The sequence below is a fragment of the Sphaeramia orbicularis genome, chromosome 22 (assembly GCF_902148855.1).
Source record: "Sphaeramia orbicularis chromosome 22, fSphaOr1.1, whole genome shotgun sequence".
NCBI lineage: Eukaryota > Metazoa > Chordata > Actinopteri > Kurtiformes > Apogonidae > Sphaeramia > Sphaeramia orbicularis.
Window position 1 is genome coordinate 26602870 of NC_043978.1, and position 124543 is coordinate 26727412.

Sequence of the window (124543 nt, forward strand, 5' to 3'; positions counted from 1 at the left end):
AAAACTTGCTTTTTAACAGGGGTATTTTACAGATCTAAGTCATGTGCTGTTGGGACTTTTCAGGAAGTATGAAAGAAATACCACTGTTTGTTACCTACATATAAAGCCAGCTATCTTATTCAGCAAAGTTTTTACTTGTCTGACAAAAACTGAATTAACAGAAGAATATATGGGAAAATTGTTGAAGATTTTTTTAAAAATGGACCCCCCCCCCAAAAAAAAAAAAAAAAAAAAAAAAAAAAAACAGCAGGAAAACAGATGTTCCTGTTCAGGTCTATGACAGCTTCTTCATTGAAAATGAATGAAATGATAGAAATTCAACTACATTATAAAACTCAAGTCAGTTAAATCAGTTACTTAACTTTCTTAAATGTACTTAATACATTTCCAAAAGGCAGCCATTGCAAAAATTAAGCCTCCTCTACTGTAAGTTTAAACTTAATAATAACATACTGTTCAGATTTTTATGGAGTTCTATTTAAACTAGGTTTAAAGTAACTGACATATATTTATCAGCTACTATATACAGAATCAAAAGTAATCAAAAAAATGATTACTCAATCAAGTACTAACTCCTGTGTGTATCATGTGACTGAAACAGACAGAAAAGAAAATAGAAAAAAATGTGATAATTTCTGTTGTTAACTTTTAACACTATTCACTCTGAATATTCACTAAGAAATAACTTAATACAACAGTTTACAGTTTTCTTGCCATCAAATTTATTGATGTACAGTTGCCAAAAAATTATTAGACCATCTAAAGTCATCAAAAACAATGGTTATGCAATCCAGTACTAATTCCTGTGTGTATCATGTGACTAAAACAGACAGAAAAGAAAACATGGAATGCCTAAAAGCACTGTTTTTGTCAGGACAATGCCATAGACCATGATGTAAGAACTGAAGTGATTTTGGTTATTATCAAGAAAACATGGAAAATTGATAGATATCAGCTCTGAAATTAAACTCTTTGGTGCTATTTTTGTTGTTATTATTGTATTTGTCCAAACAAATGTACCTTTAATTGTACCAGGCATTAAAATGAACAAGAAATTGAAGAAAACAAGGGTGGTCTAATAATTTTTTCTGCGACTGTAGAAGACACTCACATAGAACAGGGTTCATACAGGTGCTTGAAATCCTTGAAAAGGCTTGAATTTCACTGTTGTGTTTTCAAGGTCTGAAAAGAGCTTGAATTTTAGTTTAAGTGGTTGAAAGTGCTTGCAATTTTAATTCTATGGTGTGATTTATTATTTATTTTTAATATTAAATCTACCAGGTTAGATAAAAGCCAAAGCTACTTGCAGAGGTGATACATTTTGAGAAATAAAACTTTATGTCAAAAAAGAAAAGAACCGGGTGCACGCAGGTCGACTCCAGGTACATTTTTGTTTTAATCTCTGGTTTGGTGCAAGTGTGTGTGAAGAACACTGAACGGCTTCCATTTTTTTTAAGATACAACTTTGTGTTCTCCTTTAATTTCCAAACTTATTGCTATTATGAAACATAGTTTTAGATGTTTACAGCATAATACAATGTACATCATTGTGATAAAAAGTGGGGGAAAAATGAAAAATGAGTATATGTATTCCTGTAGATATGGATTTTACTCCAGTAAAGGCATTAAAATGAACAAGAAATGGAAGTAAACAAGAGGTGGTCTAATAATTTTTTCCTCTTAACCTCAAGAACAGATAGGGTGGAGTTAAATGTAACAGCTCCATTCAGTTTGACTTATACCGTTTCCTGTGATATCTTTGACTACATTATGTTTTTGGCCAGTATCAGCAATGAAGCATAATATTTACTATAGAATCTCCAAAATATTAATTACTGACAAAAATATAGGAAGCAGATGAAGAGTGAACCAAAAGAGGAAGGAGAAATGATGATATCTTATAGACAAATCGGTTATTAACCTAAATATAGCATCAGTTTAGTCTCTTTTTGGTTTAAAAGAGCTGCTATGAAGAGCTGTGAAAAGGTTAAGAGGGTGTGATCTTGTCTGTTTTGCTTGTGCACATATCTAAGGGAAGTCTTATCTGTAAAGGAAAGTCTGTGGTTCTTGACTTAATCGCTGCAAAGCAGATGTGCATGGCATTTAGTCATTTTTAACTCCTGCATACTTTGGTTTGCATAGTTTTAGGAATAATGATCATTCTGAAAAGCTGCAGGGCACACACACACACACACACGCAGGTATTTTAATGCATGCACGCTGACACACACTTGTGCTTGTATGCGTACACACCTCTGTTTTCTGTCTGAGTGAGGTTTTCCATTAGTGTTTTTGCAGAGATCACAGGTTGTTCAGTTTCCTGCCACACATCGAGTGTTTTTGCCACAGAAGCTTGCTCTCTCTCTCTCTCTCTCTCTCTCTCTCTGCATTGAAGATGATGCCTGGAAAATCATCACAACACACACACACATACACACAAACATGTTCTCACACTTACCACAAACGCAGATGCACTGACACAAACACAGATGCTGTTCAGTCAAATTTTCCATTAACGTATTAAAATGTATCATGTCTTGCCCCTGAAAAAAAACAAAACAAAACAAAAAACTCTTTTACTTCAAACCTGAGGTAATTAATCATTTGTCTCTTTTATCACCTTCTTTCTTCTTTGTCTGTTTTTGCTACTCAAAGGTTTTTTTTTCTCTTCCCAGCAGCAGTGCCAGTCTCTGAGGAATCCTGATGTTTGCTCCAGATGTTGAAGTAGACTAACTGGAGACAGAGAGGGCAGAGGGCTTCCCCATACCTCCTTCTCCTCACCCTCGCCCTCCCCTTAGGATGCTTATATATAGGACTGCAGGGGTGACGTATTTTTGTAGACCAACCTAGAACTTAGCATCACCAGGGTTCCCTCCACAAAACCCTTTAAGGAGTTTTCAGTTGGTTTCTGGATTATTAAAGAACATAAGCTCTGTCGCAAAAAAAAAGTTTAGATTTACATATTTTGTTCCAGAAAATAATCACATTTTTATGATTTCTTGAGCATAAATGTGATACTGCAAAGTAAAATGCAGAAAAAACAACAACAGTATGATCTGTGTTTGCAGAAAAACATACTGATGGTGGTTCCTAGAGCCAGAACAGAGTTGCATTTCAATATGCTGTCCTCTCTGAATGGAATGTCCTGCAAAATGACTTAAATCTATCTGAACCTGTTACTATACGTAGTACGTACTATATGAGCTTGGCCAATTAAACTGTTTTAAACTTGCACAAATGATTGTTTTGTAATTATCAATTGTATACTTTTGTATTATGGGTTGATTATGTCTTGTCTTGTCAGAAACTGCGTGTTCTGCTGCTTTTCTTGGCCAGTTCGCTCTTGAAAAACAGACTTGTAATCTAAATAAGGATTTTTTTTCCTTAGTTAAATAAAGGATATATACAGAGTCAGCCAAAATAATGTATACACACATCAGGAAAAGAAAAACTTGCATAAATATTTCAATACCAAACTTATTCAGACATCACGAGCTCAATGCAAGTGACCTTTGGCCTCTACAATTACAAGAGGTGCTCAAAGTGGTGGCCATTGGCTTCCAGACATTTATGTGTACGGTGAACTTCACAAATCCGTGAAATTGTCAGACGTGTAGGAGGTTCTGAACCAAACTCACGACTTCAACAACATTCTCAAATTTGAAGTACCACTTGAAAATGATCTTACGTTCCTCAATCGACAACCATGCTGCCGCCATGTTGTAGATGTCACTTGTTGATGCTACATTCATGAGGGTAATGCCATCTGTTGGGAAAACATTGTATAAGAGTACGCAGTGTTATCATAATTTGATCAAACTTTGAAAGAAGTATCTATATGTGTAGAAGTGCTTATACAAATTAAATATTTATGCAAGTTTTTCTTTTCCTGATGTGTGTATACATTATTTTGGCTGACTCTGAATATAAAGCTAACAGTCTCTAAATGAAGCCTTGTAGAAGCCATTAATGTAATAACAACCGATAATGTAATAACGGCCGATAACGTAATAAATTTGCAATTTTTAAAATATAATAGGCCAATAACGTAATATCTGGCCAGTAATGTAATAAAAGTCCTGAACCGATAAAGTAATAGCTTTTGGCCAATAACATTATATCTTATTACATTACTGGCTCAGTTATTACATTTGCAAATATTTTTTTTTTTTAAATCAGGCCAATATTGTAATAACCAGCCAATAAGTTATAACGTTATTGGCCAAAAGTTATTAAATTATGGGTTCAGGACTTTTATTACGTTATTGGCCAGATATTACATTATTGGCTTATTACATTTTAAAAATGGCAAATTTATAACGTTATCGGTTGTTATTACATTATTGGCTTTTACAAGCCTCATCACCATCACTCAGTTTTCAACCTGCGATTTAATTCCATTCACTTACCTCTTCTACAAAAGCATTTCTTTTTACTATGGCCTGAAATAGCTCCTGAATAGAACAGACTGAAAGAGCACAACGTCACAACGTAAAAACGCAGACTAGTGCTGTAGATAAGTTCTACTCTTTGGTAAAGACACTGATAAACTCACACACTAAACATCTTTTACACACTCATAGCCAGATTTTTGTGAAAGTACAGCCCAAAGTTAAGATTTATAAAAGTGAAAAGTCCACTTTATGTGCATCTGATTATAAAAAGCTGAATATTAGTGATCAATGACACCTGCTGTGTCCAATATTAACTGACACACAATATCTGAGGGTTAAAGCTGGTCAGAAATGATCATTTGAGTGAATGTAGTTGCATCTGAGTTCATGTAAAGAGATGTGGAATATCTTGACAAAAATACATAAAATAGCACTTATTAGGCCTTATTTAGCCACTTGTTAGTTAACACTTTTAAAAGACATGTAAAAGTTTCCAAAATCACAAATTTTGTGTTTGCTTCTATTTTATGTTAAAGCAAAATGTGAAAATATCTTTGGCTTGTGTTAATTATGTTAATTATAATGGCCTTTATGTCAGATATCTAACCAAAAATTCATGAATAAAAAAATCTTATGACCTCAAGATACAAAAAGTAGAAAAATATTCACTCATTTCAGGCCTTTAAGATTGATTTCTGTGTCATTCTGCTGTGGCTCAAAGGAATCAGGTCCAAGGTTTTTTAACCCATAAAAACCCAAACAACCACTGACGACCAAACCATCTACTGATTTAAACTGTTTAATACCTGTCGATCCATTATTCCTATCAATACATGCACATAATTGGTGTAAAATACAGTTTGTCATCTTTTCATGGTCATCAGATATGACCCATTTGGAAGTTCAGAAGCTCTGTAGTTACCATGGAAACACCGTCATCTTCTACAACATTGATTCACCAGTAAAACCCATGGAGTTGGATCAATAACAGTGGATGAAGACACTTGGTTTAAGTTCAGTTAATGATATTTTTGCTGAAAAAGTCACTTTTTCTTCAATTTTCTCCATTGCTAATATAATAACCCTTAACTTTACTCTGAGCTTTTATGAACATCTGCATGATCAGTGAATTAAATACAGGAAAATACACGATTTTCACTGGAAAAACACAAAATAAAGACGACAATATTACAATAAATGGTGATAAATCACATAAGAAAGGTTAAATGCAGAGAAAAATTCATTTGCAAATTCCCACAAAAGTAGCCCTGGGTCTGTATGGGCTAAAACGGTTCTACAGGTATACATGTATGAAGTTTATGTCGAAGTCTGTGCTATTCTTAAGGCTGATTTGTTGGCGTTGAGTATTTGTTAATGCTAGCCAACTCCATTGTGTACATCCATGATTCCAGCTTGTACACTGATCTATATGTAGAAGTCTCAGGTCAGTTCTCCCATACACTCAATACACAGTCGTTTAGTGCTGTTTTTCTGCTTTTAGCTAGCAACCATTAGCCTGGAAATGCAGTCAGCTAGCATCATAAAAGAACTGGCTTCCTGCACAACAAAGATTTCAATACAAAGTTCAAGTAAGGACATAAACATACATGAAATACACCAATAAAATAAACATATACTGACAGTCAATAGAAAATCTGAGGTAGAAATGTCTGCATATTTCTACTCGTAGGGGGGTTGTAATTATTCTTTGTTGATTTATTGATGACTTAGTGCTCGGGTAGTTGAGATAATGATGAGTTGTCATTTTGTCATTCATTGCACATGGGTTGGTCTCTTTGCAAAAGTGGACCAAATACACATTGAGCATCTGCACAATTTGAGGATTGGTTTTGAAGGCCTATATAAAGGCCCAAAAAAGGCCACCACTGTTAGTCCAGTGAACAGCATCATGCCACATCTATCACGTGAACGTCTCCAGGCACTGGGTATGGTGGAGGCCGCTTTGAGCTACAGTGATATAGCCAGGCGTATGTATGGGCTGTTCCCAACCCACAATCAGAAACCTGGTTGAACGCCACAACACCACAGGTTCTGTTGACGATAGACCGCATCCAGGCCATACCCGGTATTGACTGTTGTGATTTTGTGTTTGGCAGGTGCCATTTTCTTTTGTTAAGTTTTTTGTTTTGAAATTATTCTTGAAACTTTAGATTTTTGCTTGTTTTGTTTTGTATGCTCTCAAAGTTTTCATTGACTGTGAGTGTACAGTAGAATAGCCTACTGAGTCAATTTTAGCATGGAAACATACTATAAGAATTTTCTATAGGAAGAAAGAGGAAAACGTATAGAAAAGTATTGGTGTTTGTCTAAAATCAGATGTTCTTCAGACTTGTTTTTCATCCGACAAGAACACAGAAAGGTTTCTAGCATGCACAGATAAAAATCTCTCTCTCTCCGTTTCAAAACAACTGTTAAAGTTGTTGTTTTCACATATGATCTCATGGGCGGGGTCAGAGGTCATTGAGCCTCTGAAGATAACATCTCTTTTGCGTGAACTTCCAATCCATCACTTTGAATACAACGCCACCTTCCTCACCTCTCTTCCCAGACTGCATCTCTCCTCCTCTTAACCCCCGCCTCAGTTCCTCCTCCTGCGTTCACTCACTTCGTCTCCTCTTTCGACCCCTCGTTGACGCATCCTTCAAAGAACGCATAGATCAATGGCTGACAAAGATAGTGTTTAACAGAGTCGTACTCGTTTCTCTGCATGAGTGTGTCTGTGCAGCAGCAGGGGTCACACCATGAAATTAGGCTGCATGCCAGGGCTAATTGAACCCAGGGTCACTAACGTGCATCATTGACCATGCACGCTGGTCGGCATCTCCTCATGTACTGATAAGATTGTACCAGAGCGTAACAGTTAATTTAAAGACAAAAATAACAAACTAGGTAGTTATTAGATAAATAGGAAAAAGATCTTTTAACAAAACTCAAGACCCCTGCAGGTATACGAGTGGTTTCAAGTGTTCACGGGCTTCACATTTACGGGAAAAGACTGAAGTTCTCACAAAAACAATAGGATTCAGTGGAATTGGACAAAGCCTTGATTTTTTGACTGGAACTTTTAAAATTTGTCATTAAATAATCCCCTTATATTAGATATACACAAAGGTTCATGTAAAATAAAAAAGGATAGTGAGAACATGGGACTCAGGTATGGTGTACTGTTGATATTGTGGTTGTTTTACCTATTTATGAGACCACTAAACTCTGTAAACCAGTTTCATGTTCGTACCTCAAAAAGAGTCATCCTTATTTTCTTAACCCATAAAGACCACCGGTGACACAAACCATCTACAGCACAGGTGTCAAACATGTGGCCCGTGGGATGAATCTGTGAAATGCACAAACTACATTGAAGATGTTAATCATTGTAGTTCAGGTTCCACATTTAGACCAATATGATCTCAAGTGGGTCAGACCAGTAAAATACTATCATAATAACCTAGAAATAATGAAAACTACAAATTTTCTCTTTCTTTTTGTGTAAAATTACATGAAAATATTCAAATTTACAAACAATACTTCTACAAAAAATGTGAACAACTTGAACAAATATGAACAAACTGAAATGTCTTAAGAAAAGTGAGTGTAATTTTACCAACAGTCTGCCTGTTACTAAATGTTTTGTGTATTTGTAATTGCAATGCAAGTTGTAAGGCACATGTGTAAATGATAAACTGAGGTGTAATATTGTTAAAATTACACTTATTTTTCTTAAAACATTTCAGGTTGTTCGTGTTATTCAGGAAACTTTGTCGATGTAAACATTTTCATTATGTAATTTTACTTTTTTTACTTATTATGTTATTGGTCTGGCCCATTTGAGATCATATTGGCCTGAATGTGGCCCCTGAACTAAACTGTTTAATACCTGTTGATCCATTAATCTTATCAATCCATGTAAATAATTGGTGTAAAATACAGTTTGTCATCTTTTCATGGTCATCAGATATGACCCATTTGGACGTTCAGAGGCTACGTAGTTACCGTGGAAACACCATCATCTTCTACAAAATTGATTCACCAGTAAAACCCATGGAGTTGGTCTTGTTTTTACATTCAGTTGCTAAAAAAGTAACTTTTTCTTCATTTTTCTCTGTTTTAATATAAACAACTTTGTATTTACTCTGAGTTTTCATGAACATCTACGTGATCTGTGGATTAAATATAGGAAAGTTCATGATTTACACCAAAAAATGCAAAATACAGAGGACAATACAAAAAAAAAATTGGTGATAAATCAGTTAAGAAAGGTAGAAATAAAGAAAAAAAATCATTTGGGAAGTGTCACAAATGTAACACTGGGGCTTTATGGGTTAATATCCACATGAACACCAACATCCAACCAAAGTCTAGTTTCTGCTCACAAAAGCACACATACAATACTATAAATCTATGAAAAGGTCAAATTAGGGTATAATTAAGGTTTTTTGGAATTAGCTGCTAAGTCCACTTCACTGTAAATAGAACACATACCAGCTCACCAGTGTGTGCCACATTAGTCTGGTCACTTCCAAGCAATTAGGACTTGTTTCATTTCCCCTGCTGTGACCCAAAACATGATGAACATCACTAACAAACAGCTATTCTGGATTTCCCATGAGGTTTGGAAAGTAAGGCCAGAGGTACAGAGTCTATGCATGTTAACTTAGAATAATTTATTATAGATAAATGACTACCTTTAAAATTTTATCATTATTTTTGAGGTGAAGGTTGAGTTTTAATGTCGAACTGCTGCTGCTTTGATTGTGACCTAATCTTAGAGGCAACCGCTGTTTATCTGTCCAACTTTTTTCTTTAAACCAGACAGACAGACCTCATATGCCTCTTATCTGGAACAAAGGCTCAAGTGTTGCAACTGTGTTGATGCTGACTTCAGTAAATGTGTGTGTGGGTTGCAGGCTGTGGCAACGTCTACGCATAATGTGCCTGATACTCCTTTGCTGTGTTGCAGTCGTCTGTGGCCTGACCTTTGACCTGGTCATTTGGCCTTTCCATTTCTGATTGCTCCATGATCGTCCAGCTGTGAAATAGGCTCTGAGCGTCTGTGAGTGTCTGCTCTTCCTTCATCCTGAAGGAGTTTGTGCACTTTGAGGCTGCATCTTGATCATGATCACTACCACTTTTCCCCAGATCCCTTGCCCCCTCTGCAGAGGACCAGAGGAACTGCATCCCAGCTCAGCCTGACATCCAAGGAGCAGACGAGGAAAGCTGACCACAACTGTCAGACAAAAGCCAAATCAGTTGCATTTTAAACACTTCATTCTGAGATAATAACCAACTGGGTGGAGCAATTTCTAGTGTAAAGCTTTCTTTTGGCAATGATATGTTTACATGAACTTCATTTCCTGTCCCAGGGGAGTGGAAGACTGACAGGATTTTATTAATTGGGCTCTAAAATGTAGGCTACATCAGTTTTATGGGTGGTTAATGTGGCTAAGATTGGGCTTCACAATAAAGATGTATTCAATCTAAGGTTAGTGCTCATCAGAGATTAGTTATACTAGGTTTAAATGAGTAAATCCACACTTAAAATAAGTAGAACTGTGTAGAACGACAAACTAACCTCTGGATTAACTGATTCAAACTAAACAGAGCTGAATAAATATGGAGATGCTTGTATATTCAACTCTCCTGAAACACACAAGTGAGTCAAGCCTCAGGTCCATTTCCTGGTTTGGGATTGGTCCATGAGTAAGGTCTCATTTATGATGGGAGACTGTCACGGTTTTAAAAGCATAGCGAGTATAAAACATGGAAACTTTCACCTGGTCTGTGCTACTTAAATGATAAATTGTTTGCTTGTTAAAAAAAATCGGTAAGTTAACGTACTTGCGATGGCTCACGATTAAGCTAACTCACCATAAAGATAAACCTGAGAAGCTCTAAATCTTTCCCCGTTGGTGACTGAATTAATAAATACGATCACAAAACTGAAGATAAGAAAAGTTAGCCCAACTGAGATCTTGTGAGACCAAGATATCCAAACCAACAAAAAATACAGCACAAAATCCTCATGTCTGTTTTAAACTTAAGTTAAATGTTTTGATGCAAAACTACTAAATACATTTAACACTTAATTTTTTAAAGCTAGTTTTATATTTTGGGTGGATTTAAAGGTTCAGAATGTTGTCTGTCAACAATCATTTGTTGAAGTTAGCTTCTTCCATTTCTAAGCTAACAATAGCTAGTGTCACTGCTGTAGAGTAAACACAGTCATCGGAGAATTCTAGAGTGAGCATGAATATTTTCATGGAAAAAACAGCCTGTACACATTGAAATCAGTGTGTTGGCTGGTGTCATAACCAGGCAGACAAAAACTTAGAAATGAAGCTCATCAACGTCAGCACAACTATGAACAAGTGCATGAATGTAACTCTGAACTGACTGATTCTCATAAACGGTAATAACCTAAAGGGCTATTATATGTATTTGGTTAACTTTTTAATTTGTATTAAATTTCACAAAACAACACAAGACTAGTCAAACACAAAGTAACACTGAGCATCACAATTTGAAACTATTTCTTCATACGTGGACACAACCGTTTGTTCATAAACACAGTTAATGTGCACGAGTTCAGTCCCAGAGCTTCCACAGGTCTCATCCACTTCTGCAGAAAAACACTCACCCTTCCATCGACATAATACCCTAGTCTTATTGAAGTCAAAACTTCCAGGATCATTGTTTTCCATATGGAGACAGAGGTCAGTTAATCTCTGAACTATTTCACCATAACAGTTTTTCATCGATACATAGATAAGGTTAATACCTACAGTCGCAGAAAAAATTATTAGACCACCCTGTGTTTTCTTCAATTTCTTGTTCATTTTAATGCCTGGTACAACTAAAGGTACATTTGTTTGGACAAATATAACGATAACAACAAAAATAGTTCATAAGAGTTTAATTTCAGAGCTGATATCTATCCATTTTCCATGTTTTCTTGATAATAATCAAAATCACTTCAGTTCTTACATCAATATCTATGGCATTGTACTGACAAAAACAGTGCTTTTAGGCATTCCATGTTTTCTTTTCTGTCTGTTTTAGTCACATGATACACATAGGAGTTAGTACTTGTTTGCATAACCTTTGCTTTTGATGACTATTGATAGTCTGATCATTTTTTCCGCAACTGTATGTGCGTCAGAAAACGAAAGAGAACACAGATCTGCACGTTTAACACTTATTTTTTGCAGCAGGTTTCATTATTCACTAACAATGCTGCTTATCTACTTTGAGGCATATATTATTGATGTTATTCTCATTATTATACTAGTATCCTCTTATACCGTATTATTGCTTTTTATACTTAAGAGTAGATGAGTGGATGAAACTTCATTGATCAACGAGGAAATTCACAAGTCAAGGCAGCAACAGGATAAAGAGCAAGAAAATGTGCATGCACAAGTCAGAGCAAAAAAAACGAACAATACAAAATAATAATAACAGCAATACATAATAGAACCATATATAGCTGTATACATATTAACACAGGAAGTAGAACTGCATTCTTGCTGACATTAAAAGTGTTCGAGTAACTTCTTCACGTTGTATCTCAGTGTCAGGAACATCTCCAACCCGACATAATTTCACATAGTTTTAAACTTTGTGGATTCAGTGTAAACCCTTGTGTGATTGAAAATCCAGCCCCTCTGTTTCCCCCTCATCTCTCTTTTCTAGTTGAACTCGTTGGGTCCCTAGTACAGCACACAGGGCCCCTTTTCGTCTCCTCCCATCCCTCTCTCTTTCTCTCTCTCCCCCCTGCTAGGATCCCCACAGCTGCGCGGACCAGGTGCGTTCCGCCCCGACACACACACGCACACAGACACAAATGCGCACACACACACACACACTCACACACACACTCATACACACACACCCTTACACCCGCCAACGGACGCAGCAGGAAATGCCTAATACCAGTTTTAGAATGATGCCACTATGCCAGCTTGACAGGGAGGCTGCAGGATCTGTCACTAGAGAAGGCAACAGAGAAGCCGACAGAGAAAGTGAGACAGACTGCAGTATCTAGCAGCTGATTGGAGAGAAAAAAAAAAAAAAAAAGTACAAACTGAAAGAATGAAACAATTGCTTTATCGCTGAACTCTTATGTCCTACTTTTAAGTGCAGCCAGTTGGATAAACTACAACTTTGCAGCTCATAAACAGCATTCACTCCAGGCCTGTCTCGCTCTCTTTGGAGGTCCTTGTCCAGCTCTGGATATGAACACACACAATCTCTACTGACATCGCCAAAATATATCCTACACTGCACCTCTCTCCAGGGATCTTCATGTAAAAGGGACCTCTGTGTGTGAATGGCTGCACACGCATCTGTGACTTTATGTGTGGGTGGATGCACATGTGTGTGTGTTTTTTTTAAGTACCAGTTATTTTGGTCTGTGGCTCACCACAGCTCACACTCTCCCCTGTCTTCTACTCATCTCACATGGCCTCTTGAGAAGAAGGGGAAAGAGTGTGAGACGCAGAGAAGTGACTGAGACAAGACGACATTATGCACAAGTAAAGAAATGAAGAAGAAGCAAAAGAGGAAGATGATGGATTATGAGCCTCGAGTTCATGGACTATGATAAATCATCAGCCTGGGAACCAAATGCATCTACTTAAGTCTGGCCCTGCTCTCATTCTGATCTCCACTTGGACGATCAAAATGCTTATCTGATATGAGAGAGAGTCTGAGCACGTCACACATGTGGAAGCAACAAGAAAGTCTTAAGTTTCTGGGAAAAAAAAAATAAAAAATCAAGCAAGTCAGGTCTCTTCTCAAATAAATGCCACGTAAGACAAGTTAAGTCATTAGTGGCTTTTCCATTGGACATATGTGCAAAACTTTACCAATATCTACTAAATGTTGAAAAAACAGAAGTGCGTAATGTCGGTTTTTGCACTAAATCACAAATGTGATCATTTGTTTATTGATTATCGCGAGATGACACAAGAAGTCATTAAATAAACATGTCAGCGGACATAAATATCACATTGATTTACAGATATATTCATTACATCAACAATAAATTAGACTGTTTATTGTCTGTTGGAACACATATCATCGTTGTTGGGTGGAAACCTCATACGTCCATTTTTGGTCTTTTTTTTGTTTTTGTCATAAAACGATTCTATTGGTCAGTTGGCCTGAGGGTTTTAGAAATATTTAACCAATAAAAAGTGTTGGAAACGGCTTGTGACTACATCTCTTAACTCCATTCATTTCAAACCCATTAGAATATACAGAATTTTTCCGGTTTCCTGAAAAATAACCGTTTTGGACTTAAGAGGTTTCGGCCCGACAACGATGATATATTTCTTCTGTTATATTGCTAGTGGATTAGGTATTGAACAACTTTATGCATGTCAAAAAAGTTCGGTCTGGGGTATGCAACTTCAAATGTGACTGGATCACATTATTTAGCATCCATTTAAAACAGTAAAAAATATCACATTGATTTACAGATATATTCATTATTATTATACATTACCCCTCTATCTGTGTTGGGGGATCTTCGCACAACCATTTTTGAGTTATGGCTTTTTTTTGACCCTGCTAATAATATTAACAAAAGATATCGGTCAGATTTTCTCATCTCGTGTGGTAGGTTACCCAAGTGAGTCAAGATAAAATCCAATGGTAAGTCCATTCTTATTATATTGTTGATTTCCTTTATCACTGATGACCAGTAGGGTACAATCAAAATGTGAAAGTGCCCTGCCAGCCCCTCTATCTCATGCTAAATTAAAAAATGATTCAGTTTCCTGGTGTGTCCACACATACCGCACCATGTTTCTTTTAAAACTTTTCTTCTTCGCTTGTTGTAACGTCCGTCAACATCTGTTTTTTTAATTCATCTGACTCTAGTTGTGGAAAAAGATCTTTCCATTGTAGTTTTGCATGATTTATCAATTTCACTAGGCCCAAAAAACTACCTCTTGCCAGCACAAAATAACCGAAAAATAAAAGCTTTGGTGGAATTGTCGTTTTTCCATTAGGTAAATATTTATGCGGAAGTTATATCCGTGCTATTTGAGGGTCAATGGAAAAGCGACTAGTGTTCAGGTCAAACAAATGAGGAGTCAAGTTAAACAAACTACTGATGATTTATTCCACATGGAAAGTAGAGACATCAGTTACAAACCTGCCCTGACTAACAGTTACAGGTGGTGCTTTGACATTAAAATATAGACAAATAGATGTAAAACAGAACTCACACAAATACTACCTCAAATTGAACCCTAACCTGACAGTGGTGGAATGTACTATAATCAACTATGTCAACTATATTCACTATAAGACTGCACTATTTTGACATATTTATTCTGTAATTGTTACAGTAGTAATAACAGTATACCAATGCTATTGTTACCGTTACTACTTTACTATATGCATGCACATTTTTTTCTTGCACTTTATTCTATTCCTGCCTTGGCAATTAGTATTAATAATAATATTTGTAAGAATGATAATATTAGTATATTACTAATAGACCTTCTGTATTCTTTTTTTTTTTTAACCTTTATTGAAGCGACACCAAGTGACAAAGAGATTTAAGTACAGTATTTTACAATATTTACATTACATCATCATAATGTAGGGGGAGGGGGGGTTAAGATATATGGCATGTAATATTCAAAATAAAAATTGATGTCCTATATTCTTAATTTCTTCTCTTATTTTCCTTGAGGCTGCTTTACAGTTATAAATACTGCATTAAAAAGGAGCTGATCATGTTTCAAAAATTATGTCTTTTAATTTTTTTTTTTTTTTTTTTTGAGGTAGATGATTTTTTAAATCATCTGTCACAAGTCAAAGTCAAGTCAATTTTCCATTACTCTTAAGTTCCAGAAGTCTGACATAACTGATGACATGTGAATCATGTCCCACTCCTCTGGTTTGATGGGATGGTTTCCAGAAAAATGCTACTGAATAAGTTATAAAAACATCCAAGACAGCCTTTAAAATCTACCACCACGTTAAATAAATGTCTGCAGAGGGGAAACAAGTCTTGCATGTAAAGCCTTCGTAGCTGATGATATGAAAATGTATTTGCTGGATTTCGGACTATATTCACTTCATATTCAATTTTCCAACTGGTCCAAACGTCCCACGCTTCAGCACTCTGATTGGTTATAGTCTGTCTAATTACATCCAGAAGCATTTTCATCTGCTCCTGATGATTCATTTTCATTTGAGAATGTCCATGGCATTTCAGACGAATAAACTGATACACATTACCTGGATTTACATGGACCCTAAACAAAATGGAAATAATCCTATCAGAATAAAAATGCATCATGAAACTGCCTTAAACAGAAGAGATCAATCCAGTATCTAAGGGGGTTTGAGAGGAGTGGCATAAACCTTTGATAATTTATTCAAGAGGAAAATATTGATGAAAATACTCAATTAGACTGTTTATTGTCTGTTGGGACACATATCATCCTTGCTGGGTGGAAACCTCATAGGTCCATTTTTGGTCTTTTTTTGTTTTTGTCATAAAACGATTCTACAGGGTGAGTCAGAAAAAACGCTCTTTTCATTTAAAGAAATTGTACCACTGAAATGGAAATGCTTATTTTTCTTTTGATTATACAGTCATATTAATGTGGTTATTGAGCATGTCTGGCGATTGAATCATTGATTTATGGCATAGCATAACAGAGGGAATGTCCATTGTTTATTGTGCACCGAAATATCTGCCAACACAGTTTATGCCACCGTGAATGAAATTGAAATTGTCAACCATTACAGCATGTTTACTCACCATCAAAATGTTTTGTCTCAACGAAGTCGTCCGGCACGACCTTCAACCTGGCTACCATTCAGATTGATGCAAATCTGTGCTCGTTGTCGCATCTCTAACACAGCTCTTCTCGCCATTCGTGTTCGTCGTAGGGCTTGGATTTCAGCCGTGATGCGATTTCGGAGTTCCTGAAGAGTTTGTGGAACAGTCTGATACACATGGTTTTTAAGATACCCCCACAAGAAAAAATCAAGGGGGGTCAAGTCCGGGGATCTAGGTGGTCACTCTCTCTCCTGACCCAAACAGACAACTCGATGAGGAAATAATACCTGCAATCGCTGTGGTCTTGCCATGATGAAAACTCCCTGGGCACTGTCATGTAGGCCTATGTCCTGAGTGCGAAAGCAAAGCCCCGACTCCTGTAATTGTTGTCAATTTCAAGTTTGTTCACTGTGGCATACATTGTGTTGGCAGGTATTTCAGTGCCCAATAAACAATGGACCTTCTCTCTCTTATGCAATGCAATAAATCTATGACTACATCACCAGACATGCTCAATAACCACATCAATATGACTGTATGGTCAAAAGAAAAATCAGTGTTTCCGTTTTAGCAGTACAATTTCTTTAAATGGAAAGAGCGTTTTTTCTGACTCACCCTGTATTGGTCAGTTGGCCTGATGGTTTTAGAAATGTTTAACCAGTGAAAAGTGTTGGAAACAGCTTGTGACTACATCTCTTAACTCCATTCATTTCAAACCCATTAGAATATACAGAATTCTTCCAGTTTCCTGAAAAATAACCGTTTTGGACTGAAGAGGTTTTGGCCCGACAACGACGATATGTTTCTTCTGTTATATTTCCAGTGAATTAGGTACTGAACAACTTTATCCATGTCAAAAAAGTTCGGTCTGGGGTATACAACTTCAAACGTGACTGGATCACATTGTTTAGTATCCATGTGGAATCTGTGAGTAGAATGATTTCAGTTGAGCTGAACAAATATTGACCATGTAACTGCAGCTAACGGTAGCACCACATCCTGGATTAGTACTATTGACATCAGTTGTATTCTGCTGCAAATTCAACCATGACTTTAACCCATAATGACCCAGTGCTACTTTTGTGGCGATTCCCAAATGAATTTTTCTCTGTATTGAACTTTTCTTAAGTAATTTATCACTCTTTATTGTAATATTATACTCTGAATTTTGTTTTTTGTTTTTTTTCAGTAAAAATCAGATTTTTTTCCTATATATATTTCACTAATCACGTAAATGTTCATTAAAGCTCAGATTAAACTTGAGGGTTATATAACAAGAAACAAAACTGAAGAAAAAGTAACTTTTTCTGTAAAATCTATCATTAATATTTGTCCATGTAACTGCAGCTAATGGTAGCATCACATCCTGGATTAGTATTTTTTGACATCAGCTGTATTTTACTGTAAATTTAACCATGACTAACCCATAATGACCCAGTGCTACTTTTTTGTGAATTTTTCTCTGTATTTAACCTTTCTTGAGTGATTTATCACCACTTATTGTAATATTACCCTCTGTATTTTGTTTTTTTTCTAGTAAAAATCTATTTTTTCCCCTATATTTATTTCACTGATCATGTGTTCATTAAAGCTCAGATTAAAATTGAGGATTATTATATCAGAAGAAATAAAACTAAAGAAAAAGTGACTTTTACTGTAAAATATATCATTAACTGAACATAAAACAAGCATCTCCATCCACTGTCATTTATCAAACTCCATGGGTTTTACTAGTGAATCTGTGTTGTAGAAGATGTGCGTCCACATTCACTACAGAGCCTATGAACATCCAAATGGGTCATAGCTGATGACCATGAAAAGATGACAAACTGTATTTTACACCAATTATTTATATGATTTGATAGAATTAGTGGATCAACAGGCATTAAACATATTATATGACTACATAGTTTTGGTCACCAGTGGATGTTTGGGTCTTTATGGGTTAACCAGGCATTATATTAACAATACGTATTTTATTAAAAGCCGTTGTGTTTATTGTCCTTCAATTACAGCAATCCAGTGTTGAAGGGCACCCCTGTAATGTAATAGTCTATGGCGAACACGTGCTGCTCCCCATCATTATGGAGTGTGAAGCAGATGCACAGTATCCTATCTCAGAACCCAGAAGCTACAGCAGCAGCGACATATGAAACACAGAGGAGGTGAGTCCGGTGCCCCTCTGGTTGAGCCGCATATGATCACCTCCATGGAAAACATGAGTGTAAATAAGTTCATTTTAAGGTGCTAATGTTTACCATGTGGTCTACCAATAGACTATATATAGATCCAGTGGACATAGGAACCCTTCAAGTCACCCATTGGTTTCTAAACTGCTGTTGAAATAAGTAGTTATGACTTGGTCATCACCATGTTGGATGTTTTAGGCCAGAGGTGACCATATTTGGACAAAAGAGGTGGAACTACAGAGAAAAGCTAATACTAAGCTCACCAACTTGGTAAAAGCACAGGTCAAATCATTTTACAGTTTGGTTTCTGGAACCTATGAACCACAACTAGAGCCAAGTTGTCTATATGGAAAAAAAATCTGTTTTAATACATAAACTGAAACTCTGAAAATCTGACATGGCAGGTACATGAGATGTCAGTCAAAGGCTTCTATTCGTCCTTTGATCTAATCAAAGTTTACAGATGAAATACCAAATTATTTAGGTTCCAAACAAATGTGATGAGACCAGAATAAGTCCTGGGAAAATCAAAAAAAAAAAGTGGTGCCAGGCCCAACAAACCCCGCCCCTCGAATGTATTGTAGCTTATTTTGGAATCGAGCCACGTCAGCATGTGGTGACATAAGCATATTAATTGCCTCTCTATATATGCCAAGTTTGAAGTAAATTGAAACAAAATTGATGTTTTTATAGACATTTGAAATTTCGCCCATTATAAGTAAATGGGAGAAAAAAAGATTTTAAAAATTTATAAAAAAATTTAACTTTGACCTACTGTTCCCAAAATGAAATGATATCCATTCTGGGTTAGTGGCAATCTATAAACCTAATTTCGTATGAATCAAACCAATAGCTTTGTTGCTACAGACATTTGAAATGTCGCCCATTAAGATTTGAAAAATTCATAAAATATTTAAACTTTGACCTATTTTCCCAAAATGTAATCCGATCTATTCTGGGTCACTGGCAATATAGAAACCAAATTTGGTATGAATTTAACCAATAGTTCTGCTGACAAACAAACAAACCAAACCAAAAACAATACCCCTTGCCTCCCCTGTGGGGGGGGGCGGGGTAAAAACAGTCTATGTAAGTCCATGGAGGCCAGGAGTCGATCAGAGCCAATCCTAGTGGCCGTCTGCGGTATTACATCTTTAATATACCTCTGCATTGGCTTCATTTTTGAGCACAAGTCCTCACTCATGGGTTTATGTCATTATGTAATTTCCTTTTCAGCCTCTTAAGTAACTTAGCAGAAGCACATTAAAATAGTTGTTTGTTTTATTGCGAAACTACTTTTTTTCCTAGAGAGTGAGTCGTTTCTTGCATGCCGAGCTGGGACTAATAGTATATAAATAGTATGAAAATACATATACTGCACATGCATGTCAGAGGTCAGCCAGTCAGTTACAACTGAAATGCGGCTGGTGGAAAGCCCTTAACATTCAATTGTGACGGAAACTGAAAAAGACTGCCATACACATACACACAGTCACACACACTGCTGACACCTCAGCGTGGCCACATTCTCACCTCAAACCTTTCCATTCACTGACTGTCAGGCCAGTGTTTCCACCAGCGGATGTTTTTTGAGGCCAGTGAATCTTTGAAAAGACATTCAAGCCCTGAGCCAAGCTATTTTAGAAGGTGTCTTCTGAAGGATATTGACATTTCAAGAGTTTTCTGAAGGTGCTTTTTGTTCTAAGCAGATAGTTTTTGATCTGTTTATGCTCGATATCCTGAATGGTTTTGAGCTAGTAAAAAAAAAAAAAAAAAAAATTCAAAATAATTTCCTTTTTTGGAAACAGCGCAGGTTCCTTTTCCTTACGTTGAATGAGGCATTGAATGTACATAAAAGGTAACACACAAATATGACTACAGACCTACACACACTCCAACAGGAAGAGTGTGGGTGTTTGGGAGCAGCTGCATGGAGAAGCATCAGACCCAGCTTCCTCCTGGTGCCGCCAGTACCATCCCACCTCCCTTCATCATCTCTCCCCCATGTTGTTTTTTAAATCTATTTATTTCTCTTTGCTTTTTCTGTTTCCCCTTTTTAATCTCCTTCTTCCTATTCTCACCCTCTTTCCCTTTTTATCTACCCTATTCCTTTCCTCTCATGACTATTTTTGAACAAATCTGAGGCGTTCAGACGGGTGATGAATTTATCCTTGGATCTTACATTTAGGAATCGCTAAATAATAGACTGTAGTCGCTTTTCCAATGGACATCTGCGCAAAACTTTACCGATATTTACTAAATGTCGAAAAAACAGAAGTGCGTAATGTCAGTTTTTCCATTAAATCTCAAATGCGATGATTTGTTTGTTTATTATCGCGAGATGACACAAGAAGTCGTTCCATAAACATGGTAACGAACGTAAATATGGTGTTGATTTACAGATATATTCATTATTATTATATATTACCCCTCTATCTCGTACTAAATTAAAAAATGAACGGGTTTCCTGGTTTGTCCACACATACCGCGACATGTTTCTTCTTTTTCTTCGCTTGTTGTAACGTACGTCAACATCTGCTTTTTTTAATTCATGTGACTCTAATTGTGAAAAAAGGTCTTTCCATTGCAGTTTTGCATGATATACCATTTGCGCTATGCGAAATTGTCATTTTTCCATTAGGTACATTTTTATGTGCAAGTGATATTTGCACAATTTGAGGGTCAATGGAAAAGCAACTTATAACATACATAAAAAAAAAGAAAAACAGAGCCCTCGATGATGGTTTCAGTAATTTCAAGTATTTGCTGTAGGCTGATTTCTATGACAAATTAATCTCTACTTGAAAGCAAACTGTGCGTTTTTTTCTGCTTAGCTTCTCAGAACCAAAAATTTATGAATGTCATCATTTCTGTTGTACTTTTAACACTATTCACTCTGAATATTCACTAAGAAGTAACTTAATACAATAGTTTACAGTTTCCTTGCCATCAAATTTAATGATGTACAGTCGTGGAAAAAATTATTAGACCATCAAAAACAATGTTTATGCAATCGAGTACTAACTCCTGTGTGTATCATGTGACTAAAACAGACAGAAAAGAAAACATGGAATGCCTAAAAGCACTGTTTTTGGCAGCGCAATGCCAAAGAACTTAAGGGATTTTGGTTATTATCAAGAAAACATGGAAAATGGATAGATATCAGCTCTGAAATTAAACTGTTATGAGCTATTTTTGCTGCCATCATTATATTTGTCCAAACAAATATACCTTTAGTCGTACTAGGCATTAAAATGAACAAGAAATTGAAGAAAACCAGGGTGGTCTAATGATTTTTTCCACGACTGTATATTTAATACATTCTATTATGTTATTTCATTCAAGGGAAACAGCTGCAAATACCAATAATGTTAACTTAGCAAAGGGGATATGACCCTATCGATACACTTCTACAGTGTATAAAGATTACAAATTAATTTTAATGTCATTGGAAGTCAAGACAATATGTAACATAGGGATACCCGTTTTTAGATACTTCACAGTAAATTCTACATAATGTGTATTTAAGCACATTTGCTTAATTTGTTAACACAAGAAACTGCAATTCATTTAAAGGGGTCATATTTTGCTAAACCCACTTTTATTAGTCTTTGGTTCATTTATTTGTGTATTTGGACCCTAATAGTTCATAAAGTTTGAATTTGAACCCTCCAGGTGCAGCAAAGCTATCTTTATATTCATTTGGGCAAAAATCAAGTAGATTTCTACAACCTGTTTAAATTCCTGCTTAATTTGTTATGTCTATAGCTAGTTTTACGTCACAACATTTGAACATATAAGGTCAAGACTTCCGATGAACATTTCTCCAAGTACGACATAATTGTTTGTCAGCAGCAGCGGTTGTAGTAAAAACTGAAAATATGTCCAAACTTCGAGTTGACTACCTAAAATGTTCAGTTGTTGGTTGAATGGAACAGAGCAGCACAGCCAACAACCTGGAGGGGGTGGGGCCTGAAGTGGCTCATTTACATTTAAAGGGCCAGCGCTCAAAATGACCTTTCTGGTGTCATTACTCAGAAATAGGGTTGAAGATGGACTTGTGGAGTTGAATTAATGAAGAATTCAAACCCAAGCGGAGCATTTACAGTTTATGTAGACCACAGAGAAATGTTTGAAAATGCATAATTCCATTTAAAAAAGCCAAATATCACTCCGGTAAGAACCACAAGTTATATTAATTGCCAACTTTTTCTGTAACAAATTTCACCTTTAATATCTTTTGGCTTCACTCAGGAGTAATTAGTGAGTAATAATTAAAACATCCATGTGCATTTTAGCCATCAAAGTGAGTATTAGTTCAACTCAAAGTCACCGCCACAGGGCTGTTATTTACACATGAGTAAAAGCGTACTGTCGGAAATACAAAATGCCACTGTTATCTACCAACTGAACACACCCAGATCCAGTCTGCACCGTTTGCATAAATTTGCTCTTTGGCAACCATACAGAAAAAAAATACTTTGTACGTGTTGCAATGCATGCATGTCCTGTTTCTGTCCTCTTTCCTTTTCTTTTAAATGGTGACACATCAGCACCTGAAAGCCCAAATGTTGCACAACACTTTCCTGCCTTCTACTTTAATTGGTGGTTTGTTGTTAGCGTCGGTAGCAAAAACTTGATACTACTCCTGCACCTGTGCGAGGTGAGGTTCAGATGACTCGAGGGCCAGATGGACAGATCTGATAAAACCAGCAAATCAGCAGATGAGAAAGACGTTTTGGAAAATGCAACTGTGACATATGCTGATGGTTGAAGCCAGATGTCTCATTTGCAAAATGCCAATCGTTTACTGTTGCACAATCAGCTTTGTCGTGGCTTGATTATAAAAATAAGGTCAAAAACAGGATACACTGCATATATCAGAGAATGTGTTGAATGCATGATTTATCTTCAGCAGTGTCTGAAACAAAGCCAGTGAAATCTGCCTCTCACACACAGTTTGCACAGGTGCAAGCATCATCTGTTTTTTAGCCTTAACTTTTCTTTCTGTTCTTATTCCCTGATGTTTTCACTCGGTCCATTTCCAGCCTTTATTCCTCAGTCTTCATTCTCCCTTTAACCTCCCCTTTTACCCCTTTCCTGTCAGATACACACCCCCAGTAGTGGTTGAAGACACTCAGCAGTTATTTCTGTGTTTCCTGTGTGTCATGTGGTGGTAGCTCAAGCTAGCTAGCATGGCTGACAACACACACACGCTCCCAGGTGCAGAGTGTCACAGTGTGGGCTGTCAGCCAGAAAGCCAGTGGGCCAGTTAGGAAGCCAACTAGGGCCCTGAAGCACGTGCTGCCCTTCACCGCCCTCAACCCATTGCTATTCCCAGTGGAAAGGAGGAACACGTTTGTGACATTTTCGCCATGGGAAAGAATGCACATCTGTGTATGAACATGTGTGAGCTTGTCTTTTTTTTTGTTTTTATTTTTAATGAGGGCATTGCTACACCAAACCAACCTGTTTGATAATACAGCTGGTTCTAATGTTTATCCAACAGATTGAACAAATCAATAACACAGGGATTTATTTGGCTTTATGCCGATCGACTGTAAACAGCATAATGCTCTGCAAATACAGACTGATACGCCCAAATATCATGTGTGATGTTGCTATGTACGTTACATAAATGGTCAAGTTCGGTATCTTTATAAGTTCCGAGTTAGACTTTTGCACTTTCAGCTCCAGCATCTTGATGTCCACAAGTTTTATGAATGGGATTTTTTTTTTGACACCTGAAGTAACACACGATTAAAGGTTCAATGTGTTAAATATTTACTTCCATTAAGACTATTTTGGAGTCTGTTTTGAGAAAGCTGGTCATTTGTTGACCTTACTGACTGCAATTTAACTATTTATCAATAGCATAGAAATAGCTAACAAGTACACAGACTTCACGCAATCATGTCAATTTCAGAGGGTTTCGTCTTTTGTTCCATGACTTAGAACCCCAATTGTGAATTTTGAAGTTTTTATGCATCTTAAAAAATGTATTCATATTAGCTAAGCCATACTAAGAGAAATAGCACAATTACAAGTTGGTAAAAGATGTTCTATTTCCACTGTGTCTGACTGAATCACCTTACTTGGCCACTACAGTTATAATATTAGACCATCAAAAGTCATCAAAAACAATGGTTATGCAGTCAAGTACTAACTCCTGTGTGTATCATGTGACTAAAACAGAAAAGAAAACATGGAATGCCTAAAAGCACCGTTGTTGTCAGTACAATGCCATAGATATTGATGTAAGAACTGAAGTGATTTTGGTTATTATCAAGAAAACATGGAAAACGGATAGATATCAGCTCTGAAATTAAACTGTTATGAGCTATTTTTGTTGTTATCATTATATTTGTCCAAACAAATGTACCTTTAGTTGTACCAGGCATTAAAATGAACATGAAACTGAAGAAAACAAGGGCGGTCTAATAATTTTTTTCTGCGACTGTAGTACTCTTGCTGTCTTCAGCCTGGCTGCTGTTACAAGCAAGAGAACATTACAGAAGGATGAAAAATCATAAAACAATTTATGAAACAAGATGTTATATTAAAGTTTTTCCTGCTAGCTTGGCTTGATATTCAACATTTTAACATGATGATGCACATATGTTCTGACATAGAGACGATTCTGGATTGACCAATCCACATTTAGTAAACAAACTTTATTATTAGAATTGCTTCAGCCCATTTGTGCATCAGGCGAAAGTGGGACTAAAAATAATGACAGTACCTGTGGTTCTTGGTCTCACACAGAGGAAATGGCCAAAAATAAGATGAATTGAAGCAAACAGTTGAAAAAGGACATTAATGATGGTGGTGTTAAGTCATATGATTATGGCGTTTATATCCTAATGTTAGTGTTTTGCATTTGACACTTGCATTTATTCATATATTTTGTTTTTGCTGCAAAGTTAAATGACTTCTATGATCTTAAGTCCAGTAAAAAAACATATTGGCTGTTGATGATGCTAACTTTCAGGCTCATGGACAACAATGCATCATCTACATGTTAATTGTTGTTAATTGTGAACATGGATTCCACTTTTTAGATTATGTAATTTGAGATATAGCCTTCTGAGACCCAGCTTTTTTACATTAAATAATTGCCTTGAATGGAAACAGCATAATGCAACATTTTTTTCAGATACATTTTATTATTTTTTACATTGTCAGCATTTTTGTGTTTTATTTTTTTAAGTAAAGCTGTGAAAGTCTCGTCTCCTTCAGAGGATAAAAATGCATTGCTGGGTCTCAGGAGAGCACAATGGAATTCTTTGCATATCTAATAGTGATCATATATAGTTTGTATTATTTGCACATATGCCTCATACATATGTGTGTGGGAAGGGTTCTGGGGCAGGGCTGCGCTGACGGAGAAGACCTCAAGTGAAACCAGCGTGCAGGGGCACCAGGGTTCGCGCTCACCCCCAGCTCGCCCCCAGGCCGCAGATGCACTGACCCAGACAAGGCTGCACTTCTCTGGGCAGCACAGAGACACTGCTGTGCTCCGGTTCCTGGAGCCCTGATGCTCTGATTGAGACCCTGCGCCCATGCAGGAACCAGAGGGAGGGGAAGGGCTCAGGGGAGGGGATGAAAACACATCTGGCATCTGCAAAACCTTGCTCACAACTCTCATATCACAAGGAGACAAATGTACGAGTCATATAGAAACGTACACTGAAATGCGAGCTTTGTTTTCCGTCTGCTGCTACATAGAAAAAACACTCACACACACACACACACACACATATATACCCGAATGTGTGTATACTACATCAACAAATGAGATGTAATTATTTGAGCAGCAGGACAAGAAGACATAACAATTGTCCAGCTGGTAGGACAGTAACACAGCAACACCAGAATACACCACCATCAACGACCGTTCTATTTATAGGGTTCACCGAACAATGCATTGTTGATGTCTTTAAAAAAAACAAATGATTGTGCTATCAGCGTAGCATCTAAGGAGGAAATGGGATAAAACAATGCTACTTTCAATGATGTATACATAGTTGGTGCTGTATATACATAGGTAAGATCTATTGAAGCTGTCAAGAGGAAGACGAATGAAAAGCTGTGAAAGGAGGACACAATAGAGAGTGTATCAGAGTGCAAGAAATTTGTGTGGGTGCATGTCTCTGCAAGGTGTCTTTTGGTGTGTGTGTGTGTGTGTGTGTGTGTGTTACTTTGCGTGGGCGCTGCCTTTTGCATTAGGCGGCAGTACAGGACGGAGTTAGAGATAGTGGTTGGGACGTGTGTTTATGTGTGTGTGCACATGTGTGGGTAACAGCGCTAAGTACATTTGATAAACAACCAGCACCTCTCTCTTTATTTTCAGCCCACTCTTTCTCAGTACCACTTTTTTTTTTTTAAACCAATTTATTGTGCTCTTTCTTCCAATTGATGATAATGATTTCTCTCCAATTTAACAAGACCGAAAAGAGTGGAAACACAAAAAAAAAAAGATCGGGAAAGTATAATAGGATATGAACTGCATGCAAATAATGGTGTTCATGTGCCTGGGAGCTGGCTCTTCTTTTCATGGAGTATAGGCCAGTGAGAGGCATAGCACTGAGCTGGAGCGGTATGCTCTTTGTGGCCAGCTGTGGAGCCATTAAAGGCCCATCTGCAGACAATAGGCTCTGTCTGAAGGGCACACACAGCCTGGTTCCTGTCCTGTTCTCACTGTGTTTGTGTATGGATGCGTATATAAGACTACCATGCCCTATTTTAATCTTTTACAAAAGGAATATATGGAACACATGCACTTACAGCGCTTCAGGAAGTATTCAGGTCCTTTACTTAAGTGAATGTAAGACTACTAATCTGCTTTAGGCTATTTACAAAGATATACAAGTACATAAATCAAATACAGTTTCACAGTTACAGCTGAATATCATTACGACAATTCCAACACATCATTAGTCGCTTTTCCATTGGACATGTGCGCAAAACTTTACCTAGTGGCTGGATATCAGCTCTGAAATTAAACTATTATGAGCTATTTTTGTTGTTATCATTATATTCGTCCAAACAAATGTACCTTTAGTTGTACCAGGCATTAAAATGAATAAGAAATTGAAGAAAACAAGGGTGGTCTAATAATTTTTTCCGTTGACTGTATATATTGTTTGTATATTGGTTTCATATGCGTTTCCCAAAAATGATAAAACCAATGCACAGTACAACGTATACACTTCCCTTAAGGAGTTTTGGCTAAGAACGTGTTTTTGTAGTTTCACTTTTGCTCGTTTTTAACTCCACTCTCTTATCCAAGATGGCGCTACCACACAAACTCCAAACTCAAGGCTTCAAAACAGCATCTACAACCCGGCAGATGACGACACAATGGCCACATCCACTTACAACCAGCCGCAATAGTCGCTTTTCCATTGGACATCTGCGCAAAACTTTATCAATATTTACTAAATGTTGAAAAAACAGAAGTGCGTAATGTCGGTTTTTCCATTAAATCACAAATGCGATGATTTGTTTTTTTATCGAGAGATGACACGAGAAGTCCTTCCATAAATATGGCGATGAACGTAAATATGGTGTTGATTTACAGATATATTCAGTATTATTATATATTACCCCTTTATCTCATACTAAATTAAAAAGTTATCGGGTTTCCTGGTGTGTCCACACATACTGTGACATGTTTCTTCTTCTTCTTCGCTTGTTGTAACATACGTCAACATACGTTTTTTAAATTCACCTGACTCTAGTTGCGAAAAAAGGTCTTTTCATTGCAGTTTTGCATGACATACCATTTGCGCTACGCCTGAAAAACCACCTCTTGGCAGCGCAAAAACTTTTAATCAAAAAATGAGACTTTTGGCAAAATCGTTGTTTTTCCATTAGGTAAAGTTTTGTGCGCAAGTTATATTTGTGCAATTTGACAATTTGAGGGTTAATGAAAAAGCAACTATTGATATAGGAACATGTTTTACCACTGCCAGGTTCTCCTGAATACAATTAAAGTAGATGTTTGAGTTCTGATGTGACATCTGGTCCCACGCTAGTAAATGCTTGTACATGGAAGGTAGGGCTATGTATTGGCAAGAATCTGGCGATACGATACAAATCACAATACTAGGATCACAATACGATAAATCACAACATATCATGATATTATTAAAAAGGCAATTTTTCTTTTGTTTCTTCTTTTTAAACGATTATTTCCTTGAAGAATTGAATTACACCAGAAATACGCACAAATACTAAACACATTTTTATTTGATCACAACAGGATCTAATGCTATATCACAAAATGTTCCTGTGTTAAAACTTAAATTCTGTTTTACAGACATTACAGTTTAAGATCTTGTTCAAATGTTCATATTCTATTAATTCAGAACTAACATCATAACATTATTTTGGTGCAATCCCAACAAAAGAACTAACATTATTTAATAAAAGAGTGTTAAATAATAAAGTATAAACAAAAAAGAAAAACAAAAAACAAAAATGAACCTCCACAATATCGGCATTCGAATAAATACCTAAAAATATCGATACAGTGCTTTTTAATATCGATACAGTATTATAAAACGAAATATTGCGATATATTGCAGAACCGATATTTTCTTACAGACCTAATGGAAGGAGGAAAAAAGACCTGGAATCTACTACATTTGGATTGGATATCTATTTTAGTCATTAAAGCAAACACTGTTCTTCAGAAAATACCCCCAAAAAATAACAACGACAATCTCCGGTTTGTGTGAAGTGTGTGTTGGAGTCTGTGCTACACAGGAAACTAGTCGTTTGTTGATGTTAGCTAACTCCATTTCTAAGCTAACACTAGCTGGTGTCGTTGCCACTGTAGACGAACCTCTTCATAGGAATAAGTCTACAGATTGTTATCATGGATGTAGGCAACACAGACAGTCATTAGCATAGAAGTGGAGGTAGCTAACATCTCAAAACCAGCTCTCACAAAACAGACTCCTACACAAAGTTTATGTAGCATGAGAAAATGTTGTGTATTGAACCTATACAGTATAAAAAGTAAAAGTGGTACAATGATTTTGGATTTAGCTCATTGGAGGTACTTTACATGACACTGTTGGTAGTTTAATCCACATTAATGCATCATTTTATATAAGATTATATGTTTATGGCGTTGATGTCCCATGAGAAACACATATATTCAAAATGTTAACTTTTCATGAGCTCAAAACGACAGGCCTGCTTCATCTTTGAGATAATGTCTTTTCCAGATAATCCAAGAGGGGGTTTAAAGTTTATTTAGCTTAAGTAGGAGGAGACTTTTACTGAAGCCATAAAGTAGCAGTTAATCCATCAGTTTATCCATTCAAAGTCTACACATTTGGAGATACATAGTTTTCGTCAACAGTAATTTAACTCAAGTAAAAGTACTGTATAAAGGTGGATCAAGGAGGATAAAATGGAAATACTCGAATACTGTACTGTAGCTCCTTTCAACTTTCATGTCAGCGTTAAAGATCATTTTATGTGTCTTATTTTCCACAGCAAATATTACTCTCTTCCCTCATATCAGCAGTTTGTAACAACACCTTTTCTATAATGTGGCAGAAATAAAACATAATCGTGCTGTGGTTCACCGAGGCATCTCGCTTGCTGAAGTCAGGCATCGTCGCAGATGGTGGAAAAATTGATTTCATAATGAGCTTAAAGCTTTAACGGCATCCTCTCATCAAAAGCGAGAAGGTAAAAATCACTTTATTAAAAGGTTATCTCGTCACTCGCAAGACAAAAACATGCAAAAAAATACAGACAGACGCTGGAAAACAGCTAGCAGGCCCGACCACATGCCACTCAGAGCGGTTCGATCAAGCAAGCCACAGCCTCGCATACCCCACACACACACACACACACACACACACACACACACACACACGGCTGCTGCATGCAGACACATGCAAAAATATCTGTCCCAATACTAAAATAGGCCCTGAGAGGTTGCACCTGCACCTGTGCCCTGGTCCACACCTACACACAGGTGTCAGGATGTGACACATACACACAGACAGAGAAAGAAAGATAGGAGAGAGGGAGGGGGAAAAACGAGAGCGGGTGAATCACACTCCTGTGGTCGACCAGAAAGCTTTTTCTAGATATTATCTCTGTATTCTGGAGTGTAACCATGTGTGTGATTTTCATGTTTAAATACAGTCGGGCTGATTTGTTTAATTATACAGCGTATGAACACTTCCACACAATACTCATAGTGTAATTGTATAAGCTGCGTTGTCTTTGATATGTAATTACACAATGTGGAATAGGACTTTTATTTATAATTATAGGTTGGAGGGGAGTGAATGAGGGTTTAAGTAAAGTGTGTGTCGTATTGTATACATGAGTGCTCCCGGTGCATCATTCTGAGATCTAGAATGAGTGTGTTGGTGTGTGACAGTGAGTCATTCACATTTGTATGGTATGTCCCTCGAAAAGGCCAAAAGAGGACACACTCACAGTCCTGACGCTTATATGAAAATATCAGCATCGACAAACACACACAAATGTATGAACCGTACATGAATAAAGTTTGACAAATTGGATTTTTATTATATTACAAGAAAATAAAGTCAGTGTTGCGTTATTATTTGTACAGTAGGATACAGTTATTGACGTAAAACTGTTATTGCTTTGACGATAACTCATGCTGGTGTAACTGGTTTCTTGCTACTATCCTTATCACCACATTAAAGCAAGTGCAGCAAACACAAAGTATGAGGCCGAGTAGGTTTTTATATTTGGTAAACATCGCCATCAGATGGTAGCATTGTGTTACTGCAATCTGATATAGCACTAAATCCTTCAATTTGATTAACTTTTTCTTTATTTAACCCTTTCATGCAGGAATTATGAGAACCTTAGCCAATATTTTTTTCTTGAGTAATGTTATTACTTTATACTTTTATTTCTTCTTTTGTTCTGAACAAAAGAAAAAAAAAGTATAATTACATTAAGAGAAGACAAAATGAACGTCATTAGCCTGATTTTATTCCTCTGCAGGCATAAAAAAAACAATGCAATTGAATTTTTTTAAATGAACTTTTTTGCATAGGGTTACAAAAATGTCCACTCAGCTAGACACCATGCATTTGATTTTTGAAGCAACAAAACATGTATTTAAAACCCATCATCAGAAAGTGATATACTGTTTGAAAACTATGAAATAAAAACATTTTTAACGCCACCAATCTGATGTTTTCTCACATTTTAACATACTCTAATACTAGTTATTCCAAACTTAGTGGAGATAATATGCAAAAAAAAAAAAAAACTTTAAGAAAACTGTTAATTACACTCTAATAACAATTAGCAACTGATTTACACTAAAACATGTTACTGCAGATTAGGTTTATCAAGAACAGCGAAGTTACAGTAATGGTACGAGTTGCAGTGTTTGGGATGATGCATAAGCGTCCGCTGTGTTGGCTGATATGGAACTAAAACACCAAACCCATGAATATACAAGAGAACAGCTGGAGAGTAGCTGTCCACTGTAGTGACCAGTATGCATGAAAGGGTTAAATTGAATATGTCTTGTCATATTTTTTTTTTCAGATATTTTGAAGTATTAAAATATAATTCTGCAATTAAAGCATGAGTATAAAATCAACCAATCATTTATGAACCAAAAATGAATTGCATTTTTATTTATTGTTTTTTTAATTTAGGATAACTGAACTAAAGGATCAAACAATAACACATAAAAGAAAATAATTAAATGTAATAAAGATACACCAATAAAGATGGAATAACTGAAAACACAATTTCACCATAATATTTTCACTACTTTGTTTATGTTATTTGAAGTTAGAATAGACTTTGTGTAATATTAATAAAACTGGCTCAATTTGCTTTGCATAGGAACAGTTGGTAGAAATGTCCTTCATTTTACTTATTTTACTTTACTCATTTTAAGTCCATTTCAGAAGTTAAATTATTACTTCTAGTTTTACCAGATTCCTTTTTTTTTTTTTTTTTTTTTAAACCCCAGTATCTGTAATTTCACGACCTCCGCTATTGTTCTGTATTATGCCATGAAACTTTAACCCATAAAGACCCAGTGCTACTTTTGTGGCAGTTCCCAAATGATTTTTTCTCCATTTTTAACTTTTCTTAAGTAATTTATCACCATGTATTCTATTATTATGCAGAGTATCTGTGTCCTTAAGTGAAAATCAGGTATTTTCCTATATTTAATTTACAGATCATGATTGACGTCCTTAAAAACTCCAATTGAAGTTGAATATTATTATATTAAAAACAGAAAAAATGGAGAAAAAAGTGCCTTTTTAGTAAAATACGTCATTAATTGAACATAAAAACAAGTGTCTCCATCTACTTATTGATCCAACTCCATGGGTTTTACTGGTGAATCAATGTTGTAGAAGATCATGTGTTTCCATGGTAACTACAAAGCCTCTGAATGTCCAAATATGTCATATCTGATAACCATGAAAAGCTGACAAACTTAATTTTACACCAATTAGTTAAATGTATTGATAGGATTAATGGATCAGCAGTTATTTAACTTTTTATATCAGTAAATGATTTTGGTTGCCAGTGGATGTTTGGGTCTTTATGGGTTAATGATTTTCATGCTTAAGGCAATAGTGACAGGTGATAGCAGTAAGGAAAGGTATGTAAGATTTCAGCAAAGATTTGAGGGAAAATGCTGAAAACAAGCCACTTTTTTTTTTCCAACTAAATCTTTTTTCCTTAGGAGCCTGTAAAGGATGTAAACTCCAGTCTCCAGTAGAAAAGTCCTTGAGTTTCAGTTTTTCTGAATGTACATAATTATCGCTTTAGTGCAATAATTCTGTCCTCTTTACAATGCGTGACCAATAATGCCTCATGTACAATAATTAGTATTAGTAGTTATGAGTAGAGGCGATTTCATTTTAATCAGGATTGTCTTGAAATGCATCTCTTCTCAAGCGACAACTTTCCAGCCAATCATGACTGTTGTGATGATGAACATGACGAACTTTTCCTTAACTAACCAGAAATATAAGACATTTAATATGAAATGCTGTAAATATCAGACCAGTGCCTTATCTACCCGGTGCAAATCTCTTAATTATGACTTCTGTAGAATAGTTTTCCTCAAAATACCATCATTCTATCTTAATTTTATGATAGTTGAGATTGCATTTGCCATCAACCCAAACCCCCTCCTTTCTACTGAATGTCCTCTTCACAGCAAAAACACAGCTGAGCAGTAAAAACACTATGACATGGATATGTGAAATGTTGACATTAAATGTACATTATATACTGTACATAGGTTGGAGAAACATCACCTGTCTGGACAGTTAGTTTGTACCAGTCCGTATATCAGCCTGAAATTACATTTACTGGCAATTAGTGATACATTCTTGACAAAATGAATATGTTCAAATACTAAGATCTATTACATTAGTAGATAAACATTAGTAAACAGTAGATTAATCTGAGTTATATTAGTAATATATCAGAACCCATCTGAGTATTTTACCCATACATCCTTAACCTCATTCTGGTTGAAAACAAGCAGTAATCTGAACACAAATTCCAAAGGTTTTACAAATGGGTGCTTCTATGAAACTGGTCCTAAAAACAGGACATGGGGTCTAAAAATTCAAACCAGATGCAGACTAATGTTATGAAGCAAGTTTAGAAGCACTTTGGGTCTATTTTAAAAATAAATATTTACTTGGATAAAAGAGCAACAATTGTTCATATATAACACATTTTTAGATATTTTTTTATGTTATTTTTTATACAAAAATCCGCATGTAACATGGTTAAAAAAAAAAAAAAAAGGACATGAAAATTACACGCTACTATTTTTTGGAATATCTTTTTACTCTCTCACAAGTAAATTTTGGGAATCGGATTAATTATGCAAGGCACAGCGTTTCAAAATCAATCACGATTTAGATATGCTTAATGGGCAGGTTCTGCATGTAACACGAGTGGACACGATGGATTTACATACAAAACCTGGAATGAGACAGAGATTCATGAAAAACCCACATGTCTGGATTAGAAAAACCACTAGGATCAACACATTTAACACAGTGTCTTTATTTACAGAGGTATATAAGACCATTTCAAGCCATGTTTTCCAGATCAAATGCACTGACACCTAAGTAGTTTTTCATGTCCCAGTTTTGGTCCTATTTTTGGCCCCAACATTTTACAAAGAAATTAATTAATTTTGGGATGGCTCAAAGCAGGAGTATAATTTTTTTGTTGCATTTATCTGAGGTCATCATTAGGTACATCCTGGGGGGAAATATGTCAAAATTTCTCTTTTTATTATTGGGTCTAAAAAGCTGGGAAAGTGCCAGGCACCAAAATGAACCCAGTTTTAGTGAAGGAACCAAATGTAAAAGTAGAAAATCAGAAACTGTATTGCTTTTTAGCAGCTGAAATTCTGCAGCAAGTCAAACACTGTTAAGTCATTGCAGATCAGTGATCAGCAATGACAGTTTTAGAATCAATGGACAAAAATTCCAACTCCAGCCCCCCCATGACCCTCACTAGGACAAAGCAGTTTCGAAAATGATTAGACAAAAATTCAATTATTACCTTTAAACATATTGTGATTCAGGTGGTTTGACCTGAAACAAGAATCCAACCCACGTCTATGGACTGTAGGTCTGTATAAAACCTTTCCCATGATGCAGACAGACGTTTTCCAGGCATGTAGGAGCTTTAAATTTGTGATTCACAGCTGTAATTACCCATCACTGTTCAGATGAGTTTAGTCCATAGCATGACATGGAAGCGTAGAAAAGTAGCTTCACTTTTCAATAGCAGTGTGAAACGATGTCATGTCACATTCTTTTGATTTGGACTAAGAGGAGCTGCAGAAGGAAGGTGTGTGTTTCCAAATTCTGGTGTTTTTTTTTTTACCCTGATTTTGGCTCCTCCAGCTGATCACATATACAGTGGCGGAAAAATGTATTTGGACACTCCATGTATTTGTGATATATTGCATTAAGAATCACTCAAACTGTCAAATATTGTTCCATTCTCCAAACCCACGTGCTCCCTTCTGCACATGCTCTGTCCCATCGAGGTAAAAACTAGATGTTTCCATAACATATGGAAACTGTCAAGAATTTAGTTTATTTTTTTGCATTTGTGTGTTTTTTCTGATACAGAAATACAAAAAATGATTTTTCCACCAAACGTTTCAAAACAATATTTGAGATTATGTATAAAATTTTAAGAGTTTTCCCCTACTGTACATGTATATGACCACATGGGAAACAGAACTCCTCAATTCCATCCTTTCTGTGTTTGGTCTGAAACCACAGATCTCCACTTTTACTGTCCTTCATTCTTTGAGGAGCTAAAGAAGTTTTTTTTTTGTTTTTGTTAACTGACTCATTCGCAAAATATGATCCAACAGCTCTTAGTTATGCTATTGCTAGTTTTTCAATTTATTGCCTTTACTTTTTCAGTGCTTGTTTTCACTCAAAAGGGGGTGCAGTCGTTCCAACTAGAGCAGGGGTGTCAAACTCATTTTAGTTCAGGGGCCAGATTCAGCTAAATTTGATATGCAGTGGGCCAACCTACTGAAATAATAACATGATAATATATAAATAATGTAAACTCCGAACTTTCCTCTATGGTTTAGAGCAAAAAAAGTAATTTACATTATGAAAAGGGTTATATTTTACAAACTATCCTTTCAAAAGATGTGAATAACATGAACAAACTGAAAAATAAGTGTAATTTTAACAATATTCTGCCTCAGTTTATTATTTACACATGTACATAATAACTTACAGATCACAGTGGATCTACAAACACACAAAATATTTAATGAGAGGCATAATATTGTTAAAATTGATCTTACTTCTCTTAAGACATTTCAGGTTGTTCATTATTTGTTCAGGTTATTCACATTTTTTGCAAAATTATACTTTGTTTTAGTGTAAATATATTAAAATATTTACATTTACAAAGAGAAACAATTGGAGCTGTCATTATTTATATGTTATATGATAGTATTTGACTGGTCCTGCCCACTTGAGATTGAACTGGTCTGAACGTGGAACCTGAACTACAAGGATTTTTAATATCTTAGTGTAATTTTTGCATTTCACAAATTCATCCCAGGGGCCGGACTGGACTGTCTGGGGGGCCGGATTTGGCCCCTGGGCCACATGTTTGACACCTGTGAACTAGTGGGTCATGATACTCGATTGTTCTGATCCATGAACAATAGTTTAAAATAGAGGTCAGATAATATTAGAATAATGCTTTCAAATATCTCACTAGGACATCCTACTTGTCATTTTACGCTACACCTCTTACAGTTCATCCTTTGTGGTTCCTATTGGGCAGGAGACACCAGTGCCTTTGAGGCCACAGTAGCCTTTGGGTACCTTCTTCAGATACTGCTGGTGGTAGTCTTCAGCGTAGTAAAACTGCTGCCCCTCCACAATCTCTGTAGTGATCTGCCCGTAGGCTTTTTTATTCAGCTCCTAAAACCAAAACACAAACTGTCAATGTAATGTGATAACAGCATTGGCAGAAAATGAATGTCACGTAGTTAGAAGTAGGGGTGTGTATTGGCAAGAATCTGGCAATACGATACAAATCACAATACTAGGATCAACATATCGGGATATATCACAATATTTTGTTTTGTTTTCCTTTTTATAAAAGATTATTTCCCCGAAAATTTAATTACACCAGAAATATGCACAAATACTAAACACATTTTTATTTGATCAGAACAGGATCTAATGTTATAACACAAAACTTTCCTCTGTAAAAACACAACGTGCAGAATTTGGATAAACAAAGTTATAACATGTGGCTTTACCAGTACAAAAAACTTACACAAAAAATAAATATCTAAATAAAATTATGTTGTACAGACATTACAATTTTACAGTCCCTGCTCAAATGTTCATATTAGTCGTGAAAACAATGAACAGTGGACAGTCCCTGAATTGTCCAACATCATAACATTATTTTTGAGCAACCCAACAAAGGAACACAACCATCTGCCTCTTTCAGACACTAAAAAGTGTCTTTAGGATGTATGAAATAACCATTATTTAACAAAACAGTGTTATCAATTAAAAAAAAAACAAAACAAAACATTTCCAGTACTTGGTACGTAGCCAAGATGGCAGCACACATAGTTGCAGCAGCTATTCTATTCTATTCTATTCTATTCTATTCTATTCTATTCTATTCTATTCTATTCTATTATTTATGACCTGCAATATCACAAAACTGCTTTGTTATATTCAAAAACAGAGCAAAATACCCATGTGAATATGTAAATAAAAGAATAAAATACCCATGTGAGTATATAAATAACAGAAAACTATCCATGTGAGTATATAAATAAGAGTAAAATATCCATGTGAGTATATAAATACGAGAAAAATACCCATTTAATATATAAATAAGAGAAAAATACCCATGTGAGTATATAAATAAATGAGTAAAATATCCACGTGAGTATATAACTAAGAGGAAAAATATCCATGTGAGCATATAAATAAGAGTAAAATATCCATGTGAATATATAAATAAGAGCTTGATAAAGAAAAAGTAAACCAAAAACAATATCTGCATTTGAATTAATACCTAAAAATATCGTTACAGTACTTTTTAATATTAATACAGTATTGTGAAATGAACCATTGCGATATATTGCCGAACTGATATTTTCTTCCACCCCTAGTTAGAAGGCGTGTAAAGAAAGTATGAGGATGGTTTGAGTTGGAGCAATGTTGGGGTTCAATTACAGGGTACAGAAGTATGAACCTTTAAGTCAGAAGTGGCATTAAAGTAAACTCACTGTCAATCCTGCAGTCTATTTCCATCACCTCAGCCTTGATACTTTCCCAGATTGCGAAAACTTCCTCCAAATAAGCATGCCAGTTAAATGCTTGTTTTTACTCTGTAGTGTATTGGATGTGAATGTTCAATACTCTTTTACTAATACAGTAAAGAGTTTTTTGCTCCTCAACTAGAAAGCAGGGTGATTGAGTGACAGAAGAAAGGAACATCTTTTTCTTTTTGTAGTGCACCTCGCCTCTGTGGCTCTCTCTGTGGGACAAAGCATCAAAGAGTATCCGCTCTCTTTGAGACACTTTCACACATAAACTTTTCTAAACACCTTGAGAGAAAGCTTCAAACACGCCGAGGAAAAAAAAGCATACGGCTCACTCAGACTCACGTACACACAGCGCAGGGTACACACCTCTGACACGTATATCAAAGGTGTACCTGCTGTGCTGAGTGGTTTTCTCTATCTAATAATATAAGCGCTCAGTGCTCTCTAGATCAATGCTCCTGAGAACTGACAAAACAACAAGTTCGAGGTGCAGTGGGACTGTCTGTGGGCAACAAGTAGCTTGCTTGTAGCTTGCCTTGCACCTCACAGCGGTGTGCAGCATGGAAGAGCTTTGTGGGGGCGTCAAATTGGCAGAGTTCAACATGCGCCATAAACACAAGCTGCGTGCATCCTGTCTCTCTACATGAGACGTCACGGGATCTGTCGGAGGTTTTAAGGAAGGTGGACTTCATTACGGTTAATAAAGCGTGTCTTTCAATAATCTAACACGTGTCAGGAAAAAGACAGGAAGGTTTTAGCGACTGTGAGATTAAAGATTCAGGCAATTTGCGTATATTATGGGCTGCCCTCACTGCAGCCAAGAAAATGCTGGCATTGAGATATCAGCCGCCTCAGAGACTGTAGAGCAGAAAAAAGCGCAATTTCATATCGGCTAAAATTTGCTTAGAGGTCTTGTTTATGTCTTTGTGCATAACAAATTAATATAAGTGAACCCCCAAAGGAACTTTGTGTTGGTAAATGCAAGTTATGCAAATTTACAGGATTTCAGTTCTGTTGCAACATGTTGATGGTCATATGAACTATGTTTTCAGCTCAAAAATGTCCAATTTCATCACAATTAATGCTATATTTTCATGTCACAAATGGCCAAGTTATATTTTAACTGAATTTACCTGAAAAACAAATATTCTATTCTTTTAGATTCCCCAGTTTTTCTTAGAATATTATATACTACATGTCGCATGTTTTATTTTTACAGGTTGCAATATGGAGTATGGTGCTGATCCATCCTGCTTATGTTACGCCAATACATACATTAAAATGTCACACGTCACTGTTTAAATCAACAGTTTTCTAATAATAAGCATTTTTATAAAGAAATAACAATTCTATATTGTTATTTACTCTTTAGTATTATGATAAACAATACAATAAATAATTCTGATCCTAGTTTTTGCACAGGGATCATTAGTGTAAACGGTGACATGGCTGCCGAGCATCAGTATGATGGGATCTGTAACAACCATGTCACATCCGTCCACTGCCACATTTTGTGTTTTTGTGTCAGCTGTTATTGTTTTATATCCACAATACTAACATTTATGAATAAGAGGAGAATTAGCAATAGTAAGTATATAAGTTTATTACTAATAAAGTACTGGTACTGACCAGAGCATCATGGGTAATGTCACGTCCATCCACCAGTAAAAGTTTTCACATACACGTGCTATTCCAAATCCAATATTTCTGAAAATATAGCTTCCGCTGTCAAATAATATCAGTATCAGTCTGTGCACAAATGGATTAGCTTTATTTCAACACAGTTCAATGCATTTCTTACAACTTTTTTTTTTTGACAAAAATGGCCACTCATTTGACCCCCTAAGTAAATTTTAGCCGATATGTATACGAAGTATTACAAGAATATGGAGAGGTGAATATGGATTGTATAAAAAAGGATTGGGAAAAAGAACTGGGAATGGGAATAGCTGAGGATGTCTGGGACAAGGGCTCACAGTATGTAAATACCTGCTCCCTTAATGCTAGACACCGTCTGATCCAGTTTAAAATTCTACATAGGCTTCACTCTTGTTCTTCCATATCTGAACTATTGTGCAGCGATATGGGGTAACAATTATAAATCAAATATTAATTCTATATTCTTACTTCAAAAAAAGGCAATTTGACTTGTCAATCAAGCACAGTACTTAGCTCCAACAAATCCCCTATTTATAAAATTAAATGCTGTAAAACTACATGATCTTGTTGACCTTAATACTCTCATTATAATGTATAAAGCCCATGACCATATGCTCCCCTACAGCCTACAGGAGATGTTTGAGCCCAGGCAAAGTAATTATAATTTAAGGGGAACTGCAATCTACAAGAAAATTAAGAGAAGAACAAACATAAAAAGCCAGTGTATCTCTGTTAGAGTGGTACATCTGTGGAATTATCTGGAGCAAAACTTAAAAATGTCTTCTTCAATTTGTGCATTTAAAAGGATGTATAAATCCACTATAATAACAAAATATAGAACATTATAGAAGTATGCATAAAATAAGATATTGTAGTTAACTGGTTATCATGGTAAGAAGATACTACCATATTTATTGATCATTATAATAATGATAATAATAATAAACTTTATTTGTATAGCACCTTTCAAACAGAAATTGTAGCCCAAAGTGCTTCACATTGATTGAAAAAATACAATATTAAAATACATTAAGATTTGATTATACATCAAGAAATAAAATGAAATTATATTTGGAGTAAATATTTAAAGTGCATATAAATATTATAGTTTATATTAACAAGGGTTTTTCTTAACCGGGGAACAGGGGTGCTGTGCCCTCATGCTTTCGGCTAGCGCCCCATTACCAAAATTCTGATTTTTTTTTTTTTTTTTACCCCGAAGCTCACAGTTACGCCGTACACTTATAGTTATATGTAACGCAGTACTTACACAACATGCAATCTTTCCAAAAACAATCTTTTCCTGGTGAAACTACCACAGTAACAACACATGACAATGTGTCTGGTCATCAAAAATGGTACAATTATTCCAAAACTATCATAAACATAGTAGGTAGACCATCTGACGGTTCAAAACGACACGAATTGGTGTCTTTTCAGACCACGGCGCCCTCTTAAAAATTTTTCCTAGAAAAATCCCTGATTAAAAATGGCTGATTGCACAAATCTGATTGTGTGTGAGGTGACTAACAAAGTTTATATGAATGGTTTGTATGGATGTTTTGTGTTATTGTAAAAATATACAGAGGAAAATGTGTGTTAACAAAGCAAAGGAAGTGGGTCTAATTTGATTATTAGTTTGTAAAAAGGGGGTGGGAGTCAATAAGTTATACTTCTTCCCACTCCTTTTTGAGTGCAGAAAAATTTCATTTATTTATTTTTTGACAATGTTGTATGATTCTTTATCTGATGACTCTATGTGCTCGAAATAAACTACTACTACTACTACTACTACTTTAAAGTGAAGCTGGATAGAATCTATCCAGAAATATCCCCTACTTGTGACAAATGTAATCAAAGGGATACAGACTTGCTACATAGCTAAGTACTATGCCCAAGATTAGAGGAATACTGGGATGCAATATTTTCATCCTTTTCAAATGTCTTTAAGGTTCAGCTAAGACCAGATCCCCTACTGGCTGTACTGGGTGCTACAGAAAGCTCCAGAAATATGCAGAAGGTACAGCGCCACCTCCTGTCCTATGGCCTTCTCTGTGCAAAGAAGCTCATTCTCCTGTTGTGGAAGTCAAAAGAGACACCAACCTTTAAAGCCTGGATAACAACAATGATGGACACCCTTCACTTAGAAAGGATTAGCTACACACTTAACGACAAGCTGGGAGAATTTGAAAATATCTGGAAACCAGTGATGTCATATATGGACGGGCCAAATAGTTAAGATCCACTACATAAGCAGTAGCCCATAGCGTAGCACTACACCAACCTGTCTTAATGACTCTGGGGATGGGGAAGGGGGTTGGGTGGATGATATGTTAAATTGTATGTTTTTTTTTTTTTTTGTTGTTTCTTGGTTTTTTTTTTTCCTCTTTTTCTTCTTTTCTCACTCTATCAGTGCTGCTTATTTCTGAATGTGCATTTGTTGTGTTGTGTTGATATTAAAAATGAAACATGGTGTGCCAATCGGGGGATTTCAAAACTGTATTGTGATGAAACTTCGAAATAAAAAAAAAATATTTGAAATGAGATAGCAACCACCTTATACTTTATCACAGCAACAAAGGATCAATTATTTTCTAGATATAGTTATGATGCAGAGGTCAGTGGCCCGGATGCATGCAGGCAGTTGAAAAACCCTTAATATGTGGGATGGTGTTTACATTATGGTTAAAGAAAAAATGCAACATAATTATCTATGACTATCCTGATCACTATTCTATTTATATCTGTACATTATATTCTCTTTCATCTGTTTACGTGTATTTGTTTTTATTAGTTGGTTTTCATATTTTGAGATCCAGGTTGGGTTGATATGGGGGTCGACATTGATTCTGGGGCGGGGTTATACTTTGTGTGTCACAAAATCTTATATCATAAAATGTGAATTTCTTTCTTTTTTTTTGTATTTCTGGAGATGCACAATGAAAATAAAAAAAATTGATCCAAAAAAAAAAAAAAAAAAAAAAAGATTCAGGCAATTTATGTGTTCAAGTTTCGAGGTGACTTCATCGATACCCCTTGGTAGATCGGTTCTGCAGTAGTGTTGCCACGATTAGTCAACGTAATCAACCATGAAAATTAGTCAGCGGCAGTTTCTTTAGTTGTCATGTCGTTTAACTATTGACCACCTATTTACTTTTGGCCGCGGCACCTTGGGGAATCCATGCCTGCAGCGCCTGTAGCCATATAGCCACACCTCAGAAAGAGAGGGAGAGAGACCCCCTCTTATAAGTTTCACCCTGCCTCCGTCCGTCCGTGCCTACATCACTCAAACATCCTGCCCCCTCAAATGAAAGTTTGCTATATGAGCCCTCCCTTTATGAATATGTACACAAGCAAGGAATGAATGAACATCTGAATACGAAGTTGGAGACTGATACTTAAACACGAGTTGTAATTAAAAATAAACTTGTCCTCCAGAGAGGGGTGGTGGTGGCAGGTTTAGGGGAAAAAAAAGAAAAAAAAAAAAAGGAAAGTTTGCTAAGATTCAGGAGGTAGGGAAGAGGTAAATGAGAGTTAAGTTTAGGTTTCACTGTCACTTCTGCAGTCCATGCCACACATACGAAGTAGAAATTTGGACATATGTCATATCTGGGAGGCTGCGCCATTTTGAACTTACAAGCTATCGGTTGTTATGGGCAACAGCATAGTACAGACCTGCAGGAAAGATTTGCGCAGCATGGACCACACCACCCTGAACCCCCCACCCCCCCCAGTTACACACCGCCACATACTCACTGGAAATTATAAGGGCCTACTGTATTAATAATTTGTTTTATTTGATATAGCTAGTCATCTCTTTGAATAACATTTAACAAATTTTTTGGGGGGGAATGTGGAAAACATCCCACTTTGTAATTTTTTTTGATAATATTTAAGTTATTTATGTTGTTTACATTTACAACAGTACAGGTGACATTTTATGTTTTGGCCCTTGAGTTGTATTCAAAATAAAATGAACACAACAAAATAACAAACACTTGATTTAAAAAAAAAAAAAATTAGTCATTTAGATTAGTTGACTAATTGAAACAATATTTGGAAAAATTAATCATTAGAAAAGTAATCATTAGTGGCAGCACTATTCTGAAGTCTGGAGAGGGCATCTCAAACGCAAAAACCATTAAAACCACAGGACACATACAGGGGACAGATTAAAAACAGCACAGACAAAAGACACGTACAGGTACTCTCAGCAGCTCACTGATCATGGTTAAAACAGATTAGAAATAAACAGATAAAAACCAGACTCAAATAAATAAAAATCAGCAGATATTACATCAATAAAATCCATGATATAATGATATAATATAATTTCATTTCATCTTTACTTTATTCATTCATTACAATCTAAATGATTGGAAAGGAGCAGGATGAAGAAAACTTATACCTGCCCCTTTCTTGAAACATCTGCTTACATCAGATACGTTGCTATTACACCTATTACAGTAAACAGTTTACATGATCGTCAGTGAAAATAAAACAATCCAAAATCCATAAGTAAAATTATTTCATTACATGCTTTTATGAAGCTTCTCTGTTCTTTCCTTATACAACTTCTTAAACTGAAAAATATTTATTTATAATACAAGGGACAATTGATAAATAAATAATAAATAAGTTAAGACCAAGTTAAAATAATCCAGAACCCAAGAATTAAAACAAAGTCAAGTGCATCACGGCTTATTTAAAAGAGAAATAGCATCAGGAATAAAACTGTTCCTGTAGTGCATGGTCCTAGATTTGGGGACTTGGAATCTCCGTCCAGATGCGTGGATCTATTGGCACAAGTACAGACAATATGTATGAATTTATCGCTGGTATCTTTCAGCGTCAGCAAACAAAGTAAAGAAAGAGCAACAATAAAACATAAACTATGATTGACTGCATAATACACACACTGTAAAGCCTTATTAGTTTACAACAGAATATAAAATTTATTGCACAGTGGCATCAAATTATTAAAAATCCTTATTCAGAATAAACAATTAATTTCACACAAGCACAGAAGAGCTGTGTGAGAGACTGTACGACAGAGATAACTGTAAAATGAAATGCAAGGAAGGTTTGAGGTGAATAAAACAGTCTATGATATTTATGAGCCTTTTAAAGTGCTGAGTGTTTCTTCATGGAAATGGTATTTGCTTCCTGTAAAACCTACTGACTTTACTATGGAAGTCATTCATATCAATATACAAATAAATAGACTCATTAAAAGATTCAGCGACCTCCTGTCCTGTACAGAAGCAGCTTCATTTATTGCGTTTCAACAGGTATTTGTTCAGACTTTTCTTAAAATTGAAGGTGACATCTGCATGAAAATTTTTACAGTTAATGGTAAACAGCTATACCTAAAAACAATTAATATTAAATCCTATTGTACACAATGTTTTCTATTTAATACAACTGTACTAGTACATATTGATGTATAAATATGAAATATAAAAGAAAAAGTAAGTCTCATTGAAGGTGACTTCTACATTTTTAAGTGGAGGTCAACTGTTAGCAGATTTAGGATTTATCAGAAAATATCATCACTCCCCCAGTAAAACAAATCTACACTGTAAAAACCACATTAGAAACCAGTTAACTGTTGAACTGAATACTAAGGATACGGTAAATAATGACTAAACAGCAATAAAATCTAAGTAATTTTGGTCTATTTTCCTTCATTGTCGCTTGTTCCAGTTGAGAAGCCTGATACTAGTCAACAGCTGTTTGGAAAAACATACTACAGGTCAAACTGACCCGTCTATCTCTAATTTTGTGCATTTATTCAAGTCGTGATCATTGCTGGAGGTTTTGTTTGGGTTGGCAAGTAACTGCTAAATGTATTCATTTTGTTGAATTTTTTAAGTAGTTAAAAATCTGTATATTGTTTTATTGATGAGATGAAATAAAAAAAAATGAGTGAGATAGCTTGAAGCCATCTCTTAAATGCATTTATCTGAACTTTAAATATATCATAACCATATACATTGTGTATGTCAGTGACACTTGCATATAACCCAAGGTGAAATGTTCAAACATACATCAAAAACACCTGGTTTAAATATTCAGGGTAATATGATAAAGGTGCTGCAAAAAATGGCAGTAAAATTGTATGTGTAAATTTGTTCCTCCCATAATTTAATACATGACTCATTATTATAGTTTGGGTCACAATGATGTATTATTTTAAAAGTGAAATAATGGACCAAACATGTGAAACGCAAAGAAAAAAAAAAAAGAAAAAATAACAACCATGTTTATTTTTGCAGATAAATGATTTCAGCAGGGTGATTAAAAACAACTATCTCTCCCATATTACAAATTAAGTCAAGAAATTTACAAGGTTTCTACAAGTTAAGTTTCTTAGAAAGAACACAATTTAATGCATATTTCACGGCCATACTGGCAAAAATTTGTGACACCTAGAATTTAGCGAAAATGTACTTATTTACTCCAACGCCTTAATTTTCACCGTTCCAACTCCTTTCTCACCAGGGCCTACAAAGATTGATTGATTGATTGATTTAGAGTGGGACAGTGCATATTAATGAACATCTACAACAATTGCAGCTGTAAATATGCCAGACTGTTGCAACAGTGCTAATTTCCATCTGTAGTCCCTAGGAAGGTAACAACAAAAACAACTGACAAAAAGGAAAAAAAACATCATAAAAACACACAACACAGTGAGGGCGACCTACTGATGGTCACAGGCTTGGTTTTCCTTCATCCAGTGTTTAAGTTGTGATTTGAAGGAGGCATATGATTGGGAGTCTCTTATGTTGAGTGGTAAACTGTTCCAATATTCAGTTCCAGTGACTGAAAGTGTAGTTTGCGATAATTGTTCCTAATTTCAGTATAAATTGTTGTGTTGGAACTGAGTCGACTAATGTTACTGTCTTTGCATCTTGGACATTTAAACACAATACAGCAAAAAAGTTTAAGGCAACATAACTTAAGACCTATGATATCACTTTTAACACCTTTTAAAGACGTTTTTAAGGTATTAAATGCCGATTCGTAAATTCAAGACTTTTAAGACCTCACAGAATCACTGGATTCAAGTCTGAAATTAGACTAAAAATAAGTCATATGGGCCAGGAATAGAGTTATTATAGTTAGAATTTTTATTTAATTTCTATTTCTATTTAACCCTTAGCACTAAGACACTATTAGGTTTCAATCTGTGGTCTCTTTTATCACTGTGTGTTGTATCCCTTGCTTTATGCATATTTATGGTACGTGACTAACCTGTTTCTATCTTATAATTTAATCATGCTTTTAGATGTAAAGCACTTTGGGCTTTTTTATGTTGTTGTAAAGTGCTACATAAACTTTGATTTGATTTGATATTTAGTCTTCAGTTTAGTCGTAGTTTCAGGCCTGCATGTAAAGCTTTAGTTTTATTTTGATGATCTTTTGAGGAAGGCTTGATTTATGGAGGCTGAAAAATGATTTTATGCATGATATAGAATATGATTTACCAAAAATAGGAAGGTTAAATAAGTACAAACTAGTTTTATTCATGTAGATCATGAGTTTCAGTCTATAAATCAAAATGGAACTTGGTGTATGTTATTTTTATTTTGTTTGGTTGCGTTATTCTTTGCAGTTTTTTCACTTGTCTTTAGTTTTAGGTTTACTTTTAGTCTTGGTTTGTGTTAGTAAGCGGAGCGGGGTAGTGTAGGTTTCCGTCCACATGGAGGCAGTGTGGTACCAGCGGTGTGTGTTTGTGTGTGTGTGAGCCTGGAGGTGATGCAGTGGAGTCAGTAAATCAAAGCTGTGCGCCCCACAGAGAGGCTGAGGCAGCAGCTGACCTCTAAGTCCTCAGCGGCTGCCGCTACAATGTGAGGGCTCTAATCTCCCTGCAGGAAGGACCCAACATCCACAAACCAAAGGAAAAGTGCAACACAGAGCACCAGCCGCACAACAACTGAACATATTTACCTCTCAAATGCAATGAGTGCAGGCCGACACACAATAATCACTTCTATATCCAGAAGCATTGTGAGTAAAGCAACAGACACGAGCGTCGAGCTTTATACATCATGGCCTAATTAATCAGTCATCACCACCAAAGCACAGTGATGGTGAAGCCTCCGGGGCAGGGGATGCTTCATGTGAGTAGAACACAATGTCCAAGAAAAGGTCTGCTATTCTGAGCAAACATACACCCCCATCCTGACACCCCCCCACCCTCCCATGCACACATATACACACACACACACACACCACTCCCTCGATCTCCATCCAGCCCTCTACAGCAGTCACAACATGGCGGCCATTTTAGATCTATAAATCAGAATGCATGGCGTCACGCCACTGTGTATAACCTTATGTGGCTTTGCGCTCTCTCCCTCTCTCTCTCACTGCAGCAGCGGCAGTAGAGGAATGGAGGGAAGAAGAATATGTGGAGGGCAAAAAAAAAAAAAAAATGGAGGAGAGAAAATTCTAGGGAAGAAGAGCAGACTAGGTGTCCTGATGGTTGGATTTGGAGGCGGGTGTGGATGAGGTTGACTGTGTGGAGGGAGGGAAAGTGTGCACGTGTACATCTGTAAATATGAACCAGCAGGTTAGGTTAGTGTGTATATGTTAGCACTGCACTATATCGGACTAAACTGACACTGGAATGTGTTCTTATTACTGTGAAATACACTGTGAAATTAAGAAATACAAGACAGAATATCTGACCTGAACGACTCTGTTTAGAAATGACTGGGGTGATTTTGTATAAAGTGGGTCTGTTCTTGGTTGAATTTTGTATTTTTTGGAACCATAAGTGGACCACAGTAAAAAAAAAAAAAAAATCATGGCAGTTTCCCTTAAGGTTATAAGTATAAATACACATATTAGACTGCACTTAAAATGGGACATCTTCTAGTTTCAGTGTTTAACGTGTAGATAAAACACAATAAACCACACTAGTTCATATAACTGGGACGCTTCAGTGGGAGTTTTTAATGTTTAAGTATTGAACAAGAAGAAAATTATTATATGCAAATCATAACCAAGAAATATACACCATGTGAATACACGACTGGCCCATAAATGACTGTATTCACTGTCATATACCTCAAATATCTCTATTATCTATTAACTCTCTCTATATTAGTAGGTAAAAACATCTATGTGCGGCACATTGGAAAGACTCATATGAGACTACATGCATTTACAGGCTGATCATGTTATGAAATTAGTTAAATGAGATGAAATAGACCATAAGCAGTGTCTCTGATATAATGAATTACTAAGACAACTACATTTAGAATCTAACAATACAGAAAGTCTCAGTGAATTGTAAAACTAAATCACCGCAATAATCAAAACCATGAAGGGTAGTGTTAAAATATATCCACACAATTTTGCAACATATTTTAACATTTAGTTTCCATTTCTTCATTTCCTACCCTCTCTCCAGCACAGCAACAACAAACAAACAAAATCACAATTTTCTCTTATTCAGTTAAAAAAATCTGAATTGTTATGCACTTTATTCTTCCATTTGGTGACTGAACAAGAACAGGTCTGGAAAGGCTGACGTAGACTGATAACAGATAGTAATATGTCATTTCAGTAATAAATATTTTGTATTACTGATTGACTTTTCAGCAAAATGATTGTACAAACTACCATAATTCACATACACCTGATAACATTGGTTAAAAATTTAAGTTTAAGCTTTAACACCTACACAGTAAAAGCCTTTTTTCAACAATTGCCTATTCTTTTTTTATGCAGATGCTCTCTCATAAAGAATTAGAATAATTAATCTTTCCAAATAGAGATAAGGTTAATGCTTTGTAATTTGTTTTGAGAAAATGCACAATATAAAACAGCCTTATTTTCTAAAACTCACCAAAGTTGTCTTTTACATTGAGTTACATATCCAAAGTTGTGTTTATTAGGGTTACATTTGAAGCATGTAAGTCTCTTAAGTCTAATACCTGTGTGTTTTCTACATTTTCTATTTTCTATGACCTTTACCTGTGGGTTACATGAAGATGAAGACTCATATTAGGTCAATATGAGCTGGAATGTCTTATTGAAGGTTCAATAAGGAAGTTTTGCTTATGAGTGCTTACAGGAAGTTAGAGCTGGGATGTCAAACTCATTCTAGTTCAGGGGACACATACACCCAATTTGACCTCAAGTGGGCCAGACCAGTAAAAGAATGGTAAAACAACTTAATAACAGTATCTGTTTTTGTCTTGTCTAGCTTGTCCCACTGTCTTGTCTCGTCCTGTCTTTGTACACTTTCGTCTATATAACCCCTCCCTCTATGTATATGTATATAAGCAAGGAATGGATGAGCATGTGAATATAAAGTTGGAGATTGTTACTTAAACACAAGCTATAACTAGAAGCACTCGGAGAGCGCAGACCTCCGCCAAGGCTGATCAGTGGCCCCCCCCCACACCAAGGAGGTTATGTTTTTGCCAGGGTTTGTTTGTTTGTTTGTTTGTCTGTCTGTTTGTCTGTCTGTTAGTGTGCAACATAACTCAAAAAGTTATGGACAGACTTTGATGAAATTTTCAGGGTTTGTTGGAAATGGGCCCCCCCGTGGGCCCCCCCACCCCCGATCACCACCAAAATTTAATCATTTCTTCCTTATCCCATTTCCAACAAACCCTGAAAATTTCATCAAAATCTGTAAGTAACTTTTTGAGTTATGTTGCACACTAACGGACAGACAAACAAACAGACAAACAAACAAACAAACCCTGGCAAAAACATAACCTCCTTGGCGGAGGTAATTAAAAATAAAGTTGTCTTCCAAAAAGGGGAAGTACTGGCAGGTTAAAAAAAAAAAATAGTATAATAACTTAGAAATAATGACAACTCTATTTTTTCCCTTTTGTTTTAGTATAAGAAAGTATTACATTTACAAACTACCCCCAAACAAAAAAATGGGAATAACCTGAACTTCAGTGAACAACCTGAAATTTCTTAAAGAAAAAATAATTGCAATTTTAACCATATTATGCTTCAGCTTATTATTTCCTCATGTGTATTACAACTGACAGATCACAGTGGATCTAGAAATAAACAAAACACTTAGTAACATGCATCTGGAACTAAAAAATGTAGAATTAACTTGCGATCAATACGACTTAATTGTCAATATCTTTTGTGTAATGTTTGTAAATTCATCCTTTGAGGCTGGATTGAACCTTTTGGAGGGCTGGTTTTGGCCCGCGGGCCGTATGTTTGACCCCTGTGATGTAGAGGGTCTTTTCTGCATGTTAGCTGTGACATGCAGTCGGCTAACGTCAAAGAATAACCAGCTTCCTGCACAAAACAGACAGGATAGTGTTACATCATGAACCTTTCAGAAAATGTAAATGTATTGTTTAGCTACGACTCTTCAGTTTCCCTTTTCCTTGTGTATATTGGACAGTAGAACATGTGTAACTCAGGTTTGGACTCTTGTACTCATATGCATGGTCCCTACAGGGTAAAACATTCAGTTCTAGGGTTAAGGCCTTGTTTCCTTTAGATTAGACGAGAGGGCGACGTAAGACATGTACTGGATATGGTTACTGTTATGTTTAATGTGCAGGGAATCAATACAAATGAATGCAGGGTCCCCGTAAGTGACTCTAGAATGTTTTGTGTGTGTGTCCAGGTCTGCGCTCACTCAGCCCAGTCAGCCCTTCCCTTCTTCACGCCTGTCGGAAAGACTCCCCTGTCAAAGACATGGCTGAACGGGTGCATCTCTCCCTCACTCTCCCATGTGAGCGTAGACCATCGCTTCGTGCTACCAAGTCTTCTCCCTGCTCTCCAGCCAAGCGAGAGAGAGAGAGAGAGAGAGAGAGAGGAGAGAGAGAGAGAGAGAGAGAGAGAGAGAGAGAGAGAGAGCCCCCTTCTCGCCATCACCATCGCCAGCGAGACGGCCCCGGGACACAAATAGGACGTGACACCCCGAGAGAGGGCGAATGTGGAGGAGGAGGAGGAGGAGGAAAATGTACTCTCTCCTCTCCTTCCTAACCCTCGCTATCTGTCGGTTTTTACCCTCAGAAGGCCCGAGGCGGGGAGTGGTGGGGAAGGAGACGCGCTTTGACATAGAATTTGTGACACCCAGTGACTCATGGTGAAGACATTTGTAAAGGAATATGACCTCAATTTGGTGATTTATGTAATAATCCCTCAGTCCGCTCCTGTTACTGGTCCACGGTTTACTGCTGTTGACCGTTTTTTTCTCACTCCACACCTTCTGGCTTTAGTTATTTTTTGTCCTCCGACTTAATGTCAAAATTAAAATCGGTTTTCATGACTGATTTAAGGTCCGGGATGATGCACAGATGAGTGACGGTGTGTTGGATGAGGTTTATAATGTGTGTGTGTGTGTGTGTGTGTGTGTGTGTGTGTGTGTGTGTGTGTGTGTAGGTGTGTGTGTCCACTGGTGGAAGACGCACTGAGACCTTTGACTCCATATTTCACATTTTCTGTCTTTGTCTGGGACTTAATGTACAAGAAAATGACCAGCTTTAGAGCTTATATCATCAGATTCTTGTTATTTCTCATGAGAAAAAAGGTGAATTCATTATCACTAGTTATAGTTAAGAGTAACCAAGTAAAGTCCCTTAACTTAAGTAAATGATCACTAAACACACTGTTAGTTAATGCTTATCCCTGCATTATTGACAAATGTTAATTAATCAGTCATAACTAGACACATTAGCTAAATATTAATTAATTGTTTTTAAAGGCTTATTACTGCATTATTTTTTTCTTAATTACTGCTATGTAACTATCGTTTCTATTAAGTTTTTCAGTTTGGTTTTTAACACAGGCATAGACATAAATATTGATATACCTTAAAACTGCAATATGTTGTGTGACATCGTTTCCATTCATAGATACAGTATAAATAAAGTAAATAATAACCTGCGACAGGCAGTGGTTTATTATATGTTGTGCTTAATCTACTGACAAGTGTAAAGGTTCTAAAAAATGATGACAAAAACAAAACAATAATTGCCTTTTATGATAATACAAGGAATTGTAAGCTCTATATAATGACATCACATCCCATTTTTGTCAGTACACAGCTCAATAATTTACAGTGATATGTACAAAACTGGCTTTATTTGTATTTTGAGAAATGGAGAGCTTCTTATTTAACTATCATACTTCTTAGAAAATCAACAAGATGTATTGAAGGTACTCTGAAGACCATTTTAGTCATTTTATATGAGATTTTTTTTTTTTTTTATGTTAGCAGAACCAATAGGGTCTTTTAGTCTGCATTGGTATTTATTGATTATTTATTGTAGATTATTTAAATGCATTTATTCGTAGTTGCTTTCAATGATCTTGTATTTGTGCACTGATTTATTTATGTTTGTCACATTGCACTTTGGATGTGAGCTGATGTCTGTGGTAAGCTGTAAATGAATTGCCCGTATGGGATTAATAAAGTTTTCTGAATCTGAATCTTTAAAAGACTTTTATTAATATAGTGAAAATTTAAAAACATTAGATTATGCTTGTGTATGTTGAACTAGAGCTGAGTTACCAGCTTTTTCACTTCAGTTCATGTTGTATTGTTCATGTTGCATGTTGAAATAAAGTTGGGTTACCCAGCTCTATTTCAACATGCGTAAGTATAATATATTTTCTTAAAATTGCATGATGATATCCTCCTGAGACCCAGCAATGCATTTTTGTCCTCTGTAGGGGACAAGCACAGCTTTATTTAAATCCTGTACACAGCAAAAGACATTTGATAAAAAAAAATATCTGAAAAACTGTTGCAACATTGGGGTTTTTTCCAATCAAGATAATTATTTAACATAAAAAAGCCAAGATATTTACTTTCCTGGGTTTCAGGAGGATATAGCCACCCTAATAAAAGGCATTTTAACTTTATATCTGAAAAGTGTCCTGGACTGTTTTCAGCTTTAATGTCAGGTTCAGGTTGCTTTTTAAAATGAGGTGTTACAAGGAAAGCCTTCATTTATATCGGCTGAAAACGGCAGCATGAAAGAAAGCATGACTTCAAAGATGATTCACAGAATCATTGTTTATTTAAAGTCCCGTATTGTGCTTCAAAATTCTACCACCGTGACCCATTTACATTGCTTGGCACGGCAGAGGTTTGTAATTACCAAAACTGAATCTAGAGCCAATAATTTAAACTGAAACGAAGCTGATGTTTTGTGCAGATCAATTAAATTCGAGTTTGTGTTGCATTGTTTATTGCCGTTTAGTCGACAAAATCATTTTTTCTCTGCTTGTTTTACTCTGTGTTAACTGAAACACCACTAACTGAAACCTCAGCTGACTGCAAGTGCATGTACAAATTAAAAATATAACTACACTTCACAGTCAGGAAAGTTAATTTTGATAACAGAGTATGCCCGGAAACAAATGAAAAAAGCGTTTGACATGATACTTATCGACTAGTCTGCAGCAGCACGCATGCCCTCGATGACCTCGGGGAGATAGACAAGAGTCGAAACGATGAAGGGAGGACAGAAGAGGAAGAAAAAAAAGAGACACGGGAGATGGAAGGAGGGAAGGAAAGGAGGAGAGGAACATGGGAGATTATTGGGAGGATGACAGGATGAAAACAGACTGTGGTGAAGCAAGAGAGAGAAATATAAACGCAGAAGATACAGAAGGGTGGAGATGAAGCCTGGTGCTTTAGTGAGACTGAAAAACGCTAAAAGATGCATGCACGCCTCTATGTCTATAAGAGCAGGGGGATGAGTATTCCTCAGTGTGTATGTGCACAGGAGGAAGAGTTTTTCCCCCTTTGCCCTGCTCCGTTCACATCTCTTCCTCTCTCTCGCTGTGGGTCAGGCATCCATTTTAGCTAGGCTCTAATCTTCAGTGAGCGCTCCTACATTTTGTGAGTGAGGAAGCCAACACTCCTACATTTTGAGAGGGAGAGGAGAGAGGATGCTCACTCTTCAGTCTCGGAGCGAGGCGGTGTGTGCTCCTACTTTTTTTTTTTTTTTTTTTTTTTTTTTGCCACGGCAAACAACAAGTCGCTTAACATCTGAAGACGGAAAATGTGGGAGATCAGCCCCTGCGTTTTTGTGAAAAGAGGGGCGCCGCTTTCTTTCCTTTACCTTCAGGCAAATAAAAAGTTACTTTTGAACAATGTAGCGTCAATGATGTTCTATTAATTGTGTGTTTTGTTTTGCCCGTGCTGTGTTGGTGCTACACCACGACGACGACGACGATGTCTTGTTGCTATCGATCAGCAGAAATATTTCCTGTAGCGCGCTGGGAAAAAGAAAAAAAAAAAAAAATGGAGCTGCGGAATAGTTTTCGAAGGGTAAATTTAACTTTTGAGGACTTCCAAAAAGCAGAGCTAGTGTGACTAGAAAATTATGAAACCTGCTGATGCTGTTCCCTGTTTTAACCCCCCTCAGGCTTCTCCTCAAGACTTTTAGCCCCAAACGACGATTCCCCCATTTTTTCTAGCCATCATCTGAACCCGTTCCCCCCGTTTCGCCTTTCAAGCTCATTAAGTTAGGATGCCTTATCAGAGGGCACACTCACCCCTCCAAGGCCCTATGTGCACATACACACACAATATTCATGTTGGCTTGATAAAACCTTTTGTTCATACATGCACACACACTCATATAGAACCCCCGTTCTTCCATTTTTCTCTCCCATCTCCAATCCACCCCCACCCCACATTCTCTCTCCTCCTAATCAACTCTTCCCATCCCTCCTCTCCTCTCCTCTCTCCCACCATCCCCCTCTCTCATCCAGCTCTGGGGAGACACATTTTAGACGGGAGGGAGGGATAGAGAGAAAGAGAGAAGGGGAAAAAAGAGGGAGAGAGATGGGGGAGACAGAGGGAGAGAAAGAAACACACTCCTCCTCTCTGCTCTGCTGCCACAGCGGCTTGGCTACAGAAGCCTTTGATGTTCTGCAAATTTCAAATTTCATTATAGAGAACCCCCTTCTTCTCTCCATCCTCCTCCTCCTCCTCCCTCCTCCCTCCCCCGTCCTCCCCCTCTCCCTCTCTCAGCTCTTGCGCTTAAACAAGCTTTTCTGCCTTACTCTCGTCCCCCACCTCCCCTCCCCTCCCCCCCACCCAACGCTGAAGTTAAGAAACTGAAAGCCCTGCAGAAGAGACTCTTCGTATGGGTTAATTATTCATCGGCCTGTGCGTGTATGTGCCAAATGTATGTCTGTGTGAGTGTGCGTCTGTACATACATATGAGTGTGTGTGAGTCATGGGCTGGCAGTGGGGTGGAATCTGGATTTTGTGATGCCTGTCTTATCTCTGGTCGTCTTAGATCGCCTCCACCCACTCGCTCTTGTCACTCTACCGAACATGAACTCACTTCTCCCAGTAGAGCATTGGCCTTTTAGGATGAAGTGCACATTCACCAACACACACGCACACAACAACGCGGACACACACTCACACGGACACACACACACACACACTCTCACACACACACACACACACACACACACACACACACAAGGCTTTCCTCAGTAGAGAGATGCCATTTTCCAGCCAGGCGTTCTTGAAACTCAGCATCAATGCGGCAAGGCAACCATTTCAGGGCAGGAAGCTGCCATTTTGGTTCAGAGCGTGTCAGCTGCTTTGAGAAGATATGTGTCCCAGTGGCCCTCAGATGAAACTGGGGTGCCACTGAAGTGGTTGACAGATTGGTGGTGTCAGCAGCGTTGGTGGGAAGAGAGAAAGGAAGAAGGAATAGAGATGGAGGAAAGAGCCTGAGTGCTGGTTTTCTTCTGTATGTTAGTAAATGTGTGTTTTTCAGTGTCTGCTATGAAATGGGTCAAATCTAACACGAACGTGCCAAGCAGACATCCACTAAATAACCGACTTTTCTGTGTTTTAACATTCAAGTATGTGTAATTCTTTTCATTATGCATGTTCGAAAATATTTGCTGGAAATGTGAAAAGGCTGAACGATGTGGCACTGAAGTTTGGAGATACACTGCAAAACTGTTTTTCATCAGTTAAATGTTCATAAATAGTGGCTCAGTGATGCACTGGAGTCATAATTTGCATAATCCCTCCCCCTAGCACTATAATGATATAAAAACTGACTGCAATAAACTATATTCATACAGCCATGATGTTCATCTGATGCCAAGCTCCGAGTGGAAGCTCCAACACTAAGCTTAACTTACAGCTAATATTATCATTCAACTTCTTCCCAGTTAACATTACTATCTGGCAGTATAAATTAATTCTGGAACATTGACACACATCTTCAAGTACTGCAGTTTGAACCAAGTAATATTCTGGTGACTGATAATGTTAAGGATGTGCACTTCTATGTAATGTTTATACAGTAAGAGCCTGAGATTTGAGAAAATTATTTACGGCTTTTTTATTCTAACATGTAACTTTAATGAGCCAGTGATTGCATATCTTTTGGCTGTAATGATTTATCAAATTCGTGATTCTATTTGGATACCTATCTATTGTCCTCTCAGTTGATGGTCCAACAGGATGAGGTGGCATGCGTTTATAAGACCTGAACACAGCAGTACGACATCATCCTTTTGATAAAAACATCTGAGTTTCTCACCATATTCATATTTTAGATATAAATCAGAAATGACAAATAAAATGTCTATGTGGTTTTGGTCAGATGTCATACATGCTATTCACCTATTTTTGAGAGGCAAGATACACAATACTTAGCAGAAAACAAATGTCTTCATGAGTGTCTAAATCTATAGAAAAGATTTGGTTAAAATTGTAATACTAAACATTCAGCTTTTTGTAATATTTTAGTTTTTTTCATATGAATTCCAGAGTCAGTTATTTGTAACAATTATATTGGCGTTCTTTAACCTGCCTGATTCTTTTTTCAAAAATCTAAGCAACAATTTGACAGAGCATCCATTTTTTCATGCATTTGTGGTATTTGTGCATGGCTTCGGGATTCTCACCAGACACACTCATAGATCAACAGCAAACTTACTTTTTTCATGATTTTGAAATGCTATTTTACCTGTTATATATGCCAGTTTTTAATATTTCAAATGTTCTGTGTGGTTAATATATTTGTCAGTGGTGTGGCAAATTCAGAACACAAATTCTTTACTGGTCTACATGGACCTTAACCAAGTGAAACCACTACAGTGTCTTGTTTTCAGTCATAAAATGCTTAGGGAATAGTGAATGCATGTCTTAGTCTGGGTAGCATACATGTTGTATTGTAGTTTGTGAAACATTCAAAGGAAACTGAAATTTGTTTGGTTAAAAAAAAAAAGCCAGAGATGCAGTTGCAGAGATGTACAAACCAAAGTCATATATATTATTAACAGTGCCATATCTTAAAAGTGAAAAAACAAGCATTTCTCTGCTGATTTTGGTGCTTTTTTATGTTAGAAGCTGCTTTGAGCCTTTTGATTATGTCATGGGTAGTAGTAGTAGTTTTAGATTTTTTTCTTGCAGGACTTCAGAGTCTCACTGCATGATGGCCTGAAAGTTTACTTTAGTACATAATATTTTCATTTTTGTAGTAATGAATATTTAAAAATGATAGTTATTGCTGATTTTCGAAGGCAAAACACAGCACAAAACAAGTATGAAAGAAAAAGTTAACTTTTTATTAAACATGGATGAAGTCTCAAATATACTCGGATTAAAAAAATTAAACTTGGATATTCTAATCTCCAGATCATCATAAATAAATAAAGATGATGTAATATGTTTAAAAGCTGTAGAATGACTTGGAAATGAAAATGTTTGGTGTTTTTCATTCATTTGCACACTGATATTGTGTTTTTTCAGTTTCTATCAAGCTTTAACGTACCTTTCCATGCCACTACAATATTTTACACACCTCATAAGTGTAAAAGTACTTGCACGACAGTTAAACTCTTCACCTTTGTATCAGTGCAGGTTGTGTTTTAACCGTTAACTCCGAGTGTGTACATCGGGGTGTGTTTGTGCATACGGGGGTCATGGTCAGTTAATGGCCTGTCAGTCTTGACCCTCTGATCTGATTGCTTCCCTGTTCTTCTTTTCCTGATTTGCTCCCCCAATTTACCACCCTCCTGGTCCCAGCTGCCACTCCTCTCTCACCTCTGACCCCAGCTCAAGGCCAAGGTTGAGAGGTTGTTACCGTGGCAACGTAACAGCCCTCTAGTCTTTAACTGCTGACCCTGAGTCCTAAGTAAGCATGACAATCATAATTTTCTCCCCTTTGTCCCTCGCCACCTTGTCCATGAATACCATTCCAAAGTAAACTGATGGAGGGATCAACGGATAGATGGACAGACAGATGGACAGGACAAAAACCGACGCGTGTGCCCCCGAACGACGAAAGCTTTCAAAGACATTTTGATGACCTATCGACCCTGTTTCTGTCTTTTAGTTTGAGGCCCATTGAAAGAAAAGCGCGCCACTAAGTAGATGGAGATAAGGATCAACCTAACAGAGGTGGCTTTGCTTAACTAAACAGCATCCAAACTCTGAGGGGTCAACACTCCAGAGACTGGCCTTTAATTGTTATTTAAATAATTGGGACCCCTCCATGAAACAACTCAATAGACAAAAAGCTTTCTGACTTCATGATGATTATATTTGGTCATGATATTTCTTACTTTGCTGCTAAAAGTCATGCATTTTTACTGCTTAAAAGTTAGTTTATTCTTGTATTACAAATAATACATGTTTATGTAGTTTGTAGCAAGGTTGTTATCGTTAACGAAAACTAACGAAATGACAAAAACTAGAATTGAAAAAACATTTTTGTTAACTAAAAATAAATAAAAAATATAATTAAAAGAAAAAAACAATGACTAACTGAAACTGTGTTGTGTGCTTATAAAACTAACTAAAACAGATAAAAATTATGGTTAAAATTCCCTTCGTTTTCGTCTTTGTCAATGTCGGATTGATACGAAATCGATTTATTTCACTCTAGCAGTTTTAGCTAGCGTCATCATACGACACTTCACAGTCCGTCACTTCTCGTCACTTGTGTTTAGAATCGTCCTCTCGTCCCCACTCTACCTGGGAACATGGAGACTAAAGCAGCAGAGTCCTGTATGGGATTTATTTGAACACAATGATGAAGAAGATAACAGGTATGAAGAAACTAAAACTAATACTAGAGCTAAACTAAAACTAATCATTTAGAAAAAACACAAAAACTAGTAAAAACTAGCAAATCTGCACTAAAAATGAATTAAAACTAACTGAATTAGAGAAAAAAAAGTCAAAACTAAATAAAACTACAGTATAATGAAAAATCCAAAACTATTATAACCTTGGTTTGTAGTTTATGTTTAATTGTGTGAACGGCTGTACAAAGTATAAGAAGAGTCTTACCTACAGTAGGTCATGTAGAAACAGACGAGCATCAAAACAGAAGCAAAGCAATGTACTACTATGGACAGTGAGAGCAGCAAAACATATTTTAGCTCTGTACAGGAAAAACCTTGTAGTCCTTTAGGAAAATGGTACTAAGACTGTTATGTCATGTCTTACAAGACACCCTGAGTGTGGTGGTTTGGATTGGGTGTGATGGGTTCTAAAACCCAGTATTAAATAGGCCCTGGGCCCAAATAATTAAGGACTGGAGTACTGACAAGTTCAGACGTTATCGGTTTTCTTAAAGGAGTGATATTTAACTTTTTTCAAATGGAATTATGCATTTTAAATCATTTCCCTGTGGTCTACATAAAGTGTAAATGCTATGCTTGGGTCTGAATTCTTCATTAATTCAACTCCACAGGTCCATCTTCAACCCTATTTCTGAGTAGTGAGACCAGAAAGGTTGTTTTGAGCACTGGCCCTTTAAATGCAAATAAGCCACTTCACGCCCCACCCCCTCCAGGTTGTTGGCTGTGCTGCTCTGTCCCATTCAACCAACAACTGAACATTTAGGTAACTGACTTTAAGTTTGGACATATTTTCAGTATGGACTACAACCGCTGCTGCTGATATACAATTATATCGTACTCGAAGAAATGTTTGTTGGAAGTCTTGACCTTATATGTGCAAATGTTGTGACGCAACTACTTATAGACATAACAAATTAAGCAGGAATTAAAACAGGTTGCAGAAATCCACCTGATTTTTGCCAAAATGAATATAAAGATAACTTTGCAGCACCTGGAGAGTTCAAATTCAAACTTTTTGAACCATTAGGATCCCCAAATACACAAATAAATGAACCAAAGACTAATAAAAGTGGGTTTAGCAAAATATGACCCCTTTAATGGTAAGAAAGAAAAAAAAGATTTCCTGTTAGAGCAACACAAAAGTTGCCTTGGAAATATTTCTCAATGACTCAGTTTCTGACAAGAGACATTCATCTGTGATACATTTCTGTGATTTTCACACGACAGTGCAAGAAATCTTTTGCATATTGAAACATGGATCTCTTCATCTGTCACTTTATCTAGTGTAAGGCCATAAAGCGCAGACTGACAAATGTACAGTTTGATGCTTAGCTTGTATGTCATATGTATGTTATGTTCCATAACGATAGCCTCAAGTGACTGTTTCCTTTAGGGTCTACTTTAACCCATAAAGACCCAAACAACCACTGGTGACCAAAATCACCAACCAATATCAAATGTTTAATAACTTCTGATCCACTAATCCTATCAATCCATGTAAATAATTGGTGTAAAATGCAGTTTGTTGTCTTTTCACGGTCATCAGACACAACCCATTTGGACGTTCAGAGGCTCCATAGTGAACATGGAAACACCGTCATCTTCTACAACACTGATTCACCAGTAAAACCCATGGAGTTGGATCAATAACAGTGGATGGAGACACTGGGTTTATGTTCAGTTAATGATAAATTTTGTTGAAAAAGTCACATTTTCTTAATTTTTCTGTTTCTGATATTATGACAATTAACTTTAATCTGAGCTTTAATGAACATCTACATGATCAGTGAATTAAATATAGGAAAATACCTGATTTTTTTTTTTTTTAAGAAATGCTAAATACAGATATTATAGTAAATAAATATAATTACTTTATATTCATGCACTTTGTCCAAGTCAGTGTTGGTTGATCTACGGGGGCACCTGTCTTTTTATTACTCTTATTCATGTAATTTTTTCATTGTTTTTTACTTTGTACTGTCTTTTATGTATTTTTATGCTGAGCTCTTGCAATTTGTTTTCCAATGCAGTTTCTCTGCAAATGGCAAATAAATTGATTCTGAAATAGTGATAAATCATTTAAGAAAGGTTAAATAGAGAGAAAAATTCATTTGGGAACTGCCAGAAAAGTAGCACTAGGTCTTTATGGGTTAATCTGGATTAGTTGTAGTGTCATTTTACCTGATGTTCAGAAACTCATATCTAGTCTACTTGCTTCAGGGAAACTACCTCATTAAAGACAAAGTTCTCAGTTCAGTTTAAACACTTAAAAGTGACGAAACACTATTTTGTTTTGCAGTAAATAATCATTCATGATATTTGTTTCACATTACTATCAGATCAAAATCAGAGTATGTAATAATGGTTAGTTCACAACAATGGTGTTTCATTTTCTTACTGAATAATATTAATTATGTATGAATCAACTATACTACAAGAGAAAATCTGACAGAAAACTGATAAAAAGAACTGATGTAATACCTTTAAAATACTGGATCGATAAGTAGCATCTGTAATAGTAGAAGCATCGTTGAAATCTTAATACCATCCCCAACCACAGCTCTTTAGAAAAACAGTAATTTTACCTCAGTGAACACAGAAATTGCATAGCTAAAGCTTGTTCATTTTTTTTTAATCATGCGTGTTTGGTATCTATTGCTAGTTTTAAATATGTGTAAATTTGATGCACGCATTGTGATGTAGACATCATAATTAAACTGAATTGTGAGGCCAGTAAATATTCACATCTTTATCTCAAAAGCTTTCTTTTCATGATGTTTACCTGGTTCAGAGGGAGACACAGATACTGGTGTTGAAAGATGCAGCTGTTTATACAATAGACTCTTGTGGTCTGATATTTGAAAGTGCTCTCTAAATAAAAGGGAGCTCAGATTTACTTGAGTGCTTGTATCAGCTGATGAAAAAGTAGCCTTGAGCTGCAGAAAATGGAGTAGGAGTTGTGAGAAAATCATTGTGCATTTGTGTCGACAGGTGAATCTTATTGAATCATGAGGCCAGTTGCTTTTGCACCTTATTTAAAGACTTTGCAGAATTTAGTTGATTATGTACTTAATTACTTCAGTATCAGTTGCAGCACTTTTTTTTTTTTTTTTTTAGAAAAGTTCAGCTATTAGCAGACCCTTTGTCAGAGCAATTTTGGTTCCTACCCGTCATTGTTTATGGTGGGAAAAACTCAAGAAAGTGATATAATAGCTCAAGTTCTACATTGAAAAGGCTGTCTGACAGTAACACCAGTGTACGCTTAAAGGGGCTATATGTAGTATTTCTACTTTGAAATATTAAACATTATCAATTAGTGTGTTAAGAATAAACAGCTCCGAAGTTCTGCCACAGATAACAATATATTGAACTGTAGAGCTATGAACTGATTTGATTTAGACCAGGGGTGTCTAATCCTGGTCCTTGAGGGCCGGTATGCTGCATGTTTTAGATGTATCCTTCATTCAACACACCTGATTCACATGATAAGCCTATCATCACGCTCTGCAGAAGCCTGATAACGACAGTCAGGTGTGCTGGAAGAGGGAAACATCTAAAACATGCAGGAGAACTGGGATTGGACACCCCTGATTTAGACTGACGGTCTGGCTGATTTATGTGACCACTAGAGGGAGTATTGAGTATCCCATGGTGAGAAAAAGTAATGCTGCGAGGCCTTTGACCAAAGTGACCAGATGGAATGAGAACCACTAAGAAACAACTTTTAGAATCAGAGAAAGAGACAAAGTGTTAAAAGCTAGAAGGACTGTTAGTGTTTTCACCACTGAACAGTGTTTCTTCTAAATGAGTGAGCTTGATTATGAGGTTTATGAAGGTATAAAGTCACAAAACAATACGATACAATATGATACGATACGATACAATATGATACGATACGATACAATACACTTCATTGTCCCCTTAGGGAAATTTGTCTTGGACTCCAGGAGCTACACAGGTGAAGCTGCTAATTAATAACACAGAAGCATTAGACTAAAACAAAGATGCAATCACATACCCCACACATATTGCACAAGACTCAAATAAATAGTTAAAAGAAACATGCTAGCAATAAATAACAATGGCAAATAATAAAATACAGCAAGATAAGGTAAAAGATAAGAGATAACACCATGACACAATTGCAGAATCCGGCGACTTCTTCATGAAACATTGTTCAAAACCCTGATTGAGGTGGGCACGAATGAGTTTTTAAAGCGGTTCAGTTTACATTTGGGGACTCTGTATCGCCTACTAGAGGGTAGGAGTTCATACTCTGAGTAAAGGATGTGGGAAGGGTTGGATAAAACTCGTTGCATTTGCCTGAGAACAGACTGTTTATACATGGACTGGAGGGAAGAGTTTTCAGTCCTCCCTACAACCTTCATGGTGGTCTGCACCAGACGAGCAAGTCTAGATTTTAACTGGACAGAGAGATTACCATATCAGGCTGACATCCCATATCGAACAATGCTCTCTAAAACAGTCTGATAAAACAACAACAGGATCTTCTGATCAATGTAAAACACCCTGAGTCGGCATACAAAATACAGCCTTTGCTGTAAATGAAATATATGATGTTAGTATCTTTACGAAGTTGGTAATTCGTTAATCCATGGTTCAGACTAAACTGTGACAGTTATGACTTTGGAAAATTTAAAGCAAATCTTTAGTGCAGAACAAGGTTATAATAGTTTTGGATTTTTCATTATAGTTGAGTTTTATTTAGTTTTGACTTTTATTTCTCTCTAATTCAGTTAGTTTTAATTAGTTTTTAGAGCAGATTTGCTAGTTTTTATTAGTTTTTGTTATTTTCTAAATGTTAGTTTTAGTTTAGTTTTTTCATATCTTTTATCTTCTTTGCTGTTATATTCAAATAAATCCCAGACAGGACTCTGCTGCTTTCTCCCAACTTTAGTCTCCATGTTTCCAGGTAGAGTGGGGATGAGAAGACAACTGCAAACGACAAGTGACGAGAAGTGACGGACCGTTAAATATCATATGGTGCCAGCAGCAAAATTGTTCGAGGGGAATAAATTGCTTTTGTATCAATCCGACATTGACAAAGACGAAAACAAAGGGAATTTTATCCATAATTTTTATACGTTTTAGTTAGTTTTGTGAGCACACAATACAGTTTCAGTTAGTTATCGTTTTTTTCTTTTAAATTACAGTTTTTATTTATTTCAGTTAACGAAAATGTTTTTAAAATTCTAGTTTTTGTCATTTTGTTAGTTTTCATTAACGATAACCTTGGTGCACAAAAAGGAAGTGATTTATTGTTTTACTGTAGCTATTTTCTGTCTAATAAACACAGCTAAGCTAACAGAGCTACAATGTAAACTATCAGCTGATGTGGCATGCGAAGATTATAAGACTGTCAAAATAACTGGCTATGAGTTTTAGTTTGTAAAAGAAAACTTAATGGTACCATAATACAGGTGTGTGTAAGCAATGAGTTTATACTTTATTGGGTGAGTGATACAGTCTGTAGATACATAGCGTTGATTCGTTGGTGGTTTTGTTACTCCTGCGTGTGTTGTGGTACATGACTTCCCCCAACAGTTAAGAGTTTGGAATATTAATAACACAGAGAATCCCTTTAATATGATATAAATTGTTGTTGTGGGCTTTGGTTAGGTAGCTAATATACTTTTGCTGCTTTCCTTGTCCACAGAAGTCGACTGCTACTCTTAAATAAGGGCATGCAAACTGATCTGCTGCACATCAGCTGATAAGAGTATTGATATGTACCTCATACAAACAACCCAGTGAAAGCATTGGTTTGGTTATAAATAATTCTACCTTTGAGTGAAGCATCATAATGAAACCTTTTGTTGTGTGTGTATTGTACCTGTTGGTAGGCCAGTTTGCTCTTCAATGCAACCTCCTGTTGAGAGGGGCTGGAGGGGTAAATGGCTGAACGATACTGAGTACCAACGTCACCTTGTTGCCTCATACCTGTGTAAACACAAATATATTTACAAGAAAGAAAAAAATTAGACACCCAGCGAGTAAGCATTAAGTACCACAATCAAAACAGACAATGTTATTTGCATGTAAAAGGTTTTCACAATTATGTCATCATCCTACATCCGGAATTCATGAGGCTACATTAATTCGAAGATCACAGCAGATTCTGGTTCTGTGTTAGGGAGGCCTGTGGTGTATGGGCACATGTAGGTGGGTGCATTTTCTTCTTCTTTGTCATCTGTGCAGCACTGTCAAAATTTTCATCAGCTTTACATCAGTGTGTTTGGAGAAGGCCCAGGCCTAGTGTACCTTGATTAAGAGGCCAAACAGCTGCTGTCACTTCTATGCCTTTCAGATGCTACAATCCTGAGCAGCTCTGGCATCCATGGACCTCTGCATGGCATGCTTCTTTTCCGCTTTGATCCCTTACTCTCCCACCAATCTGTCTCCGTTTCATGTATTTATCACACAACATCAGTATTTCCTTCATCTCTGCTTTTGAATTATTGTCTTTTTCAGTGTTTGGCCTTCTGTCACAGGTTGGGCTGAGTGTGATACATGTTCTAGGAGCAGTGGTTCCCTACATTTTTTGGCTCGTGACCCCATTTTAATATCACAAATTTCTGGCGTCCCCAGACATTAAAACCAGAGACATTTTTTTTTTTTGCTAAAATTAGTTTTTGATCATGTAATAGTTACCTCCGCCAAGGAACGGCAGAGGTTATGTTTTCATTGGAGTTTGTCTGTTGGTTAGCAAGATAACTCAAAAAGTTATGGACGGATTTGCATGTAATTTTCAGGAAACGATACTAGTGCAAGGAACAAATGATTAAATTTTGGTGGGGATTGGAGGGGGGGGCTGATCTGCCTTGGCGGAGGTCTGCGCTCTCTGAGTGCTTTTCTAATTTACTATACTATGTTGCAAATAAATGTTAATTTTAGACTACATTTAGGCTATATAATAATGTATGTAATGCAACTTTTTGGTGTTTGCTTCTCAGTTTCTCTTGGAGATGTCTTAGCGGGGCCAGGCGGGTGAAGAAATCTTTCCATTCTCTGTTTGGTCCAGTTTTCTGGCTGCGACTGAAGCGTAGTAACGCATGTGGTCACATGATCAGGTCAATCAAGATACGCCCTCTACGACATTATGTCCTGCATTTTACTTGAACTTGATTTTTATGAGGAAAAGTGTGTGGTATTTTAATTATAATGAAATATATATTGAATCATGACCAAATATTTTTCATTAGTATTTTTTTTTTTTTTAATCAATTACAAGAAATTTCAGGTGACCCCAAGGTTGAAAAACACCGCCTTGGAGTGATCACACAAAAACCTGAGGCTATATTATGAAGCAGGATTTGTATTTAGCATGAAAACTTTCAGTGTTCAGTGTACATCTCCATGGAAATGGTGTACATGCTCAAGATCAAGGTTACATTCAAGACCGCACAAGTCTGCTGACCAGTCAGTTCTTCTGGGGAATACCCTCACCATTCCTTGAAGATGAATCACTACAGCCTTCACCTTGTTCGCTTTTTAACATTTTACAGTAAGCCTATTTCTTCTCAGTTCTCTCTTTTTTTTATATTTGTTCTGTTTAAGAGAGCTGAGGTTACAGTTGAAAGAGTAACACTAAATCTGTCTTACAAGCATCAACCTACTTCTAAGTTTCACATTAATTTAATGAAATGCACAATTGTACCAAAAGTCAGATCTCAATATTGACTGATTAATTCTCCTTGAAAATGGAGTCACCATTCATAGAAGGTGCTACAAAGCTACAAAGATGGCGATGTACAAGGATGCAATGGTTCGAGGATCTCCACAACAGTGTGATTTTCACCATTTCAAAAGTCTTTGGCCTTAATGTCTATTCTATTCTATTCTCTTCTGTGTGGATAGGAGGGTTTCCTATGCAGACCCAAGGTTTCAGAGACTGTCTTAAGTCTTTGGTGTTCTCTGACAAGAATCTATATGAGACATAGGTTCTCAAGGGAGGGAAGTGCTTCTCTTTGTTCTATAGGCCTTTGTATAGCGATAGAATCTGAAAACAGACACTGATTAAAACACTGAAGCCTTGGACTTGTTGACGTGGTAAGATTTGCAAATAAGACTCCTTACAGCTTTGAATTATACTTTCATATTTGTTTTTTACTTGCTCCTATACTATGTTTCAGAGTACATTTAAGCAACGCAATTGAATGGACTACACAACTGATGTACACGTGTTTTGAAGTTTCAGTATCTAATATTTAGTGGCATCTAGGAGAGAGACTGCAGATTACAGCCAACTGAACACTCCTTGTTCACCCTCCCCTACAGTGTGCACTAAAAACATAAAAAAGCATTGTTGGAGCAAGTGCTTTTTGGTCCATTCTGGGCTTTGGGCTACACTTCAACATAGCAGGTGACAGTAATGTACCATAACGCTGGATGCCACCTGCTGTAAAATGGAAAAATGGAGCTATTTATGTTCCTAATACTCCTTCCCATGTATATGAAAGAGATATTCTTCTATTTCACTCTTTACTTATTTTTCTTTTCTATTGTGTGTGCGGTTTATTTTGTTAAATATGAAAAATAGACATACTAGAGGAAGAACTTTGTTATACCACGCATCTCTATCAATAACACGAATAACGCTGGCACAAACGCAGCAGCGCAAAAAGCTATATTTACAGCCTCTATAGATATAAGCAGCTCATTCTAAGGTAACAAAAACACAATGCTTTAATTTTCTGCTGATTATATACTAATGAAAACATAATTATGGCTATTATACTTCATTTCTACAATTAGATCCCTGTAAATCTTACACACTGACCTAAATCTGACACACTGATCTTATACACTTTAATGACGGGGCAATGATATTGATAAGCCTCTTAACTTACGCATTCATTTGGCAGTTTTTCCCAGCATTTTTTCATGCTGTATTATATATTTAATTTCCCCATGTTTGCTCAGGATTATAGTTTGTTTTTCTTGTGAGAAATATATGGCTCTAGACAGATATAAAGATAGTTGGGATTGGTGATTTTGTGCCATCATCACGTGTTTAATAGATGTGGAAAAAAAGGACATGCAGAAAACATGTTTAGCATGAAGCTGCTGGTGGTTATTCAATTTAGTTAAAACAGAAATAAAAAGATATCATGAGTATGCTGAATTTAGTTCATAGTCTAGCCCAGGATACTGCAGAATGTGCACAATTTATATATGTCATAATGTCATATTTATAGGATAAGAAGGAAAAATCCAGCAAAGACGAGCCTGACAATAATATTCCAGTGACAAAATGGGGATATTACAACAACAACAACAACAACAAAAAACATGCTGCACACTAATACCCCTCGGCATGAATGGACAGACAGATGGACAGACGACAAAACGATTACAAAACCCCTTCAGCCTGAAGTTGGCCAAGGGGCAACAATGATAACGCTCAATTTATGCTGTAACTATAGGTATAGATATAACAGACGTGCCCAAACTAATGGATAGAGTTCAGATTCACTTTCATAGTATATCTCAATATTCTTTTTTTCGAAGCAGAACTATGCATAAATATGGAACATGTCATACATTGCAACCAATTATTGTGCAAACTGTTAAAATTCACTAAAAACAGAACAAGTGGTACCAGACACAACAAACCCCGCCCCTTGCATGTACTGTAGCTTATTTTGGCATCGATCCAGCTGATGTCATCATGTCTATGCATGTGGTGATGTCATCATATCAATTGCCTCTATATATGTGCCAAGTTTGAAGTAAACTGAAACAAAATTGATGTCTTTATAGATATTTCAAATTTCAGCCATTATAAGTAAATGGGAGAAATTCTTTTTTTTTTTTTTTTCCATAAAAATTGTAACTTTGATCTACTTCTCCCAAAATGTAATGATATCTATTTTGGATCACTGGCGATCTATAAACCCAATTTGGTACGGATTCAACCAACAGTTTTGCTGCGACAGACATGTGAATTTTCACCTCTTTATAAGTAAATGGAAAAAAAAAAAAAGATTTTAAAAATTCATAAAATATTAGAACTTTGACCAACTTCTCCCAAAATGTAATCAAATCTATTCTGGGTCACTGGTAATCTATAAACCCAATTTGGTATGAATTCAACCAATAGTTTTGCTGCTACAGACATGTGAATTTTCACCTCATTATAAGTAAATGGGAAAAAAAATAAAATAAAATAAAATTCATAAAAAATTGGAACTTTGACCTACTTTCCTCAAAATGTAATCAGATCTATTCTGAGTCAGTTGCAATCTATAAACCCAATTTGCTAGGAATTCAACCAATAGTTTTGCCACTAGAGTGTTAACTAACAAACAAACCGAGCCAAAAACAATACCCTTTGCCTCCTCTTTGGGGGGCGGAGTAATAAATAGTTATGCCAACAATTTTAACATGGTTTCATTTTCAAAACCAAACACTAAATTGCATTAATTACTGTGTAGTATAACTGTTAGTAAGCAGAGTGGCCACAGTTAATACACTCTTTTCTTCCAGTGCCAAACAATAATATATAATTTACGGCCTATTTCAGCATTACTGTTGTTTCAGCTATACCACAGTATGGTGGTACATAAAAAATTTATATTGTACAAATTAAAACCAGTATACTACTTCATTGTAGTAAACCACCCAGCACTACGTGGATATGTTCAAAATAGTGATGCAAATACCAAGGTGTTTCCAATGTTTCATCTTAACATTTTGAATATTAATAAAACCAGGAAGAGACTGAAACCACATTGGTGTTCCTGGATTAAAATACTATTAGAGCCACATTCATGACACTGTATACTCACACGGTTCTCATTTTCCTGATATGATTTTGAATGTGATGCACTAATTTCCAGTAAATGTACACAAAAGCTGGAGGTGATGAGATCTTTTCAACATGATGATGTGTATATCTCATTCTTTTTGATTAAATGTGGCCTTGCATCATGGTGTCACTACCTATCTGTGACATAGTCTGTTTGGATATAATGGCTGTAAGTATTCATCTAGTCTTCATTCAAATCAGTGCAGACAAGCAGACGTCGCTCGCTGGCTATAACTAATGTTGCTGCCTCAGACGATTTTCTTCATGGAGGATTTTTTTTTTCTTGATAATATGAAATGCTTGTGGGGCTGAATATGACAAAGACTGAGTAAAACACATGCATATCATCAGGCATTATGCAGGTGACACAAACTGTCCTCAGGAAAGTTAGGTAAGTATTAGTAAGTCTGTAACGTCTCTGCGGGTGTATTAAAGTAGCTTAGAATCCACTTGTCCTTTTTTACCAAACACTAAAAATAGACACATAGTACGACTGTTTGGATGGTTGGTAGCCAGGTTCTTCATAAAAACAGTTCATTCCTTCCACAGGTAGGACATTTTAACTTGTGCTTTTTCACCTGTTACTAATGCAGTGTTTCTCAAACTGTGGGACGGGACCCCCAGGCTTGCCAGGGGGATCATGGGATCTCTCCTAGGTGTTTTTTTTTTTCCTTCAGGTTAGAACATGTAGCAGTTGGAACTAATATTTTAGCGTTGGGGCACCCTGGACTCATTTTAGGGACGCACAACAAACAAATCTACTGCCATGGGGATCTGTCACTAGACTAGACAAAGAGTTCAGGTTTAGAGAACGGAGAAGGATTGGACTGGAAAAGAAAAATGAGTATTTTTTTTATTATTTTACCTTTATTTAACCAGGACATCCCATTGAGATTAGGAATCTCTTTTGTAAGGGAGACCTGGCCAAGGTAGCAGCCATACCAAGTCCAAACCACATAAAACACATACATGACACACAATGAACAATAAAACACAATAACAACTATTCAACCATAATGGCTTCAAAAACAGTGACATTCCTCCTTCACTGCATTCTCCATAATACTTTTAAAATCATTAACAGAAATGAATGTATGTAGTTTTACAGTTTTTTGAAGATTATTCCACGACCATAGTGCATGGTAGGAAAATACTGTTTGTGCAATGTTTGTCTGCAATGTTTCTGTTTTTGCACAGTTTGTACAGTTTGCACTTTAATGTCCTGGGATGTGCAATATAAGCAGGCTCATTGCAGCCGCTGATATTGTTTAAATGCTTATTTTTGTTACCAAAATTTGCTTGTTGTTGTAAAAAACAAAGTAACTCTATTGTCATAGTTGTAAGATAATTGAGCATTTCCTATTTTTATTTGGAAAAATATTGTCTCAGGGAGCAGTCTTGTTGAGTTTATTTTGTATTATTCAAGCAAAAATCTAAGTAATTTTTAATTTGCACAACAAATTATCCAAGGAAAAGCAAAAAGTATTGTTACAATATTAATGTTTCTTTCACTAGAAGTTATAATTGCACTACTGTGACAATGTTGTTGGGGTTGGGGGGGGGGCTGGAGATTTTTTGTCCTCCAAAGGGGGGCCCGACAGAAAAACAGAACCAAAAACAATGTGATTCAATTGACAAATTTGTATATTTCTGCAATTTGTCCCTAAACTGACAGAGTACATTTTGGGCTTAGCCTCAGTGGGCAGAAGATGTTTAGGGTGGATCACAGATATGTCAAAGTCATAAGTGGGGGAGTCTACATCCTGACTCCAGTAAGGCTTTAGATTTAGACAGCACATACACTTTGGTTGGCTCACTCCTAAATTTTTCAGTGCGACTCTTCTGCTCCTCTAAAGTGGCAACATTCTGCAACAATAGCAATAATAAAGCCTTCATGAGTCAGTTAGGAATCTGTTGCCAGTAGCCAGTTGTCAATGAATGACCAACACAACAAAGAGTCCACCGCAGACTTCACATACACACAAATGCAAGCATAAATTCTTATAAACTGAAACTTAAAATGTTACTACAGAGATTTAGGCAACAAAAACACAAAAACAATTCAGTTTGGTTTACATATTACAAATTTCATCATGAGTCATTTCTTATCATATCTTTGCTAGCTTAACAGCTTAACAGAAAAATACCAAGGCCTGGTATTTTTTGATAAGCTTAACCAAGAAGTGCCAGCGACTAAGCCTGAACATAATTTCTTAGAGATAACTGAAGTGTCACAAGCTGTTAAAGAGACTAGAATGTTAGAGAAATGAGTCACAAATTATATATGTTCATTATAACCTGGTTAGAACAATGAACATAATGGTGGCCCAAGACTTTTGCACAGTTCTGTACACACATTTATAAACAAATAGTAGTTTCATAATATTATATTGTATTTGAAGACCTGGCCTTAACTCCTCAAAAATCTTGTCAACCTCTTTTGGTGCTTCACCAGGTCTTACTCAAAATTTCCTGCTTTTATATTCTATCATTTTATAACTATTCCAATTATAAGATTTAATAGTCTCCTATGTTTACCTTCATATCTATACTTTCACTTTATATTCATGCATTTTATCCAAGTGAGTGTTGGTTGATCTACAGGGGCACCTGTCTTTTTATTCCTCTTATTCATGTAATTTTTCATTGTTTTTTTTACTTTGTACTCTTTTATGTATTTTTATGCTGAGCTCCTGCAACTCGTTTTCCAATGCAGTTTTTCCACAAATGGCAAATAAACTGATTCTGATATAATTTTTTTTATTACACCATTTAATGTTTCATACACTCTCAGTTTTCCCCTCATCTCTGCGTCCATCTCCATCCATTATCTTCATGTCTACAGTGTTGAATGGTGGCCATCTTGCCCCCAGCACCGTTCAGAGACTAAGCTAATGGCAGCCCTTCTATCAAAGGCCACCAAGCTCCTCTACCATTGGCTGCTCACCAGAGCCTTTACACTGATTGGCTGGCAGACAGAGGTCGCATATCATTGCTGCTCCGTCTGACCTTCCCTTCTGACCCCGAGGATCTGACCGTCCCAAACGCACATGAATGAATAGAAAATATATTTGCGTTACATCGCGCTAACTTTATTTTTCAGTAAAATATTTTCTTCCACTTCAAAGATAGGTACATGTTTGATATCTCCTTGAAGATAGACAAGACAAAAAAAGGGTTTTTAATCACTCGGAAATGGTTGAAGTGAAAATATCAGAGAAAAGTCAAGAGACAAACACTCCTGAGTAGTAATAGCTGCCTCCAAGACAAAGACAATTAAGATTCATCACATCTTCAGAGATCCCTCCACCATCTTTAGAGGAGTAACTCCCTAATCAAAATATCAACACCATCCAAAACACCAGTCTATCTTTTGATTATTCTAACTCCAAATCCATCCCCATAAGCACCCGGTCCTCAAAGAACTCCAATGGCAACAAATATCACCCCCCAAAAAAAACTCTGGTTCTCCCCTCCCAACTCCACCATCTCTCTCTAGCTCTCTCCATTTTTAACAGCCCCCTTCGTTATTTTCTCCATCCATCAAAGGCTGCAGTAATTATTAATGAGAGCCTCCCTGTTCCCTCTGCATTATGCATGAGAGCCTTGCCTCTGAAAGCGGAGGGTAATGGGGGGTGGACAGAAGGGGAGGGGCTACGGGTCACACGCGCACACATGCATATACACACACCGCCTCTCGGGGTCACTGGCCTACACCCACAAAGCCAAAAATATTAATTAATTGCCCCGCCGCTCACCCCCTCCCCAAAAAAAAAAAAACCCCATACAATTTAAAAGTAACCCATCCAAAATGAGACAAATGGAAACGAGACCCAGACACAGTGGGAGGGTGATGGGGTATCTCAGGTCTCTCTGGGAGTACCTCGTCTCTTCAGCTGACATTCATGGGCAAACCTGTGTACACAAATGTACATGCATACACTTTTTGGGTTGCTGTGTTTAAACCCGCTGAGGTTTCTTGCTCTTGTAAAATCTCTTCTAGTGTTTACCCTTGTACACTCAGCCTGTCCCTGCTGGCTGCTCGGGATAAAAGCCTGCTATTTCTCCCACTTCAAATTTCACCTTTTCCTCTCTTCTCCCACACTTTATTTTCAGGCTTTTTCCTTAGTTCCCATTAGTGATTCTTTAAAAAAAGAAATACATCCCTTGTTGTTTCCATCATATGTGTATGTTATGTTTGTGTATATAAATGTCTTGAAAGTGGAATGGAAGTGGGGGGCATAAGTATAAACCTCCGGGGCTCAAAAACGAATCCTAGACTCAAATGTAAAAACTTGCACATTTCTTGAATGGTCACTTGAGGCTAAATCCAAAAGCAAGTCAGTCCCCATTAACCCTCATCTCTAAACGTCAAATTTCTAGGCAGAAATAAACACAATGGTAGAAAAACAATATGGTCTCTATAGATAACATATCCTCATTCATTCTTTTTTTTTTTTTTTTATAACTCACAAGTTTAAGTTGTATTGAGGGTTAAAGGTGCAATATCCAAGAATCCTACATGTTCGTCTACTTATATTAACTTTGTGTTGCACTGAGAGCTGGTCATTGGTAAACGTTAGCCACGTCTATTTCTAAACTAATGATAACTAGTTTCACACACTTTTGCCACTGTAGAGGAGCAGAAGAGAGTCAATAATTCAAGATGGATTTCCACAGCAAAACTGACTAAAGTCCGCTACATAGAAATCAAAACACTGGCTGTTATAGGTGTTTTACTGTTTCATGACGTAATTGTTGTTTATACTAATATTAGTAGATTGTGGTACAGTGTTTATCAACCGTGGGGTCGCCCGGAATTCAAATGGGGTCGCCTGAAATTTCTAGTAACTGATAAAAATAAAAAACGTACCAATAAAAAATATATGGTGAGTTGACAGAGACAATCCCAATCCATAAAAGACATGACAAACTGTGAAGCTGAAACTGAAGCACTGTGGTACTGTTTATCTGTCAAATGTTCATTGTGGTCAGTTTCAGATGCTGCAGCTCTTTTATAATTCATAGTTTGAGTTATTGTTTGTTCAGTATTAATTGTCAGCCTTGGAAATCCAAGTTGGACTGACTGTACATATCCTGACCAAGGAATATAAAATTCTCACTTTGTGCAGTAATCTATACCTGGCTTTTCTGCCTCCGTCCAGAATAATATACATTCTATAGACTAAATGTCTAAAATTAACATTTATTTGCAACATAGTATAGCAAATTATTACATGATCAAAAATAAATTAATTCTAGCAAAAAAATGTCTGGGGTCGCCAGAAATTTGGGATGTTAAAATGGGGTCACGAGACAAAAAAGGTTGGGAACCACTGCTGTAGTACCTGTCCTCTTAGCATAACTTGGCTTCATTAGCTCCATCAGTCTGTCTGAACTTCCGCACTTATATGCTACAAACACAAAATCCTGCATCAACGATCATCATGGTTTTGTGTAAATGAACAATAGAATGTATGTTTCCAGACTCAAGCCTCGGAATGTAAATATACTCCTGACAAAAATTTTAAGACCAGTTAAAAAATTGCAAGAATATACATTTTGCACTGTTGGGTCTTAAGAATGCTCTAAGTTGAGTTTCAAAATGCAAAAAGAAGAAATGGGAGTGACACCAAAAATAAATTTGAGTAAGCAATTTAATGAAAATATCAATTAAACTGAAATAGGCTGTTCATCAGTGGATCGAAGGTTTAAGACCACAGCCTTTAAAAGCCAATATCTGTGCAAAAATGTGGATTCAATGTCATTTTCTGTCGGGTATTCACACTGTCATGACCTCCTGATGGCAAAGGCAAAAACACTTCCTCTCTATGAACGTGGTCGGATAGTTGAGGTGCATAAGTGAGCCCTTTCAAAATCCACCATCACTGCTGAGGTTGGACTCCAATTTTTACCTCCGCCAAGGAAGGTGGAGATTACGTTTTCATCGGGGTTTGTTTGCTTGTCTGTTTGTCTGTTAGCAAGATAACTCAAAAAGTTATGGACAGATTTTGATGAAATTTTCAGTAAATGTTGATACTGGCACATAGAACAAATGGGCGGAGGTCTGTGCTCTCCAAGTGCTTTTCTAGTTTTTTTTTTTGTCTCACTGCCATTTCCTCTTTTTGCATTTTCAAACTCTACTTAGAACCTTCTTAAGATCCAACAATGCAAAATGTAAGTTCATGCAATTTTTCCAACTGGTCTTAAAAATTTGGATTAAGAGTGTACATAGTACTTCCTGGTAGCCTCCTTGCTATTTGCACGCATGTAACCTCAGTAACCTGTCCATCTAATGCAATTCATGCACTACTGCTTTCATACTATGGTTCCCATACTGTTAACATGACATTTTGGACACTGCCTTAGTGGTTAGTCCAGCTAGCACTAATTGGTATACCTATGTCCAGTATGCTAATTTGACATTAGTGGGATTGAACATGTTGCTGTTACTTTGTTGACATTTTTCGAGTAGCTGATGTTATTGCCATTTCACATAAAAGTGCTGCTCTGTGTTTTTGGTGCATTAGTGTCCTGGTGCATCTATAGTCTGTCCGTCCATGGGAGTGGATCTCTCCTTCACTGTGGTTCTCTCCAAGGTTTCTCTTTTCCCACTGGGTTTTCAGAGTTTTTCCTTTCCGTGAAGGAGGGTCTAAGGACGGGGGATGCCCGGGACATTAATCCATTTCCTTCATCTACTGTTTATTTAACTGTTCTTTGTTTTCATGTCCAACTAATTCTGTAAAGCCCTGTGAGGAAACCTAGTTATGATATAGGGCTCTACAAATAAAACTGAATTTAAGTGAATAGTGTTCGCATGATCGTGATGAGTTTCATTCATCGTTTCTGAAATCGAGTACTTCTGTTAGTACACTCACAGGCAGTGCATTGTATACATAGTGTACTGTGTTTATACTGGTAAAGTTAATGTTGTCCCAAATAAAACTGTCTGTTGTTCACTGACCAGAACCAGCAATGGAAATGCAACATTCTTCATCATTTCTTTTTGACGGATAATGAGGGAAACATTGCTGACTGTCAGAATATCTGCCATTAAAATTAATTTTCTGTTTGTTATCTGCTGAATTATCCACCAACTTCTACTCGCTTACTTCTGTTTGTATAAAATGTTTTTAGATGAGTGTTATTTTGTGCAGAAGAGTGTTCACTGCTGCCACAATCACAGCTTTTTCAACATAGAACTACACATTTGAGAAACAGTGTTGCTCTTCCTGAGTTCAATCTTCCTGTACAAATATGCTCACCTCTGGCTCCAAAAAGCCAAGATATCAGAGCAAACATGAAGCTTTAACGTGCCCGTCGACAAACGAACAGGTGGCGTCATAGTGGTTACATCCACTTCTGTTGTACAGCCTATAGATGGACATATGGGAAGCAGAGCCTGACTGGTGATTTCCCATTGCAGGCCAAAAATAGGGGATAAAACAGTAAGAAGCTAATTAGATTAAAAGGGATGCTGGCTTCTATGAAAAAGTATTAGGGAAGTACGAGGAGAAACAGGTAAACATGCATGCTGTGCTTTCAACCTGTCCGTTGTTTCCTGCTTTGCTACAGAAGCGTTGGCCTGACCTCAGCTTATCCACCGTTTCTGTTGTTCTACACGATCCTTCATCCATTAACAACTGTACGGGCTGAAATTAACCTGACCTCTCCACCTCCTCTTCATGTTCCGTCACTCCTTTCTCCTCTTTTAGCCTCCTCTGAGAAGAATCCAATAGACGTAAAACAAGAAAAGATTTCAAATGAGGTAAAAAAAAAAAAAAAAAAAAAGAATCATTTAATTACGGAGACGAAAGACTAACAAACACTTCAACAGTCAAGCCATTGTCAGTGTCTGCAATTAAGAAATGTTTCTGCATAATTGGAGACTTTTTGCATCCTTCTGTGCGTGGAGGGGAAACATTTGAAGTGAATTCAGAATTATTTTACTTGGCAGTGTGCACCAATTAGACTGCAGCAGAGTGAGCATTAATGAACGATCTAATGTTTCCCTCTTCTTCTTCTTCTTCTAAATTTCTACACCCTACCTACTATACACTTCCGCATCCTTAGGTCTAGAAACAAGGTGATATTCTTCATAACTGACACAGATGGACTCAGAGCAGCAATTAGAATTTGTACTATGTTGTAAAAAAAAAAAAAAAAAAGAAAAGAATAAGCTGCGATATAAAAAGTGTGATGCGTTATAGCTGCGGTCCTTCTGTGTGTGCATGTGTGTGTGTTTGTGCGTGATAGTACTCTTGAGTTATGCTGTGCCCCGCGGTCCCGTTACGACTGTGTGCGTGCCAGCAGAGCCCTCTCCTCCTCTCTCTTCTCTCCCTGCTGCTATTTTTGCCCTGTTCTTATGTAAGCCGCTCCTAACGCGCTGGAGACAGAGGCAGAGTACAGAGTTGGGATGGTGAGAGCATCCCCAGCGGACGCACACATACACTCCTGCACGTGCAAACACATGCGCACACACACACCTACTGTATATACATGCTAAAGCGAAGCCGATGTGTGACATATGCAAACATAAAGAGCAAAAAAAAACAGAAAAGTAAAGCTCTGCTCGCTGTCAGACGGTGACACTACACAGCCCATGGAATCAGCAATACCGTGGAAGCGTGTTGCATTTTATCGGCGCATATATGTGTGTGCGTAGATTACTGCTATCGTGTATTGTCAAAAGCAGTTTTAACTCACCCTTTTACCCTTATTTTTTTCTACTGGAGCCTCTCTAATATGATCACTTCTGGGCATGTTGTTAGAGCACTGTGACTCTAGCCCTTGCGCTGTTTATTTTTAGCTCCATCTAAATCTAAGAAGTGGAGCTTGTTCTACGGTTGTGCTCAAATCAAGTCCAGTTTGGAGCATGCAATCACATATCCAATCTGTGATATAATATTATGCAATGTAGCATGTCAAATAATTAACTAAAATACTGTCAGGTCAGGGAGAAGTATCTGCAAATGATGCACAACAGCATTCTGGTCATAACCTCCTATTACTCTCACATTTGAGCAACGATCAGTGCTGCAAATTTAATAATGAATATTTCCTTCAGTTTTAGTGCCGTCGCTTCCCTGCAGGCAGGACATTTTTATTTTATGACATTATTGATTGTTGAAGAGCGGAACATTTGGTTTAAAGTTTATTTAATACAGTTTATTTAGTTTGTCCAACTTTGTTTCATAACGGAGAACAGTGTCATAATATTTAGGCTCTGCATGCATGTGTGTTTTATATCAGATCCTAAAGCAGTGGTTCCCAACCTTTTGTAGTTCGTGACCCAATTTTAACATCACAAATTTCTGGCAACACTTAGACATTCAAAACGGAGACTTTTTTTTTTTCTTTGCTAAAATTAATATGTTTTTGATCGTGTAACAGTTTGCTATACTATGGTGCAAATAAATGGTAATTTTAGACGACATTTAGTCTACATAATGTATATTATTATGGACGGAGGCAGAAAAGCTAGGTTGCGATTACTGCATATTTTCCTTGGTCAGGATATGTACAGTCAGTCCAGCTTGGATTTACAAGGCTGACGATTAATACTGAACAAACAAGAACTCAAACTATGAATTGTGAAAGAGCTGCAGCATCTGAAACTGACCACAATGAACGTTTGACAGTTAAACAGTACCAAAGTGCTTCAGTTTCAGCTTCAGAGTTTGTCATGTCTTTTATGGATTGGGACTGTCTGTCAACTCACCATAGATTTTTTAATCAGTAAGTTTTTATTTTTTATCAATTACTAGAAATGTCAGGAGACCCCATTTAAATTCCAGGTGACCCCACATGGGGTCCGGATCCCAAGGTTGAAAAACACTGTCCTAAAAAATCCAAAAATGAGTTTATGTCAGAGGAATTTGTGCTACATGTTAACCTAGTTTTAACTCAAAGATTAGTACTCCCAGAAAAAGATATATTTTGAGGTTTGGGGGTATTTTAGAATGTGTTACCCTTCAACCAACAACAAAGCACATCTAGTGGATAAAAGTCAAAGTCTAATTTTGATATAATAGGATTATTAAGGTCTGTCACCTCCTTATTTATTTATTAATTTATTTATATTTAATCAGGATATTTCCCCCGTCTTTTACCTCTTAGTTTACTTTTTATGTGGTTGTGCAAAAAGCGGTAAAATCCTGCCTTTTAGAGCCAGCCTTATTAAAAAAACAGACATAAGTTAAGAAACTTCAGATGTCGACATAATCAAAAGCGCACACAAAACCCCCATGCTGTGTGCACACGTGCCACACAATCTCCATAAATTAGGTGCCGTTGGCGTGTGTGAGGGCGTAATAACTGACACCTGGTAATGAGCACCCCATTCTCAGCCAATCACAGTGGACCACAGAGGTTAGGCTAGAAGTGTGGGGGTTGCAAAGGTCATAGGTCAGGTGTCAGGGTCACCTCCTGGGGGGTTTAATGTTAGATGGAAGGAGCACCCCTAAATTGAGGGATGTGGTGACACAGGGGCGACGTGGGAGTACCCCAACAGGGAATTGGCGTGTGTCGCAGACAGCTGGGGTGACGTTGTTATTAAAAGGAATATTCATGCACATTTCAATCATCTGAAAGCAACTGCCACCAGCATGACTTAGCAGATGGAAGCCTACTAAGATTTGGTTTTATCCACCGTGATATGCAACATCGCTGCTACAATTTCCATTTTTATTAGTATTAACGTCTTTACCAAAAATTAATGTGATAAGACTTTTTGATATTAGTTGAGAGTAAACACATAGAACAGGATAAATGGAATGCATAAAGAATTTGCCTTTGGAGATTAAACAAATAAAAATGGCTGCCATCTCTGATTTTAGAATCTTATTTACCTTAAGAACATGGCCACAAGAATAAAAAAAAAAGAAAAAAAGAAAAAGATGTTTAAGTGTCTATACATACCGCAGATGAAAATGATCAGCATTTTTTAACCAAAAAAATGTTTCCATAGCAACATTTCTCAATATGTGCATATCCATTGAATAGCATTTTAATTTTTCAAGGTGTGTTTTAACTGTCCATGACTTCTTATGATTATGTTTAGAAGTTGGTTAGGTTTAAGGGAAAATACCAGTCTATTTCCTTAACCCTACGGGAAACAATTTCTTTGAGTAATACTTAAACCAAATCACATTCTGCTCCAAACCCTCAACAAAGCTCTACCATTGTCATTAGTTGTGCGTTCAATAGAGGAAAGTTTGTTTGTTTATTTATTTATTCCAAATTTGCATTAAAACCAAACAACAAAAGGATTATATAAAAGAAAGTCCAACATTTGAAAAGGAAAGTGAAAAAATCTGCAACGATGTGATAAAAATTGCTTCTATTGTCTTTCAGTAACATAACTATTAAACTATGGGTGAGCAATAAAATGATTGTGATATATCTTTACATCATGATTTTAAAAACAATCCTTTTTTTTTTATTTTTTTTTTACATTTTTACATATGCAAAACCATTTTATTAAGTGTCCTACTTTTGAATTTCCAAAAAGGTTGACACTGAAAAGTCATTTAAAACCAGAAATAACCATCTGATTTCTTCAACTTTCACCAACAGTAAAAGTAATAGTGATTTGACATTTATTGTCGTAATTATCAAGATGATATTTGATCGTTTCGCCCTATATCAAAGGATGATCTTTTCCATTATCCAAAGCACTAATTTCACCCAAATCATCAAACCTATGGGGGTCAGTTTCAAGCTTTATTCTGTAGTATGTCTTTTATAATCACCCTTCACCCTGAGTAAAACCAAAAAGTACCAGATCCATCAAAGACAAATTATGTTGACATGACATGTATCTGCAGTTTCCAACAATGGCAATTTTTTTTTCCAGGCAATTGGCTTGATTTAAGGTATGTTTTTTTTTAACCGTACGACTCTTCCAACATGAACCTACAGGAGACAGCATGCATGTACGTGCGGGCGTTATCAAATGAAGACAGGCGCATCAGCCATCTTAGCATCTTAGTGTGTTTGTGTTTTTGTGTTTATCGGCGTACGCCTGTGATGCCTGTTCACTGACGCAGCATCAGCAGCCCACACCATAAATACTGCATGGCCTCAAAAAAAAAAAAAAAAAAAAAAAAAAAAAAAAGGGAGAGGACGGAGGGAACGAGGGAAAAGGAAGGAAAGGGGAGAGGAAAAGAGATGAGGAGGAAACAAAGAGGGGGGAAAGCCTCAGTTGTTAAGATGAAGGGCGGTGGAGGAGGAGGGGAAGAGAGGAAGAGATGGAGAGAGAGAGAGCGGGGGAGGGAGGGAGGATGAGGAGCAGGGAGGAGAGAGTGACTAAGAGATAAAAGAGGAGTGAGTGGATGCGAGTGTGTTTGTGTGATGAGCGGATGGCCTCGGGGAGCGGTCGACTCACTGCGCTGCGGATGTGCTGACGGGCTCCAGGCCGTTTGCTCACTCACTCACTCACTCACTCACTCACTCACTCACTCACTCACCCCTCCACTGCACTCGCTGCAAAGAGGACAGGGGTGGGGGTGCAGGTGAGACGAGTGAAGTAAGGGGTGGTGATGGTGGTGGTTGGAGGGGAGGGAAGGGGGGCAAAGATGAAACAAGAGAACGTGCAAAAACAGAGATGGCAAAAAACTGTAGGGTGGGATACGATCCATGAGAAAGGACAAAACAGAAGAAAAGAATAGAAGACCAGAAGTTTTAGGTGAAGTGAGGGATGAAAACACAAACGTCTGCAGTGGAAAGGAACAGCCACGTATGACGCTCATGTCCTGTACACTGGCAGAGAACTGAGGGATTCACTCCAAGGATCCAAGGGGTCAATTAGGACCTCGGGACCGCCCGGATCAAGGACGACTCAAATCCACAGACCTGACATGTCACTGGCAGCTGTGTGTATCCTTTAGGCCGACTCACAGGAAGTAGTGTGTTGGAGTAAGCAGCCATTGGCCCAATTTCAGCACTATTTCTGCATTCTCCTCCTCTTTCCACTACTTGCATGTTGCCATTTTCATACCCTCCATCTGCTATAAACTACACACTCGAACCAGGCCTGCCTCATTCTTTGAGATGTTTTCTTTTGCAGGTATAAAGTTATTTTAATGCCAGGTCTCATCTCCCATATGCAAATTTTCCATCAAACCGACTTTATCTCTGACACTCTTTGCAAAAGCAGTATTGCTGCATTCTGGGCTTAGCTCTGCAGACTGTGATTGGTTTAAGGATACACTAACGAGACAGGGAGGTTTTCCCCTTATTTCGGAATGACAATGCGCTCAGACCTTCCTCCAGTGTTGGCACGGTGTTAAAGTGTGGAAATGGTTATGCAAGATTATGCATCACTGTGTTGGGGAGTAATTATTAATGTAACAGTAGGTGCGATGTGAACAAAAAAAAAAAAATCTTGATTATTCTTTTAAATTTCCCAATAACAATAACCTGACGATATCCTTTAAAATGTGAGTTTCTTTCTTTCTTTCGTTTTTTTTTGTTTGTTTTTTACTAAAAATGCTGTAAAAGTCTACTTGCTTACCAGGACATCTATGGACAGACACAGCATTTCAGAACAACAGCTCTTGTTTGTTTTTTTAAAGTGCTTCATGCATCTTCTGCAAAACATGCGGGGGGGAGGCTATATACATGGGGTAGGGGTAGTAGTTATATATGGGTCAAGTTACGCAGTTATGTAGGGAGTGCCCGACTACATTTTATACTGTAATTCAAAAAGTATTTAAGAAAGAGACATGAGTAATACATCATTTCAAAGGTATTAACTAGTACTTGAAGCTCATAAAAAGAAAAGATATAGTGCCATCTTTTGCCATAAAAATTTGAAAAACTGCATGGTTATGTAGGGAATATATGTAGGTGTGCGGTCCATAACTAATATAACTAACGCTGGGGTGAAACTAAAGTGAAACCTAACATGCTTTCAACGTCCAACTCCTGGCTTCTATTCCTCTACTATACAGCTGAACTTAAATGAAATTTTCACAACATCTAACCTGTATCCACTGGACCCCCTTCACATCAATTTGTCACGTTAACCCCCCCTTTACAGTGCCCCAGCTTGCATATAATGTTATTTTGACCGACATCAATCTGGTCAAAACTGAACCATTTCCAGACTAGTGATGTGGACCCACATCTCACTATGAATTCATCTGCTCAGACAGAGACTCCTGTATGTTTTCTCCATGTGAGACAATGTTATGTTTTGGGTGCCGCCGAGTCACCACCAGACTGAATCCTGTCTGCTGATTGGCTTCTTCTCCTTTACCATTCATGTACCGTTCGTTTGTTTCATTTGTGCACTGTTTCTTCTAAGCTAAAAGTTTTTATCTCTTATCTGCTTAGGTGTTTTATCTGTTTATCTGTTTTATCTATTTATCTGATTTTGTGGTTTTTTTTGTTTGTTTGTTTTTCTCATGCCTATAATTTTTATTGCTTCCATGCTGTAATGCTTTTAATGTTTTATGTAAAGCACTTTGAATTGTCTTGTACCTGAAATGTGCTATATAAATAAACCTGCCTTGCCTTCTTTTTGAGATAGTATGAATACTCAATGTAAAATTGCACATTGTCAAATCAACATTCACAATATTATCGTAGGCGATATATATCACCCACCTCTATGTAACAGCATTGTGTAATTACATCACAGTCACTATTAGATTGTTGATCATTATAAAAGGGGTTGTTAGATAGATGGTCTCTCAGGTAAAAAGCTCATGTGTAGAATATAACAGCTTACCAAGACAACGTGGCTACCCATGATGTTGGACAAGAAAAATAAAAAAGGTTTTCAGGGAGAATTTCCTTCTGACAACAGAACAGGACTCTGACCTAACTCTACTCCGCTGGGTTAAATGTAATAACTTTTATTGCTCAGTTTATAATAAATATATAACCTGAAAAGGGTTTGGTCCAAATGTCATCCAGTATAAAAATTTGATTAGATTTCTAACACGATCTGACCAATACGATCTTTAACTACACATCTTTCTATTAAAGAAAGTCAATGCATCTATTCTGAGTTGAAAGAAGTTGGATAAAACACCACTGAATGTTATTGCTTAACATCAGAGTATCTCGGATTTCACTTGACTGTCAGATTGTGGACGGTCACTGATTTAATTTTAAGAGCCCCGTAGCTGATGAGCATCTCATTTCTACTTCACTTTTTTAATAATTCAGATGCCCCACAACTTTCACCATATTTTTTTGATTCAGAATCAATCCACTACTTAAGTAACTGTACAATTTTAACTTAGATATGAAAGAAATGTTCACATAAATAATGCTGTAAATGTTTCAAGGAACCCTCTATTCTGGTGCATCATTAACAACAATAATGGTTACATTAAGAACTGACCCATAAGCAGGAACATTAACAGGTCCAACAACTTTGTTTTAGTGATGAGGTGACTAACAGCTCAAACTTTAATTATTCACAGGAAAAGACATAACAACAAAAACTCAATTCATTTAGATACATGCTCTATGTTTTCATCATAATCTGTTCATGTAAGTCTCTCAGTTACAACAGTAATGACCAAAGGGTAATTTGTGAGACCACAGTGGGCTTGACCTTTGACCTTTGGCCACTAAAATCTTTCCATTTCATCACTGAATCCACATGAATGTTTTTACCAAATTTTAAGCCATTATGTTTAACCCTTTCTGAGATATTGTCTATTAAATGTAACAAGGACAAAATTACCTTACTAAAAATAAAGAAATCAATATATGATCATTCGGTTTAAGATTCATTTGAAAAGCAGTATTTTAAATCAGGGATCATAAATATACACTGATGACAAATTTAAAATACTACCTGTGGCCTACTGCATTTCAGTAGCAACATAACACTGCATAATACTTGAGAAGAGTACGTGTGTATTTGTGTGTATGATAACAATTCACATGTAAATGGAGTCAAACAGTCTGAACAGTCATTATGAGCACTTATTCACAATATGAAGTGTACTGTATGTTGTGTGAGTGTAAGTGATCTGCACTGGGCCAAAAAGCAGAAAGATGTGTTGTAATCTCAACAGCGATCGTTCTAAATACATCAAATCCTGTTTTCATCCCCTCGTTGGTGAATCTGAGCTGCTGTTGCCCTCTGACACGCACATGTTCAATTCACTGCTGAGAGTTTCCCTGCGCTCTGCTGTTTCCAGACACACACCTGTGAAGGAATGTTACTCAAGAGTTTGTAATAACTCGGACATCAGAAACTTATAATATGTGAGCGTGTTGAATGGGGGGTCTTTATGCAACAATCCAGGGAAGGCAGCAGATTGAGACTAGTGTTGCTGAATATGGAAAGAGGGCACACAGGAAAGGCTGCTGGGAGTTTCTGATTGGCTGCTAATGTTGCTATCCAGGCCGGGATTGGTGGAGCTGACGCAGCCCGACATCACGTTGTCGGGACTAAACCCTTTTGAACTGAGGCAAAGCAGAGAGGCACAGATCTCAAAACACATACACACATGTGCATACACACATTCGCAGATACACACCCACATACGCGCATAAAAAGGAAGTATTGCATGCAACTGAATATGCATTTGTTCATGATAGTTTCACACAAACTCCAACGTGGCGTATATAAACCAGGATGGGTTCTGCATTGATCGCATCAGGAGAAACAGAATTCATAATGATCCTGGGCTCTTCTCCATATGAAGATCTCCAGTGAATCTGCGCAGTTAAAAGGGAAAGAGCGAACTTTCATAATTTCTCCATTCTCTTTTAAGCCCGGCTCTAAGGTGGACAGAATAAATTGGAGCTTAAGCATGCGTGAAGGCACAGCCAGCGGGCCCCTTTCCACCACTCCACGCCACATTTGTCAAATCAGAGGAATTTCTGCTACACATGAACCCGGAATCAGAGAAGAAAGAAATGGCACGGATTCACATTTAAGTCACGTGCAAAGAGTAACACTCACAGAAAAAAAAATATATAAGTACATTTTAAGTTTCTGGGTATTTCGGAATGTGTCGCCTGGTCTTAAAAAAAAAAAAAGTGGAGTGCACAGACAGTAAGCTGCATGCTATTAATAAAACATGAGATGAGACAAGGCAGTGAGTCAGGGGAAATGCATGACTACTCTTCTGGCCTCACTGCCTTTGCCCCTTGGCGTGTCGGCTCGACTCTGCCTGTGCCTTTGCCTGTAGTAAGACATGTCTCTGCCTTTGGCTGCACAGAACAGAAGACTCTCCATTGATTGCAATGATGTGGTTTTCCGCTGAACCTCGATACTCTACAGTTTCCCCTTTTCTGGCTTCTTTTTTTAAAACCCTCCTTCACTTCAACTGGAACAGGAAGAAAGCATACAAACACACAGGTGCAGCTGTTGTGTCAGCTTACGCCCGAACATCGCGTTTACAGGCTATTTAGGTCACACTGTGTATGAAAGAGAATTGTGACACATGCAACAGAGATTACAGAATCGACTTGGGCAATGTCACCAACTCTGTTTGTGAGTATGTCTGTTTTAAGGCTGAAGGTCGAGCCTATGAATCTTTGATATATCTCTTCCTAACTTGTCAGGCCCCTCCCTACACTGGCTACGAGTGAATAGAAAGCCACTTTGCCGGGCCTTTTTCACTCTCACACGTACATGCTCACACATCCTTCCTGTGTGTGTGTGTGTGTGTGTGTGTGTGTGCATGTGTGTGTGTGCGTGTGTCCTCCCAGTGCATTAATGTTCTTACATCACCTCCTCGAGCGAGCAGGGAACGTGAGAGACTCAAGAAGATGGAGAGATGGTTTATGGGGTGGGGGGGTGGGGGGGGTTCTTGTCAGAGTTGAAAGACGGGTGGGGAAGAGATGTGTGTCGTATAAAGAGGAGGAGAGAGGTTAAGAAACCAGGATACAAACGCTACGAGAGGTGAGCAGGAAGGTGACAAATGCAGCATGTCAAAGAGGACTGTGTAGGAATACTGATCAGAAAGTGACTACATTTTTTTCCCCCAAGTTTGTACTATTGACCATAGTTTCCTGTGATTACCAAAACAGAATCAAAGCAAGCAGTGATCACCAGGACTGTAAAATGCTATGCTGTCTCCAAAAACAAGTCAATCTGCATGAAACCTAAAGTTAAAATGCTGAAATTTAAACTACACATAAACACATTTTACAGCCACTTTTGGTCACGATCACTGATTTCCCTATTCTTAACAACTACACAGGAGTACACTTTTATGTAACTCAGTTAAATCTGCTATAACTTAATTGAAATACCCAATTTGTCAGCATAAGTTTATAACATTAGCTAATGTTACCCTTAATTAAGGATTACAGGTGTATCCGTTAAATCTAACATGATGGTGCTGTGAAACTCATTTCCAGGTTTAGAGGGGACGACATTTAGTTATTTAATTAAAAGAAAGTTTTTAGTGCAGTTTTACATACTCAGTTTGACTATGTAAACAAAACACAGTGTGAAGATGTTAAACACCTAATAAAAGCCTTATTCTACATGTTTAAGTCCAGGCTGAAAATGACTTGATTATTATTTATGTTTTATTAATTATGTTGTAATTATGTGTTTTTAACCTGTCTCTTTTCCATTTTTGTAAAGCACTGTGAATTGCCCTGCATATGAATTGTGCTATACAAATAAATCTGAGTTGCCTTGCCAGGAGAATCAATAAGGATCTGGTGATACAGATGCTTTATTTTTCAGTTATTCAGGACTTGTAACTTTACATATCTGCCTCATCCACATACTATGCTCTTCCTCTTTACACAGAAAGTAGGAAAATGACCAGCGGTTTTATTTTATAAACTGGGACTGGTGCTGCAGCAGACTGAATACAGAGTAATGAATGTACAGTAAGTGCACAGAGAAACAGGAAATGATGTCACAATTTAACAGCGGGATTATATGCACTGTTTCTCAATGGGCTTTATGCACAGCCCCACTACTTCCTGAACTTAAATCAGCTCCTTTATTTCCTGTCTTTCATTACTGGACACATGGATTAATCCACTTGTGTCTGCTACTTCTTGTTGTGACTACTGTGGACAGGCACACGTGGATTAATCAGTGTGTCCAATAATGAAAGAAAGGAAATAAAGGAGCTGGTTTAATGCTGTATTCTAAAGTGCTGGGCATGGCGGCTGACAAGGGCCAAACACATTGCAACGGGCCAATGCGTCTCAGTTCAGGGAAAACAGCTGCAAGTACAGAAACGATGCACATTCACAAACTCCAACACAAGTCTAAATGAGGTACAAAAAAAGGAACGTGGTGCAAATGAAAAAATGTGCTGCAAGAAACAAAAACAACTGCATAATCATCAAATGCTCTGCAAATAAAGAAACAATACAAACCAAGAAAATATCTGCAAATGAAAAACGCTGCATAACCAGTCAGTACAACAGAAGTGCTCCAAACCTGCAGCCAACCAGCATTTGTAGACAACCGACTAGTGTCAAATAGAATCAAATAAAAGTCACATTAACTTCAATTTGTTCCCACTGCAGTTTGAAACACTGCCAGTCAGCTGTTCTCCATTTCTCTCTCCATCCTGTGTGTCTCTGCATTGAGCTGTTCTGCTGATAGCGCCCCCTACAGGTTAGGAGCACTTCTGTTGTAGTGACTGGTTATACAGTGATTTTCGCTTGCAGATGTTTTCTTGGCTTGAATTGTTTTGTGCTTTGCATCGTTTCATTATTTGCAGAGCATTTAATGATTATGCACGTTTTTTTTCATGCAGTGCATTTTTTCTTTTGCACCACGTTCGTCTTTTTGTACCTCGTTTAGACTTGTGTTTGACTTTGTGAATTTGCATCATTTCTGTACTTGCAGCTGTTTTGTCTAACTGAGACACATTGGGCCGTTGCAATGTGTTTGGCCCTTGTCAGCCACCGTAGCTGGGAGGTGTGAAGTTTCTGACGTCCAACTCGGTAAAATCCATCGAAGGCCCATCGAAGCTGGAGGCCCTAGTTGCAAAGTGGGGCTTGATCGAAGTACCCCGACCTCACTGCGAACTACAGCGTGACGTCAATACAACAATGGCGGCGCGCAGTGTGCAAGTTCGCAATGAAAAAAAACTTCACAATGCATAATTAGCTCATCCGTCATTTCGCTTCTTCCATCTCATTTGCGTATGTGAGAATACTGTACTGTCGACAGTCATAACGCCTCTTCAGTAACAAAGCAAATAGGAGCTTAGATCTGCGACCTCCATGTTTGTTGTTTATGTTTAACATGGATCGTCTGGAATGCTTTGAGGTGGGATGTAGTTAACTCCAAGTGAGATATATTCTACCTCCCAGCACTTTGGAATGCAGCAGAAGTTCAGAAAGTCGTGGGGCTGTGCATAAAGCCCATTTGGAAACTTCAATTATTACATCAGTACAAAGCCTACAGTATATGCTTACTTGCAAAATGTGTTATCAAACAGAACTGTAATTACTGCGGACTGTGGCCCTTATAGTTTGCAGAGTGACCGGTGTTTTAAATAAGTTAAAGGCAAGTTTCACCCCCTACATTTACTCAGCTCTGCTCTTGTCAAATACACTTCTCTTCTGCTTTCCCACTGTGGACCTCCTCAAGTCCTCACCTTGACTCCTCTCCTCACATCTTGGTGGGAGGTGAGGAGAACACATGAGGGGTAGAGGAGCTGAGGCAACGGGCATTTAACAAAATAAGACATCCACCCCTCAGACATGTCATTTTAAATGAGCGTCGGTTAAATATGACACATGCAACAGCTGCATCATCTGTTTGTTATTTTGTTACAGTTACGGCTGTATTTTATGGTCTCTGTCAGATGAAGGACTCATGTAAACTTTTGAATAACTTTTAATTCACATTGTGGCATAACGTGTCTGTGGGTGATGTAGGGATGTCATGTCTTTTTTATTTAACATGCACAAAAGTGGTTATTTGAAACAGGCCGTTTTAATGTTCCAGCCCTGCAGTGGTTGGCATAATCCAGCTATTTGTCATGGCTCTTTTATAAGTCACAGGTTAGATCGATAAAAACACTTCTGCAACTGATACACCTGCTTGTCTTTGGTCATAGCGCCATCGGGCAGCGTCCCTGATCCTCAATCCTCAATACTGACGTGCATTTTAGATAAGATAAGCCTGTAGTCACCTCCAGCACCACAAAGCCAAAATGGCAACAGCCCAAACTGCAACTGCTCATGGCTTCAGACCAATGACTGATATCACAGTAGCTCCATCCACCTCTTTTATACAGTGTAAAAAAAAGCTCAGTAGGTACAATAAAGCAAAAATTCAACCCAGAGCAGAACAAATTTATGTCAGTCAGAAGCTGACATGTGAAGTGAATGATGAAATGAAAGATGCCCCTGGTTCACATTGGACAAAGTACATGTCATGCACATGCTCAAACACAGAAAGGAATTTTTGTAGTCGGGGCTTGAACACGAAACACACTGGTGTGTCTCTCCATGGATGGCTGAGTCTCAGACACATTAACACTGTCTGGCGTTGACTTACACCCATGAGACCTCCCCCACCAAATCACGCGCGCACACACACACACACACACACACACACACACACACACACACACACACACACACACACACATCTAGGCATCATCCTTCTGCTCTAATACACCCTATGCCCCTCGGGATGGGTCTTATTTGAGAGTGACTTTTGGGTTCATGAGTGTATGAATAAGGATGTGTTGCTACCTTGTGTAGGGTCGTGCTTCTCCCAAAAATGTTTAAGCAGTTCCTCGAGGCTGATGTCTTTGGGGGAGAAGACCACTCTGACCACCTCAGCATGACCTGTCAGACCTAAGGGAGAAACGCACACTTGCATGAATCCAAATGCAGTGGTATGACGTTTTCACCGGTGACGTCTACTTGACTCACTACTTCCTCCTCCTACCTCCACTGTGTCCCTCCAAGATCCGAAATCCTGACTACAAGATAAAAAAAGGCTGCATATCTTGTCCCCCACTAGAGATTGTATGACTTACACCAACCCTAGGGAACATCTATTTCTTCATTACATCTTATCAGGTGTTAACCATTTTCCCATGAAGATATGTGTCCACTGGCAGGTGATCAAATGAAACAGGCCATTACACTAAATATACTTATGGATATTGTTCTATTGTTCTCTGGATGTTTTTTTTTTTAATATTGGGTATAATATCAACACAGAAATCAAGAAAATAAATAAAATGATGGGGAAGTGTTACACCTTATACCCTTAAATTAGTAAAGAAGTAATTACAAGTAGCACACATGTCAGTGGGTGCATGTGCCAAAAGGTAACAGACATTGTATTTGAATCCAGAGAGAGTCATGCTTCTGCTTAGGGCACAATGAAGGAGAGACGCACAAAAAATTCAGATAAAGGAAAAGAAGGAGAGAGAGGGGGGGAAGTAGGAGGTAGTAGAAGGTACAGTAAAGGTTAGAGCTTATACTGGAAGTTGCCAAAAGCGCACAGATACTCACTCCTGTCTGCAGCTGCCAGGAACCCGAAGCTTCAACAACCTGCCTGCAGGCATTCTCAAACAGGGATCTGCTTTAGGTCTCATACAGGTGCATACACACAAGCACCCATATATACATGTATGTTACCGACAGCAGAAAAGGTATGCTCACACTATTCATCATAAATGTATACCTAAATAACAGTATCACTAGATGCAGGCATCCGCTTGAATGTTCATACATTAGAAAGGCACATGTTCAGATAAAGACACTATGTAGATAAAGACGGAAGTATCAGGTTAACAGGATATCGCGCTATTGTCCAAAAGATATGCTATAATCAGTACCAGACTGTATGTTTTCCAATATCAGTCAACTGGTTTAATGCACTGAAAGGTTTTTAATGGTTGAATTTGTATGATTCTGGCTAACTGGAGGTACTATTTCCCTTGTTTTTTTTCCTTCCACAATCTGCGACACCTCATAACATCAAAGACCAACAACCTTAGCTGCAGCTACACCTGAAAATAGGTGAATTTTTGTGGTTCCATGTGCCATTTTTTATTTTATTGAGTTATTTAAATACTACAGTCCACTTCTTTACGCCCACGTCTCTCCCAACTCGCTTTGCCCATGCACTGTCACATCATCCTATGCTCAGCACTGCCTAAAAACTAACCAAACAATCCACTAACTTTACCCCTGTTTGCAGCACCGGCACAGTGTTAACAAAATGTGGAGCTGTGCGAGACTAATTTGCATGTGCTTGTTGTGTTGGGGTCTGTTTTGTACTGAGAGTCAGTTGTTTGTTGTTGTTGGTTAATTGAATTTCTACGATAACAGCTAGACTATGTGGAGTACTCAAATCAGTCTTCCTGAGAAAATCCTTATGGCTGCTCTCAAGTTCTTTGTTCATTCTTTTCTTGCTGCAGCATCAGCAGTGAACAAGCGATACTGTACTGGCTACCATTAGCTTGCTGTTAGCTAATGTCAATAAATCAATGTCTCCTAGCAGAACACAGACTCCAACACAAAATTCACATAAGCACAGGAACAAATCCTACACGTACTGAACCTTTAAATAAGGTTATATAGTAATTCATATTTTGTTAGGTTTACTGTTATTATTTTGTCTTTGGTGGCATGGTAGCATAGTGTCTAGAACTTCCATATCACAGGTCGAAGGTTTCACTGTTCAGCTCTTAGTCAGACTGGAGCCTTTCTGTGTTTTTACCTGTTCTCCCCCCACCAATAAACACAGGTACATATAGATTAATTCAGGGTGCTATTTGGTGCGGGGGGGACACAGTTAGACACGTGGTGTGAAACAAAAGTGAAACTTCACAGACTTTCAATGTCCAACTCCCAGGTTCTCTATTATACAGCGGATCTTACACAATATTTTCACAACTTCTAACCTGTATCCACTGGACCCCCTCCACTGCTCTATGGACCCCCCACAAATGCTGGGCCCCATGAATTTGTCACGTTTACCCCCCCTTTATGGTGCCCCAGTGTACAGGGATGTTTGCAAATTCAGAGACTGTCGACAGTTCGGTTCAGGTGAACATTAGTGCCAGTAATGTAGGATATAGGTGTACGAAAACTCAGTCGCAACCTGCCTGTTGACCCCCCCTAGGATGACATTCATTGAGCAGAAGTAAGGATGTAAAAACCAAAGTGGGGGTTGATCTCCACCATCCCCCTCAACAAATTGCACCCTGGGTTAATTCACCTGTCAGCGCCCTTAACCACAGTATGATGAAGATCTGGAGTTGGTCCCCGAGCACCTTCAATGGTAGCTTATTGCTTCTAATATGTGCTATTGCTAATTGCTAATGCTACGGACTCAAACTTTTTGTTTTTGTCTCACTCCCATTTCTTCTTTTTGCATTTTGAAACTCTACTTAGAACCTTCTTAAGATCCAACAGAGCAAAATGTAAATTCGTGCAATTTTTCAGCTGGTCTTAAAATTCTGATCAGGAGAGTATTTCATGATAATATTTGAGATCATGTAAAATTTTAGGGATGTCCAAACACTTTTTTCCACTAGTACAGGGTGGGGAAGCAAAATTTACAATATTTTGAGGCAGGGATTGAAAGACAGTGTATGACCAATTAGTTTATTGAAAGTCATGAGAATTTATTTGCCACAAGAAAATGTACATAATAGAAAATGTTTTTATTCTATGTGTCCTCCTTCTTTCTCAATAACTGCCTTCACACGCTTCCTGAAACTTGCGCAAGTGTTCCTCAAATATTCGGGTGACAACTTCTCCCATTCTTCTTTAATAGTATCTTCCAGACTTTCTCGTAATAGTTTTGCTCATAGTCATTTTCTTCTTTACATTATAAACAGTCTTTATGGACACTCCAACTATTTTTGAAATCTCCTTTGGTGTGACGAGCGCATTCAGCAAATCACACACTCTTTGACATTTGCTTTCCTGATTACTCATATGCGCAAAAGTTTCTGAAAAGGTATGGATAATAGTGTTAGGTATGATTATGACATCAATATATGTTTGGTTTCAAAACAATTGACGTAGTGCCTGCTGAGAAAAAACAACTAAATGTTCACTGTAAATTTTGCTTCCCCACCCTGTATACCTAGTGGTCTTATACAATGGGGAATGCTGTGCTGAGCTGAGGCAAGTTGAGCTGATACTGGTAGTGGAGAAGCTGCAAACTATAGTCCATCAAATATGTTAGATGGAGGCACATGAGTGTTACATAATCTGAGGGATGATTGCATGCTTTGGTAGATATAACTTTTTTTTCAATGCCTAATAATGATATCAGCCCCAAAAATCCAGTATCAGTCGAGCTCTAAATTTTATGCACCTGGTTTTAGACCCACTTTCTGTCTCTAAATGACACTCAGCTCTCCTACAGGATCATATTAAGCCAGATGAACATGCAAAAGATTATTCGTTTATACAGTTAAACTAAATAAAGAACAGACGAGCTTTGTTGGGCTGCAGAATAGCCTTAGCGCAGGAGGCAGGAATGATAAAAAGCAGAAAATACAAATGAGGCAAAAGTCACCATCAAGACCTGTTGGAAAAAGGTGAATATGCAGTGTGATGTTCTATGCTTGTCCAATCTGAAGGGGGTCGAAGGCTGACAAATGATGCAGACTAGCATCATTAAAGCTGCTAGAGATTCTCTGTTTTGACTGAAGGACACTTCAGCTGGGTGAATGACCTTCTGGGTTAGTATTGCTTCCCAAAACACCACACCATCCTTTTGCTGGTTTATTTTAATTGTTACCTGCTGTTGGAAAAAAAATAATCAGGAGTTCATCTCATGAATAAGTTTCGCTACATAATTGTGTTAGCCTGGCTTGACTGACAAAAAGAGGAGGTATGAGTTGTTTTAACGCCCTTGAATAAACGGGTCGTAGGGGATGGTTAGGTCAATAAGAATTACTATGACCTAGTAAACTACAATTCTGTACAAATTCACACTAACAGCCAGCTTTGGATGCTCTCCTCATGAAAATCAGGGCCTGTAGTGCTATTTGTTTAGGTACTGGACAAAGAAAACTATTGTTAAAACAGAATTACACGCTGTATTCACTCAGTACTGTTTACTAGTAAACTGCTCCAGTGTAATCTGCTTGATGTGGATCACGCTGTGGACTACTCACACCACACTATTTTTCACTGCAGTTGTCAGACAGGTGTGCGGCAAAAACTGATCATCCAGTGAAAACTGACTGTATGCCTAGTTTCTATCAGTCCACAGCTGCATTTATCTGGATCAAACAGTCATAATGAGCAAACATACATAACTCCATGTTTGTGGTGACAGCAGAAGTATGTTCATGTATGTAAACAGTCTTTGCAGTTCATGGTTTATTTAAGTATAACATTTCAGTGTTATCCAAAATGTTTCCATTGCAATATGTTTTCCTGTCTAATATCCAATTTTTTTTTAGGAAATTAGAGTGTTACTAACATCATTTACAGATTGCACTACAAGAAATTGTCTTTTACAGTTATCCTTATGCCTGCCTTATTTTCCTGCTCTGTGTCCTAAACTAAATTCAGCAAACTTTAAAGCAGTGTGTGACTTTCATCACAATTTTTTTTTTCAAATTTGTAAAACCCAAGTGATTAATCATCACTAATCCATTAGTCTTTTAGTGCTTACACACCTGAATCCCTTCCTTCATCGTGAACAACTTCGAAGATGACTCCATCATAAACACAGTCCGCTTGTTTACATAACAAACCGAAACGTCACTCACGCCTTTTTGGAAATTTTGTCACAAAGTGCATTGTGGAAAAAGGAATTCCACGCATCAGCAATTTTGTTGTCTTTTCATGAGTGCTGAACCGAAATGTCGCCTTTGGCTCCATCCACCAACTATACTCATTCTTCTTAAAACACATTTTTTTAGACTTGCTTTTATGTAATGCCTACCCTTTTTAACTTTTTAATTTTTAATTTTTAAATTTGATTTTTATCCTGTTTGATTATTAATTTGTTTCAAACATCTCTCTTATTGTGTTGCTTCTGTTTTAGCGTTTTTACTTGCTGTGTGTATCCTGTTGTTTTGCCCTCTGTCAAAGCACTTTGTAAACTTTGTTTTTAAAGGTGCTATACAAATAAAGTTATTATTATTATTATTATTATTTAAAAGGGGTCATATTTTGCTAAACCCACTTTAATTAGTTTTTGGTACATTTATTTGTGTATTTGGACCCTAATAGTTCAAAAAGTTTGAATATGAACCCTCCAGGTGCTGCAATGCTATCTTTTTATTTATTTCAGCAAAAATCGAGTCAATTTCTACAATCCGTTTTAATTCCTGCTTAATTTGTTGCAGCTATAACTAGTTGCATCATGACATTTGCACATATAAGGTCAAGACTTCTGACGAACATTTCTCCAAGTACGCCATAATTGTTTGTCAGGAGCAGCGGTTGTAGTCCACACTGAAAATATGTCCAAACTTCAAACCAATTACCTAAAATGTTCAGTTGTTGGTTGAACAGGACAGAGCAGCACAGTCAACAACCTGGAGAGTTGTTCACCGTGAGGGAAGCACGGAAAGATGAATGGATTAGTGATAATTAGGCTATCACTTGGGTTTAACAAATTTGAAAAAAAAATTGCTTTAACCATGTGGATTGCAAACAGTTTTTATTGGACTGTAACTTTCTGGTATTCTTTCAGCCAATTAGCAAATTAAAATGTTCTTCTATTTGTTAATCAAATCTTATAAATATCATTGTGAACCATTCAAAACACCCTAAATTTAAATTTTAGACAAAATCTTAGATGTCTTTTGTGTAACTTTTAACCTGATTTAAATGCTAACAGCATTGCTTTTTACACTGTTTATTATAATCTACAATTGCACACACAGTTGAGAAGTACAAAATACAGCTGAAATAAAGGTTCTCAAGTTGTATCTCCAGTCTTTTTTTGCATTTTGCCCCTCATGAACAACTGTTATCACTTGTAAAAGCTCTGTTTTTCCCACATTGATCAACTACAGTGACGCTAAATGACTCAAGCCTCCACCTATGTAGACAATCACTCACTGTCCCTGCGGTTCGTCCAAACAAACCATTGATTACATGACTTTAATTAATGTTAGAGGCTGGGGTGCCGATAAGGGGGGGTTAACATCACAAATTCATGGGGCCCTGTAATTGTGGGGGGGCCCATAGAGCAGTGGAGGGGGCCCAATGGATATAGAGGTTGTGAAAATATTGTGTAGGTATAAGTGAAGTGTAGAAGTCTGGAGGCGAACGTTGAAAGCATGTTAAGTTTCGTTTTCACGGTATCGTAAGTGACACTGTATATGGACCATACCCCCCACGTAATCCCCCTCCCCCATGGTCCAACAGATTGAGAAGATAGTCAATTTGTGTAGGGTCCACAACGATTATGCTTTCACAGGGCCCATAATTGGTAGCGGCGCCCCTGGTTAGAGGTCTAAATTAAACAGAACTTTAAAGGAGATCAATTAGAAATGGTGTACGTGTGTTTGAAACCGGACAAGATATTTTGTTTTTTTTGGAAATGAGGACTTGCGAGATTTAGCCCCTTGCAACTCTTACAGAGCTTAAGTAAAATAGATCTCAATATTAGGGATGGGTAAAAAAATTGATTTAATCATTTTTGGATCAATTTCTTTTTAATTTTGTGTAATCGATTAATGGTGGATGAGATCAATTTTTCAGAGCAGGACCACGAGTAAATGACCCAGAAACTGCCGACGCAGAAGCTCAGCCGGCTCCGTCTCGCGAGCCCCTCGCAGAGATGGGGCGTCTTGGTCGTGCTCGCGACAGTTCTGGCGCGGGAGGAACGCGGAGGAAGGGTGGGGAGAACCTCTCGGTGGGAGTTCCTCCCAGCCTCAAACTCAAACCCACAGTGCGTAGGAACTGGCTGGCGGAGGCAGGTCACGGAAGCCAGTCGTTCTAGAACTATTAACTTCGATCACCTGTGGCTGAGTGCGGAGTTAGAGGAATAGTAAAGCAGAAATCACGAAGCTCCGCCCACCCTCCCCCTCCAGTGAGTTTCTTGTACCAAGGGTCCAATATGATTCTGTTTCGGAGGCCAAACTGATGTCAGTGCCCCATGGTGATAGTAATGTGTCTAAAGGCTGGAAGAGCCAGGTATAAAACAGAAGAAAGATGACGAAGAAGTCTGTTCAGATCCACTGTAGAAACATGGACATGTTTGTGTCCTGTTCATTATTAAAGAGTAGATTCATCCATTTACTGCTGAAATATCATATTTATTTCCTTTCAAATATCAATATTGATTCTGTGTTTCATGGTTGCAGTGGTCAAATAATCAAGTTACAACTCAAAATTGTACTTTGGTATCACTAAATGAACCTGAATCAATCAATTAATACTGAATCCAATTGAATCGCAATTCATCGATTCAGAACCTTATGAATCGAAATCGAATCGATTAAGGAAATTGGCCATGATACCCGGCCCTACTCAATATGCACTTCCGTACAAATGAACTATTAAGTGGTTAGCTAAGGGAAAATATGTTTACCGATGAAAACATTTCCCTCTCTCCACCTGTCAGCTCTGTGTACGTCTGTCCTCCCAAAACAACTACGACTGCAACCGAACCTACGCTATTTCCGTGTGTCAGACCATCTTCCTATGTGCCTGTCCTTCCATCCTTTCCTGGCTCTGCTGACAGTTCCATCATACCCTTCCTTTCCCTATGTCTGTCTGTCTGTCTGTCCAGCTGTCTGTCCTGCCCTGGTCTGTGTTGACAGCTCCTCGGTCTCATGCCGTCGCAGTGTTCTGCTCCGTCATGGCCATTGGAGCGACGCCTGCTGTCTCTGAGCCGATGGACAGCCAACCATTCTATCTCATACTTTCTCAAATTTTCTATTCCCTAAAAGACGGTGTGTATTTTTTTTTTTATCCATTCACTTGCTAGCAGTTCACAATCTCTATATTTCTGTCATCTGTCTCCCATCTCTTGCCCTTCCCCACAGCTGACCATGTGGATGCTGGAGAGCTGAAAGGAAGAAAAAAAAAACGAGAGAAAAACATAGGCGGGAAACATACAATTCCTTAAAGGATTCTGCTCAGAAAGTCTGCCAGACGAGCCCACAGCGTCCTTTCGCCCCTCTCTACGTTCCCCGTGCAGTGCCTGCACATACACTCTGTCTGCAATGATGTATCGCTAGTAATGGAGAAGACCCAAACTAACAGCTCACAACTCCAAAAGCACGAGGGAGTAGGGCATCTACATTTTAATTACAGTATCTCAACATCCTGCTTTCATCTATTTCAATCTCATGATGAAGAACATCCAAAGAAGCAAATTCACAAACACAGACAGGTAGCCAAACATATTAAGGTCTATGACTGCACAGAATCCAAGCTTCTATCTCCGGCATCATGTCTGCCAAACCATAGTCTCGGGGAAAGAAGCCAATTTATGCCGCTTCATACACGGTAACCTCTGTTGGCAAAAAACGCCGCAGTACAGCACAGTACAGAGCCCAATCCTTACAAGTAGGTCATGGGGGGGTGGGGACGGGGTGTGCAGCCCATCTGGAGCAGTGCATTCTGAGTAGTTGACTGCAGATGAAGGGAAGGCGGCAAAAGGATGAGAGAGCTGTACTTAAAACACCCTTTCGACTCTTGTTTCTTTCTCTTTTTCCTCAGCGTCTTTTGAACTCTGACTAATCTGTCCGCAAAATTCCCTTCCAAGTCTCTCCTCGGTCGGGTAATATATGTAGATCAAAGCGTAGGAGAGTGTGCATACTGGGAAACGCTCAAGGTGCAAAGTGTGTTACCTGAGCGGACTTCATGGTAGTCGGGGTTGGGGGTGAAGCCGCCGGCGTAGCCCACCTGGGTGGAGAAGACCCCCGGAAGGCGCCAGAATAATTTCTCAGCTCCCCAGAAACAACCCATACCTGAAAGAAAAGAAGCGTAATTAAATATACATCATACTGCAGCAAAACAAATCAAAACTTAAGAGTTCTATTGATTTTGAGTAATAGAAATACTGAGTGCTTTTCAGATTTTACATGAAAATTCAATGTTTTACAACCGACTGTCCCACGTTTCGACGTTTTACAGCATACTAGAAATACCACGTTTCATACAAATTTATAAAAATGCTTCAGGAAGACACTATTTTTAGCTCTGGAAAAAATTAAGAGACCACTGCAAATCAGCTTTTCTACATGTGTGGCAGCCAATCCATTCCAGTGTCTGTTCAATTTGTCATGTTCTGCAAATACACGATCTAAATGACAGTATTTTGATTTGGAATCTGGGGGAAATGTTGTCCGTAGTGTATAGAGTAAAAACAAAAATGTTCATTTTACAAATACCTATAAATAGGAAAATCAGAGAAACTGACAAATTAAGACAACACTGCAATTTTTTGGGGGTTCTTTAATTATTTTTTTTTTGACACAACCCTTTCGATTCACACATTTCCTTGCTTATTTGAAGCCTGCAAGGTTGTATTATGCATTAATATTAGCCAAATCCATTGCTTAATATAAAAGCAGCTCGTGTTGTAACATTATAAAAATACAAAAAAAGAGCAAATTAATGTGCACATGGCTTTTTTACAAAAATAAATAAATAAATAAAATGCATTCTTAAATTTACTCCTGCAAAGTGGTGTGTACACTACAAAGAAATTGTAGGAACAGTCATTATGTGTAAAATAACCCTTGATTGGTGCTAAAATCTGCAGAATCTATTTTCAGTGTTTACTCAAGGAAAAATCATGCCGCTAATTATTTTTTCAACCTGAGATTCATTAGTCTTAGCTGATCTACTGTGAAGAACTAAAAGAAAAGTGCACCCTAGATACCCCTCACACATTTATCTTACTTATGTTCACTGGATCTGTAAGTATAAAACGTTCTGTCTGCTCACACATTTTTCTGTTCATTTGACCCTCTACAGTGTGCGAAATTCCAAAATGTCTTGTGTGATGTCTTACATTTATTTTCAGAATTACAAATACTTTTAAAAAACCAAAAACAAAAATCTATTTATTTTTTATTTTCTGCATTCCAGCTGCAAATTAGGAGTTTTTCCTCAATTGAGGGAGCAGCTGTTACAAACAAATCAATCATTTACAAACAAATCAAAGTGTTGTGATGTGCATGGAAAAAAAACATTGAAAAACTGTGAATGAAAATAAACACGTTAAGACTGTGTTGCAGAGATCCAAAATTGCAGCTGGTTCAGGTGAGATTTATTCTCTGCACAGTGGAGACAGAGGTACATAATGGTAGCGATATTCTGTCTGCCAAAAAAAGCCATAAACAATTTATACAAAGTTCACTGGTAACTAGTGGTGCCAGGCATAACAAACCCCACCCCCCCCATATCTTATTTTGGCATTGATCCAGCTGATGTCATCATGTCTATGTGTTTGGTAATGTCAGCATATCAACTGCCCCTATACATATGCCAGGTTTGGAGTAAATTGAAACAAAATTGATGTTTTTATAGACATTTGAAATTTCGCCCATTATGTAAATGGGGGGGAAGGATTTAAAAAATTAATAAAAAATTTTAACTTTAACCTACTTTTCCCAAAATGTAATGACATCTATTCTGACTCACTGGCAATCTATAAATGGAATTTGGTAGGAAGTTAACCAATATTTTTGCTGCTACAGACATTTGAAATTTTGCCCATTATAAGTAAATGGGGAAAAAAAAGATTTGAAAAATTCATAAAAAATATGAACTTTGACTTTGTGTTCCCAATATGTAATCAGATCTATTCCCAGTCACTGGCAATCTACAAACCCAATTTGGTATGAATTCAACCGATAGTTCTGCTGCTAAAGTGTTAACAAACAAACCGAACCAAAAATGGGGTAATAAAAACTGATCACAGGTTGAGCTGGGTTAAGTTAGACAACAATGAGGAGTACATTTTAAATGGTTATGAGCTTGAATATACGAATTAGAACTGTATTGGAAGTGATCATGTGTTAAACAGTAAGAGCAGTAACTGTATTCTGAAGGATGCATTTACAATTAAGAAATGTTTGTAACTAAGATATTACAAAATACAAAAGACTTTCACAAACATTAACTAATGAACAAATCCAAGATTGGTTCTTAGATAACGCATGCACCTTGGGAACTACAGCTTTAACAACTGCACTAAAATTGGTTGCTTCCACAGTTGTGCTTCTAAAGTCCAATAACACTGTGGGTCCATTTCAACAAATACCTTTGAAACCAGCCTTTTTTTTTTTTTTTTTTTACAATGAAGACCCTGGTATTCCTGAACTTTTACATTATCTGCAATCAGACAATTGTTTTTTTTTACCCAAATAAATTACACGTTGGATCATTTCAGATTTTATTAAAAAATTGTGCGATTTTGTAGTCTCACCAAACATGATGGTCTCCATTCCCTCTGGAAATGGTTCCACAGTGGGATTCCCATTGACTGCATGCTTTTCTGTGAAGAGGAACAGTATGCAAATGCGAATCAGAACACTGTGCTTCAACAGTACAAATTATAGTAGCCGAGTAAAGGGGCCCATTAACGGCTTCATCTAGGCCTCATAGATGTGACCCAGGCCAGCGGATCAGAGCTGGAGGCTTCTGTGCTGGAAGACATTTAAGAGATTACATGGCTTTGACCGCCTTTCTGTCCCTGCTGTCCTCCCTTCAATACCCACAATTAAACACAATCACATAGTTAGGTAGTTTTCTGATCTCTCTTTTACTCTACAGCATGGCTTTAGATGTAAGTGTATTCAATGCTAGCCTTGGCACTATCGGGAATAGACGATATGTCAGCGACACAAAACCCCCACAAGCACAGAAAGGCCAAATAAGCAGACCCAGAGCCATCCTAATCTTCGCCTTGTTGAAAATACCCAATAAGTAAAACAAACTGGAGTGCCGAGAGGTGGCGGGGGGGTGGCACTCTGCTGCCAACTGTGCTACATGGAATTAAAGCGCTAAAAACAAAATGTGTGTGTATGTGGGTCTGCATGTGTGTGCCTGTGTAGCCCACAGATGTGTGAGGAGGATTAGGGTTTAAGAAGACTGAGGTGACTTAGCGTGCAAATCTCTGCTAAGCAAGGCTGGTTTGTACTGCAACCACTAATATTAGTCCGTGGATAAACAGGCCACAGAGTACACTACAGGCTTAGGGACACACCAATAATGGATGCTTCCTCTGAGTTCAATGTGCGATTGCTCTCTGGCCATTAAGAGATGTGGTGTGTGACATCGAGTACAAACAATCTGTAAACTGATACATGATGGGCATAATAGTTGCGTTCCTACACTGGCCTGGGATTATCTCTCTCTGCGGGGCCAACGGTCACCTGCTGCTAGAGCTAGCTGATATAGCAAAATCTCATATTGCATACATATCACAACGTATCGCAATGTTCACATGTAAAGGCGGTCGTGTCCCATGGGATCTTATTTCAGAAAAAAACAGCAAATACTGAGGGACAAGTACTTTGATTCCACTTTAATTATATCCCTATATACACATCTGATGTTAGTTTTAACAGGAGTAGGAATAGGTGTTATTGTCATTGCAAAAATACAACTGTACAGTGCGACAAAATTTTGTTTTTGTGCTCTGTAAAGTGCCCAGAATTATAAATACAGAAAGCAATTATAAAAGCAGATAGGAATGGAAATATAACACTAATTAAATACAAGCAAACATGGACAAAAATGAGTCGAACATCAATAAAAATGTGCAGAATGTAGAGGTGTTCAGTAATGAGTGCAGTTGCAAGTATTATTATAAATATAAGGCAAGTAGTGCTATCGACATGTATACAGATATGCACCTCTACTATTTACGTAGCAGCAACTTATATAAGCAGTTGACAATGCAAAGAACCTGTTTATTTGGTTTGGTTTAGAGCAACCACAGCTTTTAATAAGTTAATTTTAAGTCGAGAAAATTGCAGTTTGTTGTAAAACCATTAGTTCAGAACGCCACTGCACAGGTCCTAACAAGAACCACTGAAGTATGACCACATCACTTCTGTTCTCAGATCTCTGCACTGGCTTCCAGTTTCTTAGAGAACACTTGAAAACAGCACTGGTTGTGTACAAGTCTCTTCATTTCTTAGCGCCACAGGACATCTGAAGGCGAAGACACACCAACCCGACTGTCGATCGTTGCCAGAAAAAGTAGCTTGACTAATCAGTCGGCTCCCATCTCCCTGACAAGGTCAAAAAAGTGTGAAGAACACACCAAATCGACAACCGAAAACTGGAAAATGACTGAACATCTCTCTAAATACAGAGCTCGCTGTTGTCAGTCATTGTTGTCAGCAGAGACTGTTGAGTAGTCAAGAAGGGTTGTTGTTGTTGTGGAAAAAGAAAGATGTTGCAGGTAAAAACAAAGGAGAAATTGCACTATGCTAACAATGCTAACAGTGTTCACTTCATGGAATGAATGAAGTCCATAGTCAACACTGACTGTCACTCATTCAGATACGAGATGAGCAGTGAATGGCCTATTATAGAAGATAATAATAGTGTGAAGTACCTTGGCATAACTGTATTCACATGGAAACTTCTCATTCACTGATTCACTAGTCAAGGGCTATCCCTCCACCAATCAGACTGGTCCGACTGAACTGATGATAATGGCCGATTACACATTGAATCGGTCGAAAAGACTGGCGACGGCATTAACAACAGCCGATCGCAGAGAACACACCAACCAGACTCATGTCACGACCTCGCCAGACTGCCCGACGACATCTGACCGCCAAAAATTGGGTTGGTGTGTCTTTGCCTTCACATGTCGGTGCCATATGAACCATCTCAGACTAAGAATTTCCGGCAAAGGCCTTCTGATCGAGAGTCGGGACTAAATAGGGAGAAGCAGCGTCTCAGTTTTATGCTGCCAAAATCGGGAATAGTGATATTAGACAAGCCCAACTCTGACAATGTTTAAGTCCAAGCTGAAAACATTTCTTTTTAGCTCTGCATATGGCAACTGAAATGGCTTTATCTGCACTTGTCTCTTTATTTTAAGCATTTAATTTTTTATTATACATTTTGCCATTTTTAATGTTTATTCTTGTCCATGTATTTATAACTTGTCTTATTTTTGTAAAGCACTTTGAATTACCATCTGTATGAAATGCCTTATACAAATAACCTTGCTTTTGCCTATTCAAGTGTCAGATTATGAAAACAGGTGAATAAAAACACTGCACACCCAAAAGTCACAGAAGAGTCACCATCTCTCTCCACAGTCTGTTCAGAGTTGCTGACCGTGTCCCTACGGCTTCAGCATGACCACACTTGAGGTTATTTTCACCTCTTCTGATACTTTTTCACCTTGCTTTCAAAGAACAAAGTGAGCCAACAGCCAGTTTAGAGTTGGTGCAGTGAGAGATGCAGTCCACTGAGCCATTTCACACAGAAGTGACTTTACAATCTTCACCACAAACTGTGTATACAGGGCTGGGCAATAAAACAATAACGCTATATATCGCGATATAACTTTTCATTGATAGAAATTTCGATAGAATTCATTTGTCTATGTTTTGACAGATGTAAGAACAGCCAATCATAATTAAGTAGCACTGCACCGAACCAATCACGCTAGAGCCACGGCAAGTTATGTTGACACACACAGCACAGGCCTAAGAGCAGCCGCAGCACACATGCTAATGTTTGGGCTGCAGCGAGACTATTCGGGTGACCGGGTTACTGAAAAGTAGGGTGCGAACTGTTTTGGTTTCGGCGTTCGACTGAGGCACAGAAACCGGGAGTTGGACGTTCAAAGCATGTTAAGTTTCCCTTTCAAACACACCCTCACATACACCACAAACAAAATGTTAAGGATATTTTTAATTTTTGGGCTATTTTTTTCAGTTGGGATTCTTGCATAGCACTTTTTACTATTTTTTTATGTGTGAATTGAAACACATTTTTTAAATGACCCGACATAGTTTTATTTACAAATGGCAAAAATGACAAAAAAAAAAGACAAAAAAAAAAAGAGAAATATCTTTAACTTTTTGTTTGTAGTGTATATACCCCCGGCATTGTTTCATGAAGATGGTCTGTTTTGTTAGTGTTCTTTTTTAAAACTTGAAAGCCTTTGCCTGCTGGTCAGACTTTCAGTTTAGTTTTAAATATATGCACCTGTTTAATTTATTTTAAACATTTTTATAATGTTCTTCAGCACATCTGTCATGTTCAACCTCTGAGAAAATTAATCATATTTAAATGAAAAATAACCTTCTGATGTCTTCACAACTAACTTATAGGTAACAGAAAATTTAAGCTTGACAAAAATAATGATTTGATTTATATCATGATACATATCGATATCGTCTAATATGAAAACAGTTATCATGATATGATATTTTACCTCTGTATATATTCATATTATATTCAGAATTATATACTCAACCAATACTCCTTCTGTTCAGTTTGTTCTGCACCTAGACCACTTCTTTTTAACCAGTTTGGCTGTGGTGGTCTGTGTAAGTTTCTACACCTGCAATTTTAACCAAACAAGTCCTCCTTATTTTGTTTATTTTGTTTTGTGTTGTTCACAGTCCCACTCATGTCCATTCTGGGTCACTTCTACCCTCCTCCATGTTTATTTGTGTTGCAGTCATGCAAATTTTGTACCTGTATCTGTGCCGTGTGGGAGAAAGCGCTGTCACCATCCAAATAAAGAACATGGTGACACAACAAAATAAAGTGCGGTGAATATCTATACCCAGATATACAGAGATACAGTATATATCGTCCCATCACATAGTCTGACCTGCACTTTACCTCACACTAAGTAGCTGCTGTAAAACAAACAATACTGACACCTCTTTACCACAACTTAATTATTTTCAGGAATACACGGAGTAAAAAACTTGAGCTGTTAACACCAGTCTGGTGTACCACCTGAAGGGCACTTCTGCTACGGAGTAACAGATTGTAGAAGCATAAAAAAAAAACTCCTTAAAATGTCACAGGGGCCTGGCAACCCTCAGGCATTCCCCTGCTGCCCTCCTGTTGTGAGACAGTACTGTTTTTTTAGCAGTAGGTTGAGACTGCTGGGTCATATTCACAAGCCCAGTCAGCTGCAACCAAAGTGAATCTGTGTGACTGACTGTACCGGCTAAATATTCTCAGCTCACAGCAGTGACATAAGGTGGAGAAAGGACAGTTGAAATCTTCATCCTTCTGTGAATTTGCAATGTCTCGACCCTTTGCTCACTTGCACCCTCTTGTCTTCTGTTTCTGGCTGTAGCGATAAAAAAAAAACAAGCAGCCAAGTTGCCAAATGAGTGAGGGAGAAAGACAGATAAGTGTGCGATAGGGGAGGAAGAGTGCGAGGAGGGGAGCGATCAGCCTGCCAAAATAATAAAAAGAGTAAATAGGCAGTGAGAAGCAACAGATGAGGGTAGCAGTGAAGCAGAGAGGGTTTTTTTTTTTTTTTTTTTTTGGCTCCCAGACCACCATGCCTTTGGGCGCTATATAAAAAGCCCGAGCACTCAATCCAAGTGGAGCGCAGAGAAAACAAACAAGCAAACAAATAAACAAACAAAAAAAAAAAAAAAAAGAGAGGTAAAAATGAAGACAGCCAGGAACATGCAGACACAGCACTGTCCACAAAACCAACTCCGAGCCAAACCTCCCCGCCCTCTTCGTTCTTTCTCAACAGCTCACACACTCTTACAGCACACTCTCTTCATCACGTCGGTTTCCCATCATCCCTCACTTTTATGCAAACGTGAGCATGCACGCACGCACGCCTGCACGCGCGCCGTCGCTCCCGAACCAACCTCTGCTGTGGGTATTTCTCCCATGGAGCATCCTGGCAGAGGTCCAGTGCAGTGCCAGGCTGGCTCCTTTCACTGTGCTTTAGCCCAGCATTCCCCCCTGCCAGCCCAGCGCCCACACCCCTATTCTGCCAGAATTACCCCACCTAAACACACACAGGCAACGAGAAAGAACTGGCTGAATACCCTCACTACGCTGCCTCACTTCGCCAGCAAAAGAAAGAACAGAGGACGACAAAAAACAAGCAGGGAGGGTGACTGACTGAGCTTACAAAAGAAGAAAACAGGCTGAATATGGGGGAAGGATTCATGAAAAGGATTTTTTTTTTCCAACTTGGATGAGATATGGGCGTAATTTCTCGTGTGCGCCTTTGTTTTTGAGGATATCTGAACAGCCAGAGCAGGCTATACAGTTAAGCGGGACTGACACGGAATACTTTGGTCACCTTTTGTTGCTTTTTGGTTGTAGGCGGCTGGACCAGAACCAAAACAAAACCGGACCCGGCACCCCGCCACTCCGCTTGTCTCATGGTTACCAACATTCAAGGCTAACAATCTGTTTCTTAGCGGATAATGGTGTCCATTTCGACTTCTTTCTGTGGGTTCTTTTAGTCTTTGTTACCGTCCCGGTTCTACCCGCGGTCCTGTGGTCCTCAGCCGCAAAACTGAAGTCCAAGCACTGCTGCCCCCTCACGCAAAAAAGCACGGGAGAAGTTGTGTCCCTGTGGATGCCAAAACTGGTGACGAAAAGGTCGATTTCCAGGCTGCTCTGTTTAGTTCCTTCCAAAAAAAAAAAAAAAAAAAAAAATTCCATTCTCTGTCTTTCCCTCTTCCCCTTTCCTCCCTCTTGCTATTCCTCTTTCTAGCTTCACACAAGTTGGCAGGGAGTCAGGCACGAGTCGTCGGAGGAGGTTGATGCTTTATAGTGGTGCCAACTACCCTCTGCTGTTTGGGAGGATGGGTAGGGGCTAGAAAGAGTGGGGCAAAGGAGGGGAAGGGAGGGGGGTAAGAGGCAAAGCTGGTGGGAGGTGATCCATTTTTAAGAACAGTAAGAGGTAAGTAAAAGACACCGCTGTGGCCTTAAAACAGTCGATTCAACTTTTTAGCTGTGACACCTGTGGTTTCCTTACACTTCAAGCTGTCACTGTCCAGGGAAAATGTCTAGACTCTGGAGAACAGCTACAACTTTCAAACCATCCGTGCATTCCATACATACTGTATCGTAGCAACGGAAACAGTTGCTATGGAGAGGACTACCTACTAAAGCATCGACTCAATTATCTTCCTCCAGCAAGATGGAGGCACATCCTGTTGGGGCCCGCTGAAATAGTTCAACACAGAAGCCAATTTGAAGGCAGGAGCTGGAGCATAACATCCACCCATTAGCTGCAGAAATCAACTAAAGTATATCTTTCTTTAACAACACAGTAGAGGAGACTCAGACAAAAAATATTTCACCTTTACACACTGGGTGTCCTGTCTAAAATGTATATATTATGTAAACATCTAGAAGCACAAGAAATATCCTATACATAAAAATAAGAATCATCACTTTCAGGAAAAAATTATGAAATCAAAATGTAACAAGTGGTGCCAGGCACAACAAACCCTACCCCTCACATGTATTTCACCTATTATAAGTATATTGGAATCTTTTAAAAAATCATTTAAAAAAAATGTAACTTTGACCTACTTTTCCCAAAATGTAAGGACACCTGTTCTGGGTCACTGGCAATCTATAAACCCGATTTGGTATGAATTCAACCAATAGTTTTGCTGCTAAAGTGTTAACAAACCAACAAACAAACCAAAAACAATACCCCTTGCCTCCCCTTTGGGGGGTTGGGGTAATTATGTCTGTACCCTTCAGGTTATTATATTTATAATATATGCTTGTGAATCTGGACCCAGTTTTCAGTACTATGTATACTGGTAAGTACCATAGTCCTACATCATATATTTTGAAGTAAAAATTTGGTTTTCACTATCACAATTTTAGTCAAAAACTAAATGTCGTGATACAAAATAATTGTCTTTTTCCTGCCACTATAATAACAGTGTAGTCAATGTACTGATATAAACCAGATCTATTTATTGCCATTGGAATGTAAATAATTAGATTTTTCATTGATTTTTGGCCTCAATTAAAAGTTAGTTGGGTTAATTCTCTATGCAGGTGCCATTAAGCCACAATATGACAATAGTGCACAACAAGATAATGTCAGTAAATATTAAATAAGGTTTGGCTGTGGTTATATTAAGTCTTTTGGGAGCCAGTCGTTTCCTGACAGATATTTTCAAAGTAAACAACTGTCTTGGCTTCTGACATTCATAATATCAACTTCAACTGACAACTACATAAACAAGTCCCATCAGTGTTTTCCCAAGAAACTCCTTTTGCTCATTCCCGCCTCTATTCTTCTATTGCACAGCAGTAACAACATGCAATAGTGGGTACCATTAGCTTTGGAATGGGATTAGCTAACACTCACAAATGACAAATGGCTCCTAGCATAAAACAGGCTCCAAACAACTGTACACTCCGTATAAAAACACCCAAGAAACTTAAGTTAATAACATATACTAAGGTTACGATAGCTTTTAATTGGCTGCGACCATTGGACATAAATAAAAACTACATTTCCATTTGCCTTTTAGGGTAATTTAGGTGCATTGTGGTTAATGGTTGCTGATGCTAATTCTCAAATGAGGCAAGTGTGCCACCAGACAATGTCATTCAAGTATAACTTTGCCCCCATTCTCAGTCCAACACGACTCACTGCATGACTCTGAGAAGTACAACAAGGTCAGAAAGAGTCTGGGCTGGAGGTGAACAGGGTCTGAATGTCCTGGTGGGGATGTCAGATGAAGTAGTTCAGGAACATCCGTATGATAGAAAATCACAACACACTTACACAGAACCAAAAGAGCCTCTCAAAGGGTTAGCTCGAGTTTCTGTGCTGGTTTTGCTACCTAATAAAGCCCTGCCTAAAAATTAATATTCATTTACACATTTTAAGAATATTTTTTTTTACAATTTTATGGGACTGTCAACCCATAATTTCCCCACGTGGAAATACAACCCTGAAGTGCTATTAAACCTACCAAAGTTTCCGGATAAATAATGCACTTCTGTAGCTGGTGTTTCAAAAAGGTACTTTAGATTAAAAACAACAGGCAAATTAACTGATCAATGCAGTGCTTTTATGAAACAAAAACATTGTGCTCATGGAAGTGTGGTGGTTCTGAACAGAGGGATAAAATGGCTTCAGTTCAACCTGCTGGAAAATTAATTAGTTTTGGCAGAAACTGAGTAGAAGACAGGTGGACTAAACAACACTGATAAGAGGTGGCAATACTGATTTTTTTAACGTAAATTTTATGGCAAACAGTCGTACTGTAACAATGCGAAAAGTGCCGCTCTAGGTTAGCATGGAGTTGGAACAGTTGAGCATTTTTTTCGCAACAAAATGCAGATTTTTACATTAATTGGAACAACCATTGATGCATTTCATTACACTGGAGTCATATGATTCTGTTCACAGATTAAAAAACATGTTTTAGAACACCAGCCATACCCCAAACAATGGAGAATGCCTTAGAAGTAGTGATGAAAATATGACAATTCTGTTAGTTTTGTCCATCTGTTTGATAAACAGGAAATTATCAACTAAGATAATCATCTGGGAATACCGCACCAACTCCCAGGTCAATAGAACTAGCATTACACGAAGATACTCAACTATTAGCGTCTAGTTGCAATGTATTTCACATCATGTTTATGAGTAAATTTACTTTGTTAAATTCCAGAGGCAGAAAGGACTACAATCTTATCAGTTCACCACGTAGACTGTGGAAGACAGACAATCACTTGTAGGAAATGATGCTGACAGAGGTAGAAAATGCAGCCCTTCCATTTGAGTCTGGATGTTCCTGCAGTGAAGCAACAGTGCTAATCACAGAGCCACGCTGCTGCCCCACTGCAAATCTTCATGAGAAAGTATTTTAATTTGCATGCTTTCTCACCTACCCGCAGTACATTCTCTTTCCCCTCTGGTCTCATTGTGCGAATCAAAAAGCAAGGGCATCTGAAGATAGCAAAGATGAGAAAATACTGAGAAATAATGCCAGAGATATATCTTCGCCATGAACCTGTTTTTAAGAGTTATAGTGAAGCATGTAACCGAGATTGATTTTGGTCAGCTGACCTCCCTCATCCTGTTTGGAAGAAATATTGGCAGTCTATCCTGCACTGACTCAAAATAATAGCCGCTGTGCCCCTACCATGTAGCAATCTGCCACTGGATCATTCTCGCCAAGGTCACAGAGTACATTATAGAGGCTGGAGCGAGGAAGGGAACGGAGGACACCGGGACGTCGAAACAAAGAGCGAACACTTTGAAGAGGCTGAAGGGCTAGAAGCAACTTTCATATTTGTGATCTTCACTGGAGAGAGCGAACAAGTGCTCACATGTACATATGTGGAGACGGTGCTTGTAGTCCCTAAATTACTTATGCTTACTGGCCCACACAAACACAGGAGCATCCAATCCCAACACATACACACACACACACACACACAGTAACAACCCCGTCTCCACCTAAGCTGCCCCCCATGGTGAAAAGGGAGGAACAGATTTCTGCCATGCGGTGTCTCCGAGCTGCTTCGACAGACGGAGCAGGAACTTACGACGGGGTGGAGCTTTCATGCGCATAATGCCCAGATGGGCCCCTGGATGCTGCGGCACCACTTCCTCCTATGCGCTCACACCAAGCATCCCACAATGCACTTTGGGGACACTCCAGTCTGGGTAGGTGATGACTGGGAGCGTCAGGTTCAAATCGCACCACGGTTCTCCTTTGTAGCGCACACCTACGAGCCCTCCTTTCTCAAAATAGTACAATGGAAGTGTGAATAAAAGATATGATGAGCTGAGCTGAGAGCGAGAGGTTTGACACAAAGAGCTACGAGGATGGATGACACAAATAGATAAGCAAGGATAGGATGTGAGGTGGGGGGTGGTAAAATATGTGCAGTCGCTGTTAAAAAAAACTGATCAAATTACACACTAATTGCTAAAACATTTTACCGCTAATTAAAATAATACATTTTCTAAATGCCGGGTCATTGTGATAGTGCTCAGAGCTTGATCCACAGAGATTTGTTTCAACGTTGTTTAATCATTAATTATCTGTAATACAACCCCACCTTACATCCCAATAGGCTTTTTGCTGCAACTTTTGATTCCGTAGGTTTAATTGCCGTCCATAAACTGAATCACTAACAGCCTAAGAGTCTAGTTTGACTTTACAAATCCATCCTGTTTTTGTGGTCAGCATTCAAAATATTTCCATACAATGTCAAATATTTCAATCAATATAATGGGAGCATCCAAAGAAGCAGCTTTGTCGCTAAAAGTGTCAATACTGTCCATCATTACTTGCCTGGCCTGAGTTTTTCCTCATCAGTCGTTCAGTACAGAAGCAAAGGCCAGAGCGTATTGCACTGGAAAACATATAGGGAAAAAGGTAACGCAGTGATAGCAGATGCCATTCAGTCAAACTGACTCTGAATCTTGCTTGTATGTTGTGGTTTCATCTCATCCCTGAACATATCCAGCAGAGATAAACTGCATGTTTGGATCTGGTCTCTGGATCAAACTTCACCAGGAATGAAAGCCAATGGCAGATGGCATTCGATTCTCCATTTTCTCAAAGTAGAGACATTTAAGAGCACAGATGCCCCAGTAGTCTGTGGACTAATGGGTGTCTATCTGAAATTAATGTTGTTTCGACTGTTGTTTTTCTTCAGTCTATGGAAGGATGAGAGCGAAAAGTAAAACTGCAGGGAAAATGAACATTAGCAGCTTTTTAAAGGGAGTGAATGATTAACAATACACTTAAAGCTAAGTGAAAGTTGACCCTTCACTGGGGTACAACACACCTTTAATATGTATACAGGTCTCAAATACAGCATTATAACTACTGTTACTGGTTTAACCCAGCCACTGGCCACCACAAGCATCTACTGATCTGAAATGTTTAAGTTTTGACCCTCTAATCCTATCAATAATCCAGGTAAAATGCACCTTCACAGCAAGATCAGATACGCCTTATTTTAAAGTTTTTGAAGCTCCGTTGCAAACACGGAAATACTGTCAAATAACAGTGGTTGCAGATATTGTTGCTTTTACTTTCAGTAACTGATGGATTTTGCTGAAAAAACTTTGATATAATAACCCTCTGAATTTACTCTGAACTTTTAAGAACATGTACATAATCAATAAATGAAATATAGGAAAACATCTAATTTTTACTGATCCACACTAATGCAGATATTTCCTTTATGTTTGGGCCTCTTGTCCACATGTAAATTATATTTCAGGTCACAAAAATGAAGATTTTTAAAAACTCCAGTTGGTGTGTTTCCATGTAAACAGGAAAAAAAAATGGAGATATTAGAAAACAATGGTATCAACACTCCATTTTATGCACGCCTAGTCTTGGTTTGTGTGATGAATATTCACTTGAAAGGTCAAATCCAGGTGCATAAATCAGTGTATGACCTGTAGATCAAGGCCAAATCCACATCAAAAATAATAATACACTTTGCCAACCAGAACCACCATTTGAGTTTATAACCTAACTTGTTGCTGCTCGGTCACATGACAGATTAAAGCCTCTGTGTCTGCCATGTCCAGTTTGAAGTCTAACAGAAATGGTTTGGTTTTATGTTGTCATTTTTTAAAACAGAAGTCATGTGAACAGACTTTTTTTTAAAAAAACAGAGGAAGAAAACATCTAATTAGACAAATATCTGTGTTAGTGTGGACAGGGTATTAAAAAAAAAAGACTACACATTTTTAACGATTTGCAGACAACCTGAAATGATACTCTATTTATAAGTCACTTGAGAGAGTTGCCACAAAAGTAGGTCTTTAACCTCCTGAGATCCAGGAAAGTAAAAGTTTCTGCTTTTTTGGATTAAATAATTGGCTTTGGTGGAGACAGCAGGATGTAACATTTTTTCAGATACTTTTTTCTTTTATTGGAATCAAGTTGTGACACTCTTGTCCCATACAGAGGACCAAACTGCATCACTGGGACTAAAGAGGTTAAGGGTTAAAAGGTTGTTTGTCATATCTACACCTTTATTCAAGGTCTGAGTTTATATTTAACAGTGGTTTTCACTTGGACATGTGAACACTGGGTTCCTTCACATTTTTATTTTGACTTCTTGAGGACATCCTGTATTATTATAACATGCATTATACTTTGCATGGACTAGAAATTTATCACATAACTGTTTCATTTCTTATCAGATTCATATATACTTTTACATATTTTCAGCTCATGTTTCATTAAATTTCTCTGTATCTAGACCATACAGTACACTTAATGATAATTAAGGCCTTAATATAGGACAATCTAATTTACTTATTACTGATACACAGACATGCTAGATTATTACACATATTATAATGCATGTGGAACAAAACTCATGTACGCATACTAAAATTACATTTTGCATGGACTACAAATGTATAGCATGTGCCTTACAGAAGACAAAAATGCATTTCCTGGTCTCAGGAGGCTAAGGGTTAAAAGGTTGTTTGTCGTATGGGTGCTTCTATGAAACTGGGTTTATTTTGGTACCTGGCACTTTGCCAACTTTTTTAGACCCAATAATAAAAGAGAAATTTAGACATATTTCCCCCCAGGATGTACCTAATGATGACCTCAGACTAGGGATGTAACGATTACCGGTATAATGATAAACCGCGGTAAATTTCCCAATGGTTAGTATTACCGTTTAAATTCTAATTATCATGATAACCGTGTTTGATTACCGCACTTTGAAAACTAGAGGTACTGCACATTTCCTGGAGAAGCAGCAGCATTCCAGGCTCTATCTATCTATGAAAATGAAACTCAAACAACTCAAACTTGATATGGAAAATGGTCAAACAGTGTCCATAAGGTTTCATCTTTAATGCACATTTGTGTATTTGATTGTTTACATGTTAATATCTGAATGTTTCTGCAACAGAAAGTACATTGTGGCTATTATTTAATTTTCTTTCTTTCTGTCTTTCTTTTACAATATACAACTTGGTTAAATTATTTCAGTGTGTGTATTAGTACTTTTTAAACATTTTGAGCACAATTTCAACAATATTGCGATAATAATGATAACCGTGATAATTTTGGTCACAATAACCGTGATATGAAATTTTCATATCGTTACATCCCTACCTCAGACAAATGCAAAAAAAACTTAACCAAATTAATGCATTTTTGACAAAATATTGGGGCCAAAAATAGGACCAAAATTGGGACTGAAAAAAACACCAAGGTGTCAGTGCATTTGATCTGGAAAACATGGCTGTAAATGGTCTTATATAGCGCTATAAATAAAGACACTGTTAAATGTGATGATCCTAGTGGTTTTTCTAATCCAGACATGCAGGTGTTTCATGAATCTCAGTCTCATTCCAGGTTTCATGTGTAACCCATCGTGTCCACTGGTGTTACATACAGAACCTGCCTGTTTAAACATACAAATTACGAGTTATTTTGCAACAGTATTCATTTTTGTGAAACACTCTGCCTTGGATAACTGGTTCGATTCCCTAAAATGTAACTGGGTATGGTTACATGATGTTTTTTAAATCCAATTTATTTTTCCAGAAGAAATTGATTCGGAACTAAAGTATTTTCTCTTCTGTTTACATGGAAATGTTAAACCCAAATAAAGGTTTACATGAGGTATTAATGAGGTAGATAAGTGAGCAAAAGGGTTTGCGCAGCAGTGCTCACGTTGCCTTGTTCTTGCAGCTCTTCCTTTACCGTTTTAGCTTTGCATTAGTTTTTTATTTCCCAAGATTTTATTACTGCAGTAAGTCACATCGCCATGGTTTGAGCCTCAATTTGTGATCATATTGACCCCACCGGACTAAAGGAATGATTAGGGAGAACTGAATTTCACAAAATCACTCATTAAATACTACAGATCACCTATAAAAGCCTGGCTACGTCTGACCATAGGAATGAAGCGATTATGCTAAGCTAGGCTAAGCTAACGGAAGGGCTGCGAAAACAAGGCAATCGGTGCACTGCAGTGCAAACTGATTTGCCCACTTATTGAACTCATTAGTGCATGACAAATGAATGAATAAAAGAACAGGTGATGAACTCTTCCTTCAGGGTTTTCGAGGCTGGTAGATCCCATCAGAATAGCCCTCTGGAACAGTTTGGGTTGACTAGACTGCACTGCATATTCTTCCGCCAACGCAGAATGTGTGCGTCATCGCGACAGGACAAGACAACGAGCATGTGCAGAATGGCAGCAATAAAGTCCAAACAGAATATAGGGTTTACATGTCCGAGGAATAATTTAGTTTGGAATAAAAAGGGGATTAAACCAGTGACTTTATTCGGATTTAAATTTAATCCGAACTATTCTTTTTCAACTGGAATAAGGTGTTTACATGGGCATCTGAAATAGGATCTAACGTTTATTCAGATTAAACTAGGAATAAAAGTTGTCATGTAAACGCACGGACTGTGAGAATAAAAAGATACTCGAAAAATAGTAGCGCTGAATTTTGTGTCTTTTTTACCGTGTTACGTGCAGATTTTTGTATAAAAAAATAATATACAGGGTGGGGAAGCAAAATTTACAACGAGCATTTAGCTGTTTTTTCTCAGCAGGCACTACGTTAATTGTTTTGAAACCAAACATATATTGATGTCATAATCATACCTAACACTATTATCCATACCTTTTCAGAAACTTTTGCCCATATGAGTAATCAGGAAAGCAAATGTCAAAGAGTGTGTGATTTGCTGAATGCACTCGTCACACCAAAGGAGATTTGAAAAATAGTTGGAGTGTCCATAAAGACTGTTTATAATGGAAAGAAGAGAATGACTATGAGCAAAACTATTACGAGAAAGTCTGGAAGATACTATTAAAGAAGAATGGGAGAAGCTGTCACCCAAATATTTGAGGAACACTTGTGCAAGTTTCAGGAAGCGTGTGAAGGCAGTTATTGAGAAAGAAGGAGGACACATAGAATAAAAACATTTTCTATTATGTAAATTTTCTTGTGGCAAATAAATTCTCATGACTTTCAATAAACTAATTGGTCATACACTGTCTTTCAATCCCTGCCTCAAAATATTGTAAATTTTGCTTCCCCACCCTGTAAAAATGAGTTTTATCTGAAAAATAGTTTCTCTTTTATCTCAGTAAATATTTATTTTTTAAACCCATTAGTCTACATCTATTTTGAATTTTTAGCCCCTCTGTCCTGTTTTTAGGGACCAGTTTCATAGAAGCACCTTTATTCAAGCTCTGCGTTTACATTCAACAGTGGTTTTGACTTAAAAGACATATGAACACTAGATTCCTTGACATTTGCAGTTCTTAACTTGCTAAACATGAGGCTTTGGTATTTAGTGGGTTTGTGAGGAACCACGTGACCAGTCCCTTCCACCCTGCGCGTGTCAGCTCTTGGCAGCTCCTTCATTTGGACACAACCTGTCACCTGCTGTTATTTACCTGCCACGACCATTTTCTCCTGTCTCCCCTTCAGAGCCCGGTCTCTGCTCGGCAGCTCGGTGTTTTTAGCTGCCATTGAATCAGCGAAAACGACCAGAAGGAGCCACGCGCTTATCGCTACTGTCTGTGCGTAACGGGACAGCGGTGCGCACGGACACGTCTTCCGGTATGCACGCGCCGCGCCACGTTCATCCATTTCTAAAAGCAGGAAGGAAGGAAAATAGGAGGAAGAGGAGGGGAGAGGAAGAGGAGGAGGAGGAGAGACGGCGGTGAAAACGCCATCAGTATGAATATTCATCGTGCGTGGGCAACCTCGTGCACTGCATATTAACTAGTCAAGGGGTTAATATGACTTTGGCACAAAAGCCTACAGTGCGCCGTGTGCGGGAACGAAATTAAATTTAAATAAATATCCACGCCGTTCAGCATGCAAATGAGCACTCCCAATTATCAGCTCTCATTCTGTGGGAGGCGCCTCGCATGGAGCGTGGATGTATGGCTGGGTTCACTTTGTGGTTCATTTTACATCAAGGAATGCACGTTAGAGGTTAATGTGGATGAGTAACAACCTGAGCAGTTCACTGTTAAAAAGCCCAGGAGCAGATGAAATGTATAGTCTGGATGCAGAGAAATTCAATCAAACAGTCCCTTATGTGAGGTGACAACATAAAAGCATATATTGAGACAATGAGAAATGACAACAGTTGACATGTGACTCATTTCAAGTTCATGCAAAATAGTTTTAGTATGTGTGTGAGTGTTTTGCTCTACAGCAGTGTTTTTCAACCTTGGGGTTGGGACCCTACATGGAGTCACCTGGAATTCAGATGGGGTCGCCTGAAATTTCTAATAATTGATAAGAAAAAAAAAAAAAAATTTACTATTAAAAATATATGGTGAGTTGAGAGAGACAATCACAAAACATAAAAGACATGACAAACTGTGAGTCTGAAACTGAAGCACTGTGGTACTGTTTTTCTGTCAAATGTTCATTGTGGTCAGTTTCAGATGCTGCAGCTCTTTCATAATTCATAGTTTGAGTTATTGTTTGTTCAGTATTAATTGTCAGCCTTGGAAATCCAAGCTGGACTGACTGTACATATCCTGACCAAGGAAAATCAAATTCTCACTTTGTGCAGTAATCTGCACCTGGCTTTACTGCCCCCGTCCATAATAATATACATTATATAGACTAAATGTAGTCTTAAAGTAATGTTTAATGGCATCATAGTATAGCAAACCATTAAATGATCAAAAACAATTTAATTTTAGCAAAAAAAAAAAAAGTCTCAGTTTTGAATGTCTAGGGTCACCAGAAATTTTTGATTTTAAAATGGGGTCATGAGCCTAAAAAGGTTGGGAACCACTGGTCTACAGGGTGTATCCAAAAATAAATAAATAAACACATTTTGAAAAATTACCCCCAGTTTGATAATTTTTTGAATTTTCTTTTATGGACGTCAGTAGGTAGGGGACTGGTGGATATTTGTCCAAATTTACAGACCCAGGTTTTCATGCATGAGTGAGCAGGGGCAAACTGCGCAATCCAAGTTAAATCTGGTTTGTGCAAAGTGGGATTTAAATCCAACCAAAGGTCATGGGAGGGGACAATGGGCATCCATCTTGTTTTCCATAAAATTGCCAGGTTACAGCATTAACACTTTGGCCACCATATCAGTTTCATTTCTTTACCCATGGCAGCTGTTCCTGCTTTTCAATTTTAATTCAACTTGTTTAGACCTGAAAATGTCACTGAGGACAGGCCAAGTTAGAGTTAGGGTTAACCTGACCCTCCCCTACCTACCGACATCCATAAAAGAAAATTCCAAAAATTATCAAATGCGGAACTGAGGGTAATTTTTCAAAATACTTTTTTTTTTTTTTTATACACCCTGTATATGCAATAGAAAACGTATGTTATACTCAGTGAATGTCCACGTTGTAGGATCAGTAGTGTTTCATCTTATCTTCTAATAATACAGGGTGACCTTAAATAGTACATTTTATGTCCATACGTATTGGTCATGCCCCAGCCTGAACACATTCTGGATGGAGGTCTTTCATACTTCATCCCAGGTGTTGACGGTAAAATTGGAGCCAAACCCTCTTATTGCTCTTTTTGGGGTCACCGGAGTGGAAAATGGCGCACTGTAGCATTTGCCTCTCTTCTGGCTTGTCAGTCGACCCTCCTCAGGTGGAGGGATTCCAGTCCGCCCACTCAGACAGAATGGCTGACAGATATCATGTCCTGCCTGAAGCTCGAAAAAGTCAGGTATTCACTTTGGCTTTCAAATGGAAAGTTCCAGAAGGTGTAGGGACTCTTTTTAAACATGTTTCAGGCCTTGTGAACATTTGACATTATCACAATTTACCAATCCATGCTCCACGCATCATTGTTATGATAGGCTAATACCGATAATTGAAAGCTCACTGGCAGTGACTGGGGATTATTTTTTTGATTTTGTTTATTTTCTACTTTTTTTTGTATTACTCTTCCTTGTCTTAATGTACTAAGATATTGATATGTGTCTATTCATACAACTTGTCTGTAACAACTGAACACCTGTGCACTATGTTCTGGAAAATAAATAAAAGAGATTTAGATTTTTTTTTTTTAAAAAGGTTCATTTTATTGTACTATATTAAGGATTTAATTAACCTTAAATGTAGTGTGTAGTCTAGATGCAGAGAAAGTCAACCAAACAGTCCCATATATGAGGAGAAAATGTTTATAAAACTATATGAAGAAATGGAAAGAGTTGACAAATGACGCATCTGTAGTATATAAGTATGTGCATGAGTTTTGTTCGATATCCTCCTGAGACCCAGGAAAGTGAAAATTTAAGGTTTTTTACTTTAAACAATTGTCTTGATTGGAAACTGCATAATGCAAGGTTTTTCAGTTACATTTTTTAAAACTATTTTTATTTATTTATTAATTTATTTTTAATGGAAATTCCTTTGCAATGGACAGCATTTTTTTTTAAGTAAATCTGTCAAATTTTGTCCCCTACAGAGGAAAAAAAAATGCATTGCTGGGTCTCAGGAGGATATGCAACATAAAGGGTGTGCTATAATAACACAGGGTGTCTGCAGAACCTTAACAAGTTTTAAATGAAGGCTTTAATTGACAAAAAAATCCTTAAATCTGACACTCAGAGGTCTTCCACACACAAAATAAAGGATGTTGCTATATTTCTTTTGGAAATCTCTGGAAAGAATTTGTCAAGTATGTAACAAGTGTTTAGCATTTTATCATAACAGAGATGGGAATGAGTGGAGCCATAAACAGTCATTTATGGGTGGAGGGGTTCCTTTAGTAGCAGAAACAATAGTCATGGAGGAATAGAAACAATAGAAACATGCTGAAGACTGGTTCGAGACAGTAACTATGATGTTTTATTGTTATCTTTATGAAAGTAACATCTTAAATTTGATTAGTGATGAAAAATGTCTTTAAAAGTCCTAAAGTTGGCTTCTTCAAACCTGCAGATACACTGTACTAAGTTGCCTTAGAGGTAACATGGAAACTTCAACGCTGACTCTGGGTTTATATGTCACGTATGACATTTGCATATGGACAGAAACACATTAGCCTAAAGTGTGTGATGATACAAAGGAACTGAATGGGTTAGGTTACTATTCGATGACCATATTTTTTAATCTACACCATTCCTCTCATATTCATACGGTACGTTATAGATAGCTTGGACTTCAGAGTGTCCTTTCGTCACCTACACCACTCCAGGTAGGGTCACAGTTTCTCTCAGATATGCTGGGCCTCTCAGCACTGCACATACATATCATACACATATGTAAAGGTTAGTGGGGCTACATCTGTTGACACATAGTACATAATACTATAATTGCATACTAGTAAGCAAGCATGGAGGCACCATAACACAACACCAAATACCACACCATCAACTGTGCGCTGCAGTATGACATGCAGGATGCTATGGATTGCAGTCCTCAAATCCAAGGACGTAAATGTAAACAGAGCAGTAAATGCTGTTGCACTGATGCCTGTGGAGTAGATTGGGTGGCTGAATGCACGTAAAACTCTAAGACAGTGGTTCCCATCTTTTTTTTGGCTCATGACCCCCATTTTAACATCACAAATTTCTGGTGACCCCCAACATTCAAAACTGAGACTTTTTTTTGTTGCTGAAATTAATTTGTTTTTGATCATGTAATAGTTTGCTATACTATGTTGTAAATAAACATTAATTTCAGATGACATTTAGTCTATATAATATATATTATTTGTATGTATGTATATTATGGATGGAGGCAGAAAAGCCAGGTGTAGATTACTGCACAAAGTAAGAATTTGATTTTCCTTGGTCAGGATATGTACTGTCAGTC

The 124543-nt window shown here is 37.6% G+C and overlaps 1 protein-coding gene and 1 long non-coding RNA gene across 6 annotated transcripts; both read right to left on the reverse strand.

Annotated features, from left to right (window-relative positions):
• Nucleotides 1–33750: 33750 nt before the first annotated feature.
• LOC115413974 (uncharacterized) lies at nucleotides 33751–35927 on the reverse strand. The gene is made up of 2 exons (XR_003934533.1): nucleotides 34796–35927; nucleotides 33751–34002 (listed from the first exon to the last, which is right to left on the reverse strand). It is a non-coding gene; the product is annotated as an uncharacterized LOC115413974 (long non-coding RNA).
• Nucleotides 35928–36613: 686 nt separating this feature from the next.
• Nucleotides 36614–120883, reverse strand: msrab (methionine sulfoxide reductase Ab). 5 transcript variants are annotated; one of them, XM_030127119.1, is made up of 6 exons: nucleotides 120176–120883; nucleotides 104205–104273; nucleotides 101617–101736; nucleotides 92561–92665; nucleotides 65909–66015; nucleotides 36614–36913 (listed from the first exon to the last, which is right to left on the reverse strand). In XM_030127119.1, the coding sequence occupies exons 1-6, from the start codon at nucleotides 120471–120473 to the stop codon at nucleotides 36740–36742; spliced, it is 873 nt and encodes a 290-aa protein (XP_029982979.1). In that variant the 5' UTR covers nucleotides 120474–120883; the 3' UTR covers nucleotides 36614–36739. The 5 variants fall into 5 exon arrangements, with proteins under 5 accessions (XP_029982979.1, XP_029982984.1, XP_029982980.1 ...); XM_030127124.1 differs by lacking the exon at nucleotides 120176–120883 and adding an exon at nucleotides 113893–113911; XM_030127120.1 differs by lacking the exon at nucleotides 120176–120883 and adding an exon at nucleotides 113639–113791.
• Between the last annotated feature and the right edge of the window lie 3660 nt (nucleotides 120884–124543).

What these genes read in the sequence shown, in the direction of transcription:
- msrab (XM_030127119.1), bottom strand. Translation starts at nt 120,473, where the DNA reads ATGAATATTCATACTGATGGCGTTTTCACCGCCGTCTCTCCTCCTCCT. An exon ending in CTACCATGAAGTCCGCTCAG is followed by an intron (nt 92,666 to 101,616) that starts GTAACACACTTT and finishes TTTCTCCCTTAG; the next exon opens with GTCTGACAGGTCATGCTGAG. An exon ending in GAAGCACGACCCTACACAAG is followed by an intron (nt 66,016 to 92,560) that starts GTAGCAACACAT and finishes GTGTTTACACAG; the next exon opens with GTATGAGGCAACAAGGTGAC.